The sequence below is a fragment of the Mesoplodon bidens genome (assembly GCF_964165515.1).
Source record: "Mesoplodon bidens genome assembly, chromosome: 5".
In the NCBI taxonomy this organism is placed as follows: Eukaryota; Metazoa; Chordata; class Mammalia; order Artiodactyla; family Ziphiidae; genus Mesoplodon; species Mesoplodon bidens.
In genome coordinates this window covers 106,409,720-106,553,898 of record NC_138161.1, presented here as the reverse complement: position 1 = coordinate 106,553,898, position 144,179 = coordinate 106,409,720, and the positions used below count along the sequence as shown (strand labels likewise).

General features: G+C 37.8%; 1 protein-coding gene across 3 annotated transcripts; it reads right to left on the bottom strand.

Moving 5' to 3' along the window:
• Positions 1-64,412: 64,412 nt before the first annotated feature.
• Positions 64,413-130,971, bottom strand: CCDC50 (coiled-coil domain containing 50). Of its 3 annotated transcripts, XM_081235173.1 has the most exons (12): positions 130,790-130,970; positions 105,866-105,928; positions 104,886-105,012; positions 102,140-102,230; positions 93,883-94,000; positions 88,907-89,434; positions 81,914-82,029; positions 81,438-81,482; positions 81,208-81,312; positions 77,012-77,091; positions 72,574-72,680; positions 64,413-70,755 (listed from the first exon to the last, which is right to left on the bottom strand). In XM_081235173.1, exons 1-12 carry the CDS (start codon positions 130,836-130,838, stop codon positions 70,736-70,738), a joined length of 1,449 nt encoding a protein of 482 aa, XP_081091299.1. In that variant the 5' UTR covers positions 130,839-130,970; the 3' UTR covers positions 64,413-70,735. The 3 variants fall into 3 exon arrangements, with proteins under 3 accessions (XP_081091299.1, XP_081091300.1, XP_081091301.1); XM_081235174.1 differs by lacking the exon at positions 72,574-72,680 and having other exon boundaries at positions 130,790-130,971; XM_081235175.1 differs by lacking the exon at positions 88,907-89,434 and having other exon boundaries at positions 130,790-130,966.
• Positions 130,972-144,179: the final 13,208 nt, after the last annotated feature.

Here is a 144,179-nt window from a genome sequence, read left to right as displayed (position 1 = left end):
CTGATAGTACTAATATTTGATGTTTGTACATTGAGAGTCATTGTGATTAATGAGGGGAATGCTTTGCAACTTTGACTGTTACAGCCATAATAGATCTTGGAGATCATCAATTAAACCATCATATTTTGCAGTTGAGAAGCCTGAAACATGAGAGACATAAAATAACGAACCTAAAGTCACAGAGGAAATTTATGCCAGGGCCAAAACAAAATCTCACATCATGAGAGTCCTACTTCAGTGTTGCTTTACCCATAGAAAAATACACAGAACTAGGCAAGAATATTCAGGAATTTTTAACAAGGGGCAACTTGAAATCAACAATGATGGGTAGATTTACACCATGTGGCATTTTTTTTTCTTTCTTTCTTTTCAGGGAGTTGGTTAAACAACACACCACTGGCCCTAGTCCTAGTCCTCAAGTTGCAATTAGATAGTGGTTAGTGGTTTCACAAAAAATAAGCTTGATACTAAAGACTAGAAATGTTGATTTTTTTAAGGCCATACTTAGCATTTCTAAGTAACAGTGTATCCTACTCATGCAGGAAAAGCTTAGAAATAGAATTCCATATTTTTAAAGGGTTATACTTGGACATATGTGAAATTTGTATAACCACATTTGATAGAGAATGTCAATCCACAGTACAGAGAATTGAGGATTTCAATTTTAGTTGAGCTTCTCTTGTGCTAATTTCTTACCAGATTAGAAATAGGTATAGCTATTTTACAAAAGCAGGATTACTTTTATGGTGATCTTATCAAGATATGGTGATGAGTTAACTTAGCCAAAGAAACAGTGGGCATAACCTGGAGAAGAGCATGAGTGACTCCTGGTAAGCCCTGAGCAGCCAAGGAAAGAACAAAATACAGCATAGGGAATAGATTCCCAAGGGCATATGAATGTGATCAAGGAAGTAAGTCTCACAGGCCAGCTGCTTTAAATCCTTCCTCCTCAATTTGTTGCTGTGACTTGGTGAAAAAATGCTGATGCAATTCTCACTTGGATGACCTAACTTCATTATAGAAACTGTAATAGTTAATAAGTAAATATTATCAAGAGTTAACTAACTGAACTCTCAGACATTCTTTGAAGTTTGGGAAATGGAAAAGTGATGTATTCCATTTTTATTAAGTAGAATTTGAGGCATTTATGAGACACTCAAATGAAGAAGGCCAATTGGCAGTTTGACATATGGTTCTATAGCAAGGTTTTTCAATCTCAGTACGATTGACTGCTTGGACTGGATCATTCTTTGTTGGGAGTTTAGGGGAAGGGGAGTAAGTAACCTGTGCCTTGAAGTATGCTTGGCAGCACCCCCTGGCCTAAACTCACTAGATGGCAATAGCACACTCCTCCCCTGCCCATCAAAAATGTCTTTAGACATTGCCAATTGTCCCCTGGAGGACACATCTGCTCCCAGTTGAGAACCATAGGTCTATGGTGTAGAAATAAAGTATGCAGTCAAGAAATAGATTTGGAAATCACCTTTTAGGTAATCGTTAAATCTTAAATATTGGTGGAAATTTTGCAGAAGCGTGTTTAAAGTAAAAATAAATAAATAAATAAACAAATAAATAAATAAATAAATAAGAAGCCAAAGTCCATGGATAAGTTAGAACACTTTCTGTTATGTTTCCTAACTCAAATTAAAGACATAAAGAAATCTGCTGGACTTCTAGAAATGAGATCCTGTTAAAACCAACATTTAAGGAGCCAGAATAATGTGCTCATGAAGGAAATGAAAGAACAGGCAATGATGTAAAAAGAAACCCAGAAAAAAATGGTATTAAAAAAACCCAGGAGATTCATTATCTTCCCTAGTCAACTCTTACACTGAGCCTCCCTGTCCTTTGAGGCTGAGTTCAACTTTCATGTTTTCATTGAAGTTGTCACTAGTTCTTCACTCATTACTATCATTCCTGTCTCTGATTCCTTTTCTTAGTGACTATGCCAAATAAGCTTGCAATTAAGTGGGTTCTTTTCAGCAGTATTTGTTGATGTTTTGTAAATTCTATTCTTCTCCTTCCAACTAGATTTCTATTTCCTGAAGGATAAAAACCTGTCATGTTGTAGTAGCCCTACAGAGCCTTTGACTGGGCTCAATGTAGTTAGGAAGTCAATATATATTTCAGTATTAACTGTTGATTGGTTCCATCTATTGCTATTTTAGAAGAACATCATTTCAGTAAACATTAAAGAGTAATCTTCATGTGCCATGCTCTGTTCTAGGCAGAAAAAGAAAAAATAAAGATAACACACATGGTCAGAGCAATATTAGCCCAACATCACTCTCCAGTAGTGCTCCCTCTTTATACCATCTAGTAACATGCTAATTACTACCCATCTCAAAGAGAGGTAAATCTGGTTTCATTTTTCTCCCCAAAATCAAACTTAGTTTCCCATTAAAACATTCTAAGACACGCCTATAATTATTTTCCTTGAACCCAATCTGTGTTTCTAACAAGAATGTGGTATGTTAAAAAAAAAAAAAGAATGTGGTATGTTGTTTAGAAATAGTACTAAATGGAGAATAGGAAGACTTATTTCCATTCTTACATTACTGTTAACTTTTACTATGAAATTTCAAGAAACTATTGCCCTTTCTGGTCCTCAGTTTCCCACTTTATAAAGTAAGGTAGTTTGATAAATGATTCCTAAGTGCCCTTCTAATTTTGACATAGGATTTAGTGATTTAGTCAAGTAAGTCATTCAGCTTGATGTTTGACTGCAGCATCTGTGAAGTCTTATGCATTGTAGAAGACAAAAATACACAGGTATATATTTTGATGACTGGAAAAAGTAATTTAGTAAAAGCATCAAATGAGTATGCAGCTTTATAATAAGTCATGCTAATTGGCAACATTTCCTTTTTTTGTGGCAAACAGATGTAGTTCATCTTGGTAATAAGATAGACGTGGATAGACCTATAAGTACTATTTCAACTAATTATGCTTCCAGCTACCTTGAGAGAATGCTAAGGTTAGCAAGACAGGGAGGTGGACAATGAATTGCTTTTTATATAGATGGATATATTTTACTTTCTGTCACAAGACTGGCTAATGAGTGAGCTCCTTGAGCACAAGTTGGCTTCTATGAAATGTTATTTAATCCTTGCATTTCATCACTTTAATTTAAATAATACCCCATATTTTACTTTATCTACAGATAGCCAAGCTCTGTCCTCACAGTGTTGTGCTGAAAAACCAGCTCTTCCTATCCAATGGGTACCTGTTCGATGAGTCTTTTGCTGTGGGCACGGACACCCTGCACATATACTTTATGCCTCCTGTCAAATGCTAATAATTATGAGAAATAAAAAGAGAATTTGTGACTCTCTTTGTTTTGCAGGGTTTCTAGAAGTTAAAGAGTATGCACAATGACCATCGAGTTTAATATGCAAGTCACTTGTATTTTAAGCTATGTATATGCATTGCAAACCCTCATATTTGCAAAATGTAACCATCCACAAACTACTTCCATGCATTTCCAAAATTTCACACATAATAATAATCAGAAAAAGAAAAAGAATGAACTGGAATGCTTCCACCCTAATATCTCCTATTTATAAATTTTGTTGTGGTTGGTATTTCCTTCCAGCCTTTGCTCATGTGCAGACCTAATTTACATTTGGCTTTTCTACATTGCATAATAGGAAACATTTCTCATTCTGTCTCACAGTCAATATAATGTAAAATGGCTGCTTAACATTCAATTTCTCATGCTCAAACAAAGCCAAATGATACTTATTTCACCATTTCTTATACCCAGGACATGATTTTTGGCCTCAGAACCTTTGCATGTGCTCTTCCTGTGGCTTAAAATGTAGGCCCATCTTTGCATGTTCAAATTCTATACACTCTTAAAAGTTGAGTTCTAAGAGTATGATTTCAGTGAAAGTTTTCCTGATCACTTTTTCTCCTACCCTCCCCAGATAGGGTTTACTTCCCCCTTTCTCTGTATTTCCAGCTAGTTTTCATTTGCTATCTTGGATTTTCCCCCCCTTGAATCACAGATATGCATAAGATGCACTCTTCTGCTTAACTACAAGATCCTTGGGGAGAAAACCCGTGTCTGACCCTTCATTGTGTCTTCTACAGTAATCAGTACATACTGGAGACAAATGAATGCTAATAAAATAAGTGATATGTATGCTGTACTCATTTTCTATAGCTGTCTTATCAAATTACTGAAAATTTGGTAGCATAAAACAACAACAAAAATTTTATCTTACTAGTTGTATAGATTAGAAATATAGCCCAGGTCTCACTGGGCTAAAATCAAGGTGTCAGCAGAGTTATCTTCCTTTCTATAGGATTTTCTAGATGAGGATATATTTCCTTGCCTGTGCTTTTCTTCCATAGTTACAACTTCTTCTCACCCTGACTCAGCTGGGAAAGGTACTCCAATTTTAAGGACTCATGGGATTAGATTTGATCCATCTTGATAATCCCAAATATCCCTATCTCAGAATCTTTAATCATATCTGTAAAGTTACTTTTGCTATGTAAGGTACAGATTCATAGGTTGCAGGGATTAAGACCTTAATATCTTTGGGACACGATTATTCTGCCTACTACAGTTGCTCACATTTGGGTTAAAATAGAATGGAGCTGAGAAGTATTCAAAAATGATTGGGAGTATCCCCTCCTTAAACAGAGAAGAAAACATATTCAGAACTGACAAATTTCTTGCCCCAAACCCCAGATATAACAAATAGAAATTTAATATCTTGACTCACTGAGCAGTAATCTTCCCATTTAATTATATCTGTTCTCCACATCACAGCTCCTTATTGGAAACAGAAAATAATTTACTTGAAAAGATGTATAAGGCTAAAAGAGATAAAGATATTTGCTCAAAATTACACAGATGGAAAGAGAAAGAACCAGGCTTGAGTTCTCCATCTTTATGAATTCTATTCTAGTGCTTTTCCTTGTACACCACTCTGGTCACCATCCACACAGAAGTCCAATAAACAAATATTGAAAAAAAACAAATAAAGACCATAAAAAATATCTTTTTAATATTCTCAACAATAGCAAAAGGTTTGTTAATAAATCTAAGTTGCCTAGACTCCCTTGGGCATTGAAATTGGGGAAGTTGAATTGTCCCCTCAGGAGAAAATTCTGCCCATGACAGTCTGGACAATAAGGTAATATATTCCTTTCTAAGAACTGTAAAGATTATCCTCTTTGGGTGCCCTTGGGAGAAATCAAAATACTGAAGATACTTTAGCCTCAAGGCGGGCCAAGACAGCCAACTGTATTGATAAGGGGAGTAAGGATTCTAATTACCATCACTGCTCCACTGAGCAAGGGATAAGAAGGTTTGTCTGAGCCCCAAGTGTTTGGGGAGCATTTAAAGGAAAGAATTTCTGAAATTATTCTACAGAGTGAAATCTAACAGTCCTATAACCCACTAGAGTTTACATATGACTTTCACATCTCTCCAGTTAATTCTTACAATACCTTGTGAGGAAGGAGTTTTATTTATCCTTAATTTACAGATTGGAAAATTAGTTTCTGATTGTATTAAAGGGACTTGCCCAAGATTGTCTCAAACACAGTTTCTCAGACCAAAATTTCCCCATGATGTCATGTTGCTATAGAGAAATGTCTTCATGTAACTACAAATTAAAATGTTCACAACATTTGTCAAGAGCCTAAATAAAAAGCAACAAATGACTGTAACTGATTTTTTTTGATGAAGATAAATTATATTTATTCCAAATAATTTCCCAATTCTCCAATTACTTATTGACCACTTGATTTTAAACAGTGTGTGCTGAGCTGAGTAGAAAAGAAGTAAAAATTTATTATGACTGGAAGTTATAATTAGAATTTGTTAATAATTTCATCTGGATGAGAAGTAAATTATAAAATATATGGCACATCCCCTTCCAAAGTATTAATAAATTGTTTTACAGTAGCAGCAATCCATTATATACAAAGAAGCAAAAGACATAGTATACAAGTTGGAAAGAACATGGGCTTTGAATTCAGTCAAGTCCATGTTCAAAACCCCAAATCCTGTTTCACATCTTATTGGGAATGTGACCTTGGCCAAGTTACTTGAGAACCTCTTCATCTTTGAATTAGTGATAATAGACACATCTAACAACATTCTGAAGAGGAGTGCAAACGTTAGATTATCTTAGCTTGAAAGCAAGTTTTGGGCAAGGGAGAGATCCAAACAACAATCATGACATGTTCAAATTCACATTGTCATGGGTCACAGTATTACAGGGGTTTACACTTATTTTCTATTGGTCCAACAATTAAGCAAAAACAGATGAGATCTGAAAATCTCAGCAGTAAAAATCGAAACAATAAATTAAAATTAAGAGAAGGGAGTGGGTGAAAAGGCTCAAATTCTGGCTCTCCCACTTACCACCTGGGCAAATTGCTTAACCAGACTGTGCCCTAGTGCCTTCATCTATAAAATGAAAAGAACAGTAGTAGCTGTATTCTTGTGGTTTATAACATATAGTAGCAAACAGCCATAATTTAGTATTTTTTTTCTTGGCAAAAATAGGAAAAATCATTGATTGTACTGTGAGTTTACAGGGCTTTAGTCTTTTTCTAAACATCTTTATTGGAGTATAATTGCTTTACAATGGTGTGTTAGTTTCTGCTGTATAACAAAGTGATTCAGCTATACATATACATATATCTCCATATACCAATCCTCTTGCATCTCCCTCACACCCTTCCTATCCTAGCCCTCTAGGTGGTCACAAAGCACCGAGCTGATCTCCCTGTGCTATATATAGCTGCTTCCTACTAGCTATCTATTTTACACTGGGTACTGTATATATGTCAATGGCACTCTCTGACTTCATCCCAGCTTACCCTTCCCCTTCCCCATGTCCTGAAGCCCAATCTCTATGTCTGCACCTTTATTCCTGTCCTGTCACTAGGTTCATCAGAACAAATTTGTTTTTTTAGAATCCATATCTATGTGTAGGCATACGGCATTTGTTTTTCCCTTTCTGACTTACTTCACTCTGTATGGCAGACTCTAAGTCCATCCACCTCACTACAAATAACTCAATTTAGTTTCTTTTTATGGCTGAGTAGTATTCCATTGTATATATGTGCCATATCTACTTTATCCATTCATCTGTTGATGGACACTTAGGTTGCTTCCATGTCCTCGCTATTGTAAATGGAGATGCAATGAACATTGTGGTACATGAGGGTTTTTGAATTATGGTTTTCTCAGGGTATATGCCCAGTAGTGGGATAGTTGGGTCGTATGGTACTTCCATCTTTAGTTTTTAAGGAACCTCCATACTGTTCTCCATAGTGGCTGAATCAAATTACATTCCCACCAACAGTGCAAGAGGGTTCCCTTTTCTCCACACCCTCTCCAGCATTTATTGTTTGTAGATTTTTTGATGATAGCCATTCTGACTGGTGTGAGGAGATATCTCACTGTAGTTTTGATTTGTATTTCTCTAATAATTAGTGACGTTGAGCATCCTTTCATGTGTTTGTTGGCAATCTGTATATATTCTTTGGATAAATGTCTATTTAGATTTTCTGCACATTTTTGGATTATGTTGTTTGTTTTGTTCATATTGAGCTACATGGGCTGTTTGTATATTTTGGAGATTAATCCTTTGTCAGTTGCTTCATTTGCAAATATTTTCTCCCATTCCAAGGGTTGTCTTTTCATCTTGTTTATGGTTTCCTTTGATGTGCAAAAGCTTTTACGTTTCATTAGGTCCCATTTGTTTATTTTTATTTTTATTTTCATTTCTCTAGGGGATGGGTCAAAAAGGTGCTTGTTGTGATTTATGTCAAAGAGGGTTCTTCCTATGTTTTCCTTTAAGAGTTTTATAGTGTCTTAACTTACATATAGATCTTTAATCCATTCTGTGTTTATTTTTGTATATGGTGTTAGGGAGTGTTCTAATTTCATTCTTTTACATGTAGATGTCCAGTTTTCCCATCACCACTTATTGAAGAGACTGTCTTTTCTCCATTGTATATTCTTGCCTCCTTTAACAAAGATAAGGTGACCATATGTGCATGGGTTCATCTCTAGGCTTTCTATCCTGTTCCATTGATCTGTATTTCTGTTTTGGTGCCAGTATCATACTGTCTTGATTACTGTAGCTTTGTAGTATAGTCTGAAGTCAGGGAGCCTGATTCCTCCAGCTCCATTTTTCTTTCTCCAGATTGCTTTGGCTACTCGGGGTCTTTGGTGTTTCCATACAAATTGTGAAATTTTTTGTTCTAGTTCTGTGAAAAATGTCATTGGTAGTTGGATAGTGATTGCACTGAATCTGTAGATTGCTTCGGGTAGTATAGTTATTTTCACAATGTTGATTCTTCCAATCCAAGAACATGGTATATCTCTCCATCTGTTTGTATCTTCTTTAATTTCTTTCATCACTGTCTTATAGATTTCTGCATACTGGTCTTTTGTCTCCTTAGGTAGTTTTATTCCTAGGTATTTAATTCTTTTTGCTGCAATGGTAAATGGGAGTGTTTCCTTAATTTCTGTTTTGGAATTTTCATCTTTAGGGTGTAGGAATGCAAGGGATTTCTGTGCATTACTTTTGTAGCCTGCTAGTTTATCAAATTCATTGATTAGTTCTCGTAGTTTTCTGGCAGCATCTTTAGGATTCTCTAGGTATAGTATCATGTCATCTGCAAACAGTGACAGTTTTACTTCTTCTTTTACAATTTGGATTCATTTTATTTCTTTTCTTCTCTGATTTTTGTAGCTAAAACTTCGAAAACTATGTTAAACAATAGTGGAGAGAGTGGACATCCTTGTCTTGTTCCTGATTTTAGAGGAAATGGTTTAATTTCTTCACCATTGAGAGTGATGTTTGCTGTGAGTTTGTCATATATGGTCTTTATTATGTGAAGGTAAGTTCCCTCTATGCCTACTTTCTGGAGAGCTTTTATAATAAATGGGTGTTGAATTTTGTTGGAAGCTTTTTTTGCATCTATCGATATTATCATATGTTTTTTTTTACTTCAATTTGTTAATATGGTGTATCACATTGATTGATTTGCATATATTGTAGAATCCTTGTATTACTAGGATAAACCCCACTTGATTATGGTGTATGATACTTTTAATATGCTGTTGGATTCTGTTTGCTGAGTATTTCTTCATCTATGTTCATCAGTGATATTTGTCTGTAATTTTCTTTTTTTAGGGACATCTTCATCTAGTTTTGGTGTCAGGGTGATGGTGGCCTCATAGAATGAGTTTGGGAGGGTTCCTCCTTCTGCTATATTTTGGAAGAGTTTAAGAAGGATAGGTGATAACTCTTCTCTAAATGTTTGATAGAATTCACCTGTGAGCCATCTGGTCCTGGGCTTTTGTTTCTTGGAAGATTTTTAACCACAGTTTCAATTTCAGTGCTTGTGACTGGTCTGTTTATATTTTCTATTTCTTCCTGGTACAGTCTCAGAAAGTTGTGCTTTTCTAAGAATTTGTCCATTTTATTGGCATATAGTTGCTTGTAGTAATCCCTCATGATTCTTTGTATTTCTGCAGTGTCAGTTGTTACTTCTTTTTCATTTCTAATTCTGTTGATTTCAGTCTTCTCTCTTTTTTTCTTGATGAGTCTGGTTAGTGGTTTATCAATTTTGTTTGCCTTTTCAAAGAACCAGCTTTTAGTTTTATTGATCTTTGTTATCATTTCCTTCATTTCTTTTTCATTTATTTCTGATCTGATCTTTATGATTTCTTTCCTACTGCTAACTTTGTTTTTGTTGTTGTTGTTGTTGTTCTTGCTCTAATTGTTTTAGCTGTAAGGTTAGATTATTTATTTGTGATGTTTTTTGTTTCTTGAGGTAGACTTGTATTGCTATAAACTTCCCTCTTGGAACTGCTTTTGCTGCATACCATAGGTTTTGGGTTGTCATGTTTTCACCGTCATTTGTTTCTAGGTATTTTTTTATTTCCTCTTTGATTTCTTCAGTGATCTCTTGGTTATTAAGTAGTGTATTATTTAGCCTCCATGTATTTGTATTTTTTACAGTTTTTTCTGTAATTGATATCTATTCTCATAGTGTTGCAGTTGGAAAAGATGCTTGATAAGATTTCAATTTTCTTAAATTTACCAAGGCTTGATTTGTGACCCAAGATATGATCTATCCTGGAGAATGTTCCATGAGCACTTGAGAACAAAGGGTATTCTGTTGTTTTTGGATGGAATGTCCTATAAATATCAATTAAGTCCATCTTGTTTAATGTATCATTTAAGCTTTATCTCCTTATTTATTTTCAATTTGGATGCTCTGTCCATTGGTGAAAGTGTGGTGTTAAAGTCCCCTACTATGATTGTGTTACTGTTGATTTCCCCTTCTATGGCTGTTAGCATTTGCCTTATATATTGAGGTGCTCCTATGTTGGATGCATAAATGTTTACAATTTTTATATCTTCTTCTTGGATTGATCCCTTAATCATTATGTAGTGTACTTCTTTGTCTGTTGTAATAGTCTTTATTTTAAAGTCTATTTTGTCTGATATGAGAATTGCTACTCCAGCTTTATTTTGATTTCCATTTGCATGGAATACATTTTTCCATCCCCTCACTTTCAGTCTGTATGTGTCCAAGGTCTGAAGTGGTTCTCTTGTAAACAGCATATATACGGGTCTTGTATTTGTATCCATTCAGCCAGTCTATGTCTTTTGGTTGGAGCATTTAATCCATTTACATTTAAGGTAATTATCAATATGTATGTTCCTCTTACCATTTTCTTAATTGTTTTGAGTTTGTTTTTGTAGGTCTTTTCCTTCTTTGTGTTTCTTGCCTAGAGAAGTTCGTTTAGCATTTGTTGTAAAGTTGGTTTGATAGTGTTGAATTCTCTTAAAGTTTGCTTGTCTGTAAAGGTTTTAATTTATCCATTGAATCTGAATGAGATCCTTGATGTGTAGAGTAATCTTGTTTGTAGGGTTTTCCCTTTCATTGCTTTAAATATGTCCTACCACTCCCTTCTGGCTTACAGAGTTTCTGCTGAAAGCTCAGTTGTTAACCTTATGGGGTTTCCCTTGTATGTTAATTGGTGCTTTTCCCTCACTGCTTTTAATATTTTTTCTTTGTATTTAATTTTTGATAGTTTGATTAATATGTGTCTTGGTGTGTTTCTCCTTGGATATTTCCTGTATGGGACTCTGTGCTTCCTGGAGTTGATTGACAATTTGCTCTTCCATGTTAGGGAAATTTTCAACTATCATGTCTTCAAATATTTTCTCAGTTCCTTTTTTTCCTCTTCTTCTTCTGGGACTGCTATAATTCGATGGTTGGTGTGTTTAATGTTGTCCCAGAGGTCTCTGAGACTGTCCTCTATTCTTTTCATTCATTTTTCTTTATTCTGCTCTGTGGTAGTTATTTCCACTATTTTATCTTGCAGGTCACTTATCCGTTCTTCTGACTCAGTTATTCTGCTATTGATTCCTTCTAGAGAATTTATAATTTCATTTATTGTGTTGTTCATCATTGTTTGTTTGCTCTTTAGTTCTTCTAGGTCCTTGTAAATATTTCTTGTATTTTCTCTATTCTATTTCCAAGATTTTGGATCATCTTTACTATCATTACTCTGAATTCTTTTTCAGGTAGACTGCCTATTTCCTCTTCATTTGTTTGGTCTGGTAGATTTTTACCTTGCTCCTTCATCTGCTGCATATTTATCTGTCTTCCCCTTTTGCTTAACTTACTGTGTTTGGGGGGTCTCCTTTTTGCAGGCTGCAGGTTTGTAGTTCCCTTTGTTTTTGGTGTCTGTCCCCAGTGGCTAAATTTGGTTCAGTGGCTTGTGTAGGCTTCCTGGTGGAGGGGACTGGTGCCTGTGTTCTCATGAATGAGGCTGGGTCTTCTTTTTCTGGTGGTTGGGCCTGCATACTTTGGTGTGTTTTGGGGTGCCTGTGAACTTAATATCACTTTAGGCAGCCTCTCTTCTAATGGGTGGCTTTGTGTTCCTGTCTTGCTTGTTGTTTGGCATAGGCTGTCCAGCACTATAGCTTGCTGGTCATTGAGTGGAGCTGGGTCTTAGTATTGAGATGGGGATCTCTGGGAGAGCTCTCACCATTTGCTATTACTTGGGGCCAGGAGGTCTCTGTTGGACCAATGTCCTGAACTCGGCTCTCCCACCTTGGAAGCTCTGGCCTGACACCAGGCTGGAGCACCAAGACCCTGTCAGCCACGTGGCTCAGATGAAAAGGAAGAGAAAAAGAAAGAAGAAAAAATTAAAAGAAATAGAATAAAATAATTAAAATAAATATGAAAATATTATTAACATAAAAATGTAATAAAAAAGAAAGAAGAGAGCAACCAAACGAATAAACATATCAATGAATTATAGCAAGCACTAAAAACTATACTAAGGTAAACATAAAAATCAGAAACAGTTCAGTCGCAGAGAGCAAACCCCAAGTCTACAGTTGCTCCCAAAGTCCACCACCTCAGTTTTATGTTGATTTGTTGTCTATTCAGGTATTCCACAGATGAAGGGTACCTCAATTAGATTGTGTAGATTTATTTATTTATTTTTTGCTGTACGCGGGCCTCTCACTGTTGTGGTCTCTCCCGTTGGGGAGCACAGGCTCTGGATGCACAGGCTCAGCGGCCATGGCTCACGGGCCCAGCCACTCCGCGGCATGTGGGATCTTACTGGACCAGGGCACGAACCTGCATCCCCTGCATCAGCAGGCGGACCCTCAACCACTGCGCCAAAAGGGAAGCCCTGCTTGTGGAGATTTAATCCACTGCTCTTGAGGCTGCTGGGAGAGATTTACCTTTCTCTTTGTTTGCACAGCTCCTGGGGTTCAGCTTTTGTTTTGGCCCCACCTCTGCATGTAGGTTGCCCTCAGGCTTCTGTTCCCTTCCAGACAGGGCAAGGTTAAAGCAGTGGCTTACTGGGGCATCTGGCTCACTCATTCCAGGGGGAGAGAGGGGTATGGTAGTTATAATAGTAATGCTGTGCAAGCCTGAGGAGACAGAGGCCGACATGACATTGCAACATCCTGAGGTGTGCCGTGTGTTCTCCCAAAGAAGTTGTCTCTGGATCACGGGACCCTGGCAGTGTCAGGTTGCACAGGCTCCCAGTGGGGGTGGGTGAGGGGCCATGTGGATAGTGACCTGGGCTTGCACACAGGATTCTTGGTGGCTGCAGCAGCAGCGTTAGTGTTTCATGCCCATCTCTGGGGTTCGAGCTGATAGGCGCAGCTTGCACCTGTCTCTGGAGCTCGTTTAGGCAAGGCTCTGTGTTCTTTGGGCAGACGGGGAAGGAATCTCCTCTTCTCGCACACCGCAAAACAATGGTCTCTTGCCTCTTAAGCAGCTCCAGACTTTTTCCCGGACTCCCTCCATGCTAGCTGTGGTGCACTAGCCCCTTCAGGCTGTTTTCTCGCAGACAACCCCAGTCCTCTCCCTGCAATCCTACTGAAGCCCGAGCCTCAGCTCCCAGCCCCCACCCACCCCCACGAGGGAGCAGATAAACCTCTCAGGCTGGTGAGTGCTGGTCGGAACTGATCCTCTGTGTGGGAATCTCTCTGCTTTGCCCTCTGCAACCCTGTTGCTGTGCTCTCCTCCACGGCTCCGAAGCTTCCCCCCTCCACCACCCGCAGTCTCCACCCATGAAGGGGTTTCCAAGTGTGTGGAAACTTTCCCTCCTTCACAGCTCCCTCCCTTAGGTGCAGGTCCCGTTCCTATTCTTTCGTCTCTGTTTTTCCTTTTTTCTTTTGCCCTAGCTATGTATGTGGGGATTTTCTTGCCTTTTGGGAGGTCTGAGGTCTTCTGCCAGCGTTCAGTCAGTGTTCTATAGGAGTTGTTCCACATGTAGATGTATTTTTAATGTATCTGTGGGGAGGAAGGTGATCTCCATATCTTACTCCTCTGCCATCTTGAAGGTCAGTATAACTGATTTTTCACTAGCCTTTTTTTGACTGATTTTTTCCCCTTACCTCCTCATACCTAACTATGTCCTCAGGGAGCTCTCATGTACAAAGTGTTCATCTTCCATATAAAATCCACCATTTTTTCCATCTTCTAAACTAGTTTTCCTTTGCTGTGGACTATTGTATCTGTTGGGCACAAACATCTCCAGTGAGTGCTGCCATTTCTCCCAGACATGGATTGCTTTCTGTAGATGCTTACAAGCTCTTTCTGGGTACCACCACCTTTCCTGGGTCTACATCTGCTTCTTCTTGGTACCTCCATGTCCATTGTATAAAATACCTGTTTCCACTAGATTCTGCCATGTTTCAGTTACCCTTATATACACTGTTATGTCTACCAAACTCCACAGTTTCCATTAGACCCTATTGCCAAAATCATTAAGTGTCATTAATTTCCTCGAGATTTCACTTTGGGGCAAAGTTCTATAAATAGTCCTTTTATTATTTTTGTATTTTATTCAGTTATCAGCATAACAAATTATCAAAGCAATGATTCCCTGGACCCTAACTGTCTTAGATTAAACTTATACATGTCCTCTCTAGGAACCAGACACAAGTCTATGAAAGACCTCTTCACTCTGACAATTAAAACATTGCTCAAACAGTCCTGACATATTCTCTCCTCTTTTAGACTCTCTCCAAAAGTCTCCTTAGCCACCAAGGAAAATTTCTAAAAGTCTCATTTCCTTATGATCCAGGTATGAATTGATCTATAATACAGCATTACTTTGACAAATTAATGAATTGTAAAAAAAGAGAATTCATTTGGACTGGACTTGCAGAAAATTCTCTACAGAGAGACTCATTTAATGATTTAGGATTACATTTCCTTTTCTCTACAGATCCAATTACACAGCTTGTTTCTGCAGTGAATGATGTTTACATCTTAATAATGTAAACACTGTTGGGGTTTGTTTTCCACAATTTTGTCAACAAAGTGTAGAATTCTGAAGTCTATGAACCACGGAAATGTTAAAATTATGCTAAAATTCTTAGAAACTGGGAGACAGAAGGGAAAAAGAGAGAGAGGAGTTTATACCTAAGCAAACTGCATCTTTTGTTTGTGGAATAAACTGCTACCACTAAAAACTGATGAATCAAGAAATGGAGTTGTTATGTTTATTTCTTAAGCTTATGGGTGGTAAAGTAGGGAGTACCAGATATCCACGAGAAAAAATGTAAATCAAAGAAAAGTAAAAGAGACTGCCTCTTGTAGTAAACCTGCATTAAGCAGGTGAGGTGTGAAACTTTTACTTTTTATTGTTTGCTCTGCTATAGTAAGAGAATATTTGGCAGATCAAGCTCTTGTGTTTACTTGAATAAATTTCTTCTCAATGTGCACGTGGAATTCACCTATCCTAAGTAATATACATGAACCCCTGGTTGGAGAATACCAGCCTATTATATCACAGAGTAAGTATCCCCAGTTTTCTCTTACTCTCTTCCAGGCAAGAAAGGCCAGTCACTTGCCACCATGAGAGGCCCTAAAGATCAGGGAAACAAATCCTTTTCTGACCCTGACTTCTCTGCTACTATAGTCTTCTGTAGCCTTAAGCCATACTGTAGGCTAGAGCCCAAAACCAGATCCATGAAGAAGGCCTGTTGTAATTTCTCAATTATTTATAAACATGCTATCATGAAATGAAGGACAAATCCCATGTTATCCACAAAAGAAAAATCTGTAATTCAAATAAGTATATACACAACATAAGCATGATGAGGAAACATGAAAACATCACATATGAAGAAAGAGCGCTGCCTTCACCCATTTCTGGTGACTGGCTTTCATTCTTGCATTGCTTGATCCCTGCTTATGAACTGCCTGTCACTTAAAAGAATGATGTGCACCAGACCAGCCTTTGGAAGGATCATGCACATGTTAATAAAATTATTTTAAAAAAAACTTTCTCTGTTCCAAAATCATAAGGCAAAGATTTGTTAACCAACAGTAGCTGTAAAATTTTTATATCATAACATCCAGGACACCCTAAAAAACATTTATTGAAAGTAGAAATTATAAATACACAATTAAAAATGGTAAATTGTTTCACCATAAAGATTTTTTCCCTACGATAACACAAGATGAGAGTGGGAAAAGAAGCTGTGAATCCAATTGCCCATCAGACTCCTATCATCCACTTTGGATGGAATGTAGAAAATATTGTTTCTATATCCAAATTACAATCCACATGTGACACCTACTAGGAAATAGGACATTTCATATATAATAAATAAATAGTCATAAATCTTTTTTTTTCAGTCTGTAATTGAATGTTATTTTTCCTTGCTGGAAGAATTTTCAAAATTATCTGGACCTTCTAAAGCTTATAAAGCAGTGAACTGTCTTTTTCCTTGTTTCTTTCATTCTGTGGAATAATTCTCTCAGCAGTTAGGAAGCATTTGGGTACACTGCTGAATTGTAGACTGCAATTATATATATATATATATATATATATATATATATATATATATATATATATATATATATATATAGCCATAAACACTAATTTTGGATGTTAGTGTTGGATGGCTCACCCAAACACTAACATCCAAACTTTGGATGGCTCATCTTTGGATGGTCCATCTAGTGCATGATACTGATTCTAAAATAGCAAGGGATTAAGTGAATTTCAAAACTGCAACTCACCAGAAGAAGCCCAGAGATTATATCGACCCATATGTGTTTAAACTGCAGAGTCGTTCAAGAAAAAATTGCTACTAAAGCTCCAAATCTGGAAGTGATACCTGATCACCTTTGACATTTTCAAAAACAGAAAATTATTTGGCTTTATTTTAAACGTCACTCCTCTGCAGGTGAAGAATTTATTCATTTCGGAGAGTGCAGTATGGAACAAACCATGCTGATGCATACTGGCTACAGAATGTCTAACAGAATTGACTACATTCTTGTGAAATAGATTTGAGAATTTGCTGAATCATGTGGATGCAGTGATCAAAAGAAAAGCTCTTACTTCATCTTCAGGAGCAGTAGGGTTTGGAGGGAAGTTTCCTGGTCTAAGAGTCATAATGCAGAGTTTGAGTCCCAGCTTCAGCAATTAGTAGCTCTAAGTTTTTAGGCAAGTCAACCACCTCCCTAGGTCTCTGTTTCCACATCTGTAACAGCAAAGTTGGTACTACTAGCTCTTTGGCCTATTCAAAAGTCTTTGCTTTCTCATTTCTCATTTTATATCTAATCCTCAGTCTCCTCCTATGAAAAACAGGGCTAAAATTCTAGGCCCTGATAATTTCAGAAGTTATGAGAATGCAATTGAGAATATGGATGTGAATCCACTTTGAAACCATAAAAAATAATGTATTTGTTTTATTAATTTATATAGCTGCAAAATAATAATGTATTGAAAAAGCTATTATCTTTATTTGTCTAAAATATATTTTTAATTCTAAGTATTAAGAGTATTAAAATTCGTGTTATGGCTATAACCTAATTTGTTTGAATTGATTGGCTATTTCTAATTTCTTAACTCATATGGACATGTTATCTCTTAAGAACAGACATGGAACTTTCTTTCTAGACAAGAATATGAATAGTTGAGCATTTGGACCAGTCATCCTCTAAGTTTGTATCAAAAGCCTGCAGCATAGCTACTGAAATAAAGGGAAAGTGGTGAGATGAAATTATAGTCACTGGGGTCAGCACCTTTTCTCTTTTTTTTTGGAGCAGTTTCACATTAGTGTCATTTAAGAAATGCAGTGGGGGGCTTCCCTGGTGGCGCAGTGGTTGAGAGTCTGCCTGCCGATGCAGGGGACATGGGTTCGTGCCCCGGTCCGGGAAGATCCCACATGCTGCGGAGCGGCTAGGCCCGTGAGCCATGGCTGGCTGCTGAGCCTGTGCGTCCGGAGCCTGTGCTCCGCAACGGGAGAAGTCACAACAGTGAGAGGCCCGCGTACCACAAAAAAAGAAAAAAAAAAAAAAAAGCAGTGGTATTTTCTCTTGAGAGGAAAGAAAGCTCACAGCCATTCTGAAGCAGCTTCATGCTTTCTACTGTGGGGCTCTTCACTGTTCTGCCCCTCTGCCATTCGTTGTGGTTATAAATTTGGCATCACCTGAAAGAATTTCTATGATGAACATTCTTTGTAAAAACATCTCTCCTGACATTTCTTTAGCCATTTAAAACCCTTCCCTACAGTCTCTACTACTACCCCCAATCAAACTGAGTTTCTCACTATTCACTGTATATTACCCCTTACTTTCCAACTTCTGCTCATGCTGTTTCTTCACTTGGGATTCTTTCTCTCAATGGTTTCATGGTGAAATCTTCTCCATCTTTCAAAGTCCATTTGAAATTCCAACCACTGGATGAAGGCTTCTGTGATGATCCTGAAGGTCTGAAATGTCTCCATCCTCTGGAATTCCATAGTCTTTTAGCCACATCTTATCACTTTTGCTTTTGTTGCTTACTTACCTCTCTTTTCTGTCCTTTTTAAAAACCATTTAAAGAGAACAATATCCTTTATTCGGCCCCAGTAATGCAATACCTGCATCCCTAGGGTCTCTTTAGTTCATTCCAACACTGACATGCTCACCTGCTCGCCCCCCCGCCCCCAGTGATGGTACTGTCTGAACTGGAGTCCACAATAGCCGCACGTCCCAGTGTTTGTTTCTTTGTTGAAGTTTATATATACTTTCAAGCGGCCAAGGGCCCCTCCACCGCCGTCACACTGTATCACTACTCTCGACTTCGTTCACAGGCTTCTCGGCTCTCTGATCAATGACAAAATTTTAGTTCACCTCTTTCTGATGACCTACAAATTGAAATTTCCTGTCATCTTTATCGTCATAAACCTGGCTGATGTGCATGACCTTCTTCTACCCGGTAGGTGAGGTCCGCACCCTGAAGCACCTGGTGCCCAGGGGCTGTCTCCGCGCTGTGCGCTGCCCCATCCCAGCAGCCAAAGGAAGGTCACCACCGCTGCCTTCTTGCAGGCTGACCCTTGACCTGGCACGCTGTTGCGCTGAGCGCTGACGCATGCACACGGCTCTCTTGTCGGCATACTTAAATTCAAGTGCCTTGGGGGCAACATGTTGTCATTATAGTATTTCCCAAAGGACTTGGCACATAACAGTTAATATGTGCTAAATGAATGGGTATAGATTATTAAATTTAAATGTTACCAATTATCTGAGTTTTCACCAGGGTACTAGTAAAACTAAGGTCTCATTATATGAATAACTGAATCTTATTAGTTCTGAGTCTCCAATACCTACAGGAAATTCAGTCTCCTGGAGAAAGAGTCCTTTTCACCTCTGTATTTCTGAGAGTCACCCAAGAGGTCTGTTCATGTTTTGCTTAGGGACGTTTGAAATGTGCTGTAACCCTTATTCAGCTGATGATACCTCATGATGCCTTCAGTGACAGTACAATTGTTCCAGCTAAATTACCTTTCCACTCACTTCCTAGGAGTTTAACAGAATGTCAATGTCACTGAAAACATCCTTGACTGTCATCCCTGTGTCTTTATGCACACCCTTCTCTCTGTGGTTCTCATGCCTTCCTTCTCTGCATGTCAAAATCTTATGTATCCTTAAAAAGCTAGATCAACTGCCTCTTAGGATACCATCCCTGATTTCTTTACAGGATTTGATTCTAACTTTCTTTGAACTTTGATTAGCACTTTGTATCAACTTACTTCCCCTAGAAACAGAGTTAACCTTATCTCTACTAACATTAACCCTTCTTCCCTCTGCCACACTTCTACATCCTTCGACCCTCCACACACACAATACTTAGTCTCCTTGAGGTCAAAGACCAAGTGTGTTTCATCTCTGTAATTCTCACATTACCTGAGGCATTACCAAGTACATATCTGTGGGTCAGTAAACATTGATAAATCTAAAGTACATAAATTGCAGAGGACAAACTCAATGGAATTTCAGCACTTACCTTCCAATTGCTCTATCACAATTGTGCAAACAGTCCAGTAGCATTAGACAGAAGTAGAGTACAAAGACTAAGAGCTCCAGAATCCTAACCCAGGACCTTACTAGAATTGTGGCTCTATATATGCCTCAATATTCTAAACTGAAAATGTAAATAACAGGGCTGGCACATAATCTGGAAGGCTGATGGAAAATACAAATGCAGAGCCCCCAGGCATGAAGGAGAGACTGGTCAGTGTCCTCTTCCCATGGGCTTGCCTCCTGACCTATAGTGAATGGATCACCTCCAAAGGAATTGAAATTTTCATATTGGAATGAGTTTAATACCTAGATTGGAGATAGGTGAGAGGTCCTTGCCAAACTGCCTGTCCAATGTTCTATGGCCAGAGAGCAATAGTGAAACACAGCCCCCCATGCAACCTGGTCAACTCCTTGGGCAAAGAGCAGCAGTTTGTCACAGGGAAGAAGGAAACCAGCAAGAACTTGTCCCAGGGAGGTGGAGAGACGGTGGGAGCCAGGACAGTGCATGTGCCCAGGTCCCAAACCCACTGCATATGCTCCATTTTCCCATCAGACTTAGCTTACAAAACATAAATTCAAATATCAAATTATTAAAACTTTCAAGATGGTAACCAACCACAGAACATTAAACATTAAGTGCAGGGTCCCATATAGCTGCACTAGGTACAGGCTCATGAGGCCACACTAAAATTAGTAATAACTCTCTAGACTTGATGTAAAGGCTACATTTTCATGCACTGAATAGTGAAAAGACATTTAAAACTTCAAGATTTAATTTGTTGTTTTAACTGAAGCATTGGACATCACACTATGAATATGGATCTAGCTTTAGTCTGAAGAGTCTTCCCTTTTCATCCTGAGCCTCTATCAAGAAAGAGGAAGGAAGGGAGGAAGGGAGGAAAGGAGGGAGGGAGGGAAAAAAGAAGGAAGGGAAAGAAAGGGAGGGAGGAAGGAAGAAAGCAAGCAAATTCCATTTTCATTTTAACAAGGATGCAGAAAAATAAATCCACAAGTTCAAAAATACAGTCTAAAGCAGCAGAAACTTGCCCTTAACCCCTTGGGATGCAGTGGCATAGGGAGCAGTGGTGCATTGCAGAGAAATCAAGTTTCCACAGGGGCTGAAAAGCAGCAGAAAGAGCCAGAAAAAAAGTGTGTTTCTTGGAGGTCAGGAGCCCATGGGAAAGAAATTTGGAGAAATAAGTATTGTGAGCAGGGATGAGAGATGAACTAGACTAAGATCAGACTGAGCCAGCATATGGGGTAAAATGGAGTGATAAAATGGAACAAATGTCAAAGGATGAGAGTTAAGTGTCTATAAATTCAGAAAGATCCATAAAAACACAGCCTCTGATAGTAGGAGGCTCAGCCATGTCCCTCGGACAAGAACCGTGTTCCTTGGTTGTATTAACTAACAAAGGAGGTGGGGAGCCCAGGACAGGAAGAAACCCTCCTATGCCCAGTTTGGTTGAGGGATGTGGAGTAGGTACATCCTCACAGCAAAACTCACAGTGTGGATCTATTTGAAGAAAACAGTTGGTATCATTTGCAGCAGAGGACAAATCCTGGGAGACCATAGTATCTTTTGTCCTCCTTTTCCCCTTCCCAAACCTTTGAAGAGCTACTCCAGCAAAATTCAACTCTTTCAACCATATACCATAAAGAAGGACCTAACACAGACTGATAAAATATGCTATAAAAAAGAAAGGTGAAAGAAACAAAACTTACTGTCAGAAAAAAGAAGACACACAGAATATATTGTCATATAATGTATGAAAATTATAACCATAAATCTATCATTAAATTCATAAGTTTAATAAAGCAATCATGGCCCAAAGGGAGATAGCAAAATGAAAATACAAGAATTGAGGAAAGAGGGGAGATAAGAGGAGGAAGTGAAATATAAGTGGCCAAATTGGAAGAAGCACAAGAAAGATTGGACATTGTGGAAAACACAGTAGGAAAACTGAGAATCGAAATAAACAAATTAAATAAAAAAATGGAATTGAAATACATAATTAGTGGAAAATGATAGATATGAAATGGGGTGAAAATGGAATAAAGCAATGGATGAAACAGAGTAAAAATAACAGATATAGAAGACTGGCAAAGCAGAGCAAATATAGACATAACATGGTCTCTGAAGAAAAAAACCGAGATAATAAGATGGAACAAATATTTAAAAATATAACTGAAGGAAATTTTTGTGGCATAAAAAAAGGCTTAAATTTGCATATTAAAATAGTAAATCATGTACCAGGGAAAAGTGACTCAGACCTGTCAACACTGAGCTATTTCCTACAGAAGTTATTTGACTTTAGACAAAGAATTATTTGGGCAGCTAAGCAAACACTTCATATCACTAGTAAAGTGAAAATATTGCATTGGTCTCAGAATACCCCATAGCAGCTTTCAAAGGCAGAAGACGATAAAGAAACATCTCTTATTCTAGGAAATAAAGTGTAATCCAAGGAATTTCCATCAAACCAAGCTGAGTTTCAAGTAGAAAGGAAATAGTCTGACAGCTGATCCCAAGTCTTTCTAGGGAAAAAAGAAAAACAAAAACAGAAGCAGAGTGTATTTCCTTTCTCTTTTTTTGGCCTCTGCTCAGTTTGCAGTTCCCCAATCAAGGATCCAACCATAGGCCCTGGAGGGAAAACTTGAGCCAACCAAGAGATGACTAGAGAAATGCAAAAGGAGTGGCAGTGAAAATAGAAGATATTTGATTGCAAAACAAAGACACTTTTAAAATGTTAGGAGTAAGTTGCAGGATAGAATTTAGTTATAAGAGCTGATGATGTAGGGAAGATGTAATTACTATAACTTGAGAGGCAGAAGGTGAGAAAGAGAGTAGAAGTTGAATAAAACTAGGAGATGCCTCTCCAGTAGTAACAGGGACTCAAAGGATAAGATCTAGAGTGACAAGAAAAGCAACAGAATAATCGACATCTTTTACCATATAAAGGTAAAGAAAGTTAATAGTGTTGACAAAAATTGGGTGAGGGGAGAAAGATTATAAACTATAACAGATACTTTGTAGAGGCTTACAGAACTATGAATATTACACAGTGGTACAGTTATAAATTAATTATGAGAAAAATAATAACAATCATCTTAAATATCAGAACTGCAAATAAACACAGAAAAGAACTCAGAATATTTAAAATATGTAACAGAAAACATAATATAAAATTATTGCAGACAAAAAAACAAATATATCTGCAAAACCAATAAATGTAAATAAGCTTATTCACCTATTCAAAGAAAAGATTTCACACTGAAGCACAAAGTAGTAATGTGAGCACATGCACATAAAAAGTGACACCTAAAAAGAATGATTCAGAAACGTTTAAATTAAAGGGTGTTCAAAGGTATACTAAACAAATGTCAAATCAAGAAAACCATGGGTTATAATCTACATATCAGACAGAGGTGACTTTAGGTCAAAGAGTAGGGGAGACTTTTATTAAAAGTTCACAGAAGCAGGCTCCAAATGATCACATTCCACAGCATTTTTTTCTTCAGACCACTTTATTGTTTTTCTCTTTTGGGCCATCTTAGAGATACTTTTTAGGCATCTGTCCACCTTGATGATAGCATGGGCACCTTATCATCATTCATATCCTCGGTAATGCTGCAAAACAACCTGTCTAGGTAATAAGGAGAGTGTCTAAGTTACTGATTACTAAATTAGAGATAAAAGCTATAGAGAACAAGACTTCCTGAAGCCAAGTGAGTTTTAGCACTTTCTACAGATATTTCTTAATACATTGGCCCTGGCTGCTTCTCAAAATGTATGAAGTGGGCATAATTTTTCATTATATAGTCTCTCCCTGTGAATCTTTTCTCCCACCCACTCTCAGTCCCTGAGGTTCAAAGACTGTTGACTGCACCAGCTACAGGATTAGGCATGTGATCCACATGTGGCCCAACAGAGGACCCCATCCTCCTGACCACAGTGATTAGATCATTCATAGGCACATAACTCAGCCTGGACCAATGAGAACACATGGAACTTTGCTGGCCCTGCCCAGAAAGGCCTTCCCTTTCTCTTGCAGTTGCTAAACTGAAAGAACACAAGTCCAGAGATTCCAGTAAAGAGCCCAGAAGCAACTCAACATAGAGAAATCAGAATCTGAAAGACTTCTGATGACAGTACTTAAAGTACCTGAATCCAGCTATGCCTTAAAATTTTTCCTTGAACTTCCCAGTTCTATGAAAAGGGAAAAACAAGATTCATTTTTTTGGTGGTTATTTAAGCTAGTTTTGACTATCTGTCTCTTGCAGCTCAAAAATCCTAACAGAAAACTTTTCTTATTTAATTATAAGATATAGATACATTTTTAGGGTTTTAATGCTCACCAAAGTATAAGTATATTATTTATTCTTTCCAATAAAATCACCATGAAAATGGAAAGATTATATTTAAGAAAGCAGATATTCAACATATATTCCTTACTTTAATCTCAAATTCTCTGGAGCAGTTAGAAATTTTTCAATAGAAAAACAACATACTGGAGAGAAAAAAAAAAAAACTTGGAATAATTTTTATAATCCTTATTACAAGTTATAAAGTATCACCATATGCTAACAATTTCATTTTCTTACTCCCATAACAAGCCTTTAAGGGGGATGGTGTGTTAACTGTTTTGAAAATGACCAAAGCCAAGTTTCAAAAGTCCTAACTTATCCAAATCACAGAGCTAAGGAAGGGAACAAGAGTTGAACACAAGTATCCCAATTTATTCTTTGTATGTCCATTCCACCACATTGACTTAGATCAGGACAAACAAAATCTGACTGTTCAACTAAAGGATTTATTCTCAATTGCAACTGTTCATTTTCACTTGGGTTCTGGAAATCAAATGGATTTCCTCTTTTACATTTGCAAATCAGTAAATCTTTCTGGTCAGTTTTTCCTCTACTAGTCCTGTTCAGAAAATCAGAAAATCTGAAAATCTATTCACATTATACAGAGATATTGATTTTGCTCACAAAAGAATTATTTTTTAGGTATTATTTATGAAGAGTGTAGGGGAAAGCCTCTTTCGTTCACTACAGGAAAGTAAACAGTTCCTACAGAGCTGCCTGGGGCTGTCTTAGGATAATTTAATTTGACACAAAAACTATTTACAGAGTTGATGCATTTGTAAATCCTGAGAAATGGTGCTAGTTGTGATGGTGGGTAAAGATGAGAAAAATGATCAAGAGGAATAAGACGGCTCCTGTGCTGGGGAGACAATGGGTGCAGCATAGTGGGTAAGGGGATAAGGTGTGTTTCTCGGGCTTTAGAGTGGCAAAACACAAAATTCCTTCCATTTTAAGGGGAAAAAGAGTCTGCTTTGCATGTTACGTGGCTTAAAGTATACCTGAGGTGGAGACAGAGTCAGAGTTGGATGTGTGAAACCAAGAACAGAGTCCGGGGACTGCTTTTGCAGACCCCATTCTTAATACCAATGGAGGCACACACAGCAGCTGTTCAGAGACCAGACACTTTGGCCACCAGACTTTCCTGCAAATGGCTCCCATGGGGCGAATGCTCTCTCAGGTAGTTCTCTTGTGAGGATATTTCTGTTTGAGAGGGTCTAGGTCACATGCCTGTGTCCTTGCTGCAAGGAAGACAAGGAGGACAAATATCTGGATTCTGAATTGAGAATAGAGTCACACATTTAATTGAAATTTCTCAAACATAGAAAGGATATTAAAGGGCTCCTGACTTTTTCTAAGCATATACATGTCTACAAGACAGATTGGAGGAAATACAAAGGGCAGTTTCTAGCATCTTACATCTTAAATCTTACATCTTCTGATGGAAGACTTGGCAGAGAGACTTGAAGGTAATGATTTTGAGAAAGACTGTCCTTGAAACAGAGCTTAGGCAGAAAAGGTGGACTCCTAGCACCCTAATTATTCTAATCCCTTCACAAAATGTTTTGCTCTTCACTCCTTGGATATCTCAGATAAAGTCACCGTGCACTAAAGATAGTTTTGAAGCTTTCAAGGTGCCTTTATAGAGACGATAATACTAAAATGTAAACTGTCCCCGCCATGGTCTCAAACATCAAACTCACAGATGTCAGACTCTAAACTGAATCCAAGTATACTGAAATAATTTGGCAAATGAATAAAACAAAACTCCAGAATGGAAGATTAACGTCTCAAAGTCTAATGATGAGGCAAGCAAAGCAGTTCACATTCAACTTTTTGAAATGATCCCCAAAGAGCTGATTTATGATAGCCCTGAGCTAACATAAAGCTGGTTCTAAAGAAATCTTTCATCCTTGCTTTAAATATATGACAAGCAGAGCATTAGAGAAACGGGTCAGGCTCTACCAAAGGAGAGGCAGTTTTCATAATTATAATGCCCTCCAGGGCATTATATGACACCAGGTCACAGGACAAAATCCCTGAGCAATCCTCACTAACACTCCAGCTTGTGCCTTCCCCCCAAAATGACTAACTTCCAGGTGGACTGTTCACCCAGCCAGCTCCTAGTGCATTTAAACATTTTTATATTGGGAGGTTCAAAGAGGCAGTAGGAGAATAGACCATACCCTTGCTTTCCGAATGTCTAACATACATCATTTACATGATAGTTTTATTATTTTTTGAAATTCACTCAGTCAAAAAGAATATTAGTTATTATTTTAAATGGAATACTATGTAATGATTATAATTATGTCTGTGGAGAAATGCAGGGTACTAAATATTTTCAATATATTAGTTATATTTTTGAATGCACAGAAAAAAATCAGCAAGGATATGCCAAATTTTGACAATGATTGTATTTCAGTGTTTGAATTTTGTGGGGCATTTTTAATTTGAATTTTACTCTTTCTTTCTTTATACCTTCTTACCATCCTGGATGTACCAAATCAACTATAAAACATACATATTACATTAATAATCAGAAGAATAATAGCAAAGGCTTAGTTTAGGATGTCAAAGTCACGATTTTTTGAGTACAATGTAAAATACATGACAATTTATTAATGTTTTGAATATATGTTAGCCCCAGAGACTTGTTTTTGAAATAAAATAATTTTAATTAACTATTTGGGAAGTTTAACTTTCTAAACTGGACTGCTTCCCTACTGAAAAAGAAAGAGCAGGCATAAGAAGCACTAAACATTTTTTCAAGGCCTCAAATCAATTAATACTATCATGGATATTGACTAATAATAAGAAGGGGCCTGATTTTTTTTTTTTTTTTTTTTTTTTTTGCTGCTCCACATGGCTTGTGAGAATTTAGTTCCCCCACCAGGGATTGAACCCAGGCCTTCGGCAGTGAAAGTGCCATGTCCTAACCACTGGATCGCCAGGGAAATTCTGGGCCTAATATTTTTTACTGCAACACTTAGCATCTCTAAACTATTCTATTTCTGAGCTCTTTTATTTATATATTGTCCTCTGGTCTGCATTTCTGTGGGGCTGTGTAGCTGTGGTCATTGCTCCCCTAAAGCCAGCATTGCTTTCTCTTGCCCTCACTCTCTCCTCCCTGGTAGAAGAGTGGGTGGAAAAAGCATGCATGTTGGCACCATGAAGGTTGCATTTGAATTCACATTTGATCATTTACTAGTGTTTATGATCTAACCATTTAATCATCTGTAAAGTAGGCATGCAAATAAATAATAGTCCATAACAACCCAAATAGTAACCCAACAATAATAGTACCCAGCAAGCATTTAATGTGTTGGAGAATTGAATTAGTTGGGACACATGAAAGCAGCTTTCAGATTATAAAGCAATATGCCAATGATTTTATTCTTTTCAATTCTATATTTGTTGCTTTTAATAATAAGCTATGGCTTTAAAAACCAGACTAAACATACTAAGTATAATGAAGAGTAAAATTAAATCTAGTTAATGAGTTTTAAGTGTTGCCTGAATTAAACTAAACATACCAAGTTTCATCTATTCTAAGACATACAAATTGTTCCACAGTTTCAATGTTTCTAAAATTAGGTTGTGTCCTGAACTGAAGATGTCTTGTAATTGCTGCTGCCAGATGGCACTGGGGATGTATGTGGTCATTACCTGCCCAAGCGCAAGCATCAAAAGCACCCCCCTCAACCCTTGCAAAATGGTGTCTGCAGCTTGGAAAAGTCCCAAAGTAAAGGGTGAAGAACTCTGAAGAAATTCTGCAACATCAGTTTTCCTAGTGGTACAGAGGATGATACTGGAAGAAATGACATGGATGTGGGTGGCAGTGAGACCAAACAAGATCCAAAAGAGTCAGACTCTGAGTGTGGAGAAGTGTCAGGAAAATTTAATGAATTTTTTTTATGTTTTCATTTTTTAAGCATGTACAAAGAGATGTATAATTATGCAAACTTTCACGAATGACTTAAAAAGCTCTATCAATAAAAAATAAAATGCAAAGTGGTATGAAAACATGTAGTATTATTTTTATTGACATTTTTCTCTCTTAGTTATTAAACAATAGTGGTACATCTTACAATCAATGGCTAGAATTAAATAGGGTAAATGTCCACTTGTTCGTTTTTGTTTTTGTCCTGTTACCCTAATACTTCAGCATGCTCTCTTAGGAATAAGGACATTCTCTTATAAAATTATGGTGCTCTTATTACATCTCAGAAAATGGACAATAATTCCATAATGTCATCTAATATTCAGTCTATATTCAACTTCTCCAATTGTACAAAAATGTCTTTTATAGTTTTTTCTAAACCAGCATTCAATCAAGTTTCAGGCATTTCATTTGACTAAAATTTTTATTATTATTAGCACTGTGTACCAACTACTAAGTAGGGACAAATTTATTTTGTTTTAAACCTGCCCCCCTTTATCTTTTAAGGCATTGGTGTTCATTTTGTTTCATCCTGTTTTTATCTTGTGGAACTGTTTTTTTTTTTTTTTTTTTTGCAGTACACGGGCTTCTCACTGCTGTGGCTTCTCCCTTTGCGGAGCACAGGTTCAGCGGCCATGGCGCACGGACCCAGCCGCTCCGCGGCATGTGGGATCTTCCCAGACCAGGGCACGGACCCGTGTCCCCTGCATCGGCAGGCGGACTCTCAACCACTGCGCCACCAGGGAAGCCCATTGTGGAACTTTTTTAAGATAGGAAATAATTAGCAACCTTATCAAAAGATTTCCCACCTGGAATCTATATTAATTTTTTTTATTGAGTTTCTTATCTTTCAGATGTAAGAATAAATAGAAGGTCATTTCTTTTCTTTTTTTAAAAAATCTTTATTGGAGTATAATTGCTTTACAAAGGTGTGTTAGTTTCTGCTGTATCACAAAGTGAATCAGCTGTACGTATACCTATATCTCCATATCCTCGCCCTCTTGCCTCTCCCTCCCATCCTCCCTATCCTTCCCCTAATAGAAGGTCATTTCTAAACTTAACTTTTGAATTCAACAGAACTAAATTGCTCTCTGGGTCAATATATATGTACACCAGAAGTTCCAGATATCTGGAGAAGCATTGCCTTTTGAAAGTTCAATGTCATGTCCCCTGAGTGTTTTGGGTTTGGCTAATTGTGAGTAACTTCCTTATTTTGATGAAGTATTCCAATCTTCCTGCTGCTACTTTAAAAATAGTTCCTTTCATATTTTCTTTAGAGAGGAGTTGGTGCTTTGAATATAACGTTCACATCTTGGAAAGAATAGCATTTCTCGATGAACTAAAATGTTCTTTTTCAACAAAGAATTTGCTGTACCATTATTGTATAAAATGGTTTATTACTGGTATGGGAAAAGAAATGTACAGACTTGAGAGAAGTGTATAGACTAAAGAACAAAAAAATAATAATTCTCAAGATAGTAGGATGGGAACACTGCATATTTCTTATTATGCTTTTCATTTATGTTGAAGCAAAAAAAATGAGATTTTTGGAAAAAAATGAATATTAAAAGCCACACAATACCCAGTATAGAGTACAACGGAGATTATCAAATTTACCATGTTATTTATTTTTGACTGAACAGTTTTCTATCAAGAATCCCAGAATATTTAATTGAAATTGTCTGGCAACCCTAGTGCTGAAAGTATGTTGTATATTCCTATTTTAAGTTGTTCAGAGTGAATATTTTGCCAACTTCTAGGTTTCAATAGGATTTTCCATAAGTAAGACATCTAGACAGTAGAATTCTGTATGAGTAGAGTTTTTCTTCTTATATAAATTATTCCTTGTTCAATTGATAGTAAACAATAAGCTAACCCAGAAATGTGCAACATACAGTGATGTTTAATCATTGGTTTAGCATAACCTCTTTTAAATTATTATATAGATTTACTATGCTAACCAGATTCAGAATGGATTAGTCTTAATTTCCAATCAACTGATACATTAGTAAATAAGTGGACAGACTCTATCAACAAACATTCCCTTTTCTTCTGTTTTTCCTATCCTCCCAAAATAATAATTTTTAGAAATCCAAATATATGATCTTGGGATGGAAGTTTCCTCAGTTATGCTTCTAAGACCCATCATTACCACTTGAACACCAGGGCATCTCAGTGGGCAAGTAAAGTCAAGGCCATTTCTATTTTCTGAGGTGCCCAGTTGCAGAATAAAGAAATGCCAAAATATGGCTACAAAACTGATGTACGTTAAAGGTTTACATTTAACAAATTAATTATGTTTATGCTCTAGAAAATTCAGTCACTGTGTATGTGACATCTTAGAGATAACATCAAAAATATATTTTTAAGGCTCAACATTATGACAGACCCTGGACTCCACAGTCACTGCAACTTCTGGTCTCTCTTAAGTCTTGCCAATCACACATTCACTTTGTGAAATACATAAACTTTTGATTCCCCTATCATCTTCAACTCCTATAAACTATTTTCAATTGGTCACTGTAGCTTTTTTGTCATATTTGTAATTAAAAATGTGCCACAATAAAGTACCAAACATTGACATCCACAACAATAAAAAAAATGATTGAAAAAAATTATCAATATCTTGTTCCACACAACATTTTTTAGGACAAATCATTTTATACTTTTAGTATACCATTTCAATTTCATGGAGATCATCAGAATTCATATGAAAATATCCACAGAAATATTGCCATTTTATTTTATTTTTAATCACAGAGGAGATTTCTCTTACTTCCCACAATATAGGTCATCATTCAATTTCCTGATTTTACCTCATCCCTGTCCATCAATAAATAGCTGCATCTCCACTGGCTCTTATCATCTCTCTCCAGTTTCACAAGTAAGTTGGTCTTATATCAAATCAAACATAATCCTTCAAACTGTGCCCTAAATCACATTTTCTTCCTTAGGGACCTCACAATATCTTCCTTCTTTTCTGTACTCTCAGCAACTCTCTCTACTGCTTCCCTTCTCTTCATACATAGGTACATATGAATCTCTCTCCCATTATTAAGAATTAAATGTTCAGTCTGATTTCCAGGGTCTTCTAGCCATCCTTTAATCTCCCTGATTTCCTCTGTAACCAACTACTTTAAAAGTAGTCTACATTTTCTACTTTCCATTCTACCCTCACCCTATTACTATGTGATTTCTATTCCTATCTCTCCAGGGAAATTTTTCTCACAAGGATGATCAGTTATCCCATTTTTCCTAATAAAATAAACACATTTCAGCCTTGATCTTACTTAATTCCTCTGAAATATATAGAAGTCTGGACCAAACCTCTTGAAAGTTTCTCCTGGAAGACTTCCATGATGCAATTCTCACCTATTTTTCCATCTACATCTCTAGCCACTTAACCTCCCGCACGAATTCATTTTCTCTCAGCTGTCCTTTAAAAGACAGTGTTTATCAGAGTTCCATCTTTGTCCTTCTTTTCCTCTTACTGTATTTGATCTCCCTGGGTGGCCCCATCTACTCTTTAGATTTCAATTAACACTGGGTTGCTAAAGCACAGATCTATTCTTCCAACTTAGGTGTTTCTCCAAAGTACCTGGCCCCAACAAACGCCTTTTGCACTTCTCTATCTACTTTTTCAGGGGTCATCTTAGTCCCCAGGGGATCACTCAGTACTTTTCATCGTCTCTCCAAACCGCCTCCCTTTTCAGTCAGTGGAACCACCACCTCGCCTAATTCAGAATCCAGGAATTATGCTTGGTCCTTCCCTCTCCCCTACTCCTCACATATAATTGGTCGTCAAGCCTCTTGAGTCTACCCAGAGAGGTCTCTTGGTTTTGTCAGATGCTTTTCCCTTGCACAATTCCTGATGTTTAAAACCTTGCCATTTACATTACCTGCCTACTTCTTCTCCCTGCCCTCATTTTAATGACCTTCAGTATTTCTACCACAATCTTACTAGGATGATCTTTGTAAAATGAAGAACTGATCAAGCTATTTCTCATTTCCAACACTACTTAAAACTGCTCATTGGATTCCTACAGCCTTCAAAATAAAATATCAACCCCTGAGCGTGACCCTCCACAGTCTGGCACTGCCAATCTCTGCAGCCTCCTCTCTTAACCACATTTGCTTTGCTGACTACATTTTAGTTATACTAAAATGTGTATACCAAATACTGACATTTCAATCATATTGAAATACATGCTTTGAACAAATCCCTGATAAAACATGCTCTTTCAAGCATCTGCACCTATGCACATCATCCTTTCTTGACTCAGCTGGAACATCACCCAGGAAACTTTGTTTGCTCTTTCCCAAGGGATTGGGGAAATTCTGCTGCTGTGTATTCTCATAGCTCATTGAACTAATCTCAGCTACAAGACTGTCTTGTTTTATGATAGTCAATGTATTTACGTGTATATTCTCTAGGCCACAGATTCTGTGTTCCTTGAGGGCGTGGATCCTATCTTCTTCATGTCCCCACTGTTCTTCTCAATGACTGGCACACACTATGTACTCCATCAGTGTCAAATGAATGAATATAAGAGCTACTCACCAATACTCCTTTGTGGTTAGTCATATGATAAAATCATATGGTCTCAGTTAAACTTATAAGCATTTTATTTTATACAGATGTATAGATAGATGTATAAAACAAAACTAAACTAGGAATTTGTAAACTGATCTTTCCTACTGTAGACATTAATATCGTCATCCATAATTTTACATGTGTGCTCACACACAAACATACATGCACAAAAGCTTCTCACTCTGCAGAAATACAAATTATTATTTTAGGGATCACTGGTAAAGAAAATGATTAACAATGATTCTGTGAATGGGAAAGACTTATTGTAATTAGTTACATGTAACTAGAACAGGCAGATGAAAAAATCTAATGCAAGTAAAAATATTCCATTGGCATTTTTGAGATTGTAATTCTCTTTTATATAGTATTCTTCTAAAGAGAAACATTACATATGGCTATCTTTAAAACATTATTTTAAATAATCAAATGCATCTCTGAGACTTCAAAGAATACTAAAAATGACAGTAAGACTCAGGGAAAAATATCTTGCATAAAAGCATATAGCTTGTAAATGAAAAAGTCATGAAATGTTGGCATTTTAAAAATTAAGTATATCTCGGGCTTCCCTGGTGGCATAGTGGTTGGGAGTCCGCCTGCCGATGCGGGGGACGCGGGTTCGTGCCCCGGTCCAGGAGGATCCTGCATGCTGCGGAGCGGCTGGGCCCGTGGTCCATGGCCGCTGGGCCTGCGCCTCCGGAGCCTGTGCTCCGCAACGGGCGGGAGCAGTGGGAGGCCCGTGTACCGCAAAAAAAAAAAAAAAAAAAAAAAAATTAAGTATATCTCATTCCTTTATTGGAAATGATTGGTTTAATTGAAAATATTGTAGCCTCTTCTGTAATTTTAAAGTCTCATTTAGACTCTTAAGACTCTTAAAAATGAAAAGAATAGTGATTCTATGTGGTACCCACTCATGATGGGATTCTTTTATGTAAGTGTGATGGTACCACAGGGACACCTGCTTCCACCATTAAACTCCTGACAAGTAGAATCTCAGGGAATACAATTTATGTGTCATTAAATCATTAGGGTCCCTAATCAATGGATAAATTTAAAGCTAGATAATGCCAGCCGTGGCTTAACTATTCTCAGGGGAAGGAAACCATCAGGTCGCAAGAAAAAGTCCCCAGAAAAGCAAAGCTTCCCTTTTCATATCCAGCCCCACTACTAAAGGGGTTCTTTACCCTACCAACCTGGTTATACCAGGTCTGCCATGTAGACGTGAGGCTAAGAGATTGTTAGAGGAGGACACAGATGTGTCTGAGGTAAGACCACTGCCATTCTTACTACATTATAGTTCCTTTTACTGGTATTAATTCAGTGCATATGATGCAGATGAGTTTTAGATCTCACATTTAGTTTTCTTAAAAATTAGCTATACAATGAGTAATACATGAGGCATTTTAGATAAAATAGTATTCTTCTTTATTTCCCTGAAATGTTTCATATCCCAAGAGCAACTTGATGCTTATGTTTAAATGTGATTTTACATTATAAGGATTCTTATTCATTCATGACAAGAAAAACAACTTCTACAACTTAGCTAATGTAATACACAGTTCACTCATGTTTTCATTTGTGTTTCATCTGATCTCTACAGTCATGTAAGTATTTTTATTTTTTACTTTACAGAGTTGTAGTAGGCTAGGGGGTATTACGTTAATTTGGAAGTTCACATACATACTAACTGGAGGATCATAAAATTGATCCCACGTCTTTAGACATGAAGTCCAATGTTCTTTCCACTACTTAATTCTACAATGTCCTTAAAGACATAATATTAGAGTGTAATATACTTTTTCTTCAACAAAGTTTTTCAGAGTAAGTATATTGGGTTATAAGTATATAGGGTTTCAACTGTACTTGCTTTGTTGAGATATGCTTCCTCTCTAAGAAAAAAAAAGTACCCAAACATTTGATTCTCTAAATAAAAAGTAGAAACCACTATTCCATAAAGATGAAAGAAAGAAAGAAAGAAAGAAAGAAAGAAAGAAAGAAAGAAAGAAGGGAGGAGGGAAGGGAAAGAAAAGAAAAGAAAAAGAAGGAAGGAAAGAAAGAAAAAGAAAGAGGGAGGGAGGGAGGAGGAAAGAAGTGTAAAGGGAGGAAGGGAGGGAAAGGAAAGGGAAGGAAAAGAAACATCAGATACTTCATTTTAAAGAAAAAAAATGTACATTAGGAGTCTAAAAGACTCCACCTTTTAAATCTTTAGCTCTTTTAACAAACTCTATATACAGTTCTTTGTATATAAATGTGTATGACTTTCTGGAGAAAAGAGTATAAGTCTTTCATGCCTAGTAGTCTGTTGTAGTATTATCAGAGGAGTGTATCTCCTAAAATAAGGAACTGTTTGTGTAGAAGACAGAAAATAATAAGACAGAAAGTTCTAAGTGTAAGGAAAAGGCAACTGAATGAAACAAAGGGAATCTTGGAGGACTTATTGACACTCATGGAATCCGAAAGATAGGTTGAATTTCCACAGGAAGGGCAAAAGAGGAGAGGACATTTCTTGCTAAGGAAAAGTAGGAACAAAGATATGGAAGAAAAATGTATGTTTGGGAAAATGCAGATGATTGTAACATAACAAGAACTTAGATTGTGTTTAGGGGTCAGGTGGGCTGGAGTGCTTCAGGAAGGGCAACAAGTTTATATTCTTGTTTTGAAAGCAGTTTATGTTAGCTTCAGTAAGAATAATAATGCCAGAGTCTCTGACCTGAAAAAGATGGTTTGTTTTCCCTTCTTTAATTTACAGAGGAGAAACGTGAGCCCTAAACCTGGTTTCCAGCTCTGCACTTTCTCTTTGCTCTTATTTATAAAGGACAAGCCTCAGATATACTCCATTATAGAAAGGCTCAGTTAGTGCTTGTTACACTATGTATGCTTCCTGCCTCACTCTCATAAACCATTTGGTAACTTTTCCCACCGAAGAAATCAAATATTTTTCCCTAGGTATATAGACAGAGCAGACCTCAAAGCATATTTTCCTTTTGGATAATGTAGATCCTAATTATAACTCTTTGGAATGAGCTAACATCCCAATCTAGCCCATGCTCATTTCTTTTTGAGTTCCTTTTTCTCATCCATCCACCAAAAACATTTCCAGTTCATAGAATTCAAGAAAACTGGGTTAATTGAAGTCACATGTGTTGAGAGTAAATTTATTTAAGCTTTTTCATTACTATCTCAGTCCAGAACTAAAATCTTTAAGAAAGAATTGACTATCGTGTGGAACTAATTTTAGAAACTTAAGGTTCATCGGTTAGATGAGCTCTAAAGTCCTTTTCTAAAAATGCTATTATTTTATTTCTCGAATTGTTTTTCTTTAGAGAAAATAAACTTTCATATACTTCGGTTATTTTTAAATTGCTTTAACATGTTTGAAATTGTCATAGGTTATTAGATACCGTGAAGCTGCACCATATATAGGGATTAATTAAGTTCTCAGATCAGCACAGAAGGTGAAAATCCAATATTCCAAATTACCCTATATGTGTATATATATATATGTATAAATATGCATGTGTAAAATGTACTATGGTAATTTAAAATAGTGCTTATCAACGATACAGAGAGGCAGACAGAAATCCATGAATTACAGAATGACAAACATATAGAGTTGAAAATTAGAAATCTAAAATGCCATTTGATGAAAACTTCATTATATATTTAATTACAGGACCCTGAAGTGATGGTAGTATATTAATAAGGAAAAAGTATGCTAAGAAATTACTCTCTTTGTATTAAAAATTATTGTGACTATGCTGATTAGTTATCAGTTTGCTCACGTCTCCACATTCATTCTATACTCTGAGATGCTGGGGCTCAAAATACACCAACTCTATTTCCCAGATTCCCATGCTGGTTGGCTGACTGTGACCTCCCACCAACAGGCAGCATGCTGAGAGCAATCTTGGAAAGTAGGAGGAGGGGACAAAGAATTTCCTTTCAGCCTAGGCCCCTACCACTGTAGCTGCTGTAGCAATGACACTTGACCAAGCCTGCAGCTTCTTTTTGCTTCCCCAAACCAACCACACTGTGTCCCTTATCTTCACTGTTTCCTCTTTATCCCAGGCTCTTCCTGTAGCTATTATTCTAGGCCATAGTGTTTCCTTTTTGCTCTTTCAACTCTTTAACTACTGTGTAGTGATATCCTAAATCAAATCTATTTTATTTTCAATGACTAATGCAGTTTTCATTTTCCCATCAGGATTCCAACTGATGCTATAAAGGATTTCCAATTGAATACCAGTCTGTAAATGTTTTACCATCTCCTACAATGACCATAGATGGATATGATGAGAAGACTGGCCAAAAAAAGAAAAAAAAAAAAAGTCAATGACAGCGTCCTGCCCTTTGGAGCCAAACAGAAACAAACATGTGCTGAATCCAGTGAGCAAAAGATGTATTCTCCTCCGAAGTTACCCCAGTCAAAACAAATTCCCTACACATCAATCACTCAGAAAAGAGGAAGTAAAAGGAGAACAGTTTTGTAAGAGAGCTTTCCACTAGAAACTGGGTCACAAAAGGGAGGGGAGGTGGTTTGAGGAACATTTTTATCTTCACTTCAAGAGTTTCAACATTATTTTATGCTTTTCAGCTTCAAAAATGGCCTCGTTCATAAAAGTTTTATGAGTAATTTAGGTATTTTCTGCAAAGCAATACAGAATATACAATAAGTTTTTGAGTTCAGGGGTTTTCTCTGTTAGAAACTAATTTCTGATTCCTCTCAAAAGACAACCCAGAAATTTTGTTGTCTTTCAGCTATCACACTCTCATTTAGTGAAAAATTAAATGAAAGCTGAAACCATCATTTTAATGTAATCTTGGGGATAAAGGTAATGTTATTTTAAATGTTAAATATTTTAACTCAAGAAAACAGCACAGCACTTAAATGTCTTTCAGAGTGAAGGCAATACATAGCACTAGTAGGCCACCCATTAAGATATACTTGAGACATAATATTATGGCTACAGCCAAATTATATGTGAATCATGGCAGAGTTGTTCTAATGATGTCAATAAGTTACATTGATACCCACTGACTGCTGCCAGCAGAAATAACATATAACCTATTGAAAGTAACCAAGGACCTTCAAGACCTCTGAAATAGAGAGACATATATGGTCCACAGGTGTTAAGAACAAGCTGGGCTTTCCTACTCATCTGTGACTATTCCAGCAGAACAGTTGGTTCATTATATTGATGTTTCTAGAGACAAACTATCCTAGCAAAATAGTTTTGTCCTTGGTCATTTCTGTCTTTTAAAAACAAAATAGTGCCATTCCATATTTTTAGAATGTACAAATTCTTTCATATCTCTTAACTAATCTGATCCTCACAGAAGTATCACTCTGACTTGACAAAGGAAAAACATGAATGCTCCTGGGGAGTAGAGGGCTTAGGCCTGATCACACAATGTGGGGTGGGGAGCCAAGACTAAGAGTCATAATCATCACAGAGCTGGGGAACGTGGTCCTCAATACTCCCAAACAGAGAGGATATACTCGGGGTTTAACTTTCATTTTTTTCAAAGGAAAAGATAAATATTTTATTTCAGACCTGTTTCAGAGATATCAGAGGATGAATTATTTCAGCCAGACTGAAGCAAGATTTTATCTTGTATTCACAAGGAAATAAAAACAAATAATGGAGCGACAAAACATTCCCTTGGAGCTAAAGTCTTTCTTTCATAAAGGAAAGTCCAAAGAATAAAAACTTGGGTCTAATACAACCTAGAACTGTCCTTGAATGACTCCTGTGTATAACAATATAAAAGATGTTGATGGCACTCTACAAGCTAGAAAGCACAGATAAGCTTCTAAGGAATAAACTATAGCAGATGAGAGTTTCCAAAACCTCAGCATAGTCTAGAGCAATGGTTCTCTGTGGTCCCTGGACCATTAACATCAACATCACTGGGGAATTTGTGAGAAGAGCAAATTCTTGGGACCCACTGAATCATAACTCTGGCGATGAAACCCAGAACTCTGCCTTTTACAAATGCCTCCAGGTAATTCTGATGCATGCCGAAGTTTCAGAACTTTAGGTCTAATGGAATAATTAAATTTAAGGTCAAATTTGAATTTGAAAGTGTCCACTGTGTCATCTATCATAAATAATCCAATTTTTCATGGCCTAAATTTATTCTCTGGAAAAATGAAAAAAAAAACACCTTCTTACTGTATTATTTTAGAATTTGAAATAATCATAATAGCCAGTGCTCTCATGCTGAAAACTCAGCCCAGAAATATCCTAATAAAGAAGAGAATCAAATAACCATTCCACAAGGAAGTTACTACTAAAATAAAATTCCATGGACACCTACTTCACCTTGAGCAATGCTTGGGCCATAAAAGTTTAAAAACCACAGAGGTTGCCAAAAGACTCCACACGGTGAAGACCATTCTGCAAGAATGCTGAGTATGGTGTATGCACTGAGGCAGAACTCATTTCTCATCCATATTGCATTACTCCTTTGAAAAGTGGATGTACAAGATTTCAGACCATAAATAATTTACCTAAATACCCATGGATCTTCTGAGTATTAGGGCTGTCCTTTTAAATAGGCCAAAACCTGTGAAAATTTCCCTAAGAAAGACAGCTTATGCCCAGCAGCAAAATTTGTTCTTTAGTGAGAGCCAGGGCCAGTAATGGAATTGCTGGCATACCAGGACTAATCTTATCCCTGGAGATGGGAGATTTTCTAATTCTCTTCCCACTGAGTCTGGAGGGCCTCAGAACCTCACCATGGGTCTTCCCAATTGCTTCCAGGACAGATTGAGTCTAGCTAGTGTCTAGCTTCAGAAATCTAACTTCCTAGAACCTCATGCACACAATTCCAACGGGTCTCCCTGATCACACAGGGTTGAGCTGGGCCCTGGGAACCTCAGGAATCTTTTTCCTGATGCTCTCATGAGATAATCCCCCCCAACCCCTCCCCAGGGAGAACATGGCCCTAAAGGCCACTGGGAGTATTTGAATCCAAGATGAAGATCTCGAAGATTCTCCCCCATCTTCTGGAGCAAGCAGGGACTGTCACTTGACCTCTCAGCTCAGAGCAAATGCCAGCAGTCATTAGCCAGCATTCCTATCGAGGTTCTAGATGAAGCTTATTGAAAATCTATCAGAGCTGACTATGAAGGTCTCAAAGTCACACCAGGAGCCACAAGTCAACTCTGGTGAAGTTGATGCCATCAAGAACTTGGCTTAAACCTGCAAGTAGAGACTGAGTTCTGACGACATCAAGAGAACCTCAGTTCTGAGACCCCTGAAAACTTATCCTAGGCTTGGACAGTTAATATTACTGGACTAGAGAAGCTTCTACGTGAACTTGACCAGATTCTTGGGGAATGTTGTCTTTATGTGAAGAGACACGATATGACTGAATATCTCAGCCACAGGAGCCAGGTGTTAGAGGATTTTACTACCAAAACCAAAACCAAAACAACAAAATAAACACAGGCTAATCCTAGTGTTTAGGGGCCCAGCTGCCAGGGAAGTCTGACAGCTACTACGAAACCTCATTCTCCTTGCAGTGGGACACCCATAGAAGAAACACCTCTGCAAGTCACAGAAACACCCTAATAGTAGGAATGGCCTTCACTTAGTAAGACCCAAATGTCCTCTAAGAACTAGGGACTCTGGTAAGCCATTCTGTAGTCCATTTCACAGGTTATTACATCGGGGTCAGATTTAGCATTAGTTGATAGTGTTATTTCCTTAACAAATGTCCCTGAAGCCAACTATTTTTTTTAAATAAAACTCATGAGTAATATATGTTTGCTATAGTAATTTAAAAGAAAATCTAGTCATTTATAGAATAAAATTTTCTTCCATTCTTTCTGGAACAATCTGGTATATATTTATTCATACTCTTTCATATAATATATATATATATATATATATATATATATATATATATATATATATATATACACACATACATGGACATATGTATTTGACTGATGGTTAAATCTTTCTTGTGACACTAACACTAGAACTATACCCTTAGCTTATCTAAGATAAATGATAAGCTGCTTGAGGTGTATATACTTGGCCAGGCACCTGCACATTATCATCAAGATGCTTTTTCAAGTAAAAAATAAATGATATTGTTGAGATACTGCAGTACCAGACAGTGGTACAATTAACAAGGTATTCAAATCCAGGGCTGATGGCCTCCATGTCCTGAGCGTGTAGTGATTTGCGGCTACTGCAAGCTCTGCCTAATAGTCAGAAGACCCCACTCTGTTGGTGTCATGCATGATTTGTTGTTTCCTTTCATTTATCCTGTCATAGAGTGAAATAAACTTGGTGCTGAGTAAAGTCTATTCCTTCTCTCATGAGTATGTCAGCTCAAACCTAAGATCAACACCACTGATCAGGCAGAGTGGGCATTGCAGTCTTAATTTGCATCTCTCTGATTACCATTAAGTTCCCGTCTGCATTTCTTCTCCAGACTATCTGTTTGTATTTTTTAAACTTTTTCTATGGGTTGTTGTGTTTTTCTAATTAACTTTTTAGGAAACTTTTTTATATTAGGTGTGGTAACCCTTTTAAGTGTTAGATTGTTTCTCTCAGATGATTGTTTGTTTTGTGACTTTGTTTTAAAGAGGGTCTTTGGCTGTGCATAAGTTTTTATTTGTGTGTGATTAAATCTGTCCTCTTGTTGTTGTTATATGGGGCTTCTGGATTCCTAAGATTTACACAAATAGTATCCTTTATTTGCTTCTCACAGTTGTGTTTTATTTTCTTCTCACAGCTGTGTTTTAAATTTATTACATAATTTATTTGATCTTTTTAAATTTAGACTACAATGCACCATGTACCATCATATACTGTATACCAATCTTGATTTCCTTCAAAGGAAAGTCAGCTGTCCCATTACCATTTATTAAATGATCTACATTGTTTTTCCCCCTGAATTGAAATGCAGCCTACTCAGATACTAAGAAAATATATATTTACATTTATATTTAATTCTGTTTCTACTCTCTATGCTGATCTACTCACGTATTTGCCTATTCCTGTTTTTCTTTTTAACTCATACCAGCATTATAGTAACTTTGAAATCTGATATGTAGGTCTTCATTACTATTTGTCAAAGCCTTCTTCAGTTTCTGCTGAGTATAAGATAGGCTACAGAAATGTACTGGGAAACATGGAAATATAGCCAATATTTTGTAATAACTGTAAATGGAGTGTAACATTTAAAAACTGTATATTTTTTAATTGAAAAATAATACAAAATATCTTCTTTAGTTTCTATGGCTAATGATAAAGTTCTTACACGGGGTTTGCAAAAATGTAATTTTGAGCAAGTCATGGTCCTACACAAATATAATTTTGAGTAGGTCACAGTCCCTCTCTGGAACACATTTAGAAAATTAAGTGAGTAGTTCTCAGTGTGTCCTATGGCAGTTCATGTACTTATTCTCCAGTTTTCTGTTCTTTTTCCTTGGTGTTCCTGAAGATTTCTTACTTCAAGCTCAGTTGTGTGCTTTCAGTAGGATATCAATTACATTTCATCTGGCATCCCAGGTAGTTGTGTGTGTGTGTGTGTGTGTGTGTGTGTGTTGTGGAGGTGAGGCTCTGGTCATATAGTCTGCCATACAGGTAAATAAAATAGAAGTCCTCACCTCTCTATGTCTCAAGGAATTTGTCTCTGAAATAAGGGAGTTGAACCAGATTTTGCTCCTAAGTGTGCTCCCTAGAGCAGAAGTCTGGACACTCCTGGGGACAATACTAGAAGGGCAGAACATAAGTCCCCACCTCAGAGCTGCATTTTTCTTTCTTTCTTTTTTTTTTTTTTTTTTTTTTTTGCGGTATGCGGGCCTTTCACCTCTGTGGCCTCTCCCACTGCGGAGCACAGGCTCTGGATGCGCAGGCTCAGTGGCCATGGCTCACGGGCCTAGCCGCTCCATGGCATGTGGGATCTTCCCGGGCCGGGGCACAAAGCCGTGTCCCCTGCATCGGCAGGTGGACTCTCAACCACTCCACCACTAGGAAAGCCCAGATCTGCATTTTTAATTGGAGTCTTAGGGCTGGTTTGCATATTTGAGTCTGAGAAGGACTGAACTAAGTGTTCTCTTATATCCCTGCAACTCTAGCCATACAGAAGTCAGTAATTAAACTATAATCCTGGTTTCCCTGATCAGACTGAATTAAGTCTGGGAACCTGCTCCAAATGTTAAGATCTTCTCTAAAGAGTTAATAACAGGGAGGGAGAAAGCAGTAATCAGGTTTACTTGGATTTTTCCCAGTTCGTGGTGAATAAACTGTTATTGTCCTGATAGCTTACATGAGTACATGTCCTCTTTGATTTCTTCAATGATCTCTTGGTTATTAAGTAGTGTATTATTTAGCCTCATGTATTTGTATTTTTTTTTACAGTTTTTTCCTATAATTGATATCTAGTCTCATAGTGTTGCAGTTGGAAAGGATGCTTGGTATGATTTCAATTTTCTTAAATTTACCAAGGCTTGATTTGTGACCCAAGATGTGATCTATCCTAGAGAATGTTCCATAAGCACTTGAGAACAAAGTGTGATCTGCTGTTTTGTATGGAATGTCTCATAAATGTCAATTAAGTCCATCTTGTTTAATGTATCATTTAAAGCTTCTGTTTCCTTATTTATTTTCATTTTGGATGATCTGTCCATTGGTGAAAGTGGGGTGTTAAAGTTCCCCACTATTATTGTGTTACTGTTGATTTCCCCTTTTATGGCTGTCAACATTTGCTTTATGTTTTGAGGCTCTCCTATGTTGGGTGCATAAATATTTACAATTGTTATATCTTCTTCTTGGATTGATCCCTTGATCATTATGTAGTGTCCTTCTTTGTCTCTTGTAATAGTCTTTGTTTTAAAGTCTACTTTGTCTGATATGAGAATTGCTACTCCGGTTTTCTTTTGATCTGCATTTGCATGGAATATCTTTTTCCATCACCTCACTTTCAGTCTTTATGTGTCCCTAGATCTGAAGCAAGTCTCTTGTAGATAGCATATGTACAGGTCTTGTTTTTGTATCCATTCAGCCAGTCTATGTCTTTTGGCTGGAGCATTTAGTCCATTTACATTTAAGGTAATTATCGATATGTATGTTCCTATTATCATTTTCTTAATTGTTTTGGGTTTGTTACTGTAGGTCTTTACTTTCTTTGTGTTTCCTGCCTAGAGAAGTTCCTTTAGCATTTGTTGTAAAGCTGGTTTTTGTGGTTCTGAATTCTCCTAACTTTTGCTTGTCTGTAAAGGTTTTAATTTCTCCATTGAATCTGAATGAGATTCTTGCTGGGGAGAGTAATCTTGGTTGTATGGTTTTCCCTTTCACTTTAAATATATCACTTTAAACATATCCTGCCAGTCCCTTCTGGGTTTCAGAGTTTCTGCTGAAAAAAATATTTCTGCTGAAATATTTTTTCTTTGTATTTAATTTTTGATAATTTGATTAATATGTGTCTTGGCATGTTTCTCCTTGGATTTATCCTTTATGGGACTCTCTGTGCTTCCTGGACTTGATTAACTATTTCCTTGCACATATTAGGGAAGTTTTCAACTTTAATCCTTCAAATATTTTCTTAGTCCCTTTATTTATTTTTTTGTGGTACGTGGACCTCTCACTGCTGTGGCTTCTCCCGTTGTGGAGCACAGGCTCCGAACGTGCAGGCTCAGCAGCCATGGCTCATGGGCCCAGCCACTCCGTGGCATGCAGGATCTTCCCAGACTGGGGCACGAACCCGTGTCCCCTGCATCAGCAGGCGGACTCTCAACCACTCTGCCACCAGGGGAGCCCTTAGTCCCTTTATTTTCTCTTCTTATTCTGGGACCCCTATAATTCGATGGTTGGTGCATTTAGTGTTGTCCCAGAGGTCTCTGAGATTGTCCTCAAATATTTTCATTATTTTTTCCGCTCTGTGGTAGTTGTTTCCACTATTTCATCTTCCAGGTCACTTATCCATTCTTCTGCCCCAATTATTCTGTTATTGATTCCTTCTAGAGAATTTTTAATTTCATTTATTGTGGTGTTCATCATTGTTTGCTCTTTAGTTCTTTTAGGTCCTTGTGAAACGTTTCTTGTTTTCTCCATTCTATTTCCAAGATTTTGGATAATCTTTACTATCATTGCTCTGAATTCTTTTTCAGGTAGACTGCCTATTTCCTCTTCATTTGTTTGATATGGTGGGTTTTTACTTTGCTCCTTCTTCTGCTATGTATTTCTTTGTCTCCTCATTTTGCCTAACTTACTGTGTTTGGGATCTCTGGTTCACACTCTGCCATTTTGCTTAACTTACTGTGTTTGGGATCTCTGGTTTGCACTCTGCAGGTTCATAGTTCCCATTGTTTTTGGTGTCTGCTCCCAGTGGGTAAGGTTGGTTCAGTGGTTTGTGTAGGCTTCCTGGTGGAGGGGACTCGTGCCTGTGTTCTGATGAATGAGGCTGGATATTGTCTTTCTGGTGAGCAAGACTGCATTGGGTGGTGTGTTTTGGGGTTCCTGTGAACTTATTATGATTTTAGGCAGCCTCTCTGCTAATGGGTGGGTTTGTGTTCCTGTCTTGCTTGTTGTTTGGTATAGGGTTTCCAGCACTGTACCTTGTTGGTCATTGAGTGGAGCTGGGTCTTAGCGTTGAGACGGGGATCTCAGGGAGAGCTTTTGCCGTTTGCTATTACATGGGGCTGGGAGGTCTTTGTTGGACCAATGTCCTAAACACAGCTCTCACACCTCAGAGGCTCAGGCCTGACACCCGTCCAGAGCACCAACACCCTGTCAGCCACACAGCTCAGAAGAAAAGGGAGGAAAAAAGAAAGAAAGAAAAAATAATAAATAAAATAAAATAAAGTTATTAAAATATTTTAAAAATTACTAAAAATTAAAAATAGAAAATTAATTAAAAAATAGAGAAAGAAAGAAGAGAGCAACCAAACCAAAAAACAAATCTACCAATGATAACAAGTACTAAAAACTATACTAAAAAAAAAAAAAAAAATAGACAGTCAGAACCCTAGGAGAAATGGCAAAAGCAAAGACATACAGACAAAATCACATAAAGAAGTATACACATACACACTCACAAAAAGAGAAAAAAGAAAAAGGAAGAGAACAACCAAATCAATAAACAAATCTAACAATAATAATAAGCTCTAAATACTAAACTAAGATAAACATAAAACCAGAAACAAATTAGATGCAAAATCAAACCCCAAGTCTACAGTTGCTCCCAAAGTCCACCACCTCAATTTTGGGGTGATTCATTGTTTATTCAGGTATTCCACAGATGCAGGATACATCAAGTTGATTGTGGAGATTTAATCTGCTGCTTCTGAGGCTGCTGGGAGAAATTTCCCTTTCTCTTCTTTGTTCATACAGCTCCTGGGGTTCAGCTTTGGACTTGGCCTTGCCTCTCTGTGTAGGCCGCCTGAGGGTGTCTTTTGGGAAATCTGAGGTCTTCTGCCAGCATTCAGTAGGTGTTCTGTAGGAGTTGTTCCACGTGTAGATGTAGTTTTGATGTATTTGTGGGGAGGAAGGTGATCCCCACGTCTTACTCCTCTGCCATCTTGAAGGTGCCCCCTCAATAATTTAATTAAATTTTAAAGTTTTTCTACTAACTGATTGACAGTTATTTTCTGGAAGAGGTGAGAAATTACTGCTAAGCTTGCTGATGAACAATATGGCAGAAGTTTTCTATGGCATTTGAAGGCTTTAGACACCTTCTCTCTCAACTTCGAAAATGTAAAGTCAGCTGGAAGAAGACAAGGTGGCTCCGAGCCATAGAAGCAGAGGTGGGCAGGAGGAGAAATATTGTTGCCCTGATTGTTCATTAACTAAAAATGTAACTAAACATGCCTTCAATAGAAACAGTATCTAGGGCCTTTGTTTCTTTAGATTTTCTCCTGTGCCTGCCTTGGCACTTTTTAGCACCTTTGACAAGTGGGTTTAAGACAAGTGTACATACACTTATCCAAATGACTCCGTTTTTTCTTGTTTGCAGGTTCGGTTAAAATTCAAGTGTTAAAATAGGTGAAAATTATTGCTTAAATTATGAGAAAGAACAAGAGATGTTTTCAATCTTTTTCCATGTCAACAAGTAAGAAAAACCAAATACAAGGGAAACCATTGTATTTCTGATTTCAACAAGGTTAAAACAGGCACTAATGTTTTGCAAATTAAGATGCAAAATAAATTTGTTACTTGTAATCTTAATTTCTAAACAAGATGGAATAAAATCTAATGAAGAATTTGCAAGTATAATAATTCTATTGTTTTCTCATTTTAACAAATAAAACAGCCATTTGAATAAATTAAGAAAAAATAGACAAGCAAAGGAAAAATATATTAAAATTACCCATAAATCTCACTGCTAAGGAATGACTATCCTTCATATTTGTAAGCTTGTTTCAGTCTGTTTTCTATTCTAAAATATATGTGTACACATAGCTTATATAACTTGGATCATAGTATGCCTATTGTTTTATAAGCCTTCATTTCATTAAAAAATAAATCATGAAAATATTTTACAGATTAAGATTTTATACTGTAATTGTAATAGCAACAGGATGATCTACATGACCATCTGTCAATTTTTTTTCATTTTTTCATTTTGAAATTTTAGACTCACAGAATAGTTGCAATAACAGTACTGTACAAAGAAATCCTAAAATCCTTTCACCTAATTTCCCTAAATATTATTTTACTGCACTTATTTATCTGTGTGAATGTCTCTCTCACTCTTTCTGTGTGTGTGTGTGTGTGTGTGTGTGTGTGTATGTTTGTGAATTATACTTTTTTTCCTGAACCATTTAAGAGTAAGCTGCAGACAGGGTGATACTCCTTTACCTCTAAACACTAGTGTATAACTTTCTAAAATGAAGGACATTTTCTTACATAAACCGAGTACCATCATTAAAAGCAGGAAATTAACACTGATATGATACTTTTGATATACAGACTTTATTCAAATTTCTCCAGTTGTCCCTTAAAATCTTTTATAGAATAGGAATTTTCTTTTTCTTATCTGGGACCAATCAAGGATCACATATTGTGTTAGTGAATTGGGTAAGAACCAGATCAGGGTGAACATTAAGATGTAGGCCTATTCAGAGAAAGACAAATATCCTATGATATCACTTATATGTGGAATCTTAAAAAATATGATACAAATGAACTTATTTACTAAATAGAAACAGACTTACAGACACAGAGAACAGAATTATGGTTACCAAGGAGGTAAGGGTTGGGGAGGGATAAACTGGGAATTTAGGATTAACAGATACACACTGCTGTATATAAAATAGATAAACAACAAGGACCTACTGTATAGCACAGGGAACTATACTCAATATCTTGTAATAACATGTAATGGAAAAGAAACTGAAAAAGTCACATACATATATACACACATATATATACACATACATATGTGTGTGTGTATGACTGAATCACTTTTCTGTACATCTGAAACATTGTAAAACAACTATATTTCAATTAAAAAATAAATATTTTTCAAAAAGATGAAGATCTATTAAGAAGTGTTTACTTAATCTTATAAAAATTGGGGGTTTTAAGGAGGAGGGAAGATTCTGAGATTGTTTCGTTTTGTTTTTTAAAAGGCATTTCTGTTGGTGAAATATTACAGAAAATGGTTTTACAGAAAATGGCACTTTAGTAAATTCCTGGAATCATGAGAGGAAAGAGGACAAGGTGGAGACTGTATGGATGAAGAGGAGGAAAAATAAGAGATGGACAAAAATCCAGTGTGCAAAGGTAAGTGCCACTCCTACATTCCACAACAGGAATAAAACAGTTTAAGTTTGTGTTGCCAGACCTTCTCTTATCACTGGTATGAAAACTCACACATAAGAAAGAGGACAAGAAATGTTCCCTGTTTTTAACCTATGCTTGCAAAGGATGTTTTAAGATCGAGTCTGCAATGAACACTGTGGTACATGACTCTTTTTGAATTATGGTTTTCTCAGCTGCATTGCATGGGGAGATCAGCTCGGTGCTTTGTGACCACCTAGAGGGGTGGGATAGGGAGGGTGGGAGGGAGACACAAGAGGGAGGGGATATGGGGACATATGTATACGTATAGATGATTCACTTTGTTATACAGCAGAAATTAACACAACACTGTAAAGCAATTATACTCCAATAAAGATGTTAAAAAAATAAAAAAAGATTGAGTTTGTAATGGGTGGCTTACTTCTCAGTGGAAGGAGATAGCCCAGTTTCCCATTTTATTTCTAAAAATATTTTTATACCATCACAGTCCCTATTATTATACACCAAATTAAGACAGGCCTTAAATGCTTTACATTATCCCATAGTCAGAGTAATATTAGAGATCATCCTTAGATTTGTACTTGATTTTAAGTAATCATCTCTTTAGTTATCTATAATGCTAAACTTTTTTTTATAATGCTAAACTTTTGTCATGTAACAAGCTAAATTAAAGAGTAAGCAACAGCTTTATTAGCTGAAATGAAAACATATGCACATATATTGTTTTCCAATCCTATAAAGTCTGAGAGGCTACCCTAACCAAATAGATCTATCAATTAAATGTCAAAGTCCAACCTGAGAGCTTAGTGCATCACAGATTTCAGTGTGCACATGACTCTTCCAAGAACTGAGTTAAAATGCAGATTCTGATTCCATGGGTTTTGGCTGGATTTTGCATTTGAACATTCTGCCGGGGGTGGGGGGGATCCATGGCACTGGTTTCCAGATAACATTTTGAATAAGAACATAGAAATCGATTGCTTACTGCTGGATAATAGATTTTTCTCCTTGAAAATGGAGGTGGAACAGCAGGTGGGAAAGGGCACAAGGGTGGGGTCAGGATAAGAAATCTAAGACTTGTCTGCCATCAACGAGCTAGGTAACATGGATAGATCCTTTAATCATTTGGGGCCTCAGTTTTCACAATGTAGAAATCTGCATTAGAAGAGCAAATTATTTTCTAGGACATAAGGTATGTTTTCAATAAAAATTTAACAAACTTCAAGGCCTCAGGATGTACAAGCTAAAGTTGATTTAATTGCAGTAAACATATTTATTTAAAAATGGTAAATGTTTTCCTGCGGGGAGTGCAATCTCAAATAGTTACCATGTGATTATAAAGAAATGAAAACCTAAATTACCTCCATGAGAAACTGACCCTTTCTTTTTACGAAGTCACAGACTGAATGAAACAGTAAGCAAAGAACATGGCCAAAAAAACCATGATCCAGGAGATTAAAATATAGAAACGGATACACTACTTTTCTGCCTCAGGCATGGCTTTCAGCAATATATACACTTTGAATTTGGAATGAAGCAGATTTTCCTTTATTTCATTTTAACATCTGGCTTGGAACTGATGGGAGGTAAGGAAAAATCAAGTGTCGGGTCTATTGCTTGAAGAAATATTCAGATGAGTATTGGCAGAGCTCCCCAAGGAATAAAACTGGAACACTGAAAATCCAAAATTACAGACATTGTACAAAACATTATTTCCTAATAGTTTGCAAGTGGTCAAATAGCAAGGATGGAGTTTTTAAACTCTGAGACAGACAGAGAGATCGTTTAACTTGGTCGAGGCTTATCCTGGCACATTCATTCACTTTCTCACAATCTTCAGGATCATCTGTGCTCTTGAAGCCGACGAGTATCCAGGGTCACCTTTTGCCCGTTGCCTGAGTCCTGCTGCTTTTGATCACTTTCTCTGGCAGATGTGATGTGATTCTTTCTGCCAGCTCATTCCCCTGAGTCTGCAAACTTGGGGCACCCTGCTCTCATCTCACTAGCAGCGCTGCCTCTGGGTGAAAAGCACTTAGTCCTGCCACAGGCCTCTGTCATCTCCTGACAGCCCAGACTCCCACGGCACCTCTCCATCTCGTTCGGTGTCAGATTCAAAGCCCTGACCAGCTTCCACCGGCAGAAGCTGCCTCTTAATTGCTATAGATCAAAAAGTACTGAACATGTCAATTAAAATAGAGTGAAAGAGGGCAGAAAAGATCTGGCATTTATGAAGACAACCCATTTCCTGCTGGGCTGATGGCTTTCCTTATGCCTCATGGCGCTGCTTGATTAATGGGCAGGTCATTTCCCACCAACACTACGAATACAGCAACTGATGGCAGCATCTGTCTCCTTTGCCCTGCTCTAGCAGACTTTTCTCTCTCCTATAATTTGTCCTGTTCTTTAGCAAAAGTGTTTGTCCCTGGAGCTACCTACATATTTCCAGGAGAGGAGAACTCCCCAAACTACACACACAGATATCACAAAAGAAGAAGCCCTATTTCTTTTCATTCACCTATTTGTCCTTGTTTTTTTCCTATTAACATTCTATTGTCATGGCTAAAACCTTGATTTTTAGAGCTGCAAGGGGGCTTCACTACATAGACTCTAAAGGATGAGTGAACAGAGGCCCAGAGAGCTGAACTCACTTGCGCAAGGCTACACAGACACTCTCCCTCCTACCTGGCTTTCTAGGCGATGCACACTTTCATTGCACAGCTACGTTCCCAGGCTCTCCTTGTCTCAAGAACCAGGTCTAAGACCTAGAGAGGCAATCACATGCGGGGCTGAAAGCCAAGCCTACTATGCCTCATTGGTCCTGCCACTTCCTCCTCTGTAAGGTGGGAAGTTACAGCAGTAAGACAGTCAGTGTTGACAAAGCTCTCTGGTCTGAACACACAGTGAGTTCTACTTACAGACTCTTTCTTATGTGGAAATTAGTTTTCAGAGTAGGTTGATGGGTTCAGGACAAACCCCGAAATACGGCACCTGGGCGTATTGAATATCTGAGGCTGAAGGAGTTCGAGAAAAGAGCAGAATTAGAAAATTCTCCCCACCTTCCCCCCTTGCCCTTCTTCCCTGAAACAGGTCATACAACTCTCATGTGAAGGTTCCCTCCCTGTATCAGGAGGAAGGGAGATATTCTTATCCCTAGAGATGGGGAGTTTGGAGCTGAGAAATCTGTATAAACAAACCTTGTTAAACTCGCCCTTATCTTCCCAGTTACTTCTTCACCATTTAGTGCTTCAGGCCCAAACACCTTCTTGTCAATTTTTCACAGATTTATTGTTTCTTTGTCTAAAAGGCATAAAAGCTTTTGGCTCTGGTCATTTCTTCAGGTCTTCATTCTCTTGTGAACGCTCGCTCCCTTGGACATGTGAAAATTCAATAAAATGTGTATGCTTTTCTCCTGTTAAATCTATCTTTGTCAGATTAATTTTCAGACCCTGCCAGTGACCTTAAGAGGGTAGAGGAAAAGTTTTCCCTTCCTTACAAAGTAAATTTATTGTTCACTCAATGTATTTAATGTACCCAAATAAGTTAGAGACCAACGCTCTCGAATTTGGTAGATCAACAGATTGCCCAATTTTCTTCTCCCAAGTAAGCAGATTAAAAAAAAAAAAAATCCACTTACTAGCACATCTATCTTGCAAACTAAAGAAAGCTTAAATTCAAAGTAGTAGAAAGGATACAATTTGAAAAGTAAAAACAATCCTTCTCACAAAGGAACAATACTTTTGCTTCTGATGAGAAAAACGTTGTCAGGGTCACTGTTAGGACAAACCCTGGAGCTCGCATGCCCCTTTTCTCCAGCTCATCTTCTCTAAGGAGGAAGCTCGTTGTTGTCTATAGCTCCCTTCCCTCCCACTTTCCCACCGCAAGCCTCAGGGGCTCTGACTGTGAAGTCAATTTCCAGGCTTCTAAATGATGCAGCTGTCAGTCACCTGAGCCTTACTTAGCCAGTGTTCTTCAAATCTGCACATACATTCAATTTGCCAGAATCAGGATCCCCCAAATCATCAAAGGTAAATAATAGGCAAATCTACGAAATGAAATATAACCTGGAAAAAGAGCAAACCCTGCCTTCTGTTGTAAAATCCATCTGCACTTCTGGGGAAGCCCATAAAAATGGTGCATGAGAAACAAACGGAAAGCTTAATAAAAGATCAATGTGAGTTTTAACTGCGTGAACTACGCCCATACTTCAGATGATCCATACTACTCAGTTTTGTGGAACTCAGACTGTGCCTGGAGGTGAGGTGCCCATAGGAACAGAGACAGACTAACACCAGCAAAGAGGTGATTGGAAGTGCCAAGGCCCTGGGTTGTGTTGTAAAGGGACACTGAAGACCCAGGGACGACTATGTAGGAGGAGTGAACCATCAGGGAGATAGTCACTGTCTCCAAATGTCTGAAGAGCTGTCATGAGAAGAGAAAGTAAAACTGCTAGAGGGCATAAGAAGGTCAAATGATTGGAAATAAGGAAACCAGATTTATGCTGCATAAAGAGAAAACTGTTAATCTTTAAACTTGTCAAGGGAAAAGGAAAAGAGAAGAGAAGAGAAGAAAGTAGGGAAAGGGAGGAGGGGGGAGGGGAAGGGAAGGAAAGGGGAGGATGCTACAGGTTCTAGCAAGGAGTTAGAGATCCTGATAATCCTGCAGTTTGATCTGGAACCACTCCTGGCTTCTTTCTGTTTTTCTTTGCCCATAATTGAAGTTGTTATTGATGATGAACTCAGAACATCCTTCCAGTCTGAATATGCTCTGCCCTTTATCAATAAACATGTCTGAGTTTGGTTTTTTTTTTCCTCCCCTTAGTTTTGATTACGACAACTATCATTTATCGAATATTTTCTATGAAAAAGGTACTGTACATTTTTAAAATAGATTATATTATTATCCCCATTTTACAGATAGGAAAACTAAGTTTCAGAGTTGATATGTAATTTGTTCAAGCCACACAGCTAGCAAGAGAATCAGAAACTTATTTCTAACCCAAATCTATCTGATGCACTTAAATCCCAGGGTGCGAGGCCTGAAAACACTTCAAATTTATTACCTTGAAAGAATACTTTTTCTCATTTTGCTCTAGGAGCCTTTGTTGCATTACCAAATTCTATGCCTAGAAATTGACACAAATTCCTGGTTACTCAAGGATTCCTTCGAGATTAGCATCATAAGATCTTTGCCCTTCCCAGATCCGTTTTCTTTGCTGTTAATGTAAACCTCCACAACAACGCCTTCGGTCATGTTCTGGGACTCAAGGCCCACGTAAATGACACTTTAGACCACCAAGTGTTCAATGTCCTTGACCCTAAACTACAGTCATCCTTCCTTGCACTGCACTTCTCATCTACTCCTTGGGCTTAAGTCCTTTTCCAGATCTAAAATATCCTCCTTCTGACCAAAAGCTTTTATTCTTTACACTCACTCCCTCATTTCCTGATCCCTGCACCCTGATCACTATGATCTCTTGGAAAACTTTTCCCTCTTCTTCAAGAATGTTACTCTCTTACCCCTGGGCCTCATCCCAAGATGTCATGGTACCTCACTTACTCTCTTTCTTTCTTTCTGGCCCTTTGACTCTGCTACACATGCCCATCTAAACTCCAACAATGGATCACTTCCAACCATTCAGATCTTCTGCCTCTACACGTGGGTTGCTGATGCAGCTGCTGAAAAGCAAGCATTCGTGAAGATTGATGCCACCATAAATGTAGAGAATCCAATCCCAGCTGCTCTCTCGATCCACAGTACTCAGCAGTTCCTAGTCAGTCCCCTTCATCATTTCCCTTGGCCATTTTTCCAAACTGTCACCATTCTCCCCTGGCTTCTAAATCCCACTTTTTTGTTGTAGAATAGAACTTTGCTTCTTATTTCACACTCTTCAGACTTCCAACCTTACCCCCTCATTCTCAGCACAGGAAATTCTCTCCTACTACACAGGAGAAAAAAAAAAAAAAGAAAGGAAGGAAGGAAGAAATGAAAGATAGAAACTCCATCCACTTCCTACCACCAAATCTATGTCATCTACACTCCGTTTTCTCTGGCCTTCATGTTATATATAACCTATTATATAATGTGATCTCCAAGGCCAAGTACAAACATATATATGTATGTGTGTGTGTGTGTGTGTGTGTATGTTATACACATAGAATGCATATGACTATGTGTCTCTGGCTCTTCACTTTATCAGAAATTTAATTCTATCAGTAGTGGAATTTCTTTATTAATAGTGCAAGTTCTTCAAACTTTTTTTCACCCTGGTTGATCAATCTCACTAGCTTTGAAACATGCTCAAATCTCTCTGAACCCTACATTCTCCTTAATGTGACTACAATTACATGGAATTAAATCCTATGTACAGAAAAGGGTCTGGAACAGAATGTAGTAAAAAGTGTTTGTCATTGTGTTTCTGTAGGACTATGGATAATGCATTAATTGATTTAAATTCTACTTATCACAATTCTAAAAAATTCTATAATTAGCATTTAATACTTTCATAAGGTATTGTTTTTGTAAAGAGTATGACTTTTCCTAACTAAACCAGTGTATTGGTTTTTATATCCAGCCAATCCAGTTGATGAGTGCCAAGTCTCTACTACTTCAAGGTTTAAGCCGTCTTGCCGGCTCCGAGCGCCCTCTGCTGGTAAAATGTGGGTACAACAGACAAATAAGCGGAAATTACAGTTCGGTGAAGGTTAGAAAACCCCAATTCGTATTGATCAATCATTTTGTTTTCACTTGCATTATTGTATAAGATCTAGTTAACATGTTAAAATGGGACTCCCCCGTCTCCGTTTGAACTGAGGTACGTAATAGATCTGTGCTGTCTGTTAAGAGGAGCCACTAGCCACGTGTGACTCCTGAGCACTTGAAATATACCTAGTTTGAATTGACAGGTCTTGGGAGTGTAAAATACACACCTTCTTTCAGAAGTCACTGTGGGAAAAAAATTAAGCTTAAAAAAATTGTCTGGGAGGTTCTCAGCTATTTTTTCGTGAAATAAACTCTCTGCTCTCTTCTCCTTCTGTGATACCCATTACCCTAATGTTGCCTTTCTAAAAGAGTCAAGATTGTTTTAGAGAATTTCATGTTTTTAGATCTTAATTATCTTTTCCCTTCTACCTGTTTCATTTCTACATTTCTATTTCAAGCTCACTATTTCTCACTTCCATATGCTCTGCTTTATTTCCAATGCTTTTTTTTTTTTTTTTTTTTTTTTTTTGCGGTACGTGGGCCTCTCACTGCTGTGGCCCCTCCCGTTGCGGAGCACAGGCTCCGGATGCGCAGGCTCAGCGGCCATGGCTCACAGGCCCAGCCACTCCGCTGCATGTGGGATCTTCCCGGACTGGGGCACGAACCCACGTCCCCTGCATCGGCAGGCGGACTCTCAACCACTGCACCACCAGGGAAGCCCTCCAATGCTTTTTAATGCATTCTTTATCTCATTTATTGAGTTCTTTAGCTCCAGAATATCTGTTTGGTTCTTTTTTTAAATTTCAATTTCTTTGGTAAAGTATTACTTCTGTTCACTAATTTTATTCCTGAGCTCATGAAATTGCCTCTCTTAGTTTTCTTGTAGTTTGCCAAGTTTCTTCATGACAGCTATTTTGAATTCTCTAACAGATTCAAAAAGTCAGATATTCCAGGACTTTAAGTTTGCATTCTGAAGAATTGTCATTTTCTTTTAGTGATACAGTGTTATTGTGGTGCTTCATGGTGTTTGATGAGTTGTTCCTTTGCTGGTGCCTTTAAAGTAGTGAACATGTTTCTACTTTAGATAAAGCTTTTTTTCTAACTTGAATCTAAAGATTCAACAGATTAGAAATTAGAGGCCTTTCTTTTATTTCTCAGTAAGTGGCACTATAGCATAACATTTTGGTTTCCCTTATCTGAGCTGTCTCTGGTTGTATTTGAAAGCCCTCACTTTCCAACCCTCCACCACCTCTGTCAGAGGTTTCACCAAGTGCTCTTATTATCACTGCTTTTGTGCCCCTGGGGTTGTTGGTGCTTTGCTGCGGCTGGTGTTGCTGGTGGCATTGCTGCCTGGGGCACTATGATGGTGGGCACTTCTGCAGCATTCCAGATCTTCTGAGTTGCAGGCTCTGCTGCCACAGAGAGAGAGAAATGGGGAGAGGGGAAGTCAGGGTCATGGGTGCTTCTGCCTTGTCCGGTGTTATTGTGTTCCTGGATGCCATCACTGCAGGCAACCGTCAGGGGGCTGGAGTTGTGTGCACCACCTTTCCTGCTGATCCCGGGTTCTCTGGGGCTTCAAGCTCAGCTGTCATGGCCAGGGGACCAGGACTGCAGGCACAGCATCCACTGTTCCCTTGGTTTTGTCTCCTCTATCTGTTCCACCCATTTTTTTTTTTTTTTTTTTTCGGTACACGGGCCTCTCACTGTTATGGCTTCTCCCGCTGCGGAGCACAGGCTCCAGACGCACAGGCTCAGCGGCCATGGCTCACAGGCCCAGCCGCTCCGTGGCATGTGGGATCCTCCCAGACCGGGGCACGAACCCGTGTCCCCTGCATCGGCAGGAGGACTCTCAACCACTGTGCCACCAGGGAAGTCCTGTTCCACCCATCTTCAAATGTACAGATATGTGGAATTATCTGGCATCCTGATGTGTTGGACAGAGGCACCTTTGTTGAGTTGTGGATGTTTTATTGGTTGTAGATTGAAACGGAGGGACAAAGGAAACGTCTCACTCTACCATGATGCTGACATTGCTCTCCCTTGTTCCTTTATTCTTTATCCTATAAAAGCTTCCTGCCTTCCACCCCATTCTGCAGTTCTCTGAAGGAAGACTCCACTTCATAGTTTGCCCACTTAGTTTGTTAGTATCACCTAAATTGTCTTCTTTAATCATTCTTTAACACTCTGCATAGTAAATGGGGATCCCAAGAATGTCAAGGTTGGAGAGAGCTTTAGGAGCCCTCTTTCCTTTCCATCCATCAATTTATTCAACATAGAAACTTCTACGTTGAGCTCCTACTATGTGTCAGGCACTATGCTAAGCAAGAATAAGATGTAGTCCTAACCAGGGTTATATGTGGTTAGAAATCACTATTTCCCAGTGTAGCCCACTTCACCTTGAAAAATATTTCATATTAGAAATATTGTTTACATCGAAATAGAATTACAAAGGAGCCTGTATGTTTGGAGAAAGTGAGTTTATAGTGGTTGGAACATAGTTTAATGAATAACTTGCTACTTCCTGAGGCAGCCTAACAGCTTTTTTATTTTTTCTTTCTTTTTTTTTAAATTAATGAATTAATTTATTTATTTTTGGCTGTGTTGGGTCTTCGTTTCTGTGCGAGGGCTCTCTCCAGTTACGGCGAGCGGGGGCCACTCCTCATCGCGGTGCACGGGCCTCTCACTATCGTGGCCTCTCTTGTTGAGGAGCACAGGCTCCAGACGCACAGGCTCAGCAGCCGTGGCGCACGGGCTCAGTTACTCCGAGGCATGTGGGATCCTCCTAGACCAGGGCCCGAACCCGTGTCTCCTGCACCGGCAGGCAGACTCTCAACCACCGCGCCACCAGGGAAGCCCCAGCCTAACAGCTTTAACTGTTAGAAAACTTCACTTGTCCACTTTGTCAAAATCATCCTGGTAAGATGAAGTCCGCAAGTTTATAAAATGTTCCTCTTTTTCGCCAGTAATATTTTTACTGAAGTTTGACTTTTCTGATATTTATCGCTTTATTTTGGTTAGTGCTTTCATGGAACATTTTTGTTTGCTTTTTGTGGGTTTATTTTTAATTTCAACATTTCTGTATCATGTATTTTAAATATTTCTTATAAGCATCATATAATTGGGTTTTCTCAGTCTGACAATCTATGTCTTTTAATTGGAACATTTAGTCCACAAACACTTAATATAACTACTGAAATGTTTAGATTTGAATTTACCATCTAACTACTGGATTTCTACTTGTTTCACTTTTTCTATGTTCCTTTTAGATTGATTATATTTTATTATTCTATTTCTCTCACTATTATCTATCTTAGTAGTTTTACATTATTTTACCACTCTTTTTGTTGTTATAACAAAGATTACAGCAAGCATATCTGACATATCAAGTCTAATAAAAGTTAGTATTTTTACCTCTTCCTTTACCTTGCTACTTAGTGTGTTGTTAGACCAGCAGCATAAAAATCACCTGGGAGCTTGTTAAAATTTAAAATCTCCAGCCCCACTCCAGACTTTTTGGTCAAAATCTACAATTTAACAAGATCCCTAGATTATTCATATATTAAAAATTTGAGAAATACTGCTTTATGGCACTTTAACTCCATTTACTGTATCATAATTCGTATACCATTTTGGTGTATTTTATTTGTTTTAAACCCACAAGATACCTAATCATTGTTTTAGACAGTCAATATTCATTTATATTTACCAACAAATATATACTTTTCATTTATGTTTATTCCTTTCTATATTTCTGACCTTTCATCCAAGATCTTTTCGCTTTTGCCTGAAGTACACATACATCTTTAGTGTGGCTTTTCATAGTTTTTGTTTGAAAATTTATTTCCCTGTCATTTTTAAAACTTCATTATGGATATTTTCAAACATATATAAAAGTAGAGAGAATAGGATAATAAATCTGATTTACCCATCCCCAGTTATTGATATATGGCCTATCTTTTCTTTTTTATACTCATTTATGTCCTACCCCCTGACACCGTATCATTTCATCTATAAATATTTCAGTGTGTATCTCTGATATATAAGAAATTTTTGTTTACAACACAACCCCAATTTCATTATCAGACCTAAGAAATTAACACTAAATTCTTAATATCAACAAATATCCAGTCAGTGTTCACATTTCCCTAATCACCTTATAGATTTCAGTCTGTTTTCAACTAGTTAAAAGTATTGCTTGTATCTTATACTATTCCCCTTCTCCATTTTCTTTACAAATGTATTTTATTTTGAAGAATTTTTGTTGTTTGTTTTATAAAGTTTCTCATAGTCTGGATTTTGCAGATTGCAATCTTATGTTGTTATTTAAAATTGTCCTGAATGCCCTATACTTCCTATATATTAGTAGATAAATCTAGAAACTTGGTAATTTTGTTGATAATATTGTTACTTTCATTTGGAGGGACATAATATCTAATTCTCTCTCTTTTTATGATACCAACTGTTGGTGATCATTGTGTACATCTATTAATTCTTTGAGGGTTGCAAAATGATTCTACCATTCTATAATTCTACCATTCTATCATTTTCTTAAATTTGACTATTAGCTAAAATATTCTATAAAGGGAAATTTATCATAATCAACTCTTCATTTATTCATCAGTAAGATACAGATCTTATTTTAAAAAGAAGAAAACAACAAGCAGGATAAATGCTTGATTATTCCCCATATTCACCAGTTTTCAAAATAATGAGCTGGTCCATAGCATCTGCCACAGGTGATCAGTAAGGGTTATTTTAAGGGGATAAAGGTCATTTTAAATACATGGGTTTAAACATATTTTATGTCTTTCTATCCATTTCAGTTATTATCCCTATTGATGCACAAATTATCCTGTCTTTGGCTGATTGGGGATATTTTGACAAAACCTTTTTTTCTTTGATAGCTTCTTTGCTATCTGGTAGTACAAGATATTGCAGTTTCATCTTGCAAATTTAAATATCTAAAATAAGCCATTTCTCTAAGAAAATCTGATTTTTTTTTTTTTTTTGGTAGAAAAAAAGACCACAATCTGTGCATGAAGGATGTTAATCGCTACCAGGGTACTCTTTGCTTCTAGGTTTATTTGCTTTATTTTTACTTTCATTTTTATAGTTTTCCTTTTACTTGTAAAATTTTGTTTCATAGTGATTTAAAATAAGTATCTGGTTATAACATCAAATCTACAAGATAAGGTATATACCATTATGTCTAGATTCTACATATCTCCTACGCATGTATTTCCTCCCTCCCACGCATGTATTTCCTCCCTCCCTATAGCTAACTTTTAAAATTTTTATAAACATTCCATTTTTTTCTTATTATAAGGAAACATGCATACATAGTAGCATCAATTCCCCACTTACCCCCTTTTCCAGATACATGATGCAAAACCTTTACGCTTTTACCACCTTGCTTTTCTCATTTAAAAATATATCCTGGAAATGACTCCATGGCTGAGATTTCCCTCGTTCCTTTGGACAGCTAAATTGTACTCCATTGTTTATTACTCCTCTTGTTACTCATGAAAAGCATAGTAAGATAAATTTCCCAACATTAATCTATAAAATGACTCAAATTTGCTTTTTAAGAAACTGCCCAGAGTGATGGCAGCAAAGTGACTATGTAGGCACCTCCAAGCTCCGAATTCCACCACAGAAATATCAAGAAATAAGCAGAAACTTTGTCAGAACTCTGGAAAATAGTCATAGGTTTACATTAACCAAGTGAACATGGAATCCAGAAAAAGTTAACTTAAAAACAGTAGAAAAGCTTCTAGGCATTTTACTCGCCATTGCCCCGCCCCCTTCTCTGGCTCAGCCACAGGTGAAGACAGCAGCCTCCATTCCCAGTTGGGGCACCCTAGTCCCTGGTTCCAAAGGAAGCAGAGCAGAATTTATTTTCAAATTACTGTGTAAATCTTTATAACTTGACTGGGGGGCTACCTGAAGGAGTGATGCAAAATGCTCATCTCTGTTTTGCCTAAGTTGGAATTCACTGAGGCTAGAAAAGCAGTGGGCATCATTTGAAAACATTGCAAAGTAGATAAACAATTCACAGGCAACTGAGGCAAGAGATTACAGTTGAGACAACAGATAGCCTGTCTTAGGAGAAAAACCCGGGGAGTTTCTTTGTGAAATTGGAGCAATCAAAAGCACTCATAGGGCTTCCCTGGTGGCGCAGTGGTTGAGAGTCCGCCTGTGGATGCAAGGGACATGGGTTCGTGCCCCGGTCCGGGAAGATCCCACATGCCGCGGAGCAGCTGGGCCCGTGAGCCATGGCCGCTGAGCCTGCGCATCCGGAGCCTGTGCTCCGCAACGGGAGAGGCTGCGGCGGTGAGAGGCCCGCGTACCGAAAAAAAAAAAAAAAAAAAGAAAGAAAGAAAATCATCAGTATGTAAGACTAGGCAGAGTCCTTAAGACTTGACACCAAAAGCATGATCCATAAAAGGAACAATTGAGATATATCACTTGGTACCCACCTCTCCAGGCCAGAAAAGTCCACTGTCATTTACACACACATCTCCCAATGGCAGATATACCTGCAGACACACACACTCACACACACACCCCGCCCCCAGCTCTGTGTCTGAGAGCCCCCAAGGTCTGGTCAGGGATTTGAGGGCAGGTGCTTGGTGGGTCAGCTGGAAAATCTTCCTCAAAGTCAGGCAGACACTGAGAGCACTGCTCGTGAGGGCACAGATCAGGAAAGGAATGACACAAAATAATCAAGAGTGGCAGGTGCACATCACAATTCACATGACCAAAGGCTCAGGAATCAGTCAGAAATATATGTTTCGGGAGTATGAAAAGTAAGGTATACTAGCAGGAGCTTCAAGAGTTCACAAGAATATCTAAAGACCTTTCAGTGAAAGAGGCTCATATTTGAAGCTTGGGGATAGAAAGAGACAGATTTGGTTAGAGGAACACATGTTAAGTTGAGGGCAATGTGCTGGGTGTGGAGCTAGGAGCAGAACAATGCAGTCCGGAACACAAGATCAGCAAAGGGAACAAATACTCAGCTGTAAGTTCCAGAGACTAACATACAACATGGTGACTACAGTTAATGGTAATGTGGTATATACTAGAGATTTACTAAGAGAGTAGGTCCCAAGCGTTCTCACCACACACACCTGCACACACAGGTAACTATGAGACGCGATGTGTATGCTGCTTTGATTGTGGTAATCATTTCAGTGTATACATACATCAAAACATCACATTGTACACCTGAAATATATACAATTTTTGTCAAAAATAAACAAAAAAAATTTTTTTAAAGGACACGAGGTCAGGAATGAGGCCTTTCAAACGAATGCCTAGGAAGAGTTCGTGATTTACCAGACTCCCAGTAGGGCATGAGGCTTTTCTCTTTTTGGGGCATCTTAAAGGAACCCAGCACATCTTGACAGCCAAGATCCTAGAATATTAGACCTGAAGGAGTACTTACAGGTTGCCAACTTTCACTGCAATGAGCTTATTAGTAGAAAGGATAAGTGGTGTCCCAATGTCCTGAACCAAGTTCACAGCAAAGCCAGGACTAGGACTCAGACCTCCTTATTCCTGTCGATTTCCTTAGTCATTGGCTCTACTGCAGTGTTTAGTTCATGTTTGTTTAAGCACGTAACTCAGATATAATGGGGAGGAAATACGTAATTTTTCTGTCCCTTGATATATGGGTGAAATTTCTTCAAATCCCTACCCTGTGACATGTAGTAGTCCAAAGCCCTCTGAGATTTCTCCAAATTTCCAAGGAGTAGAAGGCAGCTAAGGTTCTCCCGGCTGTCTCTGAGGAGCTTTCTAGTGCGCTACCTCTCCACACCACGTGGCCACAGCCTGATACTTGGACCCAGCCATACCCACAAAACCCACCCAGGCATATTGGGTACCTCCTGCCACAGATTAAGAGGAGCTGCCTTAATTACATATTTAATTCTTTAATTGACTTCTAGGTATGCAAACTTTTATCCCTGGCAACTTTCACCCATTCTTTAGAAACTGAAGGCTGAAATCAACACATCAAATTTCTTCAACTAAAAAATACTGTAATGTCTGCATATCACCAGTGCTCCTTAGGTGTCTGGTAGTGATACACAGTGTAAACCTTAAACAGAGCAAAGAGCAATTTTCCTTAAGCAAAAATTAGTTTATATGGGAAAAGCAAAGGACTTGCAATTTGGGACAAGCAAACTATGTTGAACCATAAGCAAGTCTGGAGAACAAATGGGGAGGGGTTGTTTTGAACAAAAGTTCACTGGAGGAGAATGAGATTTTGAAGTGGTGGCTGCTTCTCATTGGCTGAAGACTAGGGCAGCTTACTGTTGCCAGGTGAGAGAGGAAATCTTCCTCCTTCCTGCTGAACTATACAAGCTGCAATGTGTGGCACGTGCAACAGCCCTCCCTTCGTTGCTTCCCAACTCCAATTTTGGATTAGGTTTCCTTAACACATTTTCACAACAGTATAGATATATAACAGAGATCACTTAGATTCCCTGTAATATTTGCCAAAGAAGGAAGTGAGGTCTTGAGTCTGGCCGAGGGAAACTAAATATTGGGTTGGCCAAAAAGTTCATTCAGCTTTTTCCGTAGAGTCATGAAAAACCTGAACGAACTTTCTGGCCAACCCACTAGTTACCTCTTTAAAAATCAGTTTAACAGTCATTGAAAATAGTATTTTATTTTTAAGTAACCTGCCAAATTTCTGCAGAATCAGTTTCCACATCATGGCTAGTCTAGTAAAGAAAATTAGATAAACACCTCATAAAGATAAAATGTTAAATGGTAGTTATTATTAATGTCTCTTTTTAACATCCATGGAGTGCATGTGTGGTGCAGACTTGGTTTTTGGTCTCATGGAGCCTTTAATCATTCGAATTATTGTGTGAACATCCACTTACCTGTTTTTCTTTCAAATACATCAACCAAGCCACCAGTCACCATACACAAAACAAAGCCACTTCTTTAACGGATTTTTTTTTTTTTCCCCTAACGGATTTAGACTTGGGAGTACTTGTTGAGAATGTTAATGTACTAGGCAGTATAGTGTTATACATGGTTACAGTAACCAGAATAAGATAAAAAGCTACTGTTATTAAACAAAGATACATTAGGGTTAACTTTGTAAAGAAGAAAAAAACAAATGAATATTCCCAGATCTTCCCAAGTCCTTGAATGTGGTAAAGAAAACATGAGACAGAGACCATTAACGTAACAAATGGATGACTGTATTAAGAGAAAAGGACACGATTGGTGTTTGCCTCCGTCCATTCAGGAAAACAAGCACACAGGCTTATACAATACTTTGGTTTAAAAATGATTCATAATATCAATGTTAAACCTGATATTGAAAGAATCCAACGGGTCACGTGTAAAAAACGAACCACTGAAACACAAGCTTGCATAGATGAATGAATGAAGCTGTATAACTGGCACTGAAGGGAGTCTTGAGCACTGGACTCTGAATGACGTTAGCACCTCAGCCGCCCAAGACATAAGAACGTCTCCAGCACCACATTTCTCACTTTCACCAATTAGGTCATGAGCAGAAACCTGTGCTGTATGAAGGTGGATTGAAACAGATTGTTTCCATCAACCTCTTCCAGAAGCGTGCACACATACCCACTGGTACCCAACATCAGTCACCTTAAGGCATCCAGTGTCCCTCACAGTTTCACTTAATCTCTAGATAGGCATGTGATTTGAGGTGGCCTCCTTGTTTTCTGTCCTCAGACTGGCAACTCTATTCCATTAAGGTTCTGTTCAGTTCCATGAAGTAACTATTTCAAAGCTGCCTTTCCCTCTGGGGCTTGGCTACAAACTGATGAGCACTTGAGATAACATCTCACTTGTTTTTTAAACATCTACTTTCCAAATGTCAAAGGGCTTCTTACCAAAGCATCCAAAACCTCTGGGCACTGTGCAATTACCTCTCTCAAGAGGATACTTTTCCAAATTTTGAGACAAATGACAGCACCACCTCAAATTTCCTGAGCAACTTGATTTATATGAACAAACTCCTATACTTTATACTTCGGCACCTTTCAAAATACAATAGTGTGTTGGGATGGATTCTTCTTAAGGAAAACTGTATTACAGAGAATTCTCATTTTGGAACATCATTTTTATATGCTATCATAATACTTCATGAACTAAATATTGGGTTGACTTTAAGAGGCAGGTGAAAAATATAGTTATATCCGAGAAAGGGCATTTGGCTTTCATTTTATGACAAAGCTGAAGGTATAGCCTACGGGGATTTCAGAGGCTAATTCAATAAGAAATTTTAGAAATTCTGATATCAAAAACCCTCTCACTAAATTTAACAGTTAGAAACTCTTTTAGCAATTATGGTCTGAAACTCAGTGCAACAAAAACTTATCCTAAGTACACGTATGATGTGTAATAGTATATTCTCTCAACTGTCTTCTCTTTGCTGTCCTTAATCCTTGCTCTTTTGTGAAGGAAATGTCACTTGACCCCTGTCTTTCAATTCTTCCATTCTTTCTATATGAAACTCAGCAATGAATAATGGGGCACTAAGTTACACAATTAATTCTGTTCTTATCTGAAATGCCTTATGTTATGAAAACGTTACTCAAGATGAGAGAAAAATTTTCTAGTTTGCTGAGAATACACAAAAACATTTAAGTCTATTAGGAACATATATCTAGGCAGTGTTCGCACATACTTAAGGGCAAAGAGAATGATTTTTAGTACCAGACATTTCCACAAATCAATGTGATTACTTAGATGATTGTGTTAGTCTGTAGCATCAAATACAACCCTAAAAAACACTCTGATGTCTCCCCTACCATAGCAAAAGTTTCTGATTGATTTTCTCTTAAAAGTAATAAAATAGAAACACTCTTCATATCAACAAATCTCCCATTTGAGTAAATGTCTCTGTTTTGTTTGGTTTTCTTTTTTTGTTAATGTATGCATTTTAATACATAAGAGTGTTGGTGAAATTCTTACAAAACATAATGACTTCACACTGCATAAGAGAACCTTTGGAAACATCTTCTACACAGTAGCCACAGAAAAGGAGGACAGTCAACTCTCAATTATTCAGGAAGTGATCACCTGAAGAATCCGGTCAGGAAATTCTCTCTCGCCTACTACCAGCCTTCTTGGTCATGCCACTGCTCATTCATAGGTTGAGAGGCGATTTGAAATGGAATGACATACCTATCAGTGTGGACGTCACTCACAGCTTGGTGTGAGGATGTTCAAAGCTTCTGATGATGACAATGTCTGGGGCTCACCTGTGAATTTTATATCTCAATGGAGAGTTGACAGTCGTTCACATATAGGAAATATAGTACACTGACCTTGGTCAGAATCAAACTAATTTAAGGCAATACTGCTCCTCACAGACGTTGCTGGCCTGGCATACAGTGCAGGTCTCCTAAGAAAAGTGACTCTGTAGAAGTGAGGATTTCCTACTTTACCCTTTCCTTCCTGATTTCTCTAGAAATAAATTCAGCATTTCTAATGAGAGTTAAATGGCAGGAGTAACAACAGCCTCAACTCTTCCCTTTAACAGTCTTATGTATCCTCAGGGATAAAAGAGAGTCTTCCCAGAGAACTCTGGGTGACACTGTGACCCGTGCAGCATTATCAGGCCAGTCTCCAGTGTGCTTCGCCCTGCCCAGATGACCTACTATGGACTAGGGAGGAAGAAAAAGATCCTATCACCAGTAAGATAAGCAGTTATGGCTTTAAAACTCACAGGCACCACCAGATAGGAGGAAAAATGGGATCATTTATCTAACTTTTCTCTGACTCCAAGCAGTAAGCAATGGACAAAGTACTCTAAAAATCTGTTTTTTGTCTTTGTTTCTTTTCCTTTTCACTCAAAGAGCAGGTTTTGATTTCTGTATGCTTGTTTCTAAAAAGCCAGTATTATCAGAACATGGCACACTATGTAACAGTGAAATCTACCTGAAGGATTACCTTTTCTGTATTAATGTCCCCAACACAAACAGTGCTTTCCAAAAAGGGAAAAAAGCCTTTGAGTGCAAGTTCTATTTTGTTCTCAGTCCTTCAGAAAGCTGCTTACACAGGGGTCTTACGCCTTTATTTGGCTGAGGATATTACAGCCAATCACCACAGTTATCTTTCAAGGAAATCATCTCTGAATAAATGAATAATTTTGGTCCTCCTCAACGTGATTTTTATATAAAGACAACACTCATTAAAAACCAAGGCCCTAGAATGTTAACCACTTATGTGGTAAACTGAATGCACCATATTATACCAGGTGTTTCCAAAGAGCAATTTGGCACAAGACAAAATTCAGAGAACATTTGACAGTAGTAAAGAAAAATAATAATCAGTTGAAAGTTAATTAGTTTTATACTGAAAAGTCCCAAGATTGTGCGAAAGGTACGGACAATATCAGCAACGGATTTATTCATGGTCCAGTCCCACTGCGGGCTACAGTAGAGAAGAAAAGGGGAAAACAGGTCTGGTTCCTAATTTCCTCGTGAGTCCAGTGAACACAAGGCCCAAGTTCACACATTATGGAATATGTTGATCTAGATCCAAGTGGTCACTGCCATTCTAAAAAGGTTTTCCTCCTGGGAGCATCTATCCATATCTTTTCTAATTTAGATGTTTCTCTATGATCGAAAACCATATAGTCTTTTCTTCAGTTTATTAGTCTGTTGCTGGTTGTTGTAAAGTCACTTGGGAAATAGTAAGTCCAAGACTTTGTATGCAAAGTCACCTTCTAAAAATTGCAGTGTTATTTTAAAGCATGTGTAGCAACCGTCCAGTCTCCCAATAAAATTATGTCTAACAATGGTTAGACAGTAGAGTCACATTATTTTCAACTCAGAACATTTAATCTTATCCTTATCTAACCTTGCTTCCAGGCGATGACTTACAAAAAGTTAGGTTGGGGCAATGGGGTGTGCATGTCCAGTAGCCTTATGATAAGGCTCCACAACACACTGTGCTCATTCAGTGACACTGATGTTAATGAGGCCTGGTCTCCACAGAACAGAGGTATGGAAACAGAAAGATTTTCCAAGGCCAGAAGTATTAGTTTACATCACAACATTAAAGCATAATACATTGTGGGCCTAAAAATTAAATTGCGTGTGTTCCAGCAGTAGGAACAGAAACAAAATAAATGCTTCCATATTTATATAAAAATGACGAAGTGAAAAGCAGAGAACACAGTGAAGAATGTCTGACAGTTTCTTAAAATACAATTGTTAGTTGCTTCTATAGTCTCAAAGATAACAATTACACTATTTGAATGAGAGTAAGAGGAATTCGACTGGTTGAATTTGATCTGTCTCCTTACTCACAGGGAAAGAATTATTCTGATACTCCTTAAAGTGTTTGCTTTACAAAAAAAATTAAATTAAATTAAAATATTTTAAAATTCTAATCTTTTAAAAACCTTAAAAAAATAACAAATTTTCAATACAGATGCTGAATTTGTGTGTCACGAGGGAAATACCACCTTTGGCCACTCACTAAGACAGCTGAAACATTAACATCCTGGTCACGTGTTAACTGACCTGACATTTTTTTTTTTTTTTTGAGTAAAATATATCCAGTTAGCATTTTACAATAATAAATACGACTGGATGAAGTAATACATGAGAGACAAGAGAAATGTAGACTTTGAAAAGAAGAACTGATCATTGTATGAGATAGAAAAATAAACATTTATAAAATAAAAATATGGCAAATGTTGCCCATTTGCCTGATTTTCAAGTAAAAATATACTGTTTTTTTTTCTTTAAAGCTACCATAAAAAACTTTTTAAAACATGAAGCAAAATCACAGGGCAGACAAAGAAAAATATAGCATTACTGTAAATCAACAATACCTAAACTTTGGATATTGAAATCACCCTCTGGAATTTGATTTAAGGCTAGGATCTCCATTTGATCTGCCCTTGCCTATTTAAATAAAGACTTTTTCTCATTCATTTCATCCTGAACATTCAAAGTCCTGTTATTCTTCCTTTCCCCAATTTTCCGAAATGACTACATCCTTAAGGGTTTTGTTTCTTTCTAGATTATCATTTTCCCAAAACTTAATTCTTAGATATCTTTTACTTAAGTTCATACAGTCCAAAAACTTTATGAAACTAAAGATCTTTCTCAAAATGAAAAACCCAAATCTGCTCTGAGAAACTAGTCTAAAAAGCTTCCTGAATATTGCCCAACTTTAAAGACTATCTCAAAAGATAAGGCAAACAGAACCCAGAAAAGAATGGATTAACAATTTTTCTCAAGTCACCCACAGATTTCTTTCCTAAACAAACATCATACTAAAATGCCAAAAACGTCAGATTCATACAATGAAAAATAACAGGAAGTCAGGCTGAAAGGATATTATTTATATATATAGCATGACCGATATTTATGTTAACTAACTAGTATGGGAAAAGAGGCATTTCCATGAGGTTAGAAGATGGAAACAAATTCCATATTTCTTGAAGAGGGCTTTAAAGGTCTGGCGCAAAAGAAATCTAATGCCCATGTGTCGTTAACAAATGTGTAGAACCAAATAGTTGGATGAAGAACCTCTTTATCAACTTCATGCCCAATTAATCTATTTATTGACAAATACACAAAATATTTTTGAGAGGTTGCCAACATATGCTGCTATGATCAATCTTACAGCTAGAGAAAATGATGGCAGCATCATGTATATAAACATCTTTCCAATCCCATTCCCCTCGGCTTTCTAAGTAAATGTAAAATAAGAGAAGGGATACACAATTTTTCATTTTCAGTTTTTCGATTTTCAGTTGATTTTGCACAGACTTTAGTTAAAACTTCACAGAATTAAATTTTTGCTAGTAAATACTAATAAATGGTCCAATGCCCAGAGGCTTCAGAAAGCCTTGCTATTGAGGAGGCAATGGCAGCGACAGTGTTAGTGAACGACATCTAGGCCAATCTTTCCAGGAGGGCGTGTAAGGATACGTAAAACCTCTACAGTCCTGGTAGTCTGTTATATATTTCAACTGTTCCAGGGTTTTTTTTTTTAATATTTTATGGTTGTGCTTTTTTTTTTCTTTCCTTGAATAGTAAAAAGCAAACGTCTCTGTCTTTTAATATATCATACACTAATGAACCAAAAAAAAAGCTATTTCTTATATTCTTTTATTCTGCATTTCATCCAAACATTGTGTTACTTTGATCATTATCTCCACAAAATTCTAATTGCTAAATAAAGCCTATTCCCTAGATATCAATACTCCATACCTAACGAAAATGGCATTTTATAGAGCTCTTAGATACTATACCCCAGGAAGCATATGCAGCATAAAGGTGGCCAATATTCAGAAGCTAGATTTTCTTGTACTGCCCAAGTGATCAGGAATAACCAAAACATTTTAAATGAATGAAAATTATTTATGGTCTAAAAAACACTTGAGGATAAATCTGAGGAATACAAAATATAGGAGAAAAAAATAAGCATGGAATGCATTCTGTATCATCCAGTAATTTTGCTACAGTGAGTCCGCTTTCAAGGCAGGTTCCTAGGTTTTTACGGCTTATAATGGAAACCTGGAGAGAGAAGGAAAAGAGAAGAAAAACGATGAAGGAAAAATCTCTGAGACACTTTTTCTCCCTGCTCAGTTAAAATAATTTACCTATATTTATATGCATTTCAAGTGGTTCATATTTTGTTTGTTTTTGTTTGTAAGAATACAATTGGCTCTCCATATCTGCAGGTTTCCCATCCACCATGGACTGAAAATATTCAGAAAAAAATTTCCATAAAGTTCCAAAAAGCAAAACTTGAATTTGCCATATGTTTGCAAGTATTTACAGAGCATTTACACTGTATTGCATATTGTAAGTAATCTAGAGATGATTTACAGTCTAGGGGAGGACGCATGGCAAATGCTATGCCATTTTATACAAGGGTCTTGAGTACCTGAGGATTCTGAGATCCTCGGGGGTCCTGGAGCCAATCTCCTGCAGATAACCAGGTTGTATTTACATTCAGAATCAATGTGCTATTTTAATATTATGTATCAGATGTATGTCAAGGACAGGAAGGCACCTCTTAAAAGTGATGCATGTATATAATTTGAGAAAGAACATCATGAACTTCCTCCAGTTAAACAAGGGATGGTAAAAAGGCTACCAACTGATGAAAATTGTAGTGTATGGGTTATTTTGATAATATTCAACTAATCTCATCTTTTAAATAATGTTTTTTGTCTTAATGTCAACATTGGATGAGTGACAGAATGATAGGGAAGCAGGAGAAGGAGAGCTTTTAAAAAAATACAAATGCCTGGCAAAACCTGCCCCCAGAAATTCTAATTTAATTAGTCTAGAGTGGCACCTGTGCAATGGTGTCTTGTTATCACCTCAGAAAAGAAAATTTAAGTAAGTTTGGGAAGACAATCATTAGATTTGGGAAAGGATAATGAAAACATCACCTAATAAATCTTCAAAACCATAAAAAAAACCCAAACATCAATTGATAAGACCTAAACTTTGTAAAGTCTGCTGCAATCTGCTTTCATATATTTTACTCATATAATCCTGACCATGCTGATACCATTAAAATCACCTCCATTTTTAGATGAGCAACTTAATATGAGAAACTACATTTTCATCACTCATTTTATGACTGTCATAAAAATACATATAAGGGAACGCATATGGTTAGCAGAGGAACTAGACCCGATTATTCCTTTCATTTTAAAGATCTGGTCCAACTTAGATCTCATATTTTTTTGTCATTTTCTTTGTCCCATTTTTCTTCCATGTGATGTGTTTTGTGTAATGTGTGTATGTATGTGCGTATTTTAACCTAATAAAGAGAATCATGGGCAGATGAGAAACAAGAGCCAAGATAGGAAAAGCCCAGTAGCTCTAAGTGGGGGACATAGTCACCCTTTAAGAATCTGATAAAAGCTATGAACGAACTCTCTCTGGACCCTTGAACAATGTGGGGTTTAGGGGTGCTGATTCTCTGCACAGTTGAAAATCCATGTGTAATTTATAATTGGTCCTCTGTATACACATCTGAAGACTCAGCCAATATGGATGGTGTAGTACTGTAATATTTATTATTGAAAAAAATCCATGTATAAATGAACCCCTGTGCAGTTCAAACCTGTGTTGTTCAAGGGTCAACTAACTGTACATAGAAAAGTCCTATATTCAGCTTAAGGTATTTGCTTTCTGTTTTTTAATCATTTTTGTTTGTTTTCCAAAAAATGAAGAGTACTATAATGATCTGCCAAGAGGAAGAATAACTTATTTTTCCACTCTAGTGATCTATAAGACAGCATCTGGCTTTTCCACCGCAGCATGAGGATTATTAAAACGGATCTTAAACCTGACCATATATATTTTTATTACCTTTATGAGAAGACTCTGACTTTGAGAAATGACGTGTGGAATTATGCTGGTTTGTAAAATGAGTGTAATCCAAATCCTCAGCCTCTGTCATGGTAGGTGGTAGTGGTCTGAAAATAAGTTAGAATTTAAAGAGATACTCTAAGGAGTAATGACAACAATTCCACCTCTCACTGGATCACTTGGCAAAGACATTTTCAGTAGAAATACAAAGCCAGAATATTTTAGAATCCTCATGTTAGTTCCTGGCCAGTCACATGACTTTGGATAAATTATTTAATCTTACTGTTCCTTTGTTCTGATGCACATAATTCAATAAAACAAATATTTTCTGAACACCTAATATGTGTGAGGCATTGTGCTAAGGGCTAGAGAAACAAAGATTAATGTTATCACTGCCATTAATGAGAAGTATACTTTGTTTTGGTAGGTATTACGAAGAAAAAGAGAAAGAAAGGAAAGGATAGAAGGGAAGAAAGTAATTAAGGGAGAGAGGGAGGCAGGTTAGGAGGGAGGACAGAGAGGGAACGCTGGCCAACACAGAAAATTTAGAGCAAAGTTCCTTAAACCACTAGGTGGCAGAGTAGAACTTAGAGAAGGAAAGGGCGGTAATATCAATACATGTGCAACTTTTCATGTCAAAACAAGATAAACTGTAAAAAAAAATTGGGAAATTTTTAATACTCCAAACTTTGTATTATTTTTCTTATATAACATAGATTTTTGCAGACATTTGGCACTGATAAAGATAGAACAAAATCTCTCCCCTTTTTTGGTTGTTGTTTCCTAAAGGTGTGCTCAACATTTGCATTAAAGCATGGAACCAGATGAGGTTAAGACCTGCCAAATATACAGCCATGTTGTAGGATGCTTCGTGTAATTATATATGCAATATGGAAAGCACAAATATTTTGAAGTTTGGAAAGTTATGGTCGGTTTGGGTATAATGGGTTCTGTCATATAACAATGAGGACAAGTGTTCAGATTTCTCACCCTGACCCAAGCAGTAGGTATCTCCATGGGTAGTCAGTGTCTGAAAGAGGTCAGCATGGGATGTAAATTTGTGTATATATTGAGGGCTATGCTATGGGCTCTACAGAGACAATCTCAGCTTTCAGGATGAGTTTGCATGGTAGCTATCATCTACATATTTTAGAGTTAGATTAGGTTAGAGCAGGTAAGTGATCTAAGTTCACACAGTTGGTTAGTGGTAGAGCCAGGGCTCAAACTCAACTGGACTTCAAAACCAGTGCTCTTAACTACTATACTATGCTCTGCTACATAGGTGTGTATTTTTATCATTAGCATTATCTGCATTCAAGATTATACAAACACACACACACATACACACAAGCACACATACTCCTTATACCTTCAAATGGTACACGGCATATATTTTTATACTTTCATACATTTTTATACGCATGATAAATATGAGCATAACAAATAAAGTGTCATTTTTGTTTTTCTTTTTGGACCATTTGTTTACAAATATTAGAAATCAAATAAGTGTTTTCCTTTCATTATTCATGGATATTTATAACATTCGCCTTTAAAAAGTAACATAAGACTTGGTAGGAACAGTTGAGACAAAGCAATCTGACTCCAGGATTAAGAAAGTTAACTAAAGAAGTAACAGGCTCAAGAAAACAGGATTGGTAATCAGGGTGGCAGGCTCTATTTTTTACTCTTTTTAATACCCTCATTAGGTGACTGGAAACTGGAGAAACACAAGCCAACTGGTACTGTCAAAAAAACTCTATGTTTATTGCCTTACCATCAACTCGTCATCAAGGAAAGGGATGCTAAAGAGTGAAACAAAGTATAGGACACCAACGAATTCTCTAGGTTCCCCCTATAAGGATAAACAAATCAATCTAGAATGCCCTCAGTTCTCTTGATGTGCTGTTTTGTTCAATATTTGGTTACACGGAGAACAAATCTTGGCTTACTGCTTCCAGGGGTCCTACCAAATTATTTGTTGCACTAGAGACAGTTACTTCAGTTAAGGGTATTCATATCCAAAGTTGGAAAAATCCTGTTAACTAATAGTTTGTTTTACAGTTTTTGATGTATTAGGATTACTTGTTTTCAACTGCTCTTATGAAATGATTTGTATCTTTAAGCTAGTGATAAAGCCAAATATGCTTCAGAATTCACTCAAAATTCATTTCTTCAAGAAGCCCGCCTAGACACCTAGACTAGTTTACGTGTCTCCGTATGTTCTGCTAACAACCTGTATTTTTCATCCTTAGCATTTAACACAATCATAATAGTTATTTGTATAATTATCTGTTTAGATTATAAATTTCATAAGAGCAGGAAACAACTTTTTTTGACTGTTGCTTACTTTAGTTCTGGACAATTTACTAGGGTGCTCAATACATACTTGATAAATGAGTAAAGGGAGACAAATATATTTCATATTCATAAGAATACTGTAGGAACTAAATGAGATTTATAAAATCCTTAAGTTTTTCTAAGGGAAAAATGCAAAACTAAATTACCAAGTAGTATTATTAATATACAATCCTATAGTTAAAACAATTTGGAACTTGGGTTGAAACATTTTCCAATTACAAAGAATTGGAATTAACTCAGATTGCCAACTGGTTCTCTATGTTTTTAGACTAGAAATCTTATAATAGACAATGAAAATGACTTTTAACCATGACTGTTACACTGAAGTAAACATCTTGAACTAGTAAGCTCCATGTTTCTCAATCCTTGAAACCATCTCTTTCTGTACAAATGGATAACTCAACTTCCACCATGATTAAATGTGAAAGAGGAAACCACAGACTCTAACCAGAAAGCATACATTCTGATATTAATTGTGTAAGATACCTATAATAAGATAATAGGCTTTAAGTTTTAATTATGAAAATATAGGTTTCATAAAATTCTTATTCATTTTTGTTTTGCCATATATATAGTCTTTCTGCAAAAGCTATTTAAAGACAAACATTCCTCTTAATTCAAAAAAGACTTCAGTTCTACTAGTCATAGGCCACTTCTCACTCATTTACAATAGCCATCTTTAGCACAGGATCATTTGATTATTCATAATCAAATACATCAAATATTTTAAAGAGTACCTATTACATTCCAGAAGCTTGTTTTCAACTTTAATAAATCCTTTAAATAGACATTCCAGACTGTTCTATCATATGCTGTCAAAGTTATTGGTGTTCTAAAAAGCCCAAGGACTTCGAAGACTGCGAAATTACTAACTCTAAAGATGATTTTAATTCCCTTCATTAAAAAAAGCATAATAGGCCACACCTATTTACCTACTGAGAACAGTTTAGTTACTTCTTATTTTACTTGGCTGTTGCAGGGATGTAAATAAAGCTGAAGTATGTAGTTCTAAAATTTGCTTTAAAAGGCATTTGGTATGTGCATAACTAAAAGCTGGAAGAGGAAGCAATTTTATACAATTAGACAAACTACACTACTGTTGCCCTAAAAGCTTTACAACCTGATATAATTTTCTGAAATGTATTTATCTTCTGAAAGCCCATGGATTTAAAAGTAGAGTATGGCATTTTAAGGACACTATATTCTCTCTAAGGAAACAAGTCTAGTAGTTTAAGCGTGAGCAATGAGTGGCAACAACAGTGTATATTTTTCAGTGTGATAAAACTTTTGTTTTAATAATTAATGAATATACTATTAATAATCAGGACCAAAATACAAAGTTTCAATAATTTAGAGTTTTCAAAATATTAGATTTAGTGTTACTTTTGTCTTTTTCTATTTAATGTTCTCTCTTCCTCTTCCAGTCAATTTCCCTTTGAAAAGCAACAGAAAGAAATAAAGAAAAAATAAAGGTTGCTTCCCCAGAGACTTAAATGTTGAGAATCTGCAGTGGAAAAACAGCAGACGCTCCATAACCATGACCCAAGACTGCTTGAGAGAAGTCAGAAAGTATACATAGCATAGCAACAGCTGTTTGATCTAGTGGGATTTAGAAAAATCTGCAATGACTCAATGAGTATTTGCCTAGGCCGTTGAGACTCACACAGAAATGAATTAAGGTGTATGTAAATGTCATGCACACACTAATGTGACCATGAAACTCAGAAAAAATTTAAAACCTGAGATTTTACTTAGGAAAATGGTTAATCTCATCCCTTCCTAGCTGAGGGCAGTCAATTCAGGGACTCCAGAGACAAGAACTTGGTCCTAACCAAAAGTACATCTTTCTTTCTATACCCCAGCTTCTGTAAAATTCTCCGTCTTCCTGATTTGACTTGTTCAACCCAATTTAAAACTGAAAACAAAGCTTGAAAATAACTCTGCAAGACTTAATACCACCTTACAACGGCAGATTTCTGGATCTCCTTTCCAAGGAACAAACACTCTTTTCAGGCAGCCAACATCTCCTTACTCACCCCAAGATCAAGTTCCTCACTCCCCTTTTCAGGTGTCATCTTACCGTGCTGGCCTGTCATTCTTAGAATGGTGAGGTTCATCACTCTCTTTTGACTTTGAGTGTGCTGATTTAGCTGTCTTGGGCTATGGGGGAAAAAAAGAAAAAAAAACACACACACATACAGAAAACAGCAAACAAACAGAGAAAGATTAGATTTATTAATTATCTAAATGATGTGAAACTCTCCTTTAGTAATTTCAGGTTACTTACATACAGTTGAGCAACTTAAAATATTTTTAAATACAGACACTCAGAGACAAAAAAATATATAATCATGAAAGTGTGCTGCAGGTTTTCAGTACAGCCAGATGAGTGGGCTAAACACACACAAACACGATCCCCCATAGAGATGCGCTTGGCCACCCATTATTAACAAAACAGCTGCACAGCAGCTGATGAGAACTGTAACTGATCAGGACCCTATCACGCCTTCCAGGGACAGACCCCCTCCCCCATATTCTCTGCCTTAGCTCCTCTTTGAAGTACCTAGGTAATAGTATCTGGTGCACCTTTCCTGAGTGGTTTTACAGATGTGAAAACACCCTACAAATGGAAGATGTTAACTACTTGATGACCATGAGCACACAGCCCCCAAGCCTTCTAAAAATGCTTTCCTGAAACCCACTGGGGAGTTCGGGCTTCTTGAGTACTAGCAGTCCCAGACTACTAGTATGGAGCCTTACAGTAAACGCTGCACTTTCCTTCCCCACAACCTGTCAGTAGAGTGGCTTTACTGCACATGGGTGAGCGGACTCAAGTTTGGTTCAGTAGCAGAACTGGTGGACTTCCAGAGTCTGTGGAATCTAGTTTCATGCTCTTAAGCTTATTTCTGAACATCTGACTTAGGGATGCTAATTTTCAAGCTCAGAAACTAAGGCATATTCATGCCAACTTTTCCAGGAGAGAAACAATTCCAGCACCAGTTACAGAATCTAGAAATGACAGAAGTCCTAATATTGCTAGAAATGTGGTCTACCCCCTCTTCCTTTCCTGCTTTGCAATCTTTAAAAATACCTACTCCCATTTCTCTAGGAGGTGGGTCCAAAAGGATCTTGCTGTGATTTATGTCATAGAGTGTTCTGCCTATGTTTTCCTCTAAGAGTTTGATAGTTTCTGGCCTTACATTTAGGTCTTTAATCCATTTTGAGCTTATTTTTGTGTATGGTGTTAGGGAATGATCTAATCTCATACTTTTACATGTCCCTGTCCAGTTTTCCCAGCACCACTTATTGAAGAGGCTGCCCTTTCTCCACTGTACATTCCTGCCTCCTTTATCAAAGATAAGTTGACCATACGTGTGTGGGTTTATCTCTGGGCTTTCTATCCTGTTCCATTGATCTATCTTTCTGTTTTTGTGCCAGTACCACACTGTCTTGATTACTGTAGCTTTGTAGTATAGTCTGAAGTCAGGGAGCCTGATTCCTCCAGCTCCGTTTTTCGTTCTCAAGATTGCTTTGGCTATTCGGGGTCTTTTGTTTTTCCAAACAAATTTTGAAATTTTTTGTTCTAGTTCTGTGAAAAATGCCAATGGTAGTTTGATAGGGATTGCATTGAATCTGTAGATTGCTTTCGGTAGTAGAGTCATTTTGACAATATTGATTCTTCCAATCCAGGAGCATGGTATATCTCTCCATCTATTTGTATCATCCTTAATTTCTTTCATCAGTGTCTTATAATTTTCTGCATACAGGTCTTTTGTCTCCTTGGGTAGGTTTATTCCTAGATATTTTATTCTTTTTGTTGCAATGGTAAATGGGAGTGTTTTGGACCCACCTCCTAGAGAAATGGAAATAAAAACAAAGATAAACAAATGTGACCTAATGAAACTTCAAAGCTTTTGCACAGCAAAGGAAACCATAAACAAGACCAAAAGACAACCCTCAGAATGGGAGAAAATATTTGCAAATGAAGCAACTGACAAAGGATTAATCTCCAAAATTTATAAGCAGCTCATGCAGCTCAGTAGCAAAAAAAACAAACAAGCCAATCCAAAAATGGGCAGAAGACTTGAATAGGCATTTCTCCAAAGAAGATATACAGATGGCCAACAAACACATGAAAGAATGCTCAACATCATTAATCATTAGAGAAATACAAATCAAACCTACAATGAGATATCATCTCACACCAGTCAGAATGGCCATCATCAAGAAATCTAGAAACAATAAATGCTGGAGAGGGTGTGGAGAAAAGGGAACACTCTTGCACTGCTTGTGGGAATGTGAATTGGTACAGCCACTATGGAGAACAGTATGGAGGTTCCTTAAAAAACTACAAATAGAACTACCATATGACCCAGCAATCCCACTACTGGGCATATACCCTGAGAAAACCATAATTCAAAAAGAGACATGTACCAAAATGTTCATTGCAGCTCTATTCACAATAGCCCGGAGCTGGAAACAACCTAAGTGTCCATCGTCGGATGAATGGATAAAGAAGATGTGGCACATATATACAATGGAATATTACTGAGCCATAAAAAGAAATGAAACTGAGCTATTTATAATGAGGTGGATAGACCTAGAGTCTGTCATACAGAGTGAAGTAAGTCAGAAAGAGAAAGACAAGTACCGTATGCTAACACATATATATGGAATTTAAAAAAAAATGTCATGAAGAACCTAGGGGTAAAACGGGAATAAAGACACAGACCTACTTGAGAATGGACTTGAGGATATGGGGAGGGGGAAGGGTAAGCTGTGACAAAGCAAAAGAGAGGCATGGACATATATACACTACCAAACGTAAGGTAGATAGATAGTGAGAAGCAGCCGCAGAGCACAGGGAGATCAGCTCGGTGCTTTGTGACTGCCTGGAGGGGTGGGATGGGGAGGGTGGGAGGGAGGGAGATGCATAAGGGAAGGGATGTGGGAACAGATGTATATGTATGACTGATTCACTTTGTTATAAAGCAGAAACTAATAAAAAAAAAAAAACCTACTCCCTCACAGTTAACAAAGAACCTGAGTAACTCCTGGTCAACTACTTACGGTTTAATTTACATAACAGAAGCATTTGGGAACCCTTCTACCAAAATGAAATATGTCTGTTAGGAAAAATCCTGAATTACTAAGAGAGTACAGGAGGGAGATAAATTAAATAATTAACATGCAAATAATATTTTCATCTGCTTTCAGACTCACAACTAGGTAACTGAGCAACAGGCAATAGTAGAGCGGTACTGTTATCATGCTTTCTCTGTCTTTGTTTTCCTCAAAACATGCTGAGACTGTGACAGGATCAGAGACACAAGGGAAGATTTTGTTTGAGACAGGGAGGGAAGCGGGGAGGGGAAGAACAGCTCTAAACATCAACCATATCATGGACACACACCCTGGCTCCATTCTTTCGGCATAGTAGAAACTCCCTCCCTAAAAGCCTTTACTATATGAATTCTCACCCCTACTCCTTTGTTGTTTTTCCATTTTGCATTTTTCAGCCAGCTTGACCTTGTATTTGTTAGCTGTCTATAGTTTGTCTTCCTCTCTACATTACACATTATTCTGGGGAAAATCTGTCTTTGTCTTTTCCTGTAAGTCCAGAGTGGTCCTTTGCACACAGTAGCTACTGAGTAAGATCTGTTCAACTAAACTTGAAATCACCATATACAACAATTAGATTACAGGAGAATGAACAGCAGTTGCTGACTATTTTGTCTACTCTTTCTGATTAACGAGGGGATGCCTACAGTTCAAGCTCATGCTAGAGGGTTTCATACGCGATGATTGCTGGTGATAAGAATGGCCGTCAGTCTGCCATGGGTCAAGTGGTGTCAGAGGAAACAGAGACACCTGCACATGATCAAGGCGGAAGGGCAGTATGCGCAAACAGGGAAAGTTGAGAGAAGAAGAGAAGGGCACTGTGGAAATTTAAGAGCAAGTGAAAACACTACATTCTCCTGTAAGGCAAGCATAGGAAAACTAAGATTGCTCATGGCCAGAGGCACCTACGTGCATCTCAATTGGTCTTAAAATGAAGGAAATGAATTTTCCAACCTTAGCAGTAACTTTTTACATAGTTACTTTGAAGAATTCAATATGATTTTTCATGGTGAATCAACTTTTACAAATCTGATTCACATATGCAATACAGATAATTTGTATACCCTAAATATATTTGTGAGCTTACCCTAAAAGAGGACTCCCCATTTCAGTTCTAATTGTATTTCTAATTAAAAACAAACAGACAAACCCTACCTTCCACTCGGGGTCATGCTTTCTTTTGTCCAAAGATGATTTCTCCCGTTCCCTGGCTTTCTTATAAGCTTTCTTTTCTTCAGCCATTAGAAGTCTAGCGATTTCCTAAACAAAATCCAGTCAATATCATTGATTGCAAAGTTGCAGGTAGAAAATTGGGATAAATTGGGATAAAAACTGGGATATTTCCAAAGAATATCAGCTAAACAAATTAACTAACACGAACTCACCTCATCCTGAGCTACCTGAGCTGCTCTCATGTCCACCTGGGTAGCCTATGGTATAGAAAATACAAAAAAGTATAATTTAATTGGAATCTGTGTTGTCCATTAAAAAAAAAATCTTACATAAAAATAAATTGGTATTTGAAACTAGTGGTGATTAACACCCCTGAAGATGATAATCAGTTGGTATACTTTTGTTAGCCAGAGCAGGGTCTATTTTTATCAAATTCTACAGTGGATTCTTAGAGAATTATCAGAACTCAATAAAGGCGAGACAGGGATATGGAATTCTGTTGCTAATGCTTACTCAGTGAGTACAACTGGACACATTATTCCTATTGTCTTGATTTTTCCACCCATAAAAAAAGTATCAGTTTCTTGACAGAGAGAGGACTATAATGCCTATTATATAATGTCAAGATTGATTCAATTCACAAAAAACCCATTGATTTACCTAAAATTCCGTATTAAAGTTTGCTCACCAAAATTTCTTCTTCTTGCAGTTTTCTGGCAATTTCAGCATCATACCATTCCTGATTCCTGTTGGTCACTCGTGATGGAGTAGAGACCGCTTCCTTCATCACTCTGGGCTTCATTCCTAGAAAAAACTCAGTGCAGTAAGGCTACTGAGTGTGTTTTCTGAAAAGTTGCAAAATTTATGATAAAGAAATTTTTCTTCAGTATCTAATAGTGACAGTACTGCCTCCACTCTAAAATTCAATGTAGGGTGTGCTAGAAATAATTGTTTCCCCTAGGCATGCAAGAGGTGATACAGGTAGTCCACACATGTAAAACAAAGTTACCCACCCAAACCTGCTTGGTAAAAACTGCCCTCTCACATAGTTTCTCCAGCAGTAGAAAATCATACAAGGAACTATAAGTGAGGCTTTTGCACAACAGGAAGTGAAAAAAGATTAATTCCCTGAAATAAAAAGAATTTAGAGAAAAGCAAGCTATTTGGAGTTTTAAAGAGACTAAACTGTCAAGGCTGGAGGAGATGAGAGGCTTTCCATCTTTTTACCTTGGCCCTGCACACCTTACTTCAGAGGCAACAGAAACAGCGTCACCTGGGAGTTATGTGACAGTCCTTATTAACCAATCAGTGGCCCTGCCAAGTGGCTTCTGCTCTTATGGCCTCCAAACCCACTTGCTTTAGAGCTTTCCTATAGCTCTTATCAGCTTAATGTTGATAAATTATAGGGAAGATGTAACATAAGTGAAATGCCAGAGAGCACAATGACCTTAGAGTTCTATTGTTCTGAGGAGAAAGGAACACAGGGACTGGTAGGGAATTTTGGCTTTTTACTTTGAAATTTTATAAGCAGCATATATTCCTTTTATAACTTTCAATTAAGTGGTAAATGCTAATGGTTATTCTAAAATTGTGGGTATTTCCTTCTTTGTATCCTTTATAAATTACAATTATTCAAAAATGTGACTGCATTACATTCAAAAATAATAAAAAAATTTAATGCAGTGAATAAAATTAACCATCTGGAATAGTGACTTTCAGTAAATGGATTACTAAAGGGAGAAAGAAAATTTACTCCTAGTTGCCTATTTCTTTACATTAGAGGTTCTCAATCATGTCTATATATTAGAATCACTTGGAGTACTTTATATACACATGAAAATTTTTGATCCAAACCCCTGAGATTCTAATATAAGTAGCCTGGGTGAGATCTGGCCTTTGTTAGTTTATTTTAAAACTTACCAGTTGATTCTTAATTGCAATTACCATTAGAACTAATAGTTTGGTGTATTATGTCCATCACATTAACTGTACATGAAAATAATTTTTATCAAAATGCCTCAGCACATTATTCACTTTAAACAAAAGAGGAAAAAGGAAAGAAAAAAATACAACTAAATTCTGAGCAAATGAAGAGTTTAAATTATCTGATGAAGCCTCTTTTTGAACTTTAACCTAGCTTTGTGGTAAATCCAAAAGCCACAGACTCATCTGCCTTTCCCCAAATAAAGACTATTAAACCTGGCTTTCTTACCTTCAGGTCTATTAGCACATGATTACCCAGAATACAGAATCTACTTCAACTTCACATTATCTCTAGAGCTACTGAATCTTATGTTAAGCTGGACTGGTTTTAACACAGATTTCTGAGTGGTCTGGGACAGTCAGGAAACAGTGGTATACTCACTCCCAAGAGTAGATAAAACTCCTTGAGTTAGATTAGCTTAGTCATAACTAGAAGGGAAGGTTTCAGGGAAAAATAAGTAAAATTAGATAGGGAAGTTGGCATTGGGAAAAGTCAGTGGACAAGACAGGCTGCTATACCATATGCCCTTCTACAGAAATGGCACTTCCATGAGCAACCCAAAGCCTAGCTGAGGACGACAGGGGAGATCACACATATGCCCTGCTCTTTCAATTTTGCCATCTGGGGAAAGAAGTACAATGGAAATGTGCTCAGATTTCGAGAACTAAACTTTCTCCACTACTACGCCTCCTACTCTATGCCACAAAATTAACTGAGAAAATATTTTGTTTTAATACCAATCAAAGATTCTTGGAAGGCATTCAAATGAAATAGTCAAACAAAGAGTCTTATGTGGTTTGAAAGGTGTTAGTTAAGACTGTGACCCCTTGGCAGTTAAAAAGAGAATTACACATGAGAATTCCCTGGCGGTCCACTGGTTAGGACTCCGCACTTTCACTGCCAAGGGCTTGGGTTCAATCCCTGGTCAGGGAACTAAGATCCCTCAAGCCACGCAGCATGGCCAAGAATAAAAAAGAGAGAGAGAGAGAGAGAGAGAGAGAGAGAGAGAATGACATATAGATCAGTGGAACAAAACAGAGAGCCCCAAAATAAGCCCATGCATATATGTTCAATTAATTTATGGCAAAGAAAACAAGAATACACAATGGAGAAAGGACAGTCTCTTCAGTAAATAGTGCTGTGAAAACTGGACAGCCACATGCAAAAGAGTGAAATTTGACCACCAACCTATATCATACACAAAAATTAATTCAAAATGGTTTGAAGACTTGAATATAAGACCCAAAACAACAAAACTCCTGGAAGAAAATATAGGCAGTAAGCTTCTTGACACTGGTTTTGGAGATGATTTTTTGGATTTGACACCAAAAGCAAACTCAACAAAAACAAAAATAAGCAAGTGGGACTACAACAAACTAAAAAACTTCTTCACAGCAAAGAAACCATCAACAAAATAAAAAGGCAACCTACAGAATGGGAGAAAATATTCACTAATTACATATCTGATAAGGAGCTAACATCCAAAATATATAAAGAACTCATACAACTCAACAGCAAAAACACAATCTGATTAAAAAAATGTGCAGAGGATCTGAATAGACATTTTTCCAAAAAAGACATACAGATGGCCAACACATACAAAAAGGTGCTGAACATCACTAATCATCAGGGAAATGCAAATCAAAACCACAGTGAGGTAACACACCTCACACCGGTTAGAATAACTATTATCAAAAAGACAAGAAATAAAAAGTGTTGGCAAGGATGTGAAGAAAAGGAAACCCCTGTGCACTGTTGGTGGGAATGTAAATTGGTACAGCCACTATGAAAAACAGTACAAAAGTCCCTCAAAAATTTTAAAAAAGTTAGAACTACCATACAATCCAGTAATTTCACTTCTGGGAATTTATCTGAAGGAAATGAAAACAAAAACTCAAAAAGATATATGCACCCTGTGCTTACTGCATTATTTTTATTTACAATAGCCAAGACATGGAAACAACCTAAGTGTCCATTGATGGATTAATGGATAAAGAAAATGTTAGATACACACACACACACACACACACACACACACACACAGAGGAATATTATTCAGCCATAAAAAATAATTAAATCTTGCCATTTATGATAACAGGGATGGACCCTGAGGGCATCATGGTAGGTGAAATAAGTCAGAAAGAGAAAGGCAAATACTGTACGATTTCACTTATATGTGGAATCTAAAACAAAACAAAAATTCTTGAGCTCAGAGATACAAAGAATATATTTGTGGTTGCCAGAGTGGGGGTTGGTGGGGTGGGCAAAATGTGTGATGATAGTCATAAGATACAAACTTCCAGTTATAAAATAAATAAGTCATGGGGATGCAATCAATGTACAGCATGGAGACTATAAGTACTGCATTGCATATGTGAAAGTTGCTAAGAGAATAGATCCCCAAAGTTCTCATCACAAGAAAAAAAAAATGTGTAATTATGTATGGTGACGGATGTTAACTAGACTTATTGTGGTGATCATTTTGCAATATATACAAATATACACTTGAAAGTAATATAATATTATATGTCAACTATACCCCAATAAAAACAAACAGTTATATTTTGAGGTAATATCTCTCTAGGTCAAATATTTAGAGGGAAAAAGAAGAGTTTATTTGAACTCTTGATATATGTTTGGAACTTGCATGTCTCATAAGTAGAAAATTTCTACCGCCTGGAATACTAGATTTCTGGACCAACAGGACTGCCCATTAAATGCAGTATACTCTGTACCAAATGTGAAAAGAGCTTTTGCAAGTATGTAATGAGGAACTTCAGATAGTAAACTGTAAGGCTGTCATTACAGAAAACAGAGATGTTCTAAAATGTTATTAAACATAGTTAATTCAAAGAAATTACCAAGATGGCTGCCTTCTTTTTGGAAACCCAAACATAATTTGAAAACTAGCTTTCAAAAAACCAGGTGAACCATACTTTCAAGAGTTCCACGTTCACTTCTTAATCAAATTCTTGCTTATCTTTTTCCATTCATCATTCTCCAGTCTGAGGACACAAGAACCTCCCTCAATAAACACAAACAAAGCTTATCTTTCGAGAAATTCTGATAAAATAAAACTGTTAAAAGTACTGGTACTCAAGATAAACTTATCCCAAACTGTGGAATAAGGTAATCTGATGACACATGGACCCTGATACCATTCAAGAGTATTTTGTATTAAGCCATTCTGACACTTGGGGAATATCATAGTAGCATGGTGTTTAATGGCTCTGAGAGGTTGGAAGTTGACCAGCAGAAAATTAATAAGCTGTTGTAATTTGATAGCTCAATAGAGATGTTTATCCTCAAAGGTGGTATGGATTTACTGCCCTTTAGAAAATTAACCAATCTTATATTTAATTTAGCAATTTTATTCTGTGTTCCATTTTCAACTGATTATAAAACCATGTCCTGGGCTTCCCTGGTGGCACAGTGGTTGAGAGTCCGCCTGCCGATGCAGGGGACGCAGGTTCGTGCCCCAGTCCGGAAAGATCCCACGCGCCATGGAGCGGCTGGGCCCGTGAGCCATGGCTGCTGACTGAGCATCCGGAGCCTGTGCTCCGCAATGGGAGAGGCCACAACAGTGAGAGACCCGCATACCACAAAAAACAAAACAAAACAAAACAAACAAACAAAAAACAACATGTCCTGCAGATCAATGCTCTTAGAACTAGCTCTTTGTTGTCCTGCTAGCTTCTTTATTATTAAGTTAAATAAAACTTTGGCCTATGCTAACAACTTTAAGAACTGTGCTTTCACAACAGCCACCAATAATAGACACCTGTATCTAATAATTATACTTTAATGTATCTTCTGACCTATTCTGGGTAGGTGGGGGGGAAAGGCATCGCAAATTCAGATGCCTACAGGGCCCACGTAGGTAAAGTTTGCAAAGTAAGTTGAATATAAAATGACAGACGCTAGCAGCTATGTTGTAGCCATTTTAGTAGCTGCCTAGTCACACTGCTTTTAAACACTTATGCTATTAAAATAAAAGAAACAAAACATTTGCCTATAACTCCAGTACTAGGGCCTGTGAGTCAGTGTTTGTTTCATGTTAGTTCCACCCTTTCTAAGCTTGTTTAAGATACCCTGAAGTATACTGAAAGCCATAAAGATTTAACCAGCCCTCAGAGCACACTTAGAAGGTTGGAGTCACAGAATCAGAAATGTAGAGGTCGATGTAATCACCATTCCTCCCCAGTATCTTTTGGACTCCAACATGTCTTTCTAAAACTGGATCCAGTGTAACTTATTCATAAAGCCTACTCCAGGTAGATTTTATCACTTCCTCCTCTACTGCCCCACAGCTCTTTGTTAAAAGTATATCAAATTTGCAATTGTTTGTCTACATATCCATCTTTTTGGCTTGACTCATGAAACTTCTGAGGCTCAGATCCAAGCATCTATCCCCAAACATAAAGCCTGAGGCAAGAATATTTGTGGCAGACACTCATTTGGCTTTCTGAACTGAATTTTCATTTTTTTTTTTTATCACCAAGTCCTTTAAAATCTTAAAGGACTAACATGATAGGAAGAGATAACATGAAAGGAGGAACCAAAAGGATCAACCTGAACCTGCAATCTAGAAACCACTTTCCAGACCAGAAGTAGAGGTTGGCTAGGCAACAGTAATGGAAGTAAGTAAGAACAGTCATCTCCTTGGTACTTTTTTCCCGATAATCCTCTCATCTCTGTAAAACTTCCATAAGAGCAAAACAGAACTAGGGAGATGAGTATGGTCTAATTAAAACACCAGACAGTGCAGTACTATGACTTGCAGTGGTACAGCCACACAGAAAACATCACAGCGGCAGTTTCCAGACAAGAATAGAGAGAACCATTACTATGTCAGTGACGGACTTCAGAGTTAGGCATCATGGATGCCAGAAATTTGAAGCTTAAGACTAATGTTCACCTCGTTCTTATATAAGTACCAAGAACTTACCTCATATTGGCACTTCAGAACACCAACTGTAGAGTGAGAGTTGAAGATGGTTAAAGCACAGGAAGGAACTCAAGGCAATAGTTTTCAAACTTTAAGTACATAAGAATCACCTCCTGGTCTAAAACAAACCCGAATTGCCATGTTGCACTCCAGAGATGATAACATATGTAAGACCCAGAAATCTGAACTTTTAGGAAATAGCCCAGCTGATTCTGATGAAAACAAACTTGGGGCTCACTATTTGAAAAACGCTATCTTAAGAGATTGCCTATCCCATCTCTCACTTTACAGCTAGGAAAGATGAGGTCAAGAAAATCCAGTACTTCCAGCCCCGCAGGTCTTCTATTTAGGCAAATACTATGAAGGTGGTGTTACTAAACCTTCTGGGTTCACTGAATCAAAACCAGAAACTCAAGAGCATTGCTTTGGTATCAGAATCTCTGATATATGGTCTTGGCAAATTAAAAATTTGGGATGGGTACCCATATTTGGGACGGGTATCTGGGATGGGTACCTCCACTGCAATCTGGAGCTGGAAGAATGTTCTAAGGAATGAGTGTATTCTCTTAGAAGGCAGAGATTTGAGATTAAGTGAATACCTTTTTGTAATATTTGGCTCCAGGATTTATTTCCAAGCCAGGAGCACAAACCAGAGAGAAAGGACAGGTTGTTTATGATGCTTATTAAATACATTTGTTTGTATGTATATACATGATACCAGAACTTCCAACGAGGCTGCCCTTTATTACCTGCATCATGGCGTTGGTGCCGCGCCTCACTCTCTGAGAAGGGAGGAGCCCTGGGCCTGTGCCTCCTGTCTCTCTGCTCACCTTGCCCATGGTCGCTTCTATATACAGCTTCCTTGCAGTGAAGCCCCGTTTCCTGTGAGGCCTTGGGAGAAAGTTGGTCTTGGTGTCTGGACTGTTTTTCCCAATTTCGAGTTCGATGGCTATGGTTAGCCTCCCAGTCTTCCGATTCAGTGCTCAGAAACACCTCACCACTGATCTTGGGGAGAGGAGGTCTTCGGAGCCTCTCATGACCAGATCGTTTCCTTTCAGGCTGCTCAGTGTTAATTTGGGGATCGTCCCTCACTTTACCCAAGCTAGAGGATGAAAGAGGTTTCTCTGATGAACAATGCTCTTCCAGTTCTTCCAAGTGCTCCTGTGGATGTTTCGATTTCTCCTTTCTCTGCTTCACAGTCTTTTCCTCACTTTGGAGTCTATAAGGCTTTGAGACTCCAGAACCCAACTCCCTTGCCCTCTGTGACCGTGGCTGGTCTGAGCGGAGGTGGAGGAATGTGAAAAATAGAAATGCAAGTTAACTTAATGAGTATGAACTCACTACAGGACAGAGGCAGGGACCAAGTTCAACATATTTTAAAATGAAGAAGATTACTTTTTCAATTTAACAAACTGAAACGAAGGGATGGGCATTTGCTGGAATGGTCCATGCATACATGAAGGATTCTGGGTACATAGCCAGAAAGGTAAAAAACTAAAATGAAAGTAAGTGAAAAAAAGTAAATCTGAAAGAAGAGCTTGATCATGATTAGTGAAGAGTTAACACATACTTTAATATTTGCCAATAACAAAAATTCTAGTCATTAAATGTTTAATTCTATTTATAAAACCAATTTGGAACTAGTATATGGGGGAAAAGTGAGAGTTGAGGGTGTCTTATAAAACAGAAAAAGAACTAAGCTTTGTGATTCCAGTCAGAGACTTTCAAATATTCTTACTGGAAATAACAATAAATCTATGTCAGAATATTGCTAATTTCTACTTAGTCCACTAGAGTGATGAGCCACAGATTTTCATATTCCTCTGTCCTTTCCCCATAGGTGGCCAAAGCCAACAATCCCAGCCATGTTACAGTTCAGTGTGGAAGAAGAGGGAGTAAAGGAGAATTTTAAGTGAGTAAATGACCATATTATCTTTGGATAACTCTGTTCCTAATCTTACTTGAAATTCTTCAGAGGAAAAAAATTAAAAAGAGATGCCATAACAGAATACATAAAAAGGAGTCACTTCCTAAATACATTTCAAAAAACTTTATGATATTGTTTTCTGGGTATAAAAATACAATGTGTGCTAAATATACAAGTCCCTAAGTTTAACACAAACTGCAGAAACAGCACACAGATGGGTGCTTTTCTGTCAGGTCTCATTTAAGAACAAGCAGACTGTGAAAACAAAGGAAGTAAATTAACAATGCACATTGCAAGAGCATATTTATTTTAACATTTTCTAAGACTTTTACTTTAATTGGGAAGTAACAAAAAGAAATCCTAATTCCATGGAAAATTGCTAAGATAGCCAAGATTCCCTATTGGAATTAGTCACTCGCTGAACTGCTTTTGAAACAGCTACCGTAATTGGGTGGGATGTAGAAAAAATAGATGACCATAAATTTCCTTAGTTATTATGGGTTTTGTTTGCTTGTTTTGGGTTTTTTGTTTTTGTTAAAGTGTGTTATTGTTATCTAATGAAGGAACAGAGGTGGGGAGACGTGTTAAATGTATCTCTTATGCCATAAACTTCCACTAAAAACTCCAAATTGTTTCCTCTTGAGCTTTCCAGAAGAAAAGAACATTTGCCTCAGAGATGACATTTAAATTAAAATCTGTCTTCTAAAAAGTCTGTAGAGGTATTTATCTTCATAATTTATAGGAAAACTTATTTTTTACATAAGCAGAAGTGAAACAGGACAATTACTCTCTGTAATAAAATAAAGTATCTACTCTTTTAACCAGACTGTTATTTTAGGAGTATCTTGACAGCTGAGAAAGAATCAATTCACGACTGCTGTGAATTAACATAATACTGACCAGCTACATAAATGATGACCACAACTAGGAGACGATGGTTTAGTGTTAATATCTATGTTCCCACAGAAAACTGCAGGAGTGAAGCCTGCCTTTAAGCCCAAAAAGAGACAAGAAAGGTTTTGTTTTCAACATGGATTTGTCAAGTTATGACTGTTTTGTTTTTTATTTTTACTTCTTTCTAACAAGTTAACAAATATAAGTAGTTTTACTTTAGGGAAGTGTGTTGCAAAAATTAGAACAGAGCTGTCACTATGTTTTCACAGAGTTGACAGGAAAAAATATTTATTGTGATCCCCTGTGATATCTTTAAACCTGGGAAAGAAAAAAAAAAAAAAAAAAAGACAGGGGTGGAGGAATCTGTTTGAATCCTTTAAAACCCAGTTCAGTTAAGGATTGAGACTTTTATGTTTCTTGAGACCAAGTTATTTGGCAAATATAATTAACTTCCTTATAGCCAATATATACATACATATATATATGTATATACGTATACATATATATATACACCCACACATGTTTGCATATATATATGCATATATATATATGCTTGCATATATATATGCAAACATTTGATTTGTGTGCTTCCATGTTTGTCTTTCAAAATAAAATGATTTTTGTTGAAATAGACAAAATACTATGTAGTACACACATTACATTAATATATGTATAAATAATAGTACTTTAGAGTTTATAAGTCTTCAGAAAAATTACATCGTTTACTCTTCTCAACATCTATGCGAAGGATTTATTTTTAGAATCTCCATTTTAGAGATGAGAAAAAGGCTTAGAGTGATTACAGTAGATAACTTCCTTAACATTACAATTTTTCTAAGGAATGGATGAAACGTGAATCAAGGTCTAATGACTCCAAAGACCATGACTTAAAGTCTCTAATATGCTTTCAATAGAGGTAAGTGGCTTTGAAAAAAAAAACATGGATTCATAAATGAATAAGTTATACCATTTCAATCGATATAAATCTGACAGATATTTTGGATAATTTCAGATTTGTAGAAAATCTATAAATGATTATTCTTAAAAGATTAATTTATTAAAGTTTAAGTAAAATGAAAGCTAAAACAACCACTTCTGTAATGATTTGCTGTGATTATTATAAGACAGACAAAAATCATATTGCACACAAAGAAGTACAATTAAAGAATATCCCTTATGTGTTGGGAAAGGACCACTGAAAAGAACATAAGTCTGCTTCGTAAATATGAGCTGGACTGCAATATGGTTTCTGTGGAACTCAACTTAGTCTAACTCAAAGGCATGAAGATCACGTGTTCAGCGATATATCGTCTCCCAACAACAACACAACTGAAGAGAAATTCCAACAGTACTTTACAGGCACATGCTCAGAAGTTCATCGTTTTCTCTTACCAATCCCCCCAACTCCAAAAAAGTAGCATATATGCCATTCTCCATAACTTTACAAAAGCAATTAAATAGAGATTTGTCAAAATTTTAGGTGTCTCTGAAAATCCACTGAATTCTTAACATAGTCTAGAGAGATGAAACAGTATGTCAGCACTCTGGTCAAAACCACCAGGCTTGAGTCCCAATTCAAGTTAGTATAAGGTTTTAATAGAGAAATGCTAAAATTAGTACTTTAGTGTACTTAATTTACTTACTACCCTAATGTTTTACGCCAGACCACATTTCTAAGATTTTAATTAAAGCTGACGAGTAACTCTTTACCTTCTGACCTCTAGTAGAGAAAAATACGGCAATAATTTTTTCTTTTTAAATGATGTATCGCATTTGATTAGAAAAACCAGCATAAGGAAAATGGCTATCAACAAAGAGCTGAGCATTTTACATATGGAAGAACAACACACCAAGCAATAAGTAGAGAATCAACCTGCTTACTGACTGTGTTATAGAGTTGAGCTCTACTGATTAGGATAGATTTAGAACAATGTGACTGCAAGACTCAAACTATAATAATCCTATCACTTACATATATGTATCTTTCATTCTACTCATCAAAGACAATACTTACTTACCTTTTACAATGAAATTATAGAAAAGCAATTGACAATTAATTTTCAAGGGACTTGGGGATTACTGACCTTAAAATGTTTACTCTCTAGAAGCTGCTTTTAGATTTTATTTAGCTGGTATCCTAAGTATAGTCTCCAAGATGAACTACAATAAATACTGAAACTAAAAACTATAGGAAATGTCTTTCCTTTGACAGATCTTTAAAAAGGACTGAACAATATTTGTCAATACTCGTTTCCCAACACACTTTTAAGATAAAGAATCGCCACCACCACAAGTGCCAGCACCACACCATCATCACCACCACCACATTGCAAAAGCAAGCACTAGAGAAGGGATCTCTCTATCTCAGAAATTTTTCTATATGGTAATCAAATAGCAAAGAAAGCATCAAGAGCAAAAAATGAACAGAGAATCTTAAAATTCAATTTTGTCATCAGCAGGCTAACCCATTGGTCTAGGTTTAAAAGATAAGAAGCATGGAAAAAAGCTTTGGTATCCAGTAACTGATAAATGCTGTACCTCCTTTATTATTTGTGCCACTTTGCTGTTTCAAACAGTACTGCCCAGATTTCCTTGAGAAAGATCAAGCCCAGAGACTCATATGCCACTTTTCCACACCCCAGTTTATGTGCTTAGAATGTAATACAACATTCCAAGTAGCAACAGTGCAAAAGAATGCATGCCAAATTTTGTTAAACTATATTCAAGTTTTAACAGCCATAAAAATGGCTCTGGTCATCCAACTAAAGAACAGATGAATTTATTAGATAAGATAAAATTCCACCACAAATCTAAAGGGGCCCTAGGGTCACTTTACAGACAAATTTAAAGGGGTGTCTTGCAACTGAGTCTAAGGATAGAGTAGGTCATGATGCAAAAACTTACCTCCATCTTCATAATAGTAACTATCACCATAAGCATTGGCTCCAGGGGACTCTGGAAAGTGTTTTTTTCGCTTTTTCTCTTCCTGTAACTCTTTTTCTTGCAAGAGTCGAGCTATGTCCTGCAAATACAAAGAGAAGGGAAATAATCATTACCAGAGAATGAACAAACTCCATACAGTGACCCTATAGGTCAATGGTTTAACATTCCACTGCCAGGCTTTTGTGGCTCTGCCTCCAGCTAGGCTCTCTAGACTTTCTGATATTAAGCTCATTCTGTCCAAATGCCACAGAGGACTGCTCAATAGGAAGGGCACAAGATCCAGATGATAGGGAAAGGTTTTTTTAATTGAATTTAAATCTAACTGAACTTGAAGACATTCAAATGTAATGTTCCTAAAGGTGGTTATAGAACAGGATTTTTTAAATACATATTTATGGGCCCTTTTTCCAAGATGATGATTCACTAAGTTTAAATGAGGAAGAGTACCATAATCTATAACTTTTATAAACTGTATTTACAATATAATTTGAAAACTTTTTTAAAAGAATTTTTCAGTTGATTCTGATTTAGCTTTGCATTAGAGGACCACTGTCTTAACGATCAATAAAAAAGAGAAAACAGTCTTCCTCCTGTCTCCCCTCTGCTCTAACTCCAGGCAAGTTTTTAGCAGTTACTGAGTGATGAATAATAACATTCTGACTGCATCCCCTAAACGATTACCGTTCCTCATGAAAACAAAGGTATATACAAATAACTGCAATACAACTAAATTATAAATGCCTCAAAAAAGAGGGTAAAATGTCTATGGGAGCACAAAAGAGGGAATATTATTTCTACTCAAACGGATTAATTCAAGGCTTTGCATTAATGTTAGGTTTTGAACAAAGAACTGGATTCCAACAGGTAAGGGAAGAACAGAGAACAACATCAGCAAAGTTATAAATATTTTAATGGGCATCAATCTAGGGAACAACCAATAGTCCAATTAGAACACTGGATGTGGGGTGTTACAGAGAAAGGTGAGGCTAAAAAACCAGGCAGAAGCTGGATCATAGGCACCCCTTACAGACACTCTTAAGAAGTCTGGCGTCTGTAATGTAAGGGATGAGGGGTTCCTAAAGGTTTTGAGCTAGAAAGTGACAGTGTTCTGAACTTGAAGGTTATTTCTATGAAAGGCCCAATAAAATAGCACATACACTTTATTCATGTACACTTTTTTGGAAAAAAGATGCCTAGCCATCGTCAGATTCTTAAAGATCTTACAAATATGGCAACAATATTCATTGACGCAAATGGCAATAACAGCCATAGGTAGTTTGAGGGGATAACTTCTTTATATTTACAATGAGGAATATAAGATGTGCTCAGATGTAAATGGTGCAAATTTTGAGGCAAGAATTAATCACTATTCTTCTTTTTGCAATTTTCTGAATAAGTCAAAGTGAAGAATATACTAAGACTGAAAGGCAAATAAAATTCATCTGAATGACTCAATTTCTCTTATATCAGTGTAGCAATAAGTTGGATACTGAGGCTAGGTACATTAGCAAATGTTATCCATATACTTGGCTTTTAATGTTCACAAAATAGCCTTACAAATCTGACTTTATGTTAAGTACATGCCTAAATTCAAACTTATAAATATACCATTAACATATATCCTTTAACTAATTTCTATGCTGGAAACTTCTCATTTAAGTCTGTAAAATATATACATATATATTTGATAAGTAATCCATGTAAAAGCACTCACAAAATACTGCAGCTCAGAATGCAAGGTAAAGAACACAATCCCACTTAAAACACAAGTATAATTTTCATGCAAAGAAATCTGAATTTCTAATACGCTGATGGAAAAAAATCCCCTAAACTTAAAGAATATGATGATTTTCTTTCTCCCTTCCAGTTCAAGTCAGAGACACTTTAGAGACATTGGGAGAGAAACATTAACTACTAAAATGGATTTCTTTGGGCCTGAATTCTTTATCTGTAAAATAAAGAGTCTGAACTACTCAACCTTAAAGTCAAATGTCTTGACACCCTAATGCACCATTTTAATAAATCTGGGAGTATTACCAGGTGCCATCCCCTGTGCCAGGTTCATTCTATTTGATGTCTTGCAAAGCAATATACCAGTCAGTTAGGAAAAGAGAGAGGTGTGACAAGATAATTTATTCTCCCCAAAGTAATAACTGTTACAGAATTTCCCCAATCCCTATTTATTTTATTGCAAAAGTAGGAAGAAAATATAAACACTTCCCTGAGTTGTCATGTTTACTAAGCACCCAACATTCATTTTCCTAAGTGGTTTGTTTTACTGAAAACAAAAAGTTTCCCTTGATATAACTGAATAAAAATATAAAGGAAAATTACCAGGTCCAACTGCCAGTAGAAATTATTAAACTGTACGCCAGGGACTTTATAATTGCTTTGCTGCTATTGAATTTAGTCCTAATTAATACATAATAATAAGCCTTCTCAATGTGAAGAGCCAAAGTTGAACCAAAGAGAAACAAAGGTGATGCCTCTTTTGTACAATGCATTGGCTAGTCAAAAGGAGGGCTTTTAACCAAGTAGAATAATAATAATCATAATGTGTCATGCACCTTAGCACCCAAACCTTTTGCTCCTTTAACATCTCAGCTCTTTTCTGAGTAAGCTTCTTCTGTCTGAGAAGAACAAGTACAGCTAGCTACACTTGAGGAGGGAAAGGAAAATTGCTGCTATATTATAAACCGTGATTTACCCCAAGTCAGTTTTCTTCCCTGCTTTCCAACATTACTGCACAATGGGTTTAGTTAGGTGATTTCAATATAAAAATTCCCCCTGAAACAAGCTAAAGATGGCAATTATTAGTCACAATGCTTGGATGCAGCTTAGTCACCCTTGACATAAACAACCTCCTTAGTCTTCAGCTTCCTTCCTGTTAAAGGTTAGTCTAGAACAGCATTTCCTAAGCTCTGTTTCTGAGAACACTGGTATCAAAAGTTTCTCCAAAAAAAACAGAAAGCATTCAATAGAAAACATGTATTATATCTAACTCTTTAAACACATTAGCTCATTTTGACACTTTGATAAAAGACAAGTAACCTGTTATCTTCCTGTAACCCAGGAATTTCCAAATTTATTTTGTGACAGATGCCTTTTTGTTACATAAAAAAATATAAACCTTATGAAACTAGTGTTCAATAAAACATAACTTGGGGAAAAAATCTAAAAGAACTCATAAGCCTTTTTGAAGTCACATTCAATTATTTTTTAATTAATCAGGTAGACTTACTTTGGGTTAATATGTAGAAACAACTCTGTTGCATACAAGATTTTCTAGTAAATACATTTATTGAAACAACACTCAACTCTGGAAAACTGGAAGCTGTGAGCATAAGTAAGGGCACAGGTAAGGATCCCTGGAATGCTAGAGGAAAGTTATTTTAAGAAAAACATAGATTTACTGATTCCCTTCAATGGGTCAAACATTCTGCTAGAGACCTCCTATAGGGAAACAAGATATGTGGTCAATATCATTAATGTTCTTATCTACTAAGTGCTAGAAGAAAAGTGATTAACGTAATGTAAGACACGCAAAGATGAGTGCTCTAAGAGAAACATTCATACAATCAAGGTGCAGTGGAACCCAGAGGAACCCCACGCATCTTTCTCAAGTAGAAGACAAATTACTGAACTGTGGTGCTGGATCCCTTAGGGTATTTTTATGGTTTATATGATTTTATATCAGGGTTACTTCCCCCTTAAAGTTTTCACCTCTATCATACAACAGTACTGGGATTCAAAATGAGAAAATCTTGGGTATAAAGACAATCTAAAGGAGATCTGAAAATGTGATTGTCAAATGACTGTCAGAAGAACAAAAAAAAGGAAGCCATTCCATTAGATTGCTAAATTTCTTTTATTAACTAGCAATTAATATATTAACATCTAACTCAGTAGGGAACTCAAAGCAGGAATAATCCCAAAAGAGTTACTCTGTAAGACCAGAAAAAGAAGGTAACACCAATTCCATTGCTAAAAAAAACATCAGTATAACTAGGATAAAAAGAGAGAAGAGGGGCTTCCCTGGTGGCGCAGTGGTTGAGAGCCCGCCTGCCGATGCAGGGGACGAGGGTTCGTGCCCCGGTCTGGGAAGATCCCACATGCCACGGAGCGGCTGGGCCCGTGAGCCATGGCTGCTGAGCCTGCGTGTCCAGAGCCTGTGCTCCGCAATGGGAGAGGCCACAACAGTGAGAGGTCCGCGTACCACAAAAAAAAAAAAAAAAGAGAGAGAGAGAGAGAGAGAGAAGAATTTTCTCAACCAGAAAAATCCCACTCACTCCCCGTCTGGCTATATATGTATAAACCTATTTCTAAAGTGCCAAAATATAGGAAAAAATTTCAGTTGCTAAAATTATTATTATCTGAGCTATTCTCTAGATATTACCAACTTATATAAATATTTTTTAGAACACAAATTTCTAATGACCTTAAGAATGCTATGACAAAGTATTATGGCTCACACTAGATTAATTTTTAATGTAAATTGGTTACTAAGTTTATCCCTGAACAGTTCACATTATAAATAGCTCCAAATTGTTGGACTAGTGCCACAGATTTTTCATAACATGGTTGGCCATGTTACTGTTTATTTACGCAAAAAAAAAACACATTTTTTTTTTTCGCTAGTTCCACATTCACATATATTTGGACCTAGGTTCAAAGACACACATATGTATACATTCACACACAATTAGTTAAGAGTTTTATTTAAGAATAACTGAGTTAAATCAACTAAACACACATTTCTTGGCTTCATTAAACAACACTGACAAATGCTAAAGCTGTGACCAAAGAGAAAGATCCCAATAAAATTAATCCCGCCATATTAATCACAAACTCATACAGTCCAGTATTACCAAAGGCTACAAGCCCCTTCAACAGGGCACTGAGAGGAAGGAAAGAAGGGAGAGGGAAAGATAGAAAAGAGGGAGGGAGAGGCCACAATGCTGGTAAGAATATAAAAGATCTTTTTTAAACTTTTCTACAGCTGTCCCCCCAGTGGAAATGTTACCTTCCTTACATCTGTGCTCTGTTAAAAAACACAATAAAATGATACCATAACAAAGCTAGACATGCTAATTCACCCACACAAAGTCATATAACTCTACTCAGGAACAATGTTGCTCAGAAAAAAATCTGTCCCAAGAGGAAAGGGGCCTTGGATTCTATATCTGTTTTGGGGGACTATGAACTACCCAAGAGAGTTGACCCCAAAAATCTCTAAAAGAGATTTGGGTGAAAATCCAGAGAGGAATTTTCCACAGCCCTGCCGTTCAGTAAGAACTCATTAGCTAAGCAGACTCTACAAGGAAGCAGAAGAGCATGGGGGCAGTGAGGAGGGGGAGAATTCGGACAGCTGATGAGTAACAGGCAATGCAAAGTTGGCCAGAAAAATTAGCACAATTGTCTTAGTCTCCCCTATTAGGCACCCTGGACTAAAATAAATAAGCATTATCATACATCCTTCGACATCAAACTTTACTAATGCAGATTTTGTTTATTTAATATTACAACATACTAGTCAGCTGGAAGTCACATTTTTCTACAACAGAAGAACATCTTGGCGGGACAGCCATCTAATCTAAGGCATCAGTGAAAAGTCAAAAAAGTCTGAAAGCAGTTTTTTAAAGGCTAGTCTCACTAAACGTCCACAACTAGATTTCTCATCTCTCATTCCACTGCACTGGGGAAGGGGGAACATTTCAGTAGGTCAAACAGTAGCAGAAGGCAGTGCAGTAGGAGGGCAACAAAGCACAAACTCCTGAAGATCCCTCAGATCAGACTGCACTAGAACACACCTAAGCCTGTGTATTGTTTCCCCTTCCTAATTTCACGCTTATCTCCCTATAAGAGAAATCAGAGTTGCTGTAAGGGGCAGAATGGTGGGGAAAACACCTGGCAAGAATGCAAAAAGGAAAGAGCAACTATTAATTTAATATGTGGCAGAGACTTTATATACTTAATTATTTTATTTATTTATTTATTTTACATCTTTTTTGGAGTATAATTGCTTTACAATGGTGTGTTAGTTTCTGCTTTATAACAAAGTGAATCAGCTATACATATACATATATCCCCATATCTCTTCCCTCTTGCATCTCCCTCCCTCCCACCCTCCCTATCCCACCCTTCTAGGTGGTCACAAAGCACCGAGCTGATCTCCCTGTGTATATACTTAATTTTATTTAAACTTCACAACAGCCCTTTGGGGTAAGTGTGGAGTTACCATGGACTTCTTCAACTTGGAACCCGAGGTTCTCCACAGTTAAGTGAGATGCTGAAAGTCTCAGCTAAAAGTTAAATGGATAAGATTCAAACCCAGGATAGTCTAACTCCAAAGTCTCTGTGTTCTATGTTGTGTCACAGTATATCCAGGTCAGAGGCAGTCAGTCAGGAGACTGAACGGTACAGACATTTCTCTGGCATCTTATTGTAGCTTGGGACCAGTAATGTACTTCTTTAAGACTTAATTTCTTCATCTGAAAAATGCAGTTATTCACTACACTACACACTTTATATAGTATAACAATGAGATTATTGTGATTGCTATTTAGATTCCACATGCGTAAAATAAAGTATTTTGGTTTCCCGAATACTGTTTTTCCCCAAATGGGGTGGGGGGAGTGGGGGGAATTACAGGACACCAGTAGCATTTATAAGAAGCCAACTTCATTACTCTGTGATTTTTAAAATAGAAGCTTTTCTGTCTACAAAACATAATCACTTCTTTCAGTTGCCAGTTTTATCTCCAAGGCAGTCTTGACTATAGAGATGCAACACATCCTGTAGTAAGAAAGAGCTCCTGTGCTGCTAACAGGAAGGATGAAAAGGAATCCTTAGTTCCTACTTACGACTCTGATCATCACATAATCATGGTTTGTTTCTTAAAGAAATAGCTAAATACACTCACACCAGACGTCTCACACTCACCTGGCATTGAACAAGGAGTTCCAGAGGAACAAGGATGGCTCAGTGGAGGAACAGAAGATGCAGGCTGGTTCACCGATAACCCTGATTATACCTATTTAATAGGGTGATTGTATGTGCCAGTTTGCCCAGGAGAGTCCCAGTTTATGTACTTATTAATAGCACCCCCTTTAACCCTGAAAAGTATTTCTGAGTATGCAAAATACCATATGGTACTGTTAAAAATAATAAATCATTTTTTCCTTATTATAAATCAAGACAATGGCCAAGAACAGCACAATAGGTGTATAAAAAGCAGACAGAGAATCAAAGCAAATTGAAAAGGAACCATTTGAAATGCTGAAAACATAACACAAAATCAAGTGATCATTAAGTGCAAATTCAAGTCTTCTCACAAACCATATACTACTGCTAATTTTAGCCATTTTCAGCTTTAAAAACAACACAGTTTAAAAATATATACAGAATCAAACAGATCATTGTTTTGAGGCAGCGTATCACAGGAGAGTGAAACCATTAACAAAAAAGAATGAGAGCAATGAACAGTCCCTGATTCCTGTTCAGGCTACACTCAAGGTCTGCTCTCCCTAAATTTGTGGGAATAACCCACAGACAGACACCCAGTATTGAGCTGAAGCATCCCTTAAAAATTCATTTATACCAAGAACTTCAGAACATGATCTTATTAGGAAATAGGATCTTTGCAGATATAATTAAGAGGAGATCATACTGGATTAGGGTGGGTCCTCAGTCCAATGACTGGTGTCCTTATAAGAAAACAAAAGGACAAAAAGATACAGGGAAGAAGGCCATGTGACAATAAAGGTAGAGACTCACATGATGCAACTACAAGCCAAGGAATGCCAGACAGCCAAGAGCCACCAGAAGCTAGGAGGAGGCAAAGAAGGATCTTTCCTAATAGGTAGCATGGCCCTGCGAACATCTTAATTTCGATTTGCAGCCTTCAGAACTGTGAGAGAGTAAAGTTCTATTGTTTTAAGCCACGTTTGTGGTAATTTGTTACAGCAGCCCTACGGAAACGAATTCACAATGTATGTCAAATTATCCATTATCATCTTTTAAGACTTCACCACTTAAACAACTGGTCAAAGGGCAATAAACATGGTTCATGGAGGGCGACACTTGGACTATGCACCCCAAAAGGGGAGAGTTCTGCCCATCCAGCAACCCTACACTGAGCCCGTGAATACAGAAAGTCACAGCTCTGGAGCTGAGCAACCTTCCTCTGTGGGGTGGAGGGGCACTAACTAAGTTGTACCTCATCCTTCTTCTCCTGAATGCGTCGTCTCTCGGCCTCAATAGCCAGCTTCTCCTGAATCTCCTGAGCAATTTCACAGTCTTGTTGTTCACTAAAACACAAAGGTGAAAACAACATGAATAAAGAACATAAGGAATGATTTTTCCTAAACACAATTTCCTGAATACTCACTATGAGTCAGTATATATTTTTATCTCACTTAATCTTCACAATAATGATGCAAAGAGGTTGATATTGTCATATCCTAAAGATGAAAAAACTGGAGGCGCAGAGTAGTGGAATCATTTCCCTAAGATTGCAGAGAAGGGGCTTCCCTGGTGGCGCAGTGGTTGAGAGTCCGCCTGCCGATGCAGGGGACACGGGTTCGTGCCCTGGTCCAGGAGGATCCCACATACCATGGAGCGGCTGGGCCCGTGAACCATGGCCACTGAGCCTGCGCATCCGGAGCCTGTGCTCCGCAATGGGAGAGGCCACAACAGTGAGAGGCCCGCGTACCGAAAAAAAAAAAAAAAGATTGCAGAGAAAATAAGTGGTAGAATCTGAATGCAATACCCAGACACTACATTTTAGTGGGAGAAACAAGACAAATCATTTTGGTGGGAGAAACAAGACAAATCATTTTGGTGGGAGAAATAGATCCTTTAAAACAGCACCTATGAAACAGTGGTTCCAACAGAAAATGGGATTTGGATCTCTCAGAGATGGCTACAGGTACACAAGTCTTCGGTTTGCAGATTTCAAGAAAAGGCACTGGGCAGCTTATAACTCTAGAGTGTGATAGTGCTGGGGAGCCAGCCTTTACACAGCCTTTACAACCTTTAACTGCTAACTAGGAGAGAGATACAGGCATGTTTAGAGTTCACTGTCTAAAAAGATGCTGGAACAAAATTACAATTGTGGTTTATATATGCAGTTCGTTTGCTACACAAACATGTCCTCTTATTCTCCCCCTGCCAGTTGAACTTAAAGTACTCAGTTAATCTAGTCTTGGTTGTATATTCCATGTTTAATGGCAGTCTTTTGTAACTGAAGTGTTGGGTGTTAGGGGCAATATCCTAACTTCTCTGGAGGAATCGAAATCCATACATTCTATTCTAACAAAACTGAGGGGATGAAGACTATTCTCATTTGTATAAAGAACTGGTCACTTTCAACATGTTTGGAAATAGGTGTAGGTGAGAGTAGATGTGTGCGTACATGGGGGTATGCATGTATGTGTATAACACACATACAGGACAGAAAGGGAGGAAGGGAATACAAGACAGAGAGCACAGGCCAGAAGCAGAAATGGCAAGCTTTTTTAGAATCAGTAGAAAAATCACTGGACAAGATGCCTGGAGACCTGATTTCCAGTCCTGCCACTGTTAACCAGTGAATCATGCACTCTTATGTCGTCTTATCAGCTATAAAAGTTTTTGGACTTAATGACTTCATATTACAGGTCTAACATTCAAGGATTCTGAACCATTCAAACCACAGAATTGAAAACAAAAATCTACTCATTTTTTATTTCCATACCCTCTTTTCATTCACTTACTTTTTTTTTAAACTTACCAAAAAGTGTTTATTAATCTAGTTTTAAAAAGATGGAATGCTTCACAAATTTGTGTGTTGCTTTGGCAAACGCTCAGAGTTCTTTTTCCCTGAGTCCCTTAAAGGCAATGACTATGTTTTATTCATATCTGTGCTCTCTGGTGCCTTTCACGGTGGCAGAGTTATTAGCAAGAGTCAGTAAGAATGTTTATGCACAAAATAAGGAAGCTGAATAAAATCACGAATAAAGTCCTTTCTGAAATTAATAAAATAGAAAAACCCTTCCTCAAAGGCAGCAAAAATAATAGGCTATCCTGTTTATTTAAACATGACAACTAAAGTAAATAGAAGGGTCCCTTCACTTCCTCCTTTACCCCTTCCTCCTCAAAACAATTTTGTGGTTAAATCCACCATTAGAGATTTAGGTATAGGAGCCTCTCTCAAAGAAGAAATGTACTCTGTGAGCCTTTAAAACATTAAAAAGAATAAAAAGTCATTGTGCTGGAAGAGACCTTAGATATGATCTCTCCATTTAGGAGGAGACAGAGCAATAACTTTGGTCAGACACTGAAGTTATGAAGAGAACTAAGGGTACGATTCAGAGCTTTCCAAAAGATTCCGCCTCTACTTAAAAAGCAAGGGGTTTGGGACTTCCCTGTGGTCCAGTGGTTAGGACGTGGTGCTTCTACTGCTGGGGCACAGGTTTGATCCCTGGTCAGGGAACTAAGAGCCTGTAAGCTGTGCGGCACAGACACACAAAAAGAAAAACCAGGGGTTCGAGGAAAATAGGAGTAGCAAACACTGCTAGGAAACAATAAAGGAACCCAACAGACCTCATAAAGTTCTTTGACATCCAGTATTTCGCTGGATTTCCCCCAAAAGCCCAGGAGGCAGAGGGGACAGAGATCATTTGCCCCCTGTACAGGTAAGGAAAACTGAGTCAGAGAGGTGGACCAAATGACTCAAAGTCTTCAGTGAAGAGTGTTGAGTCCACACCAGAAACCACATGTCCCAAAACCTAGTAAAGTATTCCAACAACAAAGACAATTTTTTTAATTCAAACAAAACTATGGGATAGTCACTGTAGGATCTGTAATCTAATAGTGAAAGGAATCAAAGGAACGGATGGAGAGTCCTCTTCCCTGCCCTGGTTGCTGACCCCACAGAGAAAAACAGTCCGGGCATGATGCCATCCCAGTCCCCAAGTCCTCACAGGTCTTTGTAGCGCTTCTGCAGCTGAGCGTGAGCTTTCAGATCTTCCTCTTGAAGCTGCTTAGCCACCTGGAGATCATGCTGGACCAAACGGTTCCGCTGAACATTCGATGCCAAATGATGCTCAACTGGATAGTAAAATTGGAGAGAGGAATTATAATGCTTTGGCTTATTAATGATAAACCTGAGAATAAACTTAAGAAGAGCCTTTCCATTAAAAAGAGCTTCACATCCATCATTTCATCTTATGCTCTAAATAATGCTATATAATACGCAGCACAGGAGTTATTATTTTCATCTTTGCATTGCAGAAAAAGAGAATCAGAAAGGTTAAGTAATTTGTATTGGGCACAAGATAAAATAGTGGCAGTGCCAGGACTTCTACTCAAATAATCTAAAGCCAGGGCCAGTGCTCTTTCTGCTCTACAAGTTGCCCCCTTATTTATAAAATACTATTTCAATACTGAATTTTTATATTGACACACGAATTAATGATTCACAAATTACAAATTCATACTTACGCACTTTTGTATAACACATATGACTTAGATTTACTATTCATGAGTACATACATAAAAATTCAGAAAAATCTACAATCTAGACACTGCCCTCACCTGGGAAAAGATGTTCAGGCCTCCTATTCTAGGGGAAGGAACCCATCCCTCTGCCAGCCTTCTACACAGCCCCCATGCATGTATAACCACTATCTCCCTCCTACAGCACTAAGGCAAAGGAAATGGTTCAAGTTCCTCTTTTCCTCCGATACACCCAACAGTCTTCTCATCCCTAGCAGCTATCTGACTTCAAAACACCCAGAACTTCATTCTTCACTGAGGTGTCATTTGCCTAGACAGATCCCTCAGGATGGATGGGTGATATAGCCCGATGACTCTGTTTTCTCCCTGCCTCATCCTGAGAAATCTGCCGCAAGCTACCACTAAAAAAGAAAATTGAAGGAGCATGCAGAGGGCTATTACTCACTCTCTTGTTCCTGCAGGCTGTGGGCCAGGGTGTGGTCCTCCAGGACAGCAAAATCTCGGCACACTGCAGAGGATGAGGGAGAAGGGCAGACAGGAAGGCTCATTAGTAGTACTTTAACATAAAAAGAAAAAGATCTTGCTCAGGACTTCAAAGACTCCAACCTAATATTTTAGGATGATCAACTTTATAACTCGCAATGCGCAAAACAGTGACTAGTTAGTATAAAGTCTTCATTCACAAAAATCCACATAGTACCTGCTCAGGGCCAAGAACAAGGTATCACAAAATAATGGTTAGGTCCCTGGCCTAAGGAAATTAATCACAGAATCAGAACCCAGAGGCCCAGAAATTCTAATCCACTTCTATAAAGAGAGGGCAAGGACTGCTGTAATAATAAGAGACAAGAATGTTTCACATATTGCAGCTGAGAAAAATCTGAGTTTTTGCATGGTCAGAGGAGCTAAGCCATCTGGGATTCAGAGGATCCTTTCCCAGAGCCTTATGTGTATCCTGGTGCTCTTAAGGAAAAACACACCTTTATTAGTCCCTTAGGCAGGAGCAGATCTCTATTTTAAGTGTAGTCACATTCTTCAATGGGTCCACACCCTCAGACACGAGTTAGAACTGGTTCTCTACGTCTCTCTAAATATAGAGCTGCCTAAAGAGAGCCTGCAAACCAAAAGACAGTGGGAACCTTGGAGGGTACCAGGCATCTGCCCCTAGCTTTGCCTCCATCTGGATAGCCAGGCAAGAGCGTTTCCTGGACTACTTTCTTAGACGCAAATAAGAAGAGATGGTCTTAAAGGTCCATTCTACCCCAAACTGTAATTTAAACTTCTGCTTCTTAAAACATACACATGAAGGACTCTTATCATGAAAAATGCTGTTTTGTTTGTTTTAAGGACGTGTAGTTTAGGTGATATATCCTTACGCTATTCCAAACATGTACCTCACATTAAAGAGGAAAGTTCCCAAAGCCTCAGATTATTGCAATGTGTAGGACTCATGAAACTGTCCTCTAGGGCTTACCAGAGTTTACAGATTTCTTTCTGCAGCTCTGACTTTGTCTGTGAAGACATTTAATTAAAACAGAATGAAAAAACATTCCTTTGCCATTCTTAGCACTTATGTATGTTCACATACACATTCACACAGCCCTGTCCCTCGCTGAGATATAATGCAACAAAAAAGCAGGCAGAGCTTGGAGACGTCAAGATTACTCTGAAAAGGTTTTATAATGGAAAAATCATTTCTGCCCCCAAATCATATTAAAACAAATATGACCTACTTAGCCCTGGCTCAAATGCAACTACAAAACCAGCAATTTCAATAGAAAGTCCTGTTCTTTTATATTCAATATATTCTCAGCAAATTCTAACAACTTGAGGCCCAGGTCAAAGTCCCCCAATATTTCACAGAATGAAAGTGCTTTCAAGAAGAGCTAGTTAAATCTCTTATTTAACAGGTGAGGAAAATAAGGGCCAGAAGGAAGAAAGGGCTTCTGAAGGCTGTATACATAGTTTGCTGGTGGCAGGACTGGGAGTCAGTTTCTCAGCAAGCAAGAGCTCTTTCTGCTCATGACAATCAGCCCTCCTGGACTCTGGTAAACCACAGTCAGAACAGACTGAAAGAAGATATTCTATGCTGACCAACATGCATTCTCTAAAACACTTAGCTGATTGACATTAATTAATTAAATGTCTAAGACACATATGGATTTAGTTCACAGAAAACAAATATTCAGAATGAATATTTTAAAAAGTTTAAAAGCCACTTCAATTTATGTTATTAGAGCAGAAAGGTATGCCAAAACAATATATTTTATATGCTTTTAATATTATGCTGAATAAAATAAAAATTACAAAATTACTACAGTTTTCCATGTGGATAACCATGTGAATAACTGCAATAATTAATCCATAATTTCCCATGCATCCACTCTAGTTGCCTTCAAAGTCCGCCTCTGTATTCTTTGCAATGCTAATCTAATGCAACCTGGGAAAGTCACACATCCAGCCACCTTGCAAATCAGTAACCAGTTTGGGAATTACAGAAAACAATTCTCAGCCAGGACAAGTTCAAAGCCAGGAGCTTTGCTCCTCCTCTAATCCACTCTACTTTGAAGCAAACAGCTATAAACAGTACTGAGAATAAACAGCATAAACTCATCTCACTACGTTTCCAGGCAGGCACATTTAAGATGAACTATTGGACCCTGGGCTTTTATCCTGCCACTTCTCAAACGTTTTCCCTCCTATGTTCACTTTCATTCACCCTAATCTCAGGTTATCTTCTTGCCATTAAGCCAACCCCATCATTCTCCATTCCCATCCAGCCCTGCAATCTCTACACCTTCCACACAGTTAGTGCTGGATGTAGCATAAAGTAGGACTTCAGGAGATGCTCATTAATAGAAAAAAATGAAGAAATACTGGTCAATAAAGTCAAAGAACAGAGCTCCATAGACAGGAGGAAAACAATGTTATGAACAGAATTAAGCTCTGTCGTTAATGACAGCATCACAGAGACTTGTAAAATTTTTCAGACATTCAAGTAAAAACTAGAAACCTCTCCCTTTCCCATGAAAAGAACAGAGCTTTAGTGATTTTTAAAATCCAGATATGTACATATATACAGTGGATTAGTTTATATGAAGGCAAGCAAGTCTCAGGAGTGGGAAGTAGGATGTATATACCTCCCACCTATTTTCCTTGAAGAGAAAGATGATTCTCATTCATCTGTGGATCCCCCTCAATAAACAAATGGCATAGTACGCACCTAGTAAACACAGTTATTCAACAAACATTTGCTAAATTCTATTATTAGGAGGAATAAGTCATTTACAAGCCATCAGGGAGGTGGAGTTGACAGAAAGGTAAATAAGCATGATATAAAATTTAATAAAGGTTATAAAGACCTATAGAAAATTCCTTGAGGGCATAAAAGTGGAGCAGTTGTGCTTGTTATGAACTGGGGGTAGGTATAAGGAGTGCGGGTGACTTGGCAGAGCTGTATCAGGAAAGCTTAAAGTAGTTAACATACAAAACCAACCTCAAAGGAAGGTTAAAACTCCTAGGGCAGAAGTGGTGAGCGTTCTTAGCAGAGGGACGAATTAACTCTATACAAACTAGAAGATGAGTGAAGAAGTCATTCCTGTTTTGTCATTTTTTTACCCACATCCCCAAACTTTCTGAAAATAAATTGCTATGAAAACTGAGCAAGCTTCTTCCCACATAAAAATGCCTGGATTGGGTTTCCCTGGTGGCGCAGTGGTTGAGAGTCCGCCTGCCGATGCAGGGGACGCGGGTTCGTGCTCTGGTCCGGGAAGATCCCACATGCCGTGGAGCGGCTGGGCCTGTGAGCCATGACCACTGAGCCTGCGCGTCCGGAGCCTGTGCTCTGTAACGGGAAAGGCCACAACAGTGAGAGGCCCGCGTACAAAAAAGAAAAAAAAAAAAAAAAAAAGCCTGGATTACTAATACATTCACTAGAAACTATTTCTTTCAACTGTGTCTGTATTGCCTTTTATGTTCTGGTATAATTTTGTGAATTATTCTGTTTTAGTGTAAATGCTATTAGTAGCAGATGGAATACATACTCACTGCTTTGAGAGCTGGGTTTATGCTTACTTTCCTTTTTTCTGTACACATGGAAACACCCTCTATGAATGAGGAAGATGTTCCAGACACAGATTTTGTCTTGAAAAGTTTGGTAATGATAGGCAACTGCAATTGACATTGATATAACACTTTGTAGATTACAATGTACTTTCACACTTATTCCTCCTAACTGTCTGAGGGTCTGAAGGTTTTATCAATATCCTCATTTTATTTATGAGGAAACTAGGCTCAGAGAAATAAACTGGCTTGACCAAGATAACCCAACAAATGAGCAAATGAATTGCAAACCAACCTGAGCTCTTCTGGCCTCCAATATTTCTGCTCAAAGAACTCCTAGAAGAAATGGGTCTATGTTTAAGTATGTCAGAAAAGAGTGATATTATTAAATACTAATTAAAATAATACAAATATGCATTAGGTTATTTGAAATTGAGGATGAAATAAAATTTAGGTAAGGGTGGTACATGTGTTCAGAAGGTGGGTTCCAAGGTCCTAAAACAGAGCAATAAAAATGGACATAGTTTACTTGGTCTCACTATCTCCCAAGAAGAAGTCTCTAGCTATCACGTTTGGCCTGTGTTCACTTCTGAAAAGCAAGGACAAAAAAATTTTGCACAGTATTTCATAGATGACCTATAAGAAAAACCCTAGGTAGTAACTGCAGTGGGAAATTCCAAGGAAAATCTCCCTTTGGGATCTAACCACTTTCCCCCATCTCCATCCAAAATCAATGGCTTTTCTTCCCCTTGGTAAGAGAGTATTAATGAATTCAGACTAATGTGTCTCAGAGTTGTTAAAGACAATTTTAACTAAGAAATGATAACATAGGTAAAACCCCTAAGCCTTTGTCTGCTGCCCTACAAGAGAAATGTCTCTCTACTCGATTAAAGAAGTCTCTTCCCTTTATTAAAAGCTTTAATAAAACTGCCTCAGTAGAAGAGAAATGGGATGCAGGTAAACTGTGAATAGACCTCAGCCTAATGCCAAATCTTCCACATTCTCAGCCCCAGGAAAGTTTATATATAGGGACTAAGGTGATGTCAACATCACCACCACTAATACCAACACCAAAACCAGTCTCCAACCCCATCACCACCACCATCAGTGGGAGCTTCTTAGAGATGCTCAGCTATGGAATGGAGACACTCTGCTAACCACCTGCCCCAATTATGAGCCCCAAAACAACAAACACAGCTCTGAGCCTGTGGTCACTCTGACAACTGAAATTTCCCACTTTCAGGCAGAAAGCTGAAAACAATAAGAATAATACCCAAGTAATGTTTGAGCAATTAATTTATTGGGATAAAGCATAACTGAAAGGTAACCTTTGATCCTTCTCTGACTTTTAGTGTCTATAATTTCATCTTGTTGAAATGAACAAAATTGAAATACAGTATGACAGAGGAAATAGAGTGGCAGCTAATTTTGGCTGATGTTAAAGAGGTAAACAACACAGGTGTTCCATATTCATTTACTTTATTCCTAAAGTAGCCAATGGGAGGGCTACTTTTCTGATCAAGTCTCCAAATGCCCTGTTCTTTCCAATATACTATGGTTACTCCATCTGTCTGGGAGATAGAAGAGCCTTCTGAGCACAGATCTATAAAATAATTAAATCAGATCCACCTTCCTATAGTTATTATTCTCAGTATAATTATCCCCCCTTACTAAACTACCCACAAAGTACACACAGATTTCTGCAATTCTTTTATGAAAGACATAGATTTTCATTCCATATATTGTACAAATGATTGGGGCATCATTAACCACTGTTTCAATTGTTTGGGGATTTTTATGGTTATTGGTTTTGGTGTATGTTTTTCTTGGGTGGTTGGCGTGGGTGTGAAACACAGAGAATTGGGGAGTCTTGCAAGTCTGAGGGAAGTTTGGTCACCATTACACAGATGATGGACATAAGAACCCTTTTCTATCTGCCAGCGGTTCCTCTCTACTCTCAAAAAATTCATAATCAACCTTCAGAAACCTCATTCAAATGTTACTTCTCTGTTAATCCAATCCTATAGGACACAGAACCAAAACCATCACAACTGATGCTCTCACACACCCAGCAGATTTACTTATGCTTTTCTTCCCCCCAGTGATTTCATAATATGTAGTAAATATAACACTGGAGAACTAATCATATAAATACATGTATTCATTTGTTTCCCCATTATACATTCAAGATCCTGAAAGGTAGGAAAAATCTTATGGATCATTTTCTCTCCAATATTTATTTCAATGCCTGGGATGATGGTTTTCAAATAAATCCTTGTGGAAAGGAGGGCTCCTGAGAAAAACGATGACTAGTATAAATGATGCACCATGAAATCTTGCATTTCCACATTCTCCAGCTTACCTAAACAAAGCTAAGAAGCTGCACATCTACCCACAATGCCTTAAATGACAGTGAAGGGTTTCTGTTCCCAACACCCCAAATTTCAGATGTATTATAATGGAAAGGATAATTACCTGATAGACTCCTAGAACACCTAGAAAAGTTGTACACTCAGGCAGGTGGTCAATTCTTGGTTCCTTTAGAGGACAATTAAGTACATCACTCAAAATGGCTCTGAAAGTTAGAATAACATGCCAAGGATCACATAGTTAAATATGTGGCATTTCCAAGATTAGACCCCAGGGCTATGAAAAATGTCTGTATACATGAGGACATGTTTATTAAGCTAAACAGCCTGACAGGGTACATAGGATGTATGTGGCATTTTAAAGCAGAATGCACTGTGTGCTAAGGTGCTGGCATGAATTTTCAGAATCTGGAGCTAGTCCCCTGAGCTATTTGTTTGATAAAATGGGCTCATGTCCTCAGAAGTCCTCTATAGTTGCAGGCTGCCAAATAGTCCTGAAAATTAGAAAATGTTAATAAATTAAATAAAAGGTGAATGAAAAACAAGTCAAGGATGACAGAACCAAAAAAAAAAAAAAAAGTAGGAGGAGAGAAAAGTCCTGAGAAATCTAGTAACAGAAAGACATTTTCAGGGTTAATTATCCTTCCATCAACATTACAAAATGATAGAAAGCTCCCCTTTTCATAAAAAGCTCCACAAAGACCAGAACAGTATAACCCAGGATTTTCTGCAAAGTTCTACCAAATATCTGATTTGCTAAAGTCACCACCTTGGTTAGAAGTCTAAAATGTCTTAGAGCATCAAGAGGCTTTAATCCAAAATACCTCTGAAAATAATAAGGCCCTAGATGACAGGTTGGGTTCCCAAGTTTCCTCAAATATTTCTAAATTTCAGTCACTGTTCATAAAAAGGTGCTGATTCATCACTTTCTTAAAATTATAGAAATTGATTATCAGAAAGGGTCTGAGTAGTTGTTTAGTCCAGCTTTATCTTGTCCAAATAATCATCTGGACTCCTCATAAATATTTAACCACAGGAAGCCCACTTCCTTTCAACACAGTTCCCTTTCGGGTAACTATAAAATGGTCTGTGGAAGGACAAAACCTGCCAATCTATAGATATCATCCCTGGTCCTAGTTCCAGCCTCAGAGTGCACTCACATTCCCTACAGTGTATGTGGGTGTTTTGTAAAAACCACTGGTACTCTTCAGTCTGTTGTTTTATACACACCATAGATGACCATCCACATAGCATATTATATAGGCTATGCACAGGTGAAGTCCTGAAGGTACTCGCCATGATATGGGCAGAGCCCAGGGCTGATTTCTGAGCCTTTCTATAGTGTACACTGACTATAGCTGAAATACTTGATTTTTCAAGTTAAATTTTATTTAGAAAATACTAGAAAAGATAAACATCAAAATCCTAACATTGATCAGGTACTGTAGGACTATAATGTAGCTTATTTTCCTTCTAAAACATTTCTATATTTTCCAATTTATCTAACATGAAATGGAATCTTATTATTTATAATCCCTTGCATAACATTTTATAATAAAAAAATACATGTTTTTAATCTAATTTAAGCATGGAAACAGTGAAGCAGCAAATATTTACTACAGGAGAAAATAAGTTGCAGTAGCAATGTTTATGGATTCAATTTAATTATACTGTTTCCTTAAGGTTAGAGAATAAGTTTTTTTTTTTTAAGGAAAAATGTATGCTAACAAAAACAAAGTCTGCGTAAGACCCCAAATTTGCATCTGATTTTCCTGAGAACCAACGCAATCAGGGAAATATGAAAAGCTGTTCAGTCCTCATTATTGTAAAGGAGAAATAACACCAGTTCCTGACTGGAGAGAAATGTTTTACTAGTACCAAACACGAAAGCAAGTTCAGCCACCATGTTGGAACTTAAGTAGAAAACACTGAGTTATATAATGAACTCAATAGTTTATATAATGAACTCAATAGTTTATATAATATATATATATATATATATTATATATATATATATATATATATTAAAATATATATAATATATAATAGTTTATATAATGAACTCAATAGTTCAAGCATGAGTTTTAAACACGTGTCTACATACACACAAACATACGCACACACCTTCAACAAAAGAACAAGACTGAGCTCAGTAAGGAGACATTTTAAAAGGCAAAACAACTGATTTAATCCCAACATTGAACTCTGATGCAATTCATCAAAATAGGTTCCTGAGCTTTTTTTCCCCCCTAATCCCCCCAATTCAAGTTAAATGAAAGCCCCAGTAACCCAAACCACTTGTTTGGCAAGGAGATATATTATAGCTAACCACAGACACACTAGATTGCAGGCAAGTGGTTTTGAAAATGCTGAGATAATATAAGTCCTCAAATCAGAAGTACTACTTTAATATCACAGACCATCTGCATCATTATCAGAGACCACAGAGTAACTGGGTAACTTATTGGAAAAGTGAAACTGGCTGAGTCAGAAATTTCCATCAGACAGGGTAAAAGACTGAGGGTGAGAGGAATACTGAAAAAAAAAAAGGGAAGAAAAGTAGCAGGGTGGAAACAGCAGTTTTTACTCATCCTTGTAGAACTGCTGGATAGAGATAAGACTTTCCATTAGGAAATATCTGACTCAAGTTTTCATAAATGATTAAAAATACCCACAAACACAAACAACCTCACAAGCTTCCTGGGCTACAGGCATAAACTTTATGGACTGGTGCTTTGAAGCCAAACCTTTTTGTGTTGGCAGTAACAGAAGAAAAAAGTTACCCAAGAAAAATTACAACTCTCCAAAACCCCAAGTGAGGTGCATTCACATGGTCCAATGTTGGATGGAACATGTATTAGAAAAGACTGCCCTAAACTGAACCAAATCTGTATGTTCTATCCAACCATCATTATTCTATCCACTAGGGTCACAAAATTTTTTTTCACACCATATATGGTAGCCACTAGTCACACATAGCTATTTCTTTAAATTAACCAAAATTAAATTATAAAAATTCAGTTCCTCAGTCTCATGAAAAACATTTTCAGTGCTAAATGCCTTATGGGGCTGGTGCTTACCATTTTGGACAGTGAGGGATACAGAGTATTTCCACCTTCACAAAAGTTCTGTTGGACAACACTGCCCTAAACAATAATCACAGTATGACAGAAAGGACAGTGTCAATTTAGACAACTGGACCACTCAGCAGCATTTAAAACCATTTTAATCGTGTGTGTGTGTGAGAGAGAGAGAATGCATATTTATATTTTAACCAACAGATATAACTCGCTTTGCCAGTATGGACAACCAAGGGTCCTGAATATATTTTTAGCCTTGTAGTAGCTACTGATTTAACTTCAGAGTGCATTATTTCTCCTATGCTTCTTTTTTCTCAGCCTTAAGGTGGTGGTAGTTTTGCTAACCTCAACCGGTTGAAAAGAATAAGAGTTGTTGTACATCTATCAAGTAACCACTGTGCAGATACAGTCACAGAAACAAAGTGAACAAATATCCTCTTGGAAAGGAAAGTGAGCTGTTAATTCAATATAGTTAAGGGAATTCGATTCTGTGAAATACAACTACTACTGAATAACCTACCAGATCTCTAATACCTTACAGATCATTTACCAAAGAACTGTGGATTCTCATTAGCAAATTATGCATTTGTGAATTTCAATTGGCTTGTAAAATTAAACCGATCATAATCAGAGGAGTCTTCTCCTAAAAGTACTGTCTCTGGTACCTTCCTTAAAGAACAATTATATTTTACATGGGTGTTCCACTTCAGAATAATTCAGGAATATATGAATTTACACAGCAGTTAAATATGTAATTACTCTTACTATCATAAAAATGATTAAAAAGGAAGCACTCCTGCTTTAAAATGATTCAGTTGATTTCTAAATAGATTTATAAAATTTCATAATTAAACATAGAAAGATGACTATCAAAATTACACTTACAAAAAAATGAAACTCTTAAACAGTGTTAGAATTCTGTAGTACACTGCACAGAGCATTGGTAATGAGATATTCAGTGAATACTTACTGCATACAGAGGTACTACAGTATAACCAAGAGTACGCTTACCTAGATTCTAATCCTGGCTCTAACACTCACTAGATGAATAATCTTGAACAAATTAATATCACTTACATTTGCTCCCCTGTAATATGAGAGTAATAATAACAACTGTAAGTACTTAAGCATTGCAGGAAATTTTCTTTTTTAAGAAAAGTACTCACAAATTATTCTGATGGAGATAAACCTTCTATGTAGAAAACAATAGGCCACTGATAACCACAGGGGTCTTCAAAAGGGTAAAAACCCTTAGACAAGCAGTAGCAGACAATTTTTTCAAAGCAATTTTCCACTATGAATATCCTGGTAGTAAAAATTTATTTCTTTTATTTTCACCCCATGTATCCCTAAAGAAACTCCGACCTTCTGTCCCTCTATTTGAATGGCACTTTTCCTGGCACTTAAGCCCTCAGATGGTTTGGCAGCCCTCAAATGGTTTGGTTTCTCTGTTTGCCTTAGCCTAGAAAGAAAAGCCACCCATCTCCTTAAACCTCTGCAGGATAAACCCAGTCATGCCCATTAAAACCCAAAAGATCACATCAAGCCAACTTAAGTACAAGTTTACACCAAGGGAAGAAAAACCATTTTGGTTTATTGGCTTCATATGACAAGTTTCCTTAAGTACTAGCTACTGCAAGTTCTATTTATCTTTGAACTTTCAACTTCTCTTCTGCAAGTAGATACTTTAGCTAGCACTTTCTTTCTTATTAGGATTCGTAAACTCATTTCAATTTCAAAAGATTGAGAGCACAGTAATACTCAAAATTAAAAAAAAAAACTTAAAAAATTGCTCATGGGATAAGTAGGTATGGGAAAAATATTCTCTTACCATCTTGTTCCCATAAAGCAAATTGCAACACTCACAGTTCCACTGTGGTAACCATTTGTCAGAACTCTACACTCATTTCCAGTAATCTTGGATAATGTAAATCTGAAAGTATGCACATAAAATAAATGGGCAAGTCTTGAGATTTCTGGAATTCTACTCTGATATGCTGCCATATGCTCAATAATTGGTTATGTTTACTGACTAGACTGTGTTTTTCTAAAAGGTATCTTGAGATCATGGGTACATTCCTAGGATCAACTCAGTTTTTACACTTACTAGGGGAATGCCTCCCCAGAAGACCAGGAGATTTCTCTTACAAGCAGGCTTACATTAAAAGCAGATTTCATCTCCTAGAAATACTCTATACAGAAGAAGGTAATGAACCAACAGCAAACTGGAAAAAACAAGCCTGTGTTCCAGAGTACACCCAGAAACTTCCTAAGCAGATAACAGGGAGTTGTGCATAGATTTTAAGAAGGGATTCTGTCAACCACTTTGATTCTCCATGCAGTTCATCAGAGGGGATATTTTACTTTATTTCTTTTCTTTTTGAGAAAGAAACCTGTATTCACCTTTGTGGTATTATAGTTAGATGTGAACTTCTGATGGTTCTCTATTACCAAAGAAGGCTGGACACTCAGTTAGTGTTATGGGAAGAGAGAAGCAAAAACTGAAGTTTAGTAATAAACTCCAATAAGAAAGAAGCTGAGATTTCTTCAACAATACAAAAGTGAACAGAGTACATAAAATGGCATCATGGTTCTGATTTGGATTTTGCCTAATGTTTAAAGAGTATTTCAGAGAAGAAAAAACAACTTTGGAGCTATACAGATCAGGATTCAAATATTGCTTTCTTATTGGCTAAAAGATCTTAGGCAAGTTATTTGATCTCTTTGAGCTTCAGGTTCCTCATCTGCAAAATGAGGATAAATGTTGTGAGGACTAAATTAGGTAAGTGAAGGGCCAGAGAAAACATCTGTCACTCAGTAAAAGGAAGTTCAATAAATGGAACTTCCAATTATTACTGGCATCATCAGAGTTAATGGATTCTTATAATTATTTATTTTCTATTAAGTACTTCTTTTAGTCAGGTCCCACTAAGTCCCTGATTAATACAGATCTATCATTTCTGTAGTATAGAATCTATAATGGAATAAGCAATCACTACTTCCTTTTATGAATGTATGGAAATGTTTCCTGGCAAGAAATTACAATATAATCAACAGCTGACTACATTTCAATAGCTCTTTCTAACTTCATATGTTTTCTCATGAGGGAGAACATGTTTGCTATACATACGCATTGTGCACCTGAGTTAAAAGGAAATCAATGTGTCTAGAATGTTTAATAAGCTCCACCACTCCAAACTTTTTTCAGTTGAATGTCCAGGATTAGAAAGCAAAGTAGAATTCTATGTGAAAGTCATGTAATTATAATTTACTAAAATAGAAGAATCATCAAAGTATCACCATCAAGAATGGTAGGAGAGTAGACTGTTGAGAAGAAGTGCAGCCATCAAAATCTAAACAAAATATTAACGTGTAAATTTAAAATACAGCATGTCTAAAACAAGATGAATTTTCCTAATTTCTGTTCCTTGAATACGCTAGTAAAAGCTTTCTGCCAAATCCACATGGCATTTTGGTATCTTACTATAAGAAATGTAGATATCTCTTTCCCAATTTATAGAAATATAATGGCCTTATTGTAGCATATAAGGAACAAACAGGTTGAAGTACAAACAGCCCAGTTCTTCATTCCAGATACTGGTCAGAATTTTAGTTCTGGCTCTGTCAACAGCTCACCAAGTGACCTTTGACAAGTCACTTTCCAAATCAGAACCTCAGTGTCCTGACCTATAAGGAAACAGTCCAAATTATTTTTAAGAACTCCTCCAACTTAGATATAGGGTAGTATGAAATTTAGTCGATTCAGTATAAGTAATATATATTTGTCTCTTGGATACAAACACATCATCTAAAACGTCATAACCACAGCCTATATAAAAGACTATCCATACAGGATGACTGTTATGTTAACTTTCTCCTGTACCAAATATTGCTTTCTTCATTGCTGTTGTTGGTTTTACCATTTCTACCATACAAAATGGCAAACATCTGCTTTTATCCATCATATTTTATGTATAGTAGCCTTAACCACCAATAAATCTTAAAGTAACCTTTTGTTCAATCTAGTGACTTATAAAAAGGTAGACATCCTGTCTCAACTAGCAGTTCTCACAGAGCCTTCAGTATCATGGTAAAATGAGACCATGTTATCATTTACTGTCCAATGAATGCAACTGTGGACTGTACTATTTACTAAAAGGTTAACCTGGGGCCAGATGAACAGAGTACAGTCTGGGAAAGCAAACACCCTCAATATTCAGAAGTCTTCTTGAAGATCACCAAATTTAAGTTCAACTAGAATGTGTTCTAAATGCCTTGGATTTCTCTATGTATTGTTACTGAAGCTGGCTTCAGTATAGTATATTTGGTTATCCTGTAGTATATTTGGTTATCATGTAATTCCCCTGAAGAGGAAGTGAAAGAAAATCAGGGGCAGCCTGCATCTGTGAACAGGAAGACAAGCTGTCCAAATACTTTTCTGCTCTAGAGAATTGATTCACTTGTCTCACTTGTTTAAGAATTCAAAGTCATTTTGATGATTTTTAAAAACTGCTACATCTACCTAGAAGTATAAATTGGTTTTTGTAGCACTGTATGTTTTTAAAACAGTGTTAACTTCTAATACACCATATGAAGCTGAAAGAGACTAAGCAGTATGCCCTAATTTAGAAAACCATCCTAAAATAAGTATGAATTAAACATATCCACCCCCAAAGCAAAAATTCTTGAGGTCTTTTGCTCACGCTTTCCCACCCTCTCTTGATCATAAACCATACCAGGTTTATAATCTGCACATTCATCTTTTTAGTTTCCAACTCAAAATATTCAGATTCTTCACAGTCAGGACCTCTATAATCAAGAACTTAAAAAAATACATGTTACATGTGACCTGTTTAGTTAAAACTTTATAAGAACCTTGACCCCTTTACCTAAAAATAAATCTAAAGGAGAAAACAGTAAACATAAAAATTCTGAATAGAATCCAATACCATCTAAGAAACTAACTGAATCCTTTAGTAACAGCAACAAAATGATACCATATCACAATCCTGGAAAATGTACACACTTGAACAGGGTCTTACTTAACTAAAATCAATCCATAAACAGGTAAAATCATTGCTTCCAAAGGAGCCTACTCTGTGTTTTGGCCTTGAGTTAACCTTAACACCAATCAGTCCCCTACAGACATTTCATAGATGGGGAAATTTCATGCAACAAAAAGTAAAAGCGATTGCTTCTAATCCTCTATTCCTATCCCAGTGAATTCATGCAAATAATCATGGCTCTTATTCTAGTGTCATTAGTTCAGTTAGCTCAGGTCAGTCTGCCCACTGAACATAAGCTGTCAGATACTCTGACAAGTTTTCTGGAGTATCTCCTATGTGTAAGGATCCCCAAGAAGTACTGAGATAGTCAGCTACCAGTCTTGTCTTGATAGAGAGCTTGCAGACCAATACAGAGGATGAGACATGTTGCTTAAGGAAGTAAGTTAAAGAGATACACAGGAAAGAAACAGGGTAGACTTAACAAAGAATCAGCATTTGAGTTGGGCCTGGGGAGATGGTGAGAGGATAGAAATATACTATATTTAGATAGTATAGAAGGAAATACCATGCAGAGGATTAGGGCTCAAATAACAATGGTCTGGAAAAAAGGAGAAGTTGGAGTACTTTAGGGTAACTTGAACAGTAATATCACTGAGACTGAATGCATAACACCGCATTTTGCAAAATACTTTCATATCCATTTCTTCAATTAACTCTCATGGAAAGTCCATATGTTAGACATAGTAAATATTATCTCCAATAAACAGATAAGGAAAGTGAAGCTTAGAGATATTGAGTGTTTTCTGAGTCCTTACATCAAATGAGTAGGAAAGATGAGATGTGAAACCAAGGCTTAACAAGTCTAGGTTCAAAGTACTTCCCTTTCCAAAGAAGTCAGTCTGCTTAAGTTAAATTTTATACAAGCTTGCTTTCAATCTGGACAAATTATTTAATGTATCAGTAAACAAGAGCAAATACTGCAAAATAATTCTAGGAGGAGCTCAATTCCTTAAAAGATACACAGCAGAAATGTACAGAGTAAAATGGTAGCCTCCTACTCTATTTAAGATGAAGAAAATGACAGTTATATTACATACAGCCAAGTAAGTAGGAATCAGAAATGTGTGCATTTCTTACCTCCCTTCAATTGCACAAATCTTTTCAACACCCATTCTCCACATTCAGGGGGAATAAATGGGGAGAACCAATAAACAGGAAACAAAAAGAAAACTAACTAATTAACAGTAGAATTTTCGGGGCTTCCCTGGTGGAGCAGTGGTTGAGAGTGTGCCTGCTGATACAGGGGACGCGGGTTCGTGCCCCGGTCCGGGAAGATCCCACATGCCGCGGAGCGGCGGGGCCCATGAGCCATGGCCGCTGAGCCTGCACGTCCAGAGCCTGTACTCCGCAATGGGAGAGGCCACAACAGTGAGAGGCCCGCGTACTGCAGGAAAAAAAAAAAAAAAAAAGCACAGTAAACTGGAGTCTATCAATAATAGCTCCCTAACCATTTTCTAAACCTCCAGCTTGTCCCCTCCAATATACACACATAGCCAAAATGATCTTTCAAACATTAGCTCTGTGGAGTTTTAATGGGGTAACTTACAAGGGGAAAAGAAAAGAAGAAATGCTTCATGGGTACACTAAAGCCCAATTTAAAATAATGAGGTCTGACCATGGAAAACTGGGAAAACAACAGAAGCAGACATGGCAAGTTAGAATCCAGCAATCACTGGCAGGATAAGGAACCGTTTGTAAGCAAAGCCAGAAAGTGATCTGTAAATGCAGACACTGAGAGTGCACAGTCCTTTCCAAAATAGCTGCTGGCAGATGTCAGGCCAAACTCAACGTGCAGATGAGAGGATATGAATCTTAATCAAGTTCCTTGTTTCTCTTCCTCTACTTCTGGTTTCCCATCTAGACAATAAAAACGTTTTGAAAGTATTTGCCAACCGTAACATTCTGTATTTTGCTGAATTTCATAATATGAAAGACAAAGCTAATATTTTAAAGTATTTGGTGGGAAGTGCTACTCAAAAATTAGTGAATTTAGTACCTAAAGTGAATCATGGACTCCTCTATATAGTCAATAGGCAAAAAAATTCATTGATGGGGAGGCAATGAAGAGGGAAAGATATCCTTGTAAGTCATTCGTGCTTTTACTATATGCAGTTAAAAGTCCTGGAGTAATGCTAATGGAAAGTGACTCAGTCTTTATGACTCATTAGAAAAATAAAAGCCAAAAAAGTCCAGTGGGGACTCCCCTGGTGTTTGGTCATTGAGAAGCTGTATCAGGACTAGAAATGCCCATCACACACTAAGCCTTCAAAGTTTAGTGGTTAATCAACCTAGGTACTTCTGATACAAGTTTCCAAGAAGACAAAGTGACAAAGTGAATGAAGATTCATGCATATATTCGTAACATGTTTTGAAGAGAGCCAGTAACAAGTAACAAGCTAAGAATCATAAGCAAACTTTTTAGAAGTTGAACTTGTTTACTCATGCACTTCACTCATGAAAGCCCCACAGATCCTTACTCAGAGCTGGCATATGGATTATTCTTACTTTACATAAGATTTCTACCTTGACAATCAATTGTGAAGTCCCTAGAAATGTATATGGAGAGCACATTTTCTTCTTAAAAAAAAGTAAAATAAAAATCAGGATGTAAGCCTGTACTTTTAAAAGTCACTACAAAAATCAAACATGCTACACGAGTTCAGCCAATAATAGTCCCTGACAGCGCACCACTATAATTAAAGAAAAGTTTTGATAAATGTTCATAGTGATAACTGAAATATCAAAAAAGATTAAATAGGGAAGTTTTTAAAATGGTTTCACTGAAATGGTCCCAAAGAAATTATTGTTTTTCCACAAAGTACCAGATAGTAAAGAATTTAAGCTTTGCTGATCATAGTCTCTGTTACAATGACACTCATCTCAGCATCTGCAGCATGAAAGCAGCCACAGACAATATGTAAACAAATGAGCAAAGTTATGTTCCAACAAAACTTTAGGCATTGAAATTTGAATTTCATATCATTTTTACCTGTCACAAAACATTCTTCTTCCTTTTTTTAATCATTAAAAAATGTAAAGACTGTCTTCAGCTCACTTGTATAAAAACAAGCGGTGGCCCATAGGCCATAGTTTGCAAACCCCTATCTTAGAGGAACTAATTTCAATTACTAAAAGGAAAAAAAAAATGCTGCCCATTCTTTAACCCTGATAAAGAAATGAGTTGCCAATGCAAAAGCTTAAAAAAATTAGAGTAGGGTAGGATCAATCCCTGCATTAGGGTGGACACAGTATTCTTAGTCATATGTTCCAAATGTCTATTGTAAGTCCAAGAGTATAATCTAGATATAAAAAACTACAGATTCCTGGGATCATCTCCAAGAGATTCAGCTGATATCAAGTAGGGCAGGAATATGTTTATAGCAAAGCTCCCCACATCATCCTAATGTTGCACCAAAGTTTAAAGACCACCGACATTTTCAAAATATTTATCTGATAAAAGACTTGAATTCAGAATATGTAAAGAACCCTCAAAACTCAATAAAAAGACAACAGTCTGATTTTTTTTTAAGGCAAAGCTTAGAACACACACTCCTTTGACAAAAGATATGAGAATAGGAAATAAGCACAAGAAAAGAGGCTCCAATCATTAGTCATTAGAGAAATGCAAATTAAAGCCACATAAGATAATATTACACTGTTAAAATTTAGATCACACAGCTATGAAACAACAAAACCAGAATTTAAACCCTTAAAAAAATAGTTAAAAATTAAAAAAATATATATCTTGACAATGTAAAGTGCAGACAAGGATGCAGAGCAATTGTAGCTCACATACATTGCTTGTGGGAATGCAAAATGGTACAGGCCACTTTGAAAAAGTTTGGCAGTTTCTTATAAAGCTAAACATACATTCACCATATGACCCAGTAATCCTACCCTAGGTGCTTACCCAAGAGAAATGAAAACATGTTCACCGCAAAAAAAAAACCTGTATACAAATGTTTACAGAGACTATTTATAACCACCAAAAGTGAAAACACCCCAATGTTCGTCAACCAGCGAATGGATAAGCAAATAGTGGTACAGCCATACACTGGAACTCAGCAATAAAAAAGAACAAAATTACTGATACACACATGATATCAGATGTATTATGCTAAGTGAAAGAAGCCAAACTCAAAAAGCAACTTATTGGATGATCCCATGTATATGACATTTTTGTAAAGGCAAAACTATAGCGATGGCAAATACATCAACGGTTGGTGGAGGTGGGGAAAAGGATAAGGGTGGAGCAGTCTGGGGGTTATGTAACTGTTCTGTATCTTGATTGCTGTGGTGGGTACAAGACTATATACATTTGTCAAAACTCAGAACTGCATACTAAGAAGGATGAGTTTTTACTGTACATGAATTACACATCAATGAATTTGACTAAAAAGAAAAAAACACTGATATACAACAAGCAAGACTGGTTTTACATTGGTTCTGGTTTATCAGAAAGTTTTCAATGCTTTTATGTCAGTGTATGGTTACCAACTATTATGTGAAGACCTACATATCTTAATGTGTGTGTTTATGTGTTTTATTGATAATAATGACCAAAAAAATAGTTCTTTTGAGTATGCATGTTTGTCGTGTCCTTTTAAAAGTAGTATCTAGGAACTCTTTTGTACTGGTTTCTAAATTCAAACATCTGGGAATAAATAATCTAAATAATTCCCAATGTATATAAGACCAATGTTCCTTTGTAGGTCTTATTTAGGATCTAGGGTATCCTAATTTTACAGGTTTGAAGCACAGGACAGCTTTAAATAGGTCATCAGTTATAAACATTAACCCAATAGCCCTTCCAGTGGCTACATCTGAAACTGCAAATGTAGTTGTGATAAGGTTTATTTTTTCCCTTTATAGGTCGTAGTTATTTTTTATTTTTATTTATTTATTTTTTTTTGCAGTACATGGGCCTCTCACTGCTGTGGCCTCTCCCGCTGCGGAGCACAGGCTCCGGACGTGCAGGCCCAGCTGCCATGGCCCACAGGCCCAGCTTCTCCGCGGCACGTGGGATCTTCCCGGACCGGGGCACGAACCCGTGTCCCCTGCATCGGCAGGCAGACTCTCAACCACTGCACTACCAGGGAAGCCCAGGCTAGTTAATTTTAAAATACACTCCTGTACTTAGAGAACTGGGATTTCAAGCAGAGTTTACTTAAGTTTTGTGGTAGCACACTGCTTTTTTGTTACTGAGGCAAAAATTCATTTATCTCAATCAAAACTCTTATGTTCCTGAAAAGAACTAGAGAAAAGACCATAGCCTATGGCTTTCTTTATTTCCCTAATATGTTTAAACTTCTTAAAATGTCCAAGCCTCTAAACATTAGCCCCTTCAGCTGAGTGTACCAGAGAAGAAATGCATTTTCTAGGTAGAAAAAAAACACTGAGGCAGGAGTATGACTTCCTGTAGTTCATCCAGTAATTCATTTGCTGGATCGAAATAAAAACCTAAAAAAAAAAAAAGCTTTTAATTAAAAAATAAAATGAAACCTATGTTAACTCATTAACATTCATATCAAACATTATCCCTAAAATAAGTTGAGAAAAATCTCTGGAATTGTTTTGTCATTCATTATTTTTATTCCACTGTTTTAAATGACAGTATTAATGAAATACATGAGGAATGATTCTTATGCATCTACAGAATAATTTAAAAGAAAGAGAAGACGAGGGAGAGGGAACAAAGGAAGAGAGAGGAAGGGAGGAGACAGGAAAGGAAGGGGAAGGTGGGAAAGGAGAGAGCAGGGAAGACTGAGCTGTGTGAATACTCAGTTTTGAACATTTCTAATTCTAGGCCCCATGTGACAATTTTTAGATACTTAGCCTCAGCGGTTTGATACAACTCACTTTCCCATCCTGGCTCTCAGATTTTCATCTGGAAAATCTGGCTGGCCTAGATTAGTGGTTTTTAATGCTTTCTACTCTGAGATCCTTTTTTTAAAATAGCAATTAACTTTACAGTTTCCCACAAGGGAGAAGTTGTCCTTTATGTACTTGTTAAAAAAAAAAAAAAGCATTTCTCAAATCATTAAGATAATCTTTATTTTACAATTAACAGCTATTTCATTTTTTAAAAATCACTGATTCATTTAAGAAGGTACTGCATACCTGCATATAGCAATAAACTGAAAGATGTTTTTTTCCCTTATGTGAGAGGCATTCTGGGTGCACGTATGGTATTTCAAGGGTTCTTTACAACAACTCTTTGAACTCTACAGGACTGCGTCTCCACCACAGCGAAGATCAGAGAAGGAAAAACATTAGAAAAATAGATTAAAATTTTTATAAATTTAATAGCAGCACTAAGATACATGATGCCCATGGTTAAAAGGCATTATCTCTGCCCTTTAAGAGCTTATGCTCTGAGGACTTTCCTGGTGGCACAGTGGTTAAGAATCCGCCTGCTAATGCAGGGGACAAAGGTTCAAATCCTGGTCCGGGAAGATCCCACATGCCACAGAGCAACTAAGCCCGTGCACCACAACTACTGAGCCCGCCTGCCACAACTACTGAAGCCCGTGTGCCTAGAGCCCGTGCTCTGCAGCAAGAGAAGCCACTGCAATGAGAAGCCCGTGCACAGCAACAAAAAGTCGCTCCCATTCGCTGTAACCACAGAGAGACTGCATGAAGCAACAAAGACCCAACACAGCCAAAAATAAATAAAAATAAATTTATAAAATAAATATATAAATAAATAAAATAAAATACAAAAAAAGAGCTTATGCTCTGAGAAGGAATATGAAATTATGCCAGAGAGAGGATTCCTAAACTAAAAGGGAGCATCTAGTATTCATGATTTACTCATTCATTCATTCACACATTCAAATATTTGCTGAATCTTTGCTGGCTATGTGAAAGACCTGAAGCCAGATGAGGGTAAAGAAAAGCAAGACACAAACCTCCTAACTCAAGATCTAGCTGAGGTCTCATTAAAAGACAATAACAACAACAACAAAAAAAAAAACTGCTGTGGAATTTTGAAGAAAACAGAAAGTGAGTTTGCCCTGGAGCCAGATAATGCACCTCTCAGAGACCACCATCACATTAGATACCTAGTGTGCGTTCGCGTGTGATATGCTTTAGATCTCTGGGACTACTTGGTTAACTTACTGCACCAGACATAATTTTGTATCCTTCACCTTAAAGTTCTGGATTTATGCCATTAATTTAATTTACCCCATTATGCCACTGGGGTGTCCTGGACCTAAAATGAATCAGTGCTTTCTAGGCATATTTCTGAAAATGTATTAACTTTTGTCTTTCACTAAAGAAAAAGGATTTGCTCTCAGAATAGCTAGCTACCTTTATTTCAAGAAATGTCTCTACCAAGTGCACCAATTTCAGATGCTAATCGTGACTGCACTCAGGTGCACACGTGCCTGCACACACACAGAGTTAACTAACTTTGGAGATGGTGGAAACTTCCAGTTGAAGGACAGTAAGGATATATAACACATAATAAAATTTCTTACTGCTGAAAGGAAAGAAAAAAGGTTAGCCCTGGTAGAAGATGGGAGGGTTGATACATAAGTGCTCAATGGCTAAAAGTGGGAAAACACTAATGACTAAAAAACTGCAAAGGAGTTAATAAACTTTAAAGGGTCTAGAAATGGCTTTGATGGACAGGCTACAACACTCAGACCAAAACTTTAAGGTAATGTAAAACCTCTGTTAGATGGGGGAAAGGGCAAGATTAGTGATTGGTGAGCAATTAAAACTAAGTAGAGAGATGGGAATCAGACTGGAGAGAGCAAAAAAAAGTGGGGAGTCTGGATTGCGGTTTCAGGAAGAACATTCAACAAAGAAGCTAAAATTTACCAAAACTCTAAGCTCGTTAACTAATGAAAAGTGCTCTTTTTTGGGGGGTGGGGTAAAGCTCTGATCTAAACTAAAAAACTTCTGGAATATTGTTGGAACCTTTGTCTATTTGAGAATACCTTTGTCTAGCATTCACAAATTGCATGATGCATTTGAGTTACACATCTACTAATAAAAAAGTGGCTGAGAATTATTTCAAATCTTGTTGCAGAGAGCCTCAAACGTTTCAGAAGAAATAAAGCATTACTACTAAACAATGGCAACAGTATTTCCATTATAAAAAGTATTCAGATGTTCCAAATATGGTTTTAAACCAGAAATAATGATGTGTGTTGACATTTAGTTAGACTTAATTCTTTTCACTGCATAAGAACTCACACATGTCCCTTTGTCTCCTATTTTAAGAGAGATTTCCCAAAGTAAAAATACTGCTGTAGTTATTTTTTTTTAAGGTCTGCCCAAATGACGATTATCTTTGGCCATCTTAAAACTAAATAAGCAGGCATTCGATTTTAACCTAGAAAAAAAAAAAGTTTTCAAATAGTCTCTTTCCCTGATGTCAGCTGCTACCCATGACCTCTGTTGAGAAGTTCACAACAAAAGTCCCAGGGCTCCCCATCCCCTCCTAAAGAAAAGGGCAGTGAGAAGGGACAGACATCCACTGCATTATTCTTCTCAATCTCTATTGGAATCTACCCCATGATCCCAAATTGTAATTGTATATAAAGGTTTAGATTGATAGGAGAAGTAGAGGAGACAGATTTTTAAAACTGGAGTTTAAAAATCTGTGCCAGAATATTAAGCAAATTATTACTAAGCTTCCTTTTCAAACTGAGTTGGAGTTTCAGTATTAAGAAGTCTCAATGTTTGTGTATGTTTTACCCAATCATGGACACCAACTTTATTTTCTTTAATTAGGGTCCAGAAACATCGTTAGGGAGCAACTGGCCATAATTAAGAGTTCTATTAGGGAAAGATACACTTTATTCGATGTGAATACTTCCCAGATCAAAAACCACACCACCATTAGCACATTCCTAGTATAGTGTATCACTTCCTTTGATGATCTTTGAACTAGAAAAATCAGATGCTTACAAAGACAATAATCTTCTCAAAAATTTCGGACCACCTTCAAAGTAAATCAATACTTAATTCTAACTTAATGAAACAGCCACATAAATTTCCTTATCACTTTACCATATCATGTAAACCCGACTGCCAAACACCATGTTGTGCAAAATAAAAGCAATCCAAATGTGTTAAACTCCGGAGTTTAGCAATGGAAAAATTTTGCATTTACAGATGGAAAGTGTTTGTTGAAACCCTTAAGAAAGAATATACTAGAATAAACCATTCATGTCTTGGTTAGAAACCGGAAGACCTAAGAGTAATATAAATGCATGCACAGAAAGTGAGTTTCAAGTTTGTTTCAGGTCACTGACATATAGGGAGCTGGGTAAAATCTTAGCACTACCTGACTAATACTTTACATATTAAGGCTGTGTTTGAACTCCAATTCTCATCCTACTCCTCATCCTCCCCCAAGGAAGCACTACATACTACACAAGGATCACTTTTTCTCTAGAGACATCTCTCCCTCCTCCTCCCCTCCCCCTCCCCCTCCCTCTCCCATACCATAAAGGTTAAGGACAATCTCAAAGACCTGGACTTTCAAAGTGTAAATTTGACTTTCCTATCACTCAGGCTCCAGACTTGGCAGTGTTAAGAAAAGTTCATTTACATATGAATGCCAGAATCTTCACCAAAGCCAGGTTAGGAACTGAAAGGTTGAAAACCACTGTTTGATAAAAATCTCAGGCTTAAGCTCTAACATCCTTCAGGAACAACAGGACAGGCCCAGCCCAATTAAAAATTCTACATAAAATCGCCTAGTGTTTGGAGCTCTGGGACATAAAGCAATCAAGCTTTCTTCGGATTCTGGGGTCAGCCTGAGCACACACAAGCCCCTTTGAATCAAATCAGGTTGGCAATGAAACACGCAGTTCCAAGAAAGCAAAGATTCTTATTTTCAATTCCATATTCCCAAGACAACTAAGACCACAAGAGTCAGCTGAAACAAATAGCATCCACTATAAAGACAATCTCTGCAAGCCCAGATAGCACTCTGGGACTTCCATGCTGCCCAAGGTCAAAATAACAGCCAAAGATCACTAAAGATAAGGCGATCCAGTACCCAAGATCTCAGCTGAAAAAAAAAAAAAATACTTGGTCTGGATGAAGACGAGGAACAAGAAGTCAGTGGGCTACTTGCTAGAAGCCAAGCCAGACCAATACTAATCAATCTTGATTCTTCTGGACCTCAGTATACGGAGCCAGTAAAAATCAAGGTCACAGTGAGTCCCCTGCTCCCCTTTGCTTAGTGCTTTTTGTGAGAAAATGCTTATTTATAGCAGCTTCCCATCCGCTGCTCGCGCTGGGCAGTGCCCAGACTAAACTTTTAAACCTGGAGGAAGGTGGGAAAGTCAGCCAGCCAGACGCAGGGCTAGGAAAAGTAGACAGAAGGAGGGAAGAGTCAAGTTTCAAAACAAAGGCTCCACAAGGAACTGAACGTCAATCCCTCCCCACTTCCTAGCCTTCAACTTAGCTAGACTGGGCCTGAATTTTTAGGAACAGAAATAAGTCAGATGTACCCAGCTCTGGAGCATTCACTAAGGGCATTTCTCTTCCCGAGAACCTTTACACAACCACTTGATGAGGGTGGTGCAGACCTCTCTCCCACAATCTCCTTATGTAGGAGAAAACTGAGGCTCAGAACGAAAGTGACTTGCCCAAGGTCCCACAGCAGAGCCTGAATTCAATCCCCTCCCGGCCAGGGCGGGCCGGCACCAGGTGGGCGCCGAGCGAGAGCCGATGGGGCCGCCGAGACGACGCCCCCGCCGGGAGGGACGCTGGGCTGGGAGCCGGAGGGGCCCCGGCGCGCGCTCCACAGCCCGGCCCCTACCTTCCTTGACTCCCGGCAGCTTGGATTGGTCGATGCTGACTTCAGCCATGTTGGCCCAGGCTCCGGGCTGCCCTTCGCCTCCCGCTTCCCGGCGGCCGGCGGCACCGAGCGCGGCCCGGAGCGCAGCAGGAGCAGCAGCGGCGCCCGACCCGGCGCAAACACCGGCCGGCAGCGCGCGTGGGCCCAGAGGACAGAGCGGGCCGCCGGGCAAGGACTGGCGACAAAGGCGGCGGGAGACGGGCCCCGGCGCAGCAGGCTGGCGGCCCAGCTGCCCCGCCGCAGCCACCTGCTCCCGCGCCCCCAGCCCTGATCGATACCAAATACCCAGAGCCCGGAAATGGACCCGGGCCGGCCGGTACGGAGGGAGAGAGGAGACAGAAAGGCCGGCGGGCGGGCGGGCGGGCCTGGGTGGGGAGGGGGAGGGGAACTGCAGGTCTGTAACCGCAATTGCGAGTGGCTGGCGAGTGCAGATCGGCTCCCGCGGCCGCCTCCCTGCTGTCTCCTTTGTGCCGAGTGACGCGCGCCCGAGGCTGGGGCCCGGCGGTGCCCCCGCCCCCGCGCCCTGCCTCTCTCCCGACGGAGGGTCGCGTCTGTCGGTGTGGGGCTTTGTGTCCTGAAGGCTTCCTCAAAAACGCCGCACGGGTCCCCCAAAACACAGTCGTTACAGGCGCCGGTGTAGTCCCCATTCTGTGAGCTGTTACCACAGGATGCTTTGCTGTGAGACTGGCTCTCTCGGGCACTCTTTGCCTCCTGGGATTAGAGGAAAGATAATACATGGGCGTTAAAAACCTCTACTGCAACGTACAGAACTAAAGAGCAGCTGATCAAAATCTGGGCCAGTTAGGAGAAGAGAGTGTTCACAACCAGCCTGGGGAACTGAGTCATTCATTCATCAGAAATGCATGAATGTCTACCAAGTGTGATTTTTAGGTTCTGAGGGTGATAACAACGTGTGTCAGACATCTCTCTCTTCTGGCATGTCACACATTGGTCTATAATTGTGACATTTTTATCTCCCCGAAATAGCATCTCCTGTCTGCATCTCCTGGCAACAGAATTCTCCCTCCCTATGGGAAGCCCTCCTCAGGAGGGCCTCCTCTCACAAGCTTGTACAACCGAAGAACCTCTCCACCATCAGCAAGCTTCCTCCCTCATCCACATACATTCATCTAAGGATAGGTGTGTGACCAAGACAGGTCAAGCAAAATACTTCTCTGGGGTTATTATATAAAGAAGGACAGATAAGCGTTCTATTTCTTGTGGGGAGGGTTTGCTCTTCCTAGTAGACAATGAAGCCAAACTGAAGACACAAGCAAAGATAAGAAGACATAGAGATGAAGAGGATGTGTTCCGATGTTACCACGATAGCAAACCAGCTGGTCCCTGGAGCAGCTGGGATTCCTGCTGCTCTGTATTCTGGGATTTACCCTCAGCATCCTCTCAATTTAAGCTAGTAATTTTACGATCTTAAACTAGTAAAAGTTGATTTTCTGTCACTCACAGCTCAGAGTCACAGTATGAGAGGCCACATGTAGGAAGTTTTATTTGGACTTGACATTGACTAAGGCCAGAGAAAAATTAAGAAAGATTTTCTAGGCCAGAGGGTGGCAAATCGTGGCCCATAGGCCAAATCCAGCCCACTGGATTTGAATGACTGCTTTTTATGTGTTTAAATGATTACATTTAAGTGGTTATAGAAATAACATAATATTTTCAATTCTGCCTCTTAGGACTCAAATTATAAAATATTTACTCTTGGACCTTTTCAGAAAAGGTTAGACAACCCTATTACTAGGCAGAAAGAACACCCAGTAAATTAAATGTGTAAATAGAAAGGAAGTACTATTAGAAAGGTAGTTTTGTGAGGATTTTTAACTTGCCTGCCTCCTGTGACTTTTTTTTTAACTTCCTGTGGTCATAGAGAATATTTATAATAGCAGTATTGTCTGTTTCCCTCCCCCAAACCCATTGTCTTCACTGCTCTGTCATGCTTTGCCCTCGGAGGCTGACATTTATGAATATATCAGCAGGGCCTCCTTGCCCTTTGGCTTCTTCCTTTTGAGTTAGACTAATGCACAGCACTGGCAGAAGATCAAAAAAGGGAGGAGAGAAATATCAGGGTGTGTATTACACTCCTTTCCTTTATGCTAGGCCAAAATTTTGGTCCTACTGTGTCCCTCTGACTACAATGCCTGTCTAGAGCCCTCCTTCCCATTGTTCCAGCTCTCGTGGGTCTCTAATAATACCATTTATTTCCAGTGCCCCTTCAGGCCTAGGATAGTAATGGCTTCACTGCTGTTCCCTTAACCATACCCACGTCTTTGTAAGTAGTCCCTGCATTTTATTCTTTCCAGTTAAACCGTTTTGAGTGTGGCTTCTGTTTCTTGCCTAGACTGACTAATATGGTTAAGATATGCCAAAGGGTCCTTGCTTTGTTTTCCTTAAAAATATCTACATTTCTTATGATCTTCATAAGATCATAAGCCATATTCATCTATTCATATGATCTCCACTTCCTATTCTCTCATTCTTTCTTGAATCTATTCCAATCATACTTTTTAGCCTCACCGCTCCAAAAACAGCTGTTTTTATTAGAAATAACGATGACCTCCATATTACCAAATCCAGTGGTCAATTCTCAGCCCTCCTCCTATTGGCTAACTATTACAATGTAATAGATATGATTCTGTTCATCTTCTTGAAACATTTTTTGTTTTGGTTTTTGTATTTTTGCTTATCTCATTTAGCTCCCAAGACAGTTCTACACCACTAGCCACTTTGTTCAAAAATTATCCAAACCAATGAAAGCTCATTTTGAGGGTTCTGGATAGTGGTATCTGCCAATTATTGGAGATAGTTATAGGCTAGCAGCTCCACCCAAATTGTTTCTACTAGGTTACCAAAAAAGTATGTCCAAATTCATATATATACACATTTATTAGCAAATAGGTACAAAGTCATAAAACCTGCTCTGAAAACTTAATACAGTCCCAATTCTTTATCCTTTTATAGGTTCTAACTACACAGTCCATAAAAGATTTGTGCAAACACAGCCATTATTTTGGAATCATGCGTTGGGTATCGTTGCACAGATTAAAGGCTGAAAGGCTCTCTTGGTTCTTATACCCTCTTCAAACAAGAGTGGAGAATTTCTTTAAAATATTTCAGTCAATCCACATATCTACATATTTCAAATGCCCCCGATTTTAAATGCATTTTTAATATTCATTAAATTATGCTATAAAAGTTCTGTTATTAATCTAAGATTTTAAAAAATAGCTTAAGTTCTCATAATTTTCTTTAGAGTGTAGCCTTCTGGTAAAATCCTAGGTTACAACACCTGCAGTTTGTATTCCTAGTTAGGCAACTGACCACCCCTAGAATGTACACCAAAACTAAACACACACACACACTCCTATATCACATTCTTTAGGGGTTCCTCCCAATTTCCTAGACCTTTACTTTACTTATTTATTTTTTTGGTGACCACACCATAAGGCATGCAGGATCTTAGTTCCCAGACAAGGGATGGAACCCGAGCTCCCTGCAGTGGAAGCATGGTGTCCTAACCACTAGACTGCCAGGGAAGTCCCTTCCTCGACCTTTAAATGCTGGAGTGTTTCAGACAGCACTTCAGTTCTCAAACTATTCCTTCCTAACTATTCTTACTACTTTGGGTAATTCATTCAGTCTCTTTGCTTTAATTATTAACTCTTGGGTAAATGAAATTGCCAATATGGAACCATTTTGACTGACAATTAATATGGTTCAACCTAATATTCTGACAACTCCAAAATTTATATTTTCAACCCAGACTCTCCCATGAGTTCCATATTCATGTATCCTACTCATATGTTTCATCTTCATTCAAAGGTTTCATTGTCTGTGGTGTCAACTACTGTTGAAAAAATAAGGGCAACAAGGACTGGAAAAGAGGACTTTTGATTTGACATCTAGGTTATTCACAAGGAAAGAGCAATTGTAGAGTTGAGAGCCGGTAACCAGATTACTAAGTTTAAAAAATGAATGAGGACGTTTCAGTAAAGATGGTGGATTGAACCCTATGTATCTAATTCATTCTCTCCTGAAAACCCACTAAAGCCACACTCCCATTGAAATATCAATCAATTTTTAAATTTTTTATTGAGTTATAGTTTATCTACAATATTATATGTTACAGGTATACAGTGTAGTGATTCACAATTTTTAAAGGTTATACTCCATTTATATTTATTATAAATAATGGCTATATTCCCCCTGTTGTACAATATATCCTTGTAGCTTATTGTATACCTAATAGTTTGTAGCTCTTAATTCCCCACCCCTATGTTGCCCCCCCCCCACTGGTAACCACTAGATTGTTCTCTATATCTACAGAATCACCTACATTTTATAATACAAGTCAGAGAATGTCACTGCTTTGCACTTAAATCTCTAGTGGCATCTCATCTTTAGAATACAATCCAAAGTGCTTACCATAATCTGCTAGAATCACCCCTACCACTCTGATTTCATTTCCTTCCTCTTGTACCCTAACTCACTGGCCTTCTCTCATCCCTTCCTCCTTGATTTTCCTCCTAGGCCGTGCATATTCTTGCGACAGGACCTTTCACTTAACTGGTCCCTCTTCCTGGAAAGCCTTCACCCCACCCCACCCCTTGCCAAACAACCTCATGATGTGCTCCCCCAATTTCATTCAAGTATCATTCAAATGCCACCTTCTCAGAGAGACATTTCCTGACCTTATCTAAAATAGTAATCCAATTCCTGTCATTCCATATCTTGTCTTTTTTTTCTATCCAAGTCAGTTAGTTATTCCTGCAGATATTATTTGTTTATATGTTTATTTATTATGTCTGTCCAGTCTAATAAGAGGATTGGAACTTTGCCTATGTGAATTTTTACTGTATCCTAAGTACATAGAATAGTATTGGCACATAATAGCTGTTCACAAAATATGTATTGAATACATTGTTGAATAAAGTATTTGGTAAAGAAGTATTAAAGCAGATCATGACCGTGCTGATCAAACAATAATTTTTAAAGTAAAATTTTAATGTTTCTTTCAAAAATGAGTTTTAAGAAAAAAATCTAGACCTTACTAGACAGTAGACATCATTTAAAAAAAAGAAGTTAGAGAAACAACTGGGTTAAAAAGACAGAAATCTCATTTTGCCAAGAGGAAACATTAGCTTATATACCACCATGTCCTGAAGTCTAACTTTTGTTTACAGGACATTTATTTGTTACATATAAATACATTTCCAGTGTGAAAAAAATAAGGAAAATAAAAAATAAGTATGGATACCACTGTCGTTTGGGAGATTTTTCATGACTACCACGAGAGTGCAGGCAAGAACAGTAATGAAGAAAGTGAGTCTATATGGAGCCAGAGCAAGGGATTCTCATCCAAGAGACTTGGCAGGGACTAAGGTAGGCTTCATATCCAGGGATATTAAGCACACTGGCATAGGTTCTGACTTGTGCAAGGAGGATCATGATCTAATACAGAGCTAAAGCAAGATTCAGCAGTGTGAGCTATGGTAAAACGTTTCTAACCTCTGGGGGACAAATACCTTGTATGCTGGAGTTACTTTCATAAGTTCCACTAATCTATCTATCTATCTATATCTATATCTATATCTATATCTATCTATATATATAGATATAGATATATTTCTAGTTTTTAGATGAACTCAAGTGCATTTGTGATTCATATACAAAAAAATTATTTACAAATGTTACTAAGATCAGCATAGCTTTCTGTGATTATGTATTTTTTTCAACTAAAGTTGACTAAAAAATATTATGTATGGAGGAAGGTCTTAATTAAAAGGAGATCTTCAACCTAGAAAAGATTGGAATCCACTCTTAAAGATGAACCACATAGTCAGGTTTTCTCTAGGAGACCCATAATTTAGGAATCTTCTTTCCACATGTTATTTTCCCCATGATACCTATAACTAAAAGGGCAGGACTATAAATTCAAATTGAGAGAAGGAAACAGATGAACCTGTGTAACTCAAGCTGTCAGCAGTATAATGGTCTTAGTAGATTCTTGGGTAAACACATATAGGGAATTCCTGTCCTATAACACATTTATGAGAGTTTTCAATATTTTGCTTGGCTCTGTGGAGAATGCTTGAAGTATGAAAGCTGTTCAGTGCTAGAGAGAACTGTACTAAAGATATAAAAATATGAATGAGAAGTTTACACATTGACTACAGTGGCTACCTCTGAGTGGTGGGAGAAGGGGAAAGAATAAGGGATGCAGGAAACTGTGAGTAGTAGATTACATTAGCAAAAATGACCACAATATTGATTCTTATCACATGCCCTCTTGCACTATGATGTTGTAGAGCTCCATCAAAACATAGAGTCTAATTCTCCTCGCATTGAATCTGTGCTGGATCTGTTACTACATTGACCAGTAAAACGTGGCAGAAGTAATATTCTGAAACTTGAAAGCTCTGGCATTAAGAAGACTAGGCAATTTCTGTTTTGATGCTCTGAAAGAAGTAAGGTGCCTTGTAAGAAATCTGACTATCCTAATATCTCCTTGTTGTGAGAAGTTCAACTAGCCATGTGGAGAGGCTATCTGTAAGGGAATAAAGATCCCCAGCCTGAACCCCTAGAGGAGTTCCCAATTGACATCCAACACCAAGAAGATTACCAAGCATTTTGGATATGGATCTTCAAAACCCAGCTGAGACATTCCAGATGAAGCCAGGTGGGACAGAGGTAAGCTGTCCTCACTGACCTGAGCCAATTTGTTGAATATTGAACAAAGAAATGAATGTTACTATTTAAAGCTAAGAAGCTGTAGAGTGGTATATTATATAGCAATAAATAACCAAAAAAGTATGTTTCAATTATATCTGTAAAGTTTCAGTTCTTTGAAAAGCCACATATTTGAGACAAATATGGAAAATGTTGACCTTGGTCTGTGTGTCGTGATATTTTCCATTGTTTTCTTTACATACAAAATATCACATATTTAATAATTTGAAACTTAAAAGCATATTTATACTTGCACTTCTTGCTAAGATAGAGTAAATAGTTCCAAACATGTCCTCCAATCCATAAACAAGTATAAAGCTGGAGAAAATGTATGTGGCAATGTTGACAAGTCCTGGGCTTTAGGGAGTATGACCCCTGAGAGAAGAGAAATATATGAAGTGAGCTCCCATGCTCTTATTAACTTTGTAGCTTGGTACAATTTTCCAAGTTTTATAAAGGGAGTGGAGTCCAAGCAGAGTCTCTCTGGGGAGGCATAAAATAGAGTACAAGGCTGCTGATATAATTAGAATTTTTGGGGTAGGGGACTGAAGAAGCAGGAGTTGCACACAGGAGTTCCCAAGTCCTTGGTCAAAGCCTGCACTGCATATCTGCCAGGTGAAACCCTATGAGGCCTAACAGAAAGCAGTTTCCACAGAATAGAGGATGGAATGGCTACTCTAGAGGGCACTAGATGCTGGGAAATGTTAAAGACCCACTCAGAGTGGAGAGACCTCATTAACACATCTGGTATTCAGGTAAGCTACCAAAGAGGCCGTAAGTTTTGTGGATAGCCTACTTGCAAAGGATATTCTGTAGCTAACCTAACACAGTCTAAAACCAAGCTTTGACAGAAGAGCTTCTAGCAAATAACTGCCTGCTGAGACAAAACTCAACAATCAGGTAGAGCCAGGGTCTCACGTTGATGCAGACCTTGCCCACCGAGAAAGGTTCAGGTATACCATTCTAAAGGAAAATCCGGACATCGTTTACCCAAAGAAGTGGAAATGTTTCTGGGCAGGCAGAAATAACCGATGACTGCAGACACGTCCCATGTCCAATCTTTAGAACATTATAAAAGCTCTTTCACTTCCGGGTAAGATGGCGCAAGAGTAAGACGCGGAGATCACCTTCCTCCCCACGGATACACCAGAAATACAGCTACACGTGGAACAACTCCTACAAAACACCTACTGAACGCTGGCAGAAGACCCCAGACCTCCCAAAAGGCAAGAAACCCCCCACATACCTGGGTAGGGCAAAGCGGAGAGATCCCCACACAGAGGATCGGTGCCAAGCGGCACTCACCAGCCCGAGAGGCTTGTCTGCTCGCCTGCCGGGTCGCGCAGCGCTGGAAGCTGAGGCTCGGGCTTCGGTCAGAGCGCAGGGAGAGGACTGGGGCTGGCGGCGAGAACTCAGCCTGAAGGGGGCTAATGTGCCACAGCTAGCCGGGAGGGAGTCCGGGAAAACTCTGGAGCTGCCGAAGAGGCAAGAGACTTTTTCTTCCCTCTTGGTTTCCTGGTGCGCGAGGAGAGGGGATTAAGAGCGCTGCTTAAAGGGGCTCCACAGACGGGCGCGAGTCGCGACTGAAAGCGCGGAGCCCAGTGACGGGCGTGGGACGCTGGGGCCGCTGCTGCCGCCGCCAAGAAGCCTGTGTGCGAGCGCAGGTCACTGCCCACACCGCCCTTCTGGGAGCCTGTGCAGCCCGCCACTGACGGGGTCCCGGGATCCAGGGGCGGCTTCCCTGGGAGAACGCACGGCGCACCTCGGGCTGGTACAACGTCACGCCGACCTCTGCCGCTGCAGGCTCGCCCCGCACTCCGTGCCCCTTCCTCCCGCCCGGACTGAGTGAGCCAGAGTCCCCGAAGAGGCTGCTCCTTTAACCCTGTCCTGTCTGAGCGAAGAACAGACGCCCTCCGGCGACCTACACGCAGAGGCGGGGCCAAATCCAAAGCTGAGACCCAGGAGCTGTGAGAACAAAGAAGAGAAAGGGAAACCTCTCCCAGCAGCCTCAGAAGCAGCGGATTAAAGCTCCACAATCAACTTGATGTACCCTGCATCTGTGGAATACATGAATAGACAACACATCATCCCAAATTGAGGAGCCCGGAGTCAATGCTGTGCCTCTGAGGTGGGAGAGCCAACTTCAGGACACTGGTCCACAAGAGACCTCCCAGCTCCACATAATATCAAACGGCAAAAATCTTCCAGAGATCTCCATCTCAACACCAGCACCCAGCTTCACTCAACGACCAGCAAGCTACAGTGCTGGACACCCTAAGCCAAACAACTAGCAAGACAGGAACACAACGCCACCCATTAGCAGAGAGGTGGCCTAAAATCATAAAAAGTCTGCAGACACCCCAAAACACAACACCAGATGTGGACCTGCCCACCAGAAAGACAAGATCCAGCCTCATCCACCAGAACACAGGCACTAGTCCCCTCCACCAGGAAGCTTACACAACCCACTAAACCAACCTTAGCCACTGGGGACAGACACCAAAAACAACGGGAACTACGAATCTGCAGCCTGCAAAAAGGAGACCCCAAACACAGTAACATAAGCAAAATGAGAAGACAGAAAAACACACAGCAGGAGAAGGAGCAAGATAAAAACCCACCAGATCAAACAAATGAAGAGGTAATAGGCAGTCTACCTGAAAAAGAATTCAGAATAATGATGGTAAAGATGACCAAGATTCTATTTCCCAGATCCAAAATCTTGGAAATAGAATAGACAAAATGCAAGAAACAGTTAACAAGGACCTAGAAGAACTAAAGATGAATCAAGCATCGATTAAAAACACAATACATGAAATAAAAAATACTCTAGATGGGATCAATAGCAGAATAACTGAGGCAGAAGAACGGATAAGTGAGGTGGAAGATAAAATAGTGGAAATAACTGCTGCAGAGCAAAATAAAGAAAAAAGAATGAAAAGAACAGAGGACAGTCTCAGAGACCTCTGGGACAACATTAAACGCACGAACATTCGAATTATAGGGGTTCCAGAAGAAGAAGAGAAAAAGAAAGGGACTGAGAAAATATTTGAAGAGATTATAGTTGAAAACTTCCCTAATATGGGAAAGGAAATAGTTAATCAAGTCCAGGAGGCACAGAGAGTCCCATACAGAATAAATCCAAGGAGAAATACGCCAAGACACATATTAATCAAACTGTCAAAAATTAAACACAAAGAAATCATATTAAAAGCAGCAAGGCAAAAACAACAAATAACACACAAGGGAATCCCCATCAGGATAACAGCTGATCTCTCAGCAGAAACTCTACAAGCCAGAAGGGAGTGGCAGGACATAATTAAAGTGATGAAGGAGAAAAACCTGCAACCAAGATTACTCTACCCAGCAAGGATCTCATTCAGATTTGATGGAGAAATTAAAACGTTTACAGACAAGCAAAAGCTGAGAGAGTTCAGCACTACCAAACCAGCTTTACAACAAATGCTAAAGGAACTTCTCTAGGCAAGAAACACAACAGAAGTAAAAGACCTACAATAACGAACCCAAAACAATTAAGAAAATGGGAACAGGAACATACATATCGATAATTACCTTAAATGTAAATGGACTAAATGCTCCCACCAAAAGATACAGATTGGCTGAATGGATACAAAAACAAGACCCATATATATGCTGTCTACAAGAGACCCACTTCAGACCTAGAGACACATACAGACTGAAAGTAAGGGGATGGAAAAAGATATTCCATGCAAATGGAAACCAAAAGAAAGCTGGAGTAGCAATTCTCATATCAGACAAAATAGACTTTAAAATAAAGACTACTAGAAGAGACAAAGAAGGACACTACCTAATGATCAAGGGATCGATCCAAGAAGAAGATATAACAATTGTAAATATTTATGCACCAAACATAGGAGCACCTCAATACATAAGGCAAATACTAACAGCCATAAAAGGAGAAATCAACAGTAACACAATCATAGTAGGGGACTTTAACACCCCACTTTCACCAATGGACAGATCATCCAAAATGAAAATAAATAAGGAAACACAAGCTTTAAATGATACATTAAACAAGATGGACTTAATTGATATTTATAGGACATTCCATCCAAAAACAACAGAATACACATTTTTCTCAAGTGCTCATGGAACATTCTCCAGGATAGATCATATCTTGGGTCACAAATCAAGCCTTGGTAAATTTAAGAAAATTGAAATTGTATCAAGTATTTTTTCCGACCACAATGCTATGAGACTAGATATCAATTACAGGAAAAGAGCTGTAAAAAATACAAACACATGGAGGCTAAAAAATACACTACTTAATAACGAAGTGATCACTGAAGAAATCAAAGAGGAAATTAAAAAATACCTAGAAACAAATGACAATGGAGACACGACGACCCAAAACCTATGGGATGCAGCAAAAGCAGTTCTAAGAGGGAAGTTTATAGCAATACAATCCCACCTTAAGAAACAGGAAACATATCGAATAAACAACCTAACCTTGCACCTAAAGCAATTAGAGAAAGAAGAACAAAGACATCCCAAAGTTAGCAGAAGGAAAGAAATCATAAAAATCAGATCAGAAATAAATGAAAAAGAAATGAAGGAAACGATAGCAAAGATCAATAAAACTAAAAGCTGGTTCTTTGAGAAGATAAACAAAATTGATAAACCATTAGCCAGACTCATCAAGAAAAAAAGGGGGAAGACTCAAATCAATAGAATTAGAAATGAAAAAGGAGAAGTAACAACTGACACTGCAGAAATACAAAAGATCATGAGAGATTACTATAAGCAACTCTATGCCAATAAAATGGACAACCTGGACGAAATGGACAAATTCTTAGAAATGCACAACCTGCCAAGACTGAATCAGGAAGAAATAGAAAACATGAACAGACCAATCACAAGCACTGAAATTGAAACTGTGATAAAAAACCTTCCAACAAACAAAAGCCCAGGACCAGATGGCTTCACAGGCGAATTCTATCAAGCATTTAGAGAAGAGCTAACACCTATCCTTCTGAAACTCTTCCAAAATATAGCAGAGGGAGGAACACTCCCAAACTCATTCTACGAGGCCACCATCACCTTGATACCAAAACCAGACAAGGATGTCACAAAGAAAGAAAACTACAGGCCAATATCACTGATGAACATAGATGCAAAAATCCTCAACAAAATACTAGCAAACAGAATCCAACAGCACATTAAAAGGATCATACACCATGATCAAGTGTGGTTTATTCCAGGAATGCAAGGATTCTTCAATATACGCAAATCAATCAACGTGATACACCATATTAACAAATTGAAGGAGAAAAACCATATGATCATCTCAATAGATGCAGAGAAAGCTTTCGACAAAATTCAACACCCATTTATGATAAAAACCCTGCAGAAAGTAGGCATAGAGGGAACTTTCCTCAACATAATAAAGGCCATATATGACAAACCCACAGCCAGCATCGTCCTCAATGGTGAAAAACAGAAACCATTTCCACTAAGATCAGGAACAAGACAAGGTTGCCCACTCTCACCACTCTTATTCAACCTAGTTTTGGAAGTTTTAGCCACAGCAATCAGAGAAGAAAAGGAAATAAAAGGAATCCAAATTGGAAAAGAAGAAGTAAAGCTGTCACTGTTTGCAGATGACATGATACTATACATAGAGAATCCTAAAGATGCTACCAGAAAACTACTAGAGCTAATCAATGAATTTGGTAAAGTTGCAGGATACAAAATTAATGCACAGAAATCTCTTGCATTCCTATATACTAATGATGAAAAATCTGAAAGTGAAATCAAGGAAACACTCCCATTTACCATTGCAACAAAAAGAATAAAATATCTAGGAATAAACCTCCCTAAGGAGACAAAAGACCTGTATGCAGAAAATTATAAGACCCTGATGAAAGAATTTAAAGATGATACAAATAGATGGAGAGATGTACCATGTTCTTGGATTGGAAGAATCAACATTGTGAAAATGACTCTACTACCCAAAGCAATCTACAGATTCAATGCAATCCCTATCAAACTACCACTGGCATTTTTCACAGAACTAGAACAAAAAATTTCACAATTTGTATGGAAACACAAAAGACCCCGAATAGCCAAAACAATCTTGAGAACGAAAAACGGAGCTGGAGGAATCAGGCTCCCTGACTTCAGACTCTACTACAAAGCTACAGTAATCAAGACAGTATGGTACTGGCACAAAAACAGAAAGATAGATCAATGGAACAGGATAGAAAGCCCAGAGTTAAACCCACGGACATATGGTCACCTTATCTTTGATAAAGGAGGCAGGAATGTACAGTGGAGAAAGGACAGTCTCTTCAATAAGTGGTGCTGGGAAAACTGGATAGGGACATGTAAAAGTATGAGATTAGATCACTTCCTAACACCATACACAAAAATAAGCTCAAAATGGATTAAAGACCTAAATGTAAGGCCAGACACTATCAAACTCTTAGAGGAAAACATAGGCAGAACACTCTATGACATAAATCACAGCAAGATCCTTTTTGATCCACCTCCTAGAGAAATGGAAATAAAGACAAAAATAAACACATGGGACCTAATGAGACTTAAAAGCTTTTGCACAGCAAAGGAA

What these genes read in the sequence shown, in the direction of transcription:
- CCDC50 (XM_081235173.1), bottom strand. Translation starts at nt 130,838, where the DNA reads ATGGCTGAAGTCAGCATCGACCAATCCAAGCTGCCGGGAGTCAAGGAA. An exon ending in GCTGCCGGGAGTCAAGGAAG is followed by an intron (nt 105,929 to 130,789) that starts GTAGGGGCCGGG and finishes CATCCTCTGCAG; the next exon opens with TGTGCCGAGATTTTGCTGTC. An exon ending in TGCAAGAAGAAGAAATTTTG is followed by an intron (nt 81,483 to 81,913) that starts GTGAGCAAACTT and finishes TCTATACCATAG; the next exon opens with GCTACCCAGGTGGACATGAG.